This window comes from Equus asinus, chromosome 4, assembly GCF_041296235.1.
Source record: "Equus asinus isolate D_3611 breed Donkey chromosome 4, EquAss-T2T_v2, whole genome shotgun sequence".
Classification (NCBI taxonomy): domain Eukaryota; kingdom Metazoa; phylum Chordata; class Mammalia; order Perissodactyla; family Equidae; genus Equus; species Equus asinus.
Window position 1 is genome coordinate 133,477,126 of NC_091793.1, and position 144,179 is coordinate 133,621,304.

At 39.7% G+C, this 144,179-nt stretch overlaps 2 long non-coding RNA genes across 5 annotated transcripts; one reads left to right on the forward strand and one right to left on the reverse strand.

Moving 5' to 3' along the window:
* The first annotated feature begins 387 nt into the window (after nucleotides 1–387).
* LOC123285164 (uncharacterized) lies at nucleotides 388–66,340 on the forward strand. Of its 4 annotated transcripts, XR_011502963.1 has the most exons (4): nucleotides 388–518; nucleotides 6,048–6,161; nucleotides 12,965–13,160; nucleotides 18,175–27,741. It is a non-coding gene; the product is annotated as an uncharacterized lncRNA (long non-coding RNA). The 4 variants fall into 4 exon arrangements; XR_006526700.2 differs by lacking the exon at nucleotides 388–518 and having other exon boundaries at nucleotides 5,879–6,161; XR_011502964.1 differs by lacking the exons at nucleotides 388–518; nucleotides 6,048–6,161; nucleotides 18,175–27,741 and adding exons at nucleotides 11,129–11,261; nucleotides 66,211–66,340.
* A 2,508-nt stretch (nucleotides 66,341–68,848) lies between these two features.
* LOC106834409 (uncharacterized) lies at nucleotides 68,849–89,072 on the reverse strand. Its single transcript, XR_006526377.2, has 6 exons — nucleotides 88,604–89,072; nucleotides 81,554–81,707; nucleotides 80,696–80,774; nucleotides 78,504–78,645; nucleotides 75,487–75,557; nucleotides 68,849–68,985 (listed from the first exon to the last, which is right to left on the reverse strand). It is a non-coding gene; the product is annotated as an uncharacterized lncRNA (long non-coding RNA).
* Between the last annotated feature and the right edge of the window lie 55,107 nt (nucleotides 89,073–144,179).

A 144,179-nucleotide genomic window follows, 5' to 3' on the forward strand; every position in this document is an offset into this window, starting at 1 on the left:
TAGGGTCAACGCTCCTGCTCCACATGTCTTTATCTCCCAGGAGGGGCCTTAATGGGCTATGCCTTTCTTGAGGAGGAAGGAAAAGAGCATGAGGGCTGGTGGAAACCTACCAGGGCTCTTAACAGTTTTGCTGGGATGTGGGCTCCATCACATCTGCTCACGTGTTGGGGCCGAAGCAAATCACAAGGATAAATGCCATGTCAATAGAACGGAAAGTGTGCTTTTCCCACAGGAGGCGTGTTAAGGGCTGAATGTTGTGGCCCCCCCAGATTTGTATGTTGAAATCTAATCTCCAATGTGATGGTATTAGGAGGTGGGGCCTTGGAGGCATAATCAGGTCATGGGGCAGAGCTGTCTCGACTGGGATTGGAGCACTGCAAGGTGATGAAGGGACAGAGCTCTCTCTTTGCTCCACGTGAGGATGTAACAGGAAGTCGGCAGTCTGCAGCCGGAAGAGGGTGCTCACCAGAACCTGACCATGCCGGTACCCCAATCTCTGATTTCCAACCTCCAGAACTGTAAGAACTAAATCCCTGTTGCTTAAAAGCCACCCAGTCTGTAGTATTTTGTTATAGCAACCTGGACCAGCTAGACTTACATAATTCTGTTACAGGAAGGTGGAGTAAACAATCTCAAACAATAATCTAATTTACCACTTTCCTCCTCATTTATGATGTTGATTTTCTTCAAAGACCTGATATATATGCATAATATATAATGAAGCATATATATTCATATATACACATTTATACATATTCATAATATGTAATGTGTATATATTATATTCATAACATGGCATGAAATATATTAGATACACACACATACTGTTTATATATGTATGAAACCAAACTATGCTGGTTGGCCCAGGCGTTGGGCCTGGGTTTCCTCTGAAGCTGTATGGATCTGTTTTCTCTCTAGACTTCTCCCTTGACGGTACTTCTTGCCATGAAAGTGGGTGGTGCCTTCTGGTCTCCAGGCTTCTCTGGATGCTTCCCGGGTGTGAAGCAGACAGGCATCATGTGCTAACAACTCCAAGTGTGATTTTTGCTGAGTGTTCCCGAGGGCATTTCTCACTGAATCAGGAGGAAGTATATGGGAGGTAGAGTACAAAGAACAGGACATCTTCACATCAAAGAGTCTTGGTCTCAAGGCTTAGAAACTGTGGCCTTTGTTGTGATAAACCTGTGTGGAAGGAGTGGTGAGGGTGTTACCCTGGAGAGCCTTTGCCCAGGCTTTGAGGTTTGGATTCTCTCCAAGCACAGGAGGAACCCACGAGAGGGTTCTACGCAGAGCAGTGGTGGGATCTGATGCACAGACCTTTCATTTTGGAAATTTTGAAAGGTTTGATAGAATATTGTTATATTCATAATGTATGATGCAGAACATTCATAAAAAGAACAGCTATGGACACTTCCAACACAATCTAAGCAACATTTGATCAGTCAGGGTCTAATCAGCAGACTAAAACCACACTAGTTACTTGAAAAAGTTAATAGAAAGAAATACTACCTATTACAAGATTGTTAACCAGATACCTGAGGAGGTGAAAGGAAGCACAAAGGGGTCATAAAGGCAGCTGCTGTTGGAAGCAGCTCCCACCGCTGAAGCTGCAAGAACTAAGGGAAGAAGGTGGAATGATTGTAACTTAGCAGCCTAGAGACGGGCCTGGAGAGGCGCCTAGAGAGGGGGCTAGAGACGGGCCTAGAGAGGGGCCTGGAGAGGGGCCTAGAGAGGGGGCTAGAGAGGGGCCTAGAGAGGGGGCTAGAGAGGGGGCCTGGAGAGGCGCCTAGAGAGGGGCCTGGAAAGGGGCCTAGAGAGGGGGCTAGAGAGGGGCCTAGAGAGGGGCCTAGAGAGGGGCTAGAGAGGGGCCTGGAGAGGGGCCTGGAGAGGAGCCTAGAGAGGGGGCTAGAGATGGGCCTAGAGAGGGGCCTGGAGAGGGGCCTAGAGAGGGGGCTAGAGAGGGGGCTAGAGAGGGGCCTAGAGAGGGGGCTAGAGACGGGCCTAGAGAGGGGCCTGGAGAGGGGCCTAGAGAGGGGGCTAGAGAGGGGCCTAGAGAGGGGCTAGAGAGGGGCCTGGAGAGGGGCCTAGAGAGGGGCCTGGAGAGGGGCCTAGAGACGGGGCTAGAGAGGGGCCTAGAGAGGGGCTAGAGAGGGGCCTGGAGAGGGGCCTAGAGAGGGGCCTAGAGACGGGCCTGGAGAGGCGCCTAGAGAGGGGCCTAGAGACGGGCCTGGAGAGGGGCCTAGAGAGGGGGCTAGAGAGGGGCCTAGAGAGGGGGCTAGAGAGGGGGCCTGGAGAGGCGCCTAGAGAGGGGCCTGGAAAGGGGCCTAGAGAGGGGGCTAGAGAGGGGGCTAGAGAGGGGCCTAGAGAGGGGCCTAGAGAGGGGCTAGAGAGGGGCCTGGAGAGGGGCCTGGAGAGGAGCCTAGAGAGGGGGCTAGAGACGGGCCTAGAGAGGGGCCTGGAGAGGGGCCTAGAGAGGGGGCTAGAGAGGGGGCTAGAGAGGGGCCTAGAGAGGGGGCTAGAGACGGGCCTAGAGAGGGGCCTGGAGAGGGGCCTAGAGAGGGGGCTAGAGAGGGGCCTAGAGAGGGGCTAGAGAGGGGCCTGGAGAGGGGCCTAGAGAGGGGCCTGGAGACGGGCCTGGAGAGGGGCCTAGAGAGGGGCCTAGAGAGGGGCCTGGAGAGGGGCCTAGAGCGGGGCCTAGAGACGGGCCTGGAGAGGCGCCTAGAGAGGGGCCTAGAGACGGGCCTGGAGAGGGGCCTAGAGAGGGGGCTAGAGACGGGCCTGGAGAGGCGCCTAGAGAGGGGGCTAGAGAGGGGCCTAGAGACGGGCCTGGAGAGGGCCCTAGAGAGGGGCCTAGAGGGGGGCCCTCCAGCATTGAAGGTCAGACCTCTGTGGAGCAGCACTGCTGGCGGGTGTTGCTCTCAGTGCCTTCCAGTTCCCAGGGAACCTCTCCCTGCTGTACCTCCTGGTGTCCCCTGCAGGGTCAACCCCACCCTAAGTGGATTCTCATGCGTTTCTTCAGAGTTTTACCACATATGTACGTATCTTACGTTATATTGTTTAGTTTCCCCTGTTTTTGACTGTTGAGAATAGTATCTTCTAAATGTTTTCTTCTAAAACTGGTACAGTTTTAGCTTTTCTTTTAGGTGAATGATCTATTTTGAGCTAATCATTTTAACCCTTGTGTGAGGTGACAGTGGAGGTTCATTTCTTCCCATGTGGAGACCCAGCCTCGTCAGAGTCTCAGCACAGGCACAAAACTGGACAACTGTCAGCGGCCAAAGAAGATGGGTGCCCCTCTCTAGACAGCAGTGAGGCTACTGAAGCCATCGCTGGCCCAGCAGGGTTCCTGGTCCTGATGGACTGTGTGTATCCTAGTGTGGGCTTAAGTTTTCTTACATTTTCTCGTTCACCAGTATTTCTGTTTGGTGGTTTGTGATGGTTAATTTTATGTGTCAAATTGGCTAGGCTACAGTACCTAAATGTCCGGTGAAACGCTATTCTAAAGGTTTCTGTGAAAGTGTTTTTTAAGATGAAATTCACATTTAGATCAGTAGACTTGGAGTAAAGCATTTCCATAATGAGGGTGGGCCTCATCCAATCAGTTGAAGACCATAATACAGAAAAGATGGACCTTTTCCAAGAAAGAGGGAATTCTGCCTATAGGGTACCTTTGGACTTGAGCTCCAACATCAACTCTTCCTTGGGTGTCCAGCCTGTCCACCTATCCCACTGACTTTGGACTTGCCAGCTTCCACAATCACAAGCCAATTCTTTAAAATAAGTCTCTCTGTCTGTCTCCATATAGATATAGATATATAGAGATAGGTATATAGATTTCCGATTGGTTCTCTTTCTCTGGAGAGTCCTAATGCATGGTCTTTTTTTTAGGGTTTTGGAAATAGGAAAACTGAATCTGCAAGGATGTCTCAATATGTCTGTTGAGATTTAGACTCTGTTTACACTTAGGCTCATGGACTGAGCTTTTGTGTTTGGTTCCACAGTAAATGGTTGTATCTAACTATATTGGCAGAAGGGATGGTGGGACACTGTCTGCCGGGCGCTGGGCCCAGGGCTCTGTTTCCGTTAAAGAAGATGGGATGGAGAGCAGGGAGGCCCCCAGCAGTCTTTGCCATAGACGGAAAATGACCTGCTTGCCAGCCCTCCCTTCTCTGCATTCAGTTCTTCTTCAAAACAGGTCCAAGTAGTAGATGCACTTCCATGTGTGACACTAAATCTTTCAAGATTTACTGTGTGTCTTAGCCCGTTTGAGCTGCAATAACAGAACACCATTGAGTGGACTTACAAGCGACAGCAATTTATTTCTCACAATCTAGAGTCTGGGAAATCCAAGACCAAGGTACCAGCACGGAGGGGCTCTGGTGAGAGTACCCTTCCTGGTTCATCGACAGCTGTACTTTCAACACGGTGGAGGGAGTGAGGGAGCTCTCCGGGCTCTCTTTGATGAGGTCACTAATGCATTTGCAAGAGAGCTCCACCTGCATGACCTAATCCCCTCCCAAAGACCCCACCTCCAAATACCCTCCCATTGAGGGGCACATGTCAGACACGAATTTCATGGAGACACCAACATTCCACCCATGCAGTGATTCTACAATGGGCCAGGCTCTGGAGAGCTGATGTGGAAGCTGGATGCAGTAGTTTTAGCTCCCTGGAGGGGGCGTCTCTCTTCTCACTACCACCCTTCCCATCCCCTTCTCTGTTCTCTCTCTGGACACACACGCTGTGTAAGCATCTCGGCTTCAGCGGGCAGAGGCTCCATTTCCCTGCCTGGGGCGGGAGAACGGGCCCTGGAGCACACACACGGTGAGCTCCGCTGCCCTGGGCTCTACAACGATGAAAGACACGTCTTCTCATATTCCTAAAATATTCTTCACTTGTCTACTTAGAGGCCAAGCCCCAACAATTTAATATGTGAGGCTTGGCCAAGGCCCTGGACTTAGTAAAAGATTGATGGGATGTGTGATGTCTATGTTCTAAGGCCTTACCAAGGAGGTTCTTAGGCAGCACTCCTTATATGCTTTGGAAGACAAAGGCCGAGCCAATTTTGTAGTCTGTATTCCAGATAATCAGTGGATGAAACAGAAGAGCAGACTATTAAGTCATCTTTGTGGCTTAGCCTTTAAAGTCCTAAGCCTTGACTTGTCAAGTGCTCTCCAGAGCTGGAAAGCAAAAGCAATAAACTTTAGGTCATTTTGCATGGCTAAAAAGAAAGTAATTTAAAGCATATAGCCAGGTAAATATTTACCTTTTGATGTTGCAGAGTTGGAAAATGCATTCTCCAAGGATGTTGACCAAGTTAACTCTCCTTTTAGAACTAATGCCTGAAAAGGGGAGACACATTTGTCTCATATCTAATTTCAGACCCCCAAGACTGTCTTCTGATGTGTATAAAAGCCACTCGAAAACTCTACCAGAAGAGGCAGGTTCCCTGTGAAAGCGTGGTGTCAGGTTACTTGATAAGTACACTTGCTTTACAAATGGATTATTAACCCATGAGTATTTCATAAACTCTCCTTCACAATGTAAGTCATTTCCTTTCTAAGGGTGCTGTTAAAGATGGTGTATTTGCAATCTTTTAACAATGTAACCGTAGGCCAACTTTATAACCCAGTTGTATAAGGATATAAAACAACACTTAGGCACATTATAATATTTAGCAAGTTACGAAAGTAAGGCTTGCCTTTAACAATATTCAGAAACAGACTTATTCCAAGGAGAAAATCTTGTGCATTCTTCATTTTCTATAAATTTACAAGTCATTGCAAAAATAATTAATCCTCAGCCCCCGCCTCCTGTCCCTTATTATTATTATTTTTAAATGAACCATGCCCCAGTTAATTTACATGCACCATTTAGAATGAAGTCAGAAAAGCCCGAGCGTAGCTGAGCAGGTGTGCCAACCATGTGGGAAGAGGAGAGGCTCTCTCCAAATGAGACCGGGGCCAGGGTAGGGGGGCTGGGGGTAGGGACTGCAGGGAATTGAGAGCACTGATCAGAGACACACAGAGCTTCTTTCTTTCTCTCAGAGATAAAATGACTCCACAGACCAGCATTATGAAGATGAGACCTCGTTGAACTGTAGAAATGTCACTGAGCCCTGGGAACCTGGAATCAGGACAGACCAGAGAAAATAGACAACGGTATTTAGAAAAATTTGGTTTTTCGTTCTATTTTTCCTCCCTCTCTTCTCTTGCCCTCCTCTCCCCTCCCCTTCCCTCCCTTCTCCTCCTCTTTCCTCCTTCCCAACCCCTCCTCTTTCTCCCTCTTTCTTTTCCTTCCTCTCCTCTCTCCCTCCCCTCTAATGGTTTGTAGCCACATTCAAAAAGTAAAAAGAATCATTAATTCTAATAACAAATTTATTTAACACAGTCTACTCCAAACATTATCATGTTAACATGTGATCAATATAAAATTGTTAATGAGTTATTTTGCATTCTTTGGGGTTTTTGTACTAAGTTTTGAACTGGAGTGTATTTTGCTCTCACAGCTCGTCTCAATTTGGACTCACCATGTATCAAGTTGGACTCGCCAGGTATCAAGTGCTCAGTGGCCGCATGTGGCTCATGGCTGCCTCATGGGGCAGTGCAGGTCAGAGGAAAGAAAAGAGCGGCCTTGACAAATATGTGGTTGCTTGCAGATTGAGGAGAAGTATTTATGACGCTGTGATAAGAAATAAGTGCTGCTTTATAAATGCCTTGGTCTTTACTGTGCATTTAGATAGTTAACGATCTCAAACCTACATGGCAATGATGTATCAATCAAAATCTCCTTTCAGGGAGGCCACAAATGAATTTACCCGGCAGAGTGTTCCCAAATTCACTTGAGGTCTGTGGGTAGACGCAGGGAAGTGGGACTCTGAGCGTGGCTCGGCGGTCCTGGAGCACACCACCATGTCCCTCCTGGTTATCATGATGAAATGAGACAAGCTGTCAAGGGCTGTGAGGGAGTCATAAAACTTTGTAGCAACGATGGGCTCAGAAACCCTGAAAGGCATAAAGGCAGTAGTGGGGCAAAGTTAAGAAAAGATACTGAAGGGTTTATGAGAGGAAATCTCTCCGAGAAGATCCATATGGAACAAAATTGCAGAAGGCAAGTGAAGTTTTGGGTAGATTTTGCCTTTTAATTAAATATGGCTAATTTAAGGACACAGCCACATTCCCCTTTTAGTGTTTCCTTGAATTGAAGTCTTCAATACGCTATTTGGGTTTGCTGGGGCCACGGAGATAAGAATATGGAGTTTGAGGTGATGTGACCTGGAGATGTGACTGGTCTACCCGCTTCCATGATGCACCCCTCCAGTCTCTTCCCTGTGGGGCTGCCAGCGGGAATTTACAAAAACATGAATCAGATTAATTTGTTCAAAAGCAAACGAGCAGAAGCAGTCAACAGACACTATACTCAGGATTCTCGACCCTACAGAGGAGTCTACGGAGACCCCGTGGCGTCGGGTCTCAGCCGGTCCCTCTGAGCATCCTGTACAACTTCCGACTTTCTCACCACCTCCAGCTGGTTGCTTCCTCCAGCCACCCATCTTCCTCCAATAGTCCCTGCTCAGGACCTTTGCACTTGCTGGCAGCATGGCAAAGGGTAAAGAGGCAAACCTGGGAGCTGGACCAACTGTAGGACCACAGGCAACTTCTCTGGGTGTGCCTCAGTTTCCCCATTTGTAAACGGTGATAATAATAGCACACCTGCTGCATGGAGTTGACATGAAGACTAAACGAATTAACGTATGTGAGCCTTTGAAACAAGGCCTTGAGTTGAAAAGTGGAAAAAACGTTGAAGGTTTATTGCAAACTCATTTAGCAGCAAAATGTGATCTGACAGGAGACGGTTGGTGTTTATTTATACTGTTTAGTGTACTAAATAAATGTTTTCTGGAGAAACATTGAGAAGATTATGAGATGCTGCCCAGATCCTGCTGAGGGTGTCAATATAATATAGGATGTGCGCCGTATTTTGTTTCTAAAATCCAGAACTCTCATTCTGGAACTTATCTTTCCCCAAGAGTTTTGTACAAGGAATTGTGAACATGTATTACTATTGTTCAAGACCAGCTTACCTTTCACCTCTCCTGAGAGGCCTCCGACCATCCTGCCTAGGCAGCCCCCTCCTCTGCACAGCCTTCTGTTATATGACCCTGTTGACTCTTCCCCCAGAACTCTCACTATCTGTAATTATCTTACTTGTCTTGTGGCTTTCATGACCATTTACTTCCTGACAGGTCCAGAAAGTATACCTCCACCAGCGACTTCTCCCCTGAACAGATCGTATTTGCCAGTGACACCCTGATGTCTCCACTTGGCTGTCCACAAATTTAACTTCTGATGCCCCCCTCACCTGCTCCTCCTGTACTTTCCCCATCAGCGTTAATGGCAGCTCCATCCTTTCAGCTGTTTAGGCCAGAATCTTTGGAGCCTCTTCATTTCCTCTCCTTCTCCCATACCCCACATCCATGCCCAGCAAATCCTATTGGCTTTGTCATCAAAGTCCATCGGAGGGGTGACCCCCTCTCCCCAATCTGCCATTGCTTGTCTAGTGGGAGTCATCATGGCCACATGCCTGGATTCCTGCCAGAGCCTCCTGTCCCTTGTGCCTCCTCTTCCATCTATAATCAGTCCATCCTCTAGAATGATCTTCCCAGTGCTTCCCCTCTCAGAGCTAAGCCCAGCGTCCACTGCTTATGAGCCCTTCCCAGTCTGGCTTCCCTCATGGCCCCCTCCATCCTCTGACCTCCTCTCCGCCCCTCTCATTGCTCGTTCTCTCTGCCAGCCTCCCTGCTGTCACTCACTCTGTCTAGAATGTTTCTGCCCTGAATCACCCCATCATGTTTCCAAACACTTGTTCAAATGTCAGACCCTTCTCAGAGGGTCTTGCCTGACTGCAAAGCTCTTTCATCCTCACGGTCCCAAGGTCCCGTGGGAGATCAGAATTGGCCATCCCAAAATGTGTCCCTTTGGCATGAGAACTATTTGGGGCTGGTTACTTTTAAAGACTGCAGATGGGGGGAAACTTTGAAAAGTAGAAGTTACCCTTGGTAAGAGACATCTACATTTATAAGGGACGTCTCCATCTGTAAAGGTGTCTCCCTCTCTGTACCAGGAAGAAGGGGGTGATCTTATCTCTAGAAACTCTTATCAGTGCAGAAGGTGAGGGCTTAAATCTGCATAACAACCTCACTCTTGTTTACCGTGCTTTTCTGGGAATCTCTCATAACTGAATCCCCCCACCCCCAACATCCTCCGTTGCCTTTAGCTGAAGATGGTATTTAAGACGAGAGCCTCTGCCGTTCTGGTGAGTTGCTCACTTTTCCTGGGTCTCTCCCATGTAAACACGTTCTAAAGCTTTGATTTTCTCCTCTTCTTCTGTCTCACGTGAGTTTAATTTGTAGCCCAGCCAGAAGGACCCAGAGGGTAGAGGATTTGCCTTCCTCCCCTACAGCCCCTTGCTGCTTATTCTAACACAGTCACAATTCATAAATATCCACAACATTTAATCCTTTCCAACTACTCTTCTGGACCCAGTTTCTGCCGCTTCCTGGATTCAGTAGGCGCTGCCCTTCTGCTCAGTGCTGCTGAGGACCCTCCGGGAAGATCACGTGGCACCACCACATTCTGATGGCCATGACAAATAAAAATGGCAAGTAATAGGATATATTGGAGTATATGAGGAAGCCATTTGGTATAAACCTAATTTGGCCTGACCTTGTCTTTCCAAAAGGGCCTGACCGTGGCCGTTGAGCATGCATTGTATATCTGCTTTAGAGATTCCCTATGGCAAGAAGAAAGGCCCTTGAGATAAAGGTGCAACTTCCCTCCCCCTCCCAACGTTGGCGTCTCCTTAAGGATTAAGCATCTTTCCTTAGGCTAGAAACTGATTGCTGCGCTCACCTGTGACAGCCCAGCTCGAGACAATAGACTTGCCTCCTGCTACGCCCACCAAGGTAGTAGACCCACTACCTGCTGTGTCCATCAAGCGCTGTGCCCACAGGGCAATCTTGTGACTATTGTGGGAGGGACATTTCAATCATATGTGAAACACCCTCTTTGAGGGTATATAACCACTCTGTGCACCCCACTTCTTTGGAGTGCTCTGTTCCTTTGTGGAAAGACTCTCCCGGGTTATAATCCTAAGATTTAAGCTCAGAATAAACTCACCCAAATTTTCATGTATAGATTGGTTATGGATTATTTTCGTCGACAGCTGCAGAGGGGAGGGTTTGATCTGGCCTGAGAGCAGGATCGTGGAGCCTGCCACCATGGCAGGGCAGCAAGGCAGTGCCACTGCCTTGGGCAGCTGGGCCCTCAGAGGTAGCTGCTCCTGGTCCCTCAAGCCCTGCTCAGGCACAAGCCCAGAGAGCCTTGCCTAAGTCTCACACTCTGCACCTCTGGCATCCTGTTGCTGCTGAGAATTAAGACTTCACAGGAGACGTGTGCAGCCCTCCTGCACAGACACCAGCTCACCTGGTCAGGCCCTTGAGGCTGCAGGAGGGAGGCCTGTAGCTCACCCTGCACTGAGCTCACGTGCTACAGAGGCTGCTGTTTCTGTCCTGAGATGCTGCCTCTCCACTGGCGACCTGGAGAGGCTAGAGGGCACAACCTGGAAGTCAGTGGGGTTGACAGTTCTTGGGGCAAAGTTTGTCTAACGTGTCAGAAGAGCCTTCCTGTTCTGGTTATCTATTGCTGAGTAACAGACTACCCCAAACCTTAATCACTACCCCAAACAGCAATCATTTATTTCTTCTCTTGAATCTGTAATTTCGCCAGCTGTGATATTGTGACTTATAACAAGAAATACACATTTGATCTTCATCCTCATTTCTGACACAGAGCTCTTAAAACCCTAGGAATTTGCTAAGTAGTGAGGGTGATAAAGGTGTCTTTTGTTGTGTTAATGAGGTGACTTTTGGAAAGCACCTGAGGGTGGGGGTTGGTTGCCAGGGGAGCCAACTTGAACAGAGGGTTGGAGCTCAGTCCCACTTCCTCATCCTTCCCACCCCTGACTTCTTAGGGGAGGAGAAGGGCGGAGCTTGAGGTCAACCAACAATGACCAGTGATTTGATCAATCGCGCCTGTGTGACGAAGCCTCCATAAAAACCCAGAAGGATGGGTTTTGGAGAGCTTCTGGACTGGTGAACACATGGAGGTGTGGAGAGAGGGTCGTGCTCTTGGAGAGGGCATGGAAGCTCCATGCCCCTTCCCACGTACCTTGGCCTATGCATCTCTTCCATCTGGCTGTCTGTGAGTTATATCCTTTTATAATGAACTGGTAATCTGCTGAGTAAAATGTTTCTCTGAGTTCTGTGAGCCATTCTGGCAAATTAATTGAACCCAAAGAGAGGGTCGTTGGAATCTCTGATCTATAAGATCCATAGCCGGTTGGCCAGAAGCACAGGTGAAAACCTCAGCTTGCGACTGGCAACTGGCATCTGAAGTGGGGTCGGGAAGGGACAGTCTTGTGGTACTGAGCCCTTCACCTGTGGGATCTGATGCTACCCCCAGACAGGTAGGGTTGAAACTGAGTTGAATTGTAGGACCCCCAGCTGGTGTCGGAGACTGGCTTGTTGGTGTGGGAATACCCCCCATGTTGGAACTGATGGGTGCAGAAGGTGCCAGGGATTATTGAGAACATCTTGTCTCTGCCTCCCTGGGGCTGGAGGATCCACTTTCAGGCCTGTTTGCTCACATGGCAGGTTGGTGCTGGTTCTTGGCTGGGAGCCTCAGTTCCTCTCCAGGCAGGGACTCTCCACAGGACTGCTTGAGTTTTCCATAGGGTGGCTGCTGGGCTCAAGAGCAAATGTTCTAAGAGCCAGGAAGTGCAAGTCGCCAATCACTTAAAGCCTAGGCCTAGAAACTTGAACAGGGTCGTTTCCACTATATTCTCTCGGTCAAACAGTCACAGGCCCATCAAGATTCAAGAGAAGGGACGCAGCTTCCATCACGCAAAGGGAAGAATGTCAGAGAAGTTGTGGCTATTTCCACTCTGCCATACTTCTTCCTCTAGACAAATTGTTCTGAGACACAGGAATTCACAGGCTTTGCAGAAGACCGAGTAACGGGCTGCATGGTTAACGAAGCCATAGCTGGCTGGGGAACCCACCCCCTTCCATATGTTCTCCTGCTGGCCCTGCCCCATCCGCGTATCTCTCCTGCTTGTCTGGATTTCACTCTCAAAGAAAGTGTCAGGCATAAGCTTTTGCCTCAGGTTCTGTTGTATGTTCTAGGGAACACCGTGTAAATCACAGACTATGTATGTCTCAACTGTATTTATTATCTATCTGCTCTCCTAGTATAGAAACTCCTTGGAGCAGGGGAGTGTGTGTGTTCCATTTAGGGTTGTACCCTCAGAGCCTAGAACAGTGTCGGGCTCATTGAAGGTACTCAGCAAATAGTAGTTGAACCAATGGATGTTTATCTGAACATTATCTGTTCCTTCAACTGGGTTCGTGCTGCCATCTAGTGGTCAGCTCTGTATAAGCCAGCCTCCCTTCTGGAGTCTCCTGTGGGGAAACGTGATCGAAACTGAAAAGGTCCAGGGAAAACAGAAAGACAAATATCAGAAACTCTCCAGATCAGCAGGTTTCTGGAATTGGGCTAAAGTTCAACCAGTTGTTTGGTATTCTGTGTTTTTTTCCCTTTGTTAAGTACAAATTCAACTCTCTATATTCAAGAAGTGTGCCGGATCCCGGTGTGGAAGGTGAAGAAGCTGGCAGCGTATTCGTGCCTGGAGAGCTCCTTCAGAGAGTCTGAGGAGCAAGGCGTGGTGCCATTTATCTACCAGCCCATTGTGTTAAAAACAAAAACAAACAAAGAAAAGAAGCCTGGAGGGAGTTGTAGAGAGTGAGGGATTCGTCTACAGTGACAGGACTGGTTAGAGGGAGGGGAGGACGTAGAATTCGGTTGGGTCCGCTTTCCACAAACTGCTGTTTCCCTTCTCTCCTTAGAGAAAACCCTTCCCGAGGATGCTGAGAAATCCTCCGATGTTCTTCGTGGGAGGGCTCACTGGAGCATATTCCGGAAATGGACGAGGGAGGGAGGTCAGCTCATTTCGGCCGATGGTAACTCCAGCCTGACTTAAATCAGTCAGTTCTGCTAAGAAACAGGCTCCGTGAGTGCCCGGAGGTCAAGGTGGTATAAAAGGTATGTCGTGTTTGTAATCTATGCAACTGACACTAGAGAAAGAGAAGCCATAACTTACCCCTCGTCCTCGCGCGCACAGCGGTCTCACGCTGTCCTTTCATAAGGGAGCTGCTCTCCACTCCAAGTCTAAAAAGACCCCGCCTGGCCTAAGGGGATCGCCACCCGGCCCTCCCCTACTAATTTCTGGACGATAACTTCATTTTTCTAGATGTAGGGCGTTGTGTTCACCAACAACACATTATGTTGGTGCTTCTTGTTCAAGATAAAATAACAAACTCTAATAAGGCAAAGAAAGCTGATTAAGGGCTGAGTAAATTGCATGCATATTTAATATGTAATGTATGCAATTTTTGTCATGAAAATTTTCAAACATGCCCAAATGTAGAGTTTGCAATAAATCTCAACATAATCATCATGCGATTTATCAACATTAGCATTACTCACTTAGGAAGATTCTGCCATATTTAATTCATCTTTCTTTTTTACTTTTTTTTCCACTGAAGAATTTAAACAAATCTCAGACCTTTCTGACAATTGTTAGGAATTTCTTAGCAATATGAACTTTTTTTTACTGCAATTTCTAATACAATTAACAATAATTTCTGGGTATCAGCCAATACTCAGTTTATAATCAAACTTCCTGAAATGTCTCAAAACTATCTTTTCTACTGTTGGTTCGTTCAAATCTTGATTCAAACAAGGTCCAAACGTTACTCTTGATTGTTATGTCTCTTTAGTCTCTTTAGTCTCTGCAATCTTCTCTCTCTCTCCCCTGCTCTGCCGTAGGCTGGTTACATTCCGTGTCTATTTTTTCCCACCTTTTTACAAGAATATTTCATAGGTGGGCTTTGTGCTTCATACAGCAACACATAGGAGGCTCACCATGTCTGGGTAGTTCAGTTCTGGTGGGCATATGTGTTTCTGCAAATTATATTAAAAAAATATTTCAAACAGAAATTTTGAAAGAATAGTACCACACAAATACTCATCTAGTTTCACGCATGGTGGCGTCGTGTTAGATTTTTGCCTTGTTTGCTTTATGTTTTCTCTCTTTTCGTCCCTAAGTAGCTACATTGTCATTGTCTCTAATAAATTGAATGGTGATACAGCAATATCCTGTATATGGTCCAATTTAAAATTTCCCAAATTGTCCCAATCATGTCTTTTGTAGCTTATTTTTGGTTCAGCGTCCCGTCCAGGGTCATGTTCGCATTTAGCTCTCCTGTCTCCTGAGTCTCCCTCACCATTTCTCTTGCTTTTCCTTGTCTTCACAGCTTGCCATCTTTGAAGAGCCCAGACCAACTGTCTTCTAGATTCCTTTTGAGTAGATTCAGGTTAAGCATTTCTGGCAAGAATAATTACATGGGTGATGTTGCACCCTTCCCATTGCCTCAGATCTGAACCATGTGGCGTCAATTGGTGCCATTACTGATGAGGTCAATGTTACCCCTCTGATTAGGTGGTTGTATTAGTCAGGGTTCTCCAGACAAACAGAATCCCCAGGAGATATATATATATATATATAAAATAAGGAATTGGCTCAAATGGTTACAGAGGCTGAGAAATCCCACACTCTGCCCTCAGCAAGCTGGAGAGCCGGAGCGGCCAGTGGTGTAGTTCCGGTCCAAGCCTAAAGGTCTGAGCACCAGGAGAGCCGAGGATGTAAGTTCCAGTCTGAAACCAGTAGTCTTGAGGCCCATGATGAACTGATTTTCTACTTCGAGTCCAAAGGCAGGAAAAGACCAATGTCCCAGCTTAGTAGTCAGGCAGGTGGACATCCCCCTACTTGAGGGAGGGTCAGCCTTTTGGGGTTAGTCAGGTCTTCAGCGGATGAGGGCCACCCACGTAAGGAAGGACAATCTGCTTTACTCAGTCCACCGATTTGAATATTAATCTCATGCAAAACCATCCTCACAGAGACACCCAGAATGATGTTTGACCAAGTATCTGGGCACCCCGTGGCCCAGTCAAGTTGGCAGATAAAATTAACCATCGCAGGGGTGTCCACCAGGTTTCTCCACATCCACATGCCCTTGCCCAGTGGGAATGAACGAGGACTCCGTGTGGTGATGCTCTGTGACTGTGAAGACCCTGCTCCCAACAACGGAGTTCTGGATTCTTAAATTGCTAACAGGTGCTACAAAGTGTTTAGGATCATTGAAAAGATGGAGATAACTTCCTTCAATGTCAAGAACTTCCTGCAGAGTTGGGTTCAAAGTCAAGGTCCAGATTAGGAAGCTAAGGGTCACAGGTGTATGTGGCTATGACAAGGAGCGACAGCCTAGAGCCGGCCAGGGCAGGCACAGGTGCTCGTGTGAACCCAGAGTCAGGCGTAAATGGAGGAAACTCCCAGGTTGCTCACCTGACTCTCCCCGAAGGCAAGGGAGCCAGGGCCCCTTGAAGAGAAGGTGAAGGAGGCGGGGACCCAGCTCAGCAGGAGTCTGAGACGAGGCATGCAGCTCTTGGTTTTGCTTGGAGAACTCTGGGGCTCTTCCTGGAGAAAGGACTGTCTCACTTGCTGCATGGTGACATCTTGTTTGCAAATAAGTGTGTTACAGTGCCTGGCCTGGGCTTCCCGTCTCTGTCACCCAATGCATGGAGCCTGGTGGATGGGGCGGAGCCTGTGGCAGAAAGACAGGGGCCACGCCACCTCCTCACTCTGTTGTAATTGCTCACGGGTGCTGTGGTGGGGCACCAACGTGTGGCCTTGCCTCGTCTGGGCAGTTGAAACCTCTTCTTTTATGAGAGAGACTTCTCTCCAGTATCCTTCCTCTCAGTGAAAGCTTTGTTGTTATTGATCTTTTAAGCCACTCTGTAGGATTGTTAACCAACCAATGTCACTTGCACATCACTTTGTGGCCTTCCAAACGGTTATTTCATCTTAGGCACTTTATTTATCCTTTTCCCATGTATTACTTCACCTCTGCCCCTACAGCTTCCAACTGCCTTAAATTGTACAGCATTTTATACTTTTAAAAGAGGAATTCTGCACTCTTTTATTTTATCCTTACAATAACAAGGAGATATTGTTTCTTATTTATTTCCTGTAAACTGAGGCAAAGGCAAGTAAAGTAACTCACTTAAAATTCCAGAGCAACAGCCCAGGCTCCCGAACACTGGTCTGGTGAGAGGGACCCTTGAGCAGAGGCCTCGGGCCACAGCGGTGTTTCTGAGGGCATCTTCACGCTTCATTGCTGGACAGATCACAGACCACAACTTTCCTTATAACTCTTACTTAGGCGCAAAAGGACTCACTGGTCTTTCCGAGTGATATCTATTTCACGTAGACATTTTGACAAGTTTGCTCACCTCTACCTCCTCCTCAAACACACACATACACACAAACAAACCAGAAAAATCTGACTTTGCTATGTCCTTGTCTATTTATTACTCTAGGAGGTATTATTTTGGGAAGTACTGGAAATAGAATCAGTGGGAAGATGACCCAGGTTAATTTGCTCATAAACTCTGATGTACAAGAGGTTCAAGCTAATTTACATTAGATTTTATCTTGAAGAAGAGAATTAAATTTATCGAAACGAGTTATATTTAATATAATGCAAGTAAAGATTGCAACTCTGCATTAGTTTTAGAATGAACAAAAGATGGATAGTTTCTTCTCCATCAAAGGGCTTTTTGATTGTGGAAAGGTATGCAAAATCTCTTTGTGTGGCACTTTATTTATTGAGCTTAATTATCTGAATATCAAACTATAGGCATTTTAAAAAGTAAACAATTGCACTAAATATTCACATGCTACTTACAAAATGCATTTTAAAAATAAATTTTCCCACCATTTAAATAATAATTGTACACTTAATTGAACACTCTAAACAATTAATTAAAATCACAAGTTTAACATCAGGTTATCTTGATACGATTGAAAACAGTTAAAAACAGACCACACACAAACAAGGTTGAGTACTGACCGTTCACATGCTTGAGCACTAACAGTCGTCCTGCCGTTCTGATGCACTGGTCTAGTCTGTTAGCATCATTAGAAACATGTGCTCCTTTTTTTTTTTAAGATTTTATTTATTTTAAAGCCCCCTGGTACATAGTTGTATATTCTTCCTTGTGGGTCCTTCTAGTTGTGGCATGTGGGACGCTGCCTCAGCGTGGTCTGATGAGCAGTACCATGTCCGCGCCCAGGATTCGAACCAACGAAACACTGGGCCGCCTGCAGTGGAGCACGCAAACCTAACCACTCGGCCATGGGGCCAGCCCCACATGTGCTCCTTATTAGTATTTTATAATAATTTGTGGGTTATCTAAGGATTTTATCTCCTAGGAGATGAGGAAGTCCTGCTTGATGAGCCCTCCTCTTTGGATCATCTTCTGTTTTACCATTTTGCAGCCCGCTGTTGAAACTTCCTTCTAGTTGGTTATTTCGTGTGAGCATCAGAGGTGGTCAAAAGTGGGTCCCCAGGATGCTCATCGGCCCTTCCTGTTCTGGGTAGAATCCCTTCTATTTCTGTATTAGCTCAGTTCCCTCCCAACTGTTTGTTCTACTCTTCTTTCCTACTTCTCTGGAACATATATTATATATTATACATACTCATACACACACACGTGTATTTATAAACTAATGTAGCAGGGAAATATATGTGTGTAATGGACACATGTGCATACATATGTACACTGATATACATGTAGGAATATCTACACATATACATCCCTTACTTAATGAAATAATGACAAACATAAATCCTGTTCTCATCCTTCGGTTGTATCACAGCTTCCTTTTTGTACTTTTTAAATTTTCGCTTTTGACTCTGACTTTGAATTCATGAAATTTTATAGATCAAATCATTATAATTAATGAAAATACCAAAATTAGTTATACAACATTTCAGTGAGAACCCCTTCAGTGGGGTCCTTCGATGTGTCCCTGTCCCTCTTATTCATGGTATTAGCCTTGTTTTCGGAGACCCACAGGATGATCTGGACCCATCCTGAGTGTTTTTCTTTAGTCCGAAAACTGACTTCTCCCTCTCTCCTCTATCCCTCTCAGCCACCTGCCGTGCTCATGCCCTGGCTGCCAGATCAGCCCTGTGGCCATCGGCGGTCCCACACTGCTGGCTGTCTGTCCAGTCACCTTCTGAGGCAGGACATGAAAGAGCTGCACCTGCAATCTGTGTGGCTGTCCACGGGCCCTTTCACCGCCTCCATGAAAGCCAGCATCTTTTGCAAGACACTCATTTCCCTTTGCAGCCATTTGCAGTATTTCAGCACTGTGTTGTCCACTATTTACAACAGCAGACCATCCGGGGAAGAATTCATGAACAAAGACTTGACTTTACGTGTTGGGTGGACCCAGCCAGGAGGCTGTGGGAGTGGGGACGCATTTGTATTAGTGGTCATATTTTTAGTAAATATTTAATCTTATGATGGCTTTTGCCTTCCTAAGCAGTATGGCAACATGAGGAAATCCCATGATCAATTGGATAACAGAGGTCTGTTATGTTAAATAAATCTGGTGGACTGAATTCCAACGACTTCCAACTTAACCCACTATTCAAAATATAAAATGAATCATCAACCTGACTGGCCATCTGGAGGGTGGAGCAGCATCGTTGTCTTCTCTCCGAGGCTGGAGACTGCCCAGGCTGTGAGCTTAGGAAGCCTCATGACCTTCCCGGTCTTTCCTGTGCGTGTCTCGGCTCTTCCTGCTGGTGCTCACCTTTTACTGGAGAAGGGAACTCTCCCCCTCCATCTCTGAAGACTTGACGCACCGACTAAGAGGCCAGCAATGTGGGATGTTGGGTTCCTTTTGCCTCCTGGTATTGCAACAGGCCTGATGCGAGTCATTACACAGAGAACCTCACATATTTGCCTCATCAAAGAGGGATTGGGAGGCTGGTTCCCATGAGAAGAGGGCGGGAAACAGGCCACACTGATCAACCAAAGGGCCAGTGGATGGGCATTTTTGCTTTCGCCTTTGAAAGTGCTGGTGGCCCCTCATCTAAGGATGCCTCCCTTGGGAGAAAGCTCTGGGCTTTGGTAATCTGAAGAAAAACAGGGCTGCCCCCCCCACCCAGTCCTAGAGTTCCTAGAGAGAGAACACGTTCCCTGTTTGGAGATGATGTGTTTTCCCTTAACTCACGGTCAAGTGATCCCTGAGGATTTCCTCTTTGCCAAGCATCTCCAAACTCTACATCCCATTGGTTTCGTCCTAATTGTTACTTATTTAAGCTATAAGAAAATGTCATCCTTATGCACCATATTCCATAAATTTAACTCATAAGAATGTTTTTTTATAAGAGCCTTTTGAAGTCCAAGAAAACTTCGGAATAATTTTTATGAGACTTTAAAAATCTTTCTTCTGAGGGTTCAGGAAGTTCCATTTTGCCAAGAATAAATCAACTCAAATAGCAAAGGGATTGGGCTTGACTTGAGATGCCAAACCCACAGTGTTTCAGTGGCTTCCTCTCTGAGCCAAATGCATCTTCAGTCCTGGGAGTCAGCGCTCATATCTTAAGTTTCAGATGAACATATTAGCACTTATAAATAATTGTTTTAGTATGCCAGTTCTTAATATAAAACATTTGGCTTCTTTTTTGAACCAATTTGACTCCAGAGGCAAGGAAAAGAGAGATTATTAATTTTACAAGTCATTCTTTTATTAGGGTTTATGAAAGTCATGTAGAAAACAATTGAATTTAATTTCCTCTTTGATATTTCCTTGAATATTCTTATTTTCTTCCTTCATATTAATTTAAGACAATTTAATTTTTTTTCATGACTAGATTCTGAAACATTTTCTAGGAGTGTTTCCTAAAAGGAAAATTATGGTAAACAATGTAATTAGTTTCGGCAGCCATAAAAAAAATCCATGGAAACTTCAAAGAAAGCATTTTAGAAGTTTTTCTAAAAGACGAGTATAAAATAAAATCAGCAGCAATTCTGTTACCATCTTAAGACAAGTTACTGATTTAAAAAACAAAAACGTTCAGTGGTCGCCCTTTTCTGTACTTGTTGGCACTTCATCTGTCAACATGAGCTTCTCCGCTTGTGTCTGCTCATCCTCTCTTTCTGTGCTCTCCCTGAACTGCCACCGTCCCTTCTGATCCGGTCGTGCTTATTATCCCTGTTGTTGCTGTCATTGTCGTCATCGGCATCATCATTATTCAGTTTTCCCTCGTCCCAGGCCCTTCAGTACTCTGCAGCTGCCTTCCCTAAGCTCAGGTCCCGGGGCCTCTGTCTTCAGCGCACCCCCTCCCTCAGTGCACACCATCCTGCCCTCTTTCACCCTGTCCGTTTCCACATCCCCTCATTCTCCACCTCTTTTTAGTCCTACACACTCCTCAGGGCCCTTGTCCCAGCCAGCCAGTCACTAGATCACTAGCTCCAGGTCCCTTGACCAGGCCTCAAAGAAGGATGTGGAATCTTTCCTTGGGCTCCAGCCAGGGGTGTGCACAGACCCCTCCCCATCCCCGCAGCCCTCCCCCGGGTGAGCGGTCAGGGCAGCAGCTTGCGCTGGGCAACCCACACGTTAAATCCACTTCTGTCTGGTAATCACTGAGGGAGGCCAATTGTGGGCCATGCGTGGCAGCGGGGGGCTTTGTAGGCAAAGACGGACCGATCATTGTGATCAGGCGCAACGCAAAGAAGCCCCTGGAGGGGGCAGTGATGAGTGCTGCTGCGAGAGGAGGGCAGGTATAGCTCCCCGCAGGAAGTGGGGTTTGCCCTGGATGGACAAGAGATGCTGAGCAGATGGGGAGAAGACCGTTCCAAGAAGGAGCCATTTATGCAAAGATGTGAGGTGGGAAACAGCAGGCTGTGTGTGTATTTTACTCATATGCATGCCTATACAGGTATGTGTTTTATATACCTGTGTATATGTTTTTTATATGTGTGTGTGTGTATATATGTTTTGGTCAATGAGGGACTGCATATACGACAGTGGTCCCATAAGTACCGTAGAGCCTAGGTGTGTAGTAGGCTATACCATGTAGGTTTGTGTAAGTGCACTCTATGCTGTTTGCCCAAGGATGAAATGACGCATTTCTCAGAATGCATCCTCGTCATTAAGTGACACATGATGTATAAAGCACACATATATATGCACGCATATGTGTAAAATACATATGTGCTTGTGAGTGTATGTGTATATGTATTAGCTAGAGATCTCCAGAGAAACAGAACCAATACGATGTGTATATATAGAGAGAGATTTGTTTTAAGGAATTGGCTCAGGCCAGTCCAAAATCTGTAGAGCAGGCCGACAGGCTAGAGACTCAGGGCGGCCAGTGTAGCAGTTCAGGTCTCGAGGGCTATCTGCTACAGAATTCACTCCTGCTGGGGGAGGCCAGTCTTTTTGTTTTTATAGGCCTTCAACTGATTGGATGAGGCCCACCCACATTATGGAGGGTAATATGCTTTGCTCAAAGTCCACCAATTTAAATGTTAATCTCATCCAAAAACGCCCTTACAGAAACATCCAGAATAACGTTTGACCACATATTGCACACCATGTCCCACCCAAGTTGACACATAAAATTAACCATCACAATATGTATGTATTGTTTCCATCAGAGCTGAGCAAGTCTCCAACATCCATTTTCTTCCAAATCTCATAAACGCTTCTTTTTTCTCCTTTTCCCTAACTATTCTTCTTATCAAAAACCGTAGTCTCCCTCCTGGGGGGAGAGGCTGGGAGACGTCTGGTGTTCTCCTTGTCTCTATCGGGCAGCTCACCCTCTGTGGTCGCCCATCTCAGGTGCTGCATCTATCTGGAAGGGTTATGGAGGCAGGGGTGTCTTTTTGGCTTCCCTGAATGCCTGTGCCTGATACGAGCTCAGGGCTCAAGAAGTGACAGTCACACAGCATGGCTGGTGGCTTTAGAGCCGAAAGCTTGGTCGAGCCCCCTTCCTCCCGTCCCCCCTCATCCTATCTTTGTGACCTTGAATAAGTTGTTTAAGCTCCCGTGATTCTGTTTCCTCTCGCATAAAATAGGGATTATAATAGTACTTACCTATCTTGAGGCTCCCATGAAATGATGCTTGGCAAGCTTCTGGAAGAGTGCCTGGAACACAAGAAGTCTTCAGTAAGCGTCAGCTCACTGTTTGGTACTCAGTAAATACTCATTGAAGGAATGAATGGATGCTAAGCCCAAATCTGTCTCCACTACCTTACCTGTATCCACGCAAAATCAGCCTATAGGCTCAATTACCCTAGCTTTGCTCTGCCTCATGAAATGTGTGTTAGTCAGGGATATATATATGAGAGTGATTTATTTTAAGGAATTGGCTCGTGTGATTGTAGGAGTAGCAAGTCTGAAATCTCTAGGGAAGGCTGGAAGGCTGGAAAATCAGGCAAGGTTGATGCTACAGTCTTGAGTCCAAATTCTGCAGCGCAGCAAGCAGGGTTCTGTGTTGTAGTCTTGAGGAGAATTGCTTCTTCTTTGGGAAAGCTCACTCTTTGCTCTTAAGGCCTTCAACTGATTGGATGAGGCCCACCTACATTATGGAGGGTCATCTGCTTTACTAGAAGTCTGCTGATTTAAATGTTAATCTCATCTAAAAAGTACCTTCACCCCAACTTCTGGACTGATGTTTGAGCAAACAACTGGGCACCATGGCCCAGCCAAGCTGATGCATAACATTCATCATCACAGACTGCTTGCTTTATTTTCTTTCTGTGCCCCACCCCCCCCCCCGCCCACCACAAAAGGGAGAATTTTGGTGTGTCACATAATCTGATGACTTCACTATCTGTGTTTGGCTCCTATCATGTACTTGCCAAACTAAGGGGTTTTGTTCAGTTCTGTGCAGTTTACAATTTGCTCAAACGTGCCTTGTCTCATCCGATCTTGTCAACCATCTTGAGAGATACAGCGATTCTCTTAACCCACTTTACAAGGCAGGGAATCGAAGGTCAGGGCAGCTTCTCCACTTGCTCCAGGGGTGAAGGCACACTCAGCACCCTCAGCCGGGACTTTGGTCCACGCCCCAGGCCTTCCCCCATTCCTGGCAGTCTTCCTAAGGCGTTACTCTAGGCACCTGGCAATTAAAATAAGATGAACAAGATATGGTTCCTACCCTCAAGGAGCTTGTGGTCAGACTCAGCTAGCTAAATACAACCCGACTTTAACTTTAATAGAGGCAAGAACGGAGTTTCTGAAACTCCGGGGATGGAGGAATCCGTTCTCGCTGAGAATGGGGAAGGTTCTTAGAGCCGACACTGAGCGGGAGGCGTCAACAACCCGCTTTTATTTTCAGGCCCACTAGGAGGCCTTCTGATTTTCTGTACCACTCATTTGCATTATTACTTGTTTATCCAGATGGTGAAGGATTTAATGATTAAAATACTTGGCCAAAACTCTTATCTGGGAGGAAAGGAGTGGGGGAAAGCAAGGAAGGGAGAAGGAGGGAAATAGTTATTAAATGAAATCCTTACTTGTTCCTTTTGTTTTAATCACTCAAAAGATAATTTTAAAAAATGATGAGAGAGGCAACCTGTGAAGATAACATCTATATCACAGTATTTGACTTATGAAGAGTAGGAAGCCTGTGTGTGTGTGTACACGCGTGCATGTGTTTCACAGTGGGGTGAAGAAATGACCTAGGAGTGTTTCTCCTGGTGAAGTGTCCTCCAAAATCCACACCAGAACTTCCTGGACTTGCCTAGGGAATGTTGTACTTACCTCTGATTTCAGACTAACTCTCAGTCTGACGAAACAAAGCTCTATTCTCCAGAATGAGGGAAGTATTAGTGTAATTGCTTCTGGCCTGTATTAAATATCTAAACTGCACTGATTAATCAGCTGCATCTTTTTATTGTACCCTTTTCCTTGAGTATTTATTACATGCTGTCTCATTAATAATAATAAAGTAAAAATTACCCCCATTTTACTGGAGATGATACAGAGGTTCAGAGAAAGGAGTAGATTTGACCAAGGCCCCTGACTTGTGCGCGACAGGGCTGTGATTGAGGCCCTAGTTCTTTGCCTTGATGTCACATGTTCTTGTTCAGCCTCACAGCTGCTTCTGCTGATAGCAGCTTCAAATTGCTTCTCTTTGTTCTCAACGGTTGTCAGTCTCTCTTATGACTTATAAGGTATTTATTTTGCCATTGCATCTTCTGGAAGCTTCTGAAATAGCCCTTATTTGTCAGTTTGCCAGTCCCCTTGCCTTTGGAGTTACGTTGAGTGAATTCACTTGGGGAGTTTAATGATGCCTTTAGGAGAAATAAAGCCCAGGCCCCAGATGAACGTGGTTAAACGTCTGAGTACAGTGTAAATATAAATTAGGTGGTTAGATTTTGATGTCTGCTATTTGAACTAAATTTTAGTAATGAGAAATAGGGATAGGCTCCGATGGTTTGTGATACAGATGCCAATTCATATTTTATGATATCTACTCCAAACAAGGAAATAACCAAGGTGGATGCCTATTAGATCTGAATTGGGGAAATTAACTTTAATGTGCTATGTGACCCTTTGTACTGTAATCACCAACACCCTCAACTAGCCTGCATGAGGTCATGTTCTGGCAATTCCTCATATTTATTCATCTTTCTGGTGGGAATTTCAACGGTGGCATTAAAAATTGGTACTTAAACAAGACTGTACAGATATAGTCATTGAAGACAACATACTTTAGGGTTTAATTTGCAAAAATATTTTGCACAATATTTTTCACTGTGAGTAAAAATTAACACTTTTTAAAGGGTACTTGGAGGAGAGATATTTTAGAACTAAAATTTTGAAGGATTAGCAAATCATTATGAATACCTATTAACTATAAGAGCAAAAGAAAAAGCTTTTGTCTATAATAATCTACAGAAAAGACAGCTCAAATACTCAGGGACTCAAATGGGTACAGAAATATTTATTTGAAACTTGAAATTTTGTAACATGATATATATTTTAACTGGGTGGTATTTTTATAAATGGTACAATTTGTGTAGAGGAGGGGAGTTTAATTTCTATTGAGTGTTCTCTTGCAATTTTTACGGATTGAGTGAGAGATGCTGTGGGGTGAATTGCTCAAAAATTCTGCGAACAAACCTGTCCCGAAGTGGACACAAGAGGGCGCCAAGCCTCTACGTCAAACGCAGCCGCTGAAGGAGATTTAATGGACGAAATAAACTCTGGCACTTAAAAAAGAAGCCATGTTTATTTTATTCTGGGTAATATATTATGCACCTGCTTGTTTTATTTTTTAGACTGATTCGTGTCAAATGACTTTCCAGAAATATGACACGTGTACTGGATCCAGGCAGAACTAATCTTTCAACATGCAAATAGTCTTATTTTGTACAAATTATATGCCATGATATAATGAAGTTTTACTTTATTGTACTCACTCTAAAGGGAGTTAAGAGAATGTAGCAAGTTGCCACATACCTCTCTAAGCATTTTTTTTTCTCTCTAACTTGCTAAGAAATAGTTTTGGGTCATGGGCTAGTTACTAAACGCACACACACACACACACACACACACACACACACACACATTACAGCTCCTTTGTTAGAGGCAAAGAGTAGTGAATGTTTGTCCAGAGACTGCAGGGGCTAATTTAGGGCTGAGACTTCTGGAAAAAAAGAGGAAACAAAATGGTACCTGAAGGAACTGGAGTCTGCAGTGGATGGGGAAAAGAACGAAGGCGTTTTTGCCAGGTAAATATTTGGCTTGTGTGATAGTTTACAAGGGTGCCCACACCCAAATACCCAGACTGGGCGCCTTAAACAACAGACATGTGTTTCCTCCCAGTTCTGGAGGCAGCAAGTCTGAGCTCAAGGTGCTGGCAGGGTTGTGCTCTCCTGAGGCCTTGCTCCTTAGCTTGCAGGTGGCTGTCTTCTCGCTGTGTCCTCACACGGCCTCTCCTCTGTGCACACACAGCCCTGGTGTCTCTTTGTGGGTCCAAATTTCCTCCTCCTTCAAGGACATCAGTCACATTGGATTAGGGCCCACCTAATGGCCTTTGTTTAATTGAATCACCCGTCTAAAGGCCCTGTCTCCAAATCCAGGCTCGTTCTGGAGTGTTGAGGTCAGGACTTCAGCATACTGGCTTGGGAAGGACACAATTCAGCCCCAAACAACTTGGTTCCTATTTGTGTAAGTTTAGTCTTGGGGCTGGGTCATGGTCTCCCTCCTGTCTGAGTGTGTTTATGGACCAGCCCTACACACATGAGATGCTCAATATGCATTTGTTGAATGAATGAATTTCTGTCTTGAAAGGCTACACATTTTACTCTGCTCAGGCGAGCCTGAAATCTTCAACTGCCTTACAGGTAGTAATTAACTGCTGAAAGAAAGGCATAAATACTTCCTTTTAAACATTGACATTATGTCCATCTGGTGAAAGAAAAGGATAGAGGCAAATAAAGAAAGTTCAGGAAATACTAAAATTTCTTAGAAATAACTTCATTGAAAATTAACAAGTTGATTATTGTGAAAACAGATTCCCATTTGCACATAATGGCCAATGATCTAGCTTTCCCGGCCTCTGATGAAACCCTTCCCACCCAGAGCGATCTGCTTTTTACCCACCTGAATGGTTATCAGGGGCTCCTGAGATTAATTAGCCTTTCAGACTTCAACCGCTTAAAGATAATGCATTTAACTCAATTATAAGCATTCGTCTAGTTCACAATGCATTTTCTTCTGCCCGGCAGCCCTGCCCCCACACTCCTGCTGCTGCGCCCACGCCTTATTTAAGGTGTAATAACTGAGTTCTTTGCAACTGGACAACTTCCACAGGATCAGCAAAACTCGAGCAGAGAGGCCAGTGGGGGCAGAAAGCAGGAACTCCTGTTTCCAGGAGCTGTTCTGCTATTTGAGGAAGAATTCCTGGCCACGGGGCCTCAGAGTGAGGTCTCTGCAGTGGATGAGCTGCAAGTGGGTGGGAAGGCTGGCCTCACGGGGCAGCTTCCATCTCCACTGCTTTGCGGGAGCTCTTTCTTCAGGGCCCGTGGGTGGACACAGGCATAGGGCCCTCCCTCCCCAGGCTCAAAGGCCTCGTTGGGGGCCCAGCAGAGAGTGAGGGACCTTCAACTTGGTTGGCTGCTTATAATAACGCTCCCTCCCGTGAAGCCTGTTTATAATAACACTCCCTCCCTTGAAGCAAGTTTCTGTTTCTCCCAATAGCTGATGGATTATCTGTGGATCTTGTAAATCTCACATTCTGTAACTGGGGGCCTGGGCTAAAAGATAAGGCGGGGAGTTGCTCTTGGATTTAAAAGGGAGCACCTCATCCTTCCAGCCTCATCTTTAAGGTTCCCCTAACCTTTCAAAAAAGATGGCTTTTTGCTCTCATCTTTTAGGCTTCCCTTTATCAGGCTACTGTGATAAAGTTCTTGATACTTTCTTTCACAAAAGACTTAAAAAAAGTCCTTGATGCTGGCAGGGAATTAACTCATGAATAAATGGATAATAATATCGGCTGACATTTTTGGAGCACTGACTATTTGGCAGGCGCTGAGCTGACGGATTTGCTCGCATTATCTCACTTGATCCTCTCAACAGCTTTACGATAAAGCCCACTTCACAAACGAGGAAACTAAAGCTGAGAGAGTTGAGTAGCTCGTCCTAGGTCATAGGATTAGGAATCGGAAGTGTTGGGCACTCCAGGAAGAAGGGAAATGGGTCTGGGAATGAAAATCCAGGACTCTGAAACACACAGGGTGGAAGGTCAAAAAGCTAATGTTTGTTACTTTCACTTAACAAAGATGTGTTAAGTACCTACTTCATACCTGGGGGGGTGGGGAGGGAGTTAACAAAAGGACCAAATCTGCCCTTGGGAAGATTTTTAATCGAGTTTGATGGTTCCCAAACTCTGGTGCACATTGGAAGGATCTGGGGCATCTATAAGGTAGACTAATGCCCATTAGACCCCCAGCAGTCATATTAAGTGTTAGGATGGGGGTGCCACCTGGGCGTCGGGAAGTTTAAGTGCTCCCCAAGTGACTCTCATGTGCCATCAGAGTTTGGGACCCGCTGGTCTAGTTGAAGATTGTGAAACAGGAGATAAGCACATGTGACGTGGAGTGGTTAAGGTGTAATTTCCACAGGCATTTTCATAATTCCTTTGCCGTTGAAGTCAGATGAGGGGACCCTCAAATCTGCTTTTTTGTGTGTCCTTTAACTTTGGATAGCACATTCCTTTGGTCCACAAAGCCTCGGTCACAGTTGGTGTGTTGATTCCTTTGTTTTTTAGGTTTTTTTTTTTGAGCACGAGGTTAAGTAGAGTCTTTGGGTCTGGGTTTCTGAGGCTCCGGTCGGCTCCTCTTTCCTCCCTGTGTTTCCCCCACTGCACACCTCGCGTCCTCTGTAAGCTTTTCTTCTTCATTTTCACTTGTTTCCTTTCTGCCCATTTAAATGTTCTCTTCATTTACTGCTCTTCATCTGTCACTCATCTATCTCCCTGATCGAAATTTGACAAGCTCAGTACTAAAAAAAATAACTTTTTTTTTTAGAAGAACAAAAGCTCAAGTGTCTGTTGGGCACTCATTTGCTTAGGAAATTCACACATGCTCTGCCCTCCTTTCTATAAAACTGTATTCCATCCACTTGTGCATTTCCCGTGCTCCTGTTCAGACCTGGTCACCTAATTATTTTTCAACCGGTATCTGTTGATCCCTGTGTCCAAAGCACGCCATTCTTCTTTCCATGGTAGTTTTTAAATCATTATGAAAATACAGAATTTTCCTTGCCTGTTACCATTACTCCATTTGGTGTTTAACTCTACTGAACATATTGAAAGGTTGAAAGAGACATTACTATTTTGGTTATTTATCTGTTGCCGAATGTACATGAAAAGATGTAGCTTTTCTTCCAACGTTCATCAACAGCAGCTAGCATTTTATGGCTGTGGAGATTTTTAAAGCAATTATAGCTATTTATGCACTTTTTAGTGATTGTTAGATTTACTAATTTGGATGACATCAGGAAAATAAAATGTAGTGGTGGTTTAAATGAGGAACCACGAGAAGCCTGTTAGGAAAAAAAGAAATGCTAGAAAAGGAGAGTAAGAATTAAAGTATGAAATGAATTCCAAACAAATGTCACCCGGAGAACTCAGGACATGAAATACAACAAAGTGGCAGACACACACACCGTGTGCGGAGAAACCATTCTTAGGATAAAATGAGTAGGTAGGCATAGGCTGAGATCAAGGTAAAATACCAGAAATTAAAAATAAGAATGGCAGAGTGGGAAAGAGAAATTAAAATAATTGAGCAGCTGGAGACAATCAAGGAGTTTTCTGCTCACAGAAGTGTGTACATCAAAGGAGAAAAACACAGGAGGTAAGTTGTCCCTATACTAGTTACAAAGGCACACGTCACGCTTATTAATAAAAAGGACTGTCTTTGAAAACCTCGCTGAAGATTATCCACTAGCCGAATAACGAACCTGCAGCCCTTTGACAAAAGCAGAACATGGAGATTGCTGTATTCGAGGAGCCAGAAGATGGCACTGTTGTCAACGTTTGCAGACCATGTAGGTCTGGGAGCCCATGAACAGAATGTGTCACGTTGGTTTCTGCACAGTTCAGCCCAACAGAAGGGACTTAAAGGAGAATTATGTGTAGGCTTTTTTGTTATCTGGTCTCCTGTAAGGTACAACAAAATATTCCAAAGCAGTTTGAAACTCAAGGAAGGTGATACAGGTAGATATTCTAGATCCTTATGCCCGCTACTCACCTTATGGCCAATGTAGTTACATCTTTACGTTGGCATCCTATTTTGGTTAGGTTTTTAGTTCATTTTCCCAAGAATGAGAAAAATCTATTTCTAGCTGATTAAGCGTAAGTGATAGCCTAATTGTATTACATTTCTAAGTTAGTATTATTGGAAATCTATAGAAATACTGGTGTTGCTATCGTTTGGGCAGGTTACCAACCTCTGCTCTTGCAGGATGACACCATGTTGTCCAGCTGTGGCTGCTTACCTTACTGTGGGAGGACACATTATCACTATGCTTGGGACAAAAAGCTGTACAAGGAAAAACATTTTGATCTCATTTAGAGTAAATCTGGAGCAAAATGTGCCTCACTGTTGAAATTCCTTTGCATTAACACATTTCTTAGTTTGTTCTCTCCAAAATTTAAAAAAAATTAAATGAGTATCAAGCAAGTTAGACTTGAGGAATAATTCCTGGACATAAAAGGGCAACAAGAATGAAACTCTCACACTAAATCTTTTGTTTCATTTAACCATGTGTGTGTGTGTGTGTGTGTGTGTTGGGGACATGGTGACGAGGAAAAGAGGGGTGAGGTTAAGGTCAGGAGATGGGAGAGTGGAAAGATATTGTAGCTTTGGCTATTTTAGTTTCATGTATCGAATACTGAATTTACTCACATTCTTTGATTAAATGGGACTCTAAAGCTATGTCCTTAAAAATCACATAATGCTTAAAAAGAACATATTTGCAAACGACTTTAAAAAATTAACCAATAATTAAAGAATAAGGATCCAGTCTGCCATGGGGCAGCCTTTTGAAAAACTGCATTTGGTTTTCTATTAAATACATAATCCAGGTAAACTTCTTGCATTTATTCACACAGGTGGGTACATTTCATTGCAACCCATATGACTCAGACTCCTAAGAAGTAAAAACATGACATTTTTGGTTAATAATTATTTCAGCAACATTTCCCAAGCATCTTTTGTATCATAAACAACGTGGATCCTGATTCAGCTCTTCTGGATTCCATAATAACAGATGGATTGCGAGACTGTTTACTGCTGCTTCCCACAAGCTTCCTCTTTGTAAACTACTATATTATTTATGAATCAGAAAAGTTTCAAAGAAACCTCCTATCTGATTACTGCTTACTGATGAACTTGCATCAGAGAAACTTTTAGTCCAATTATACCAGTTTGTTATAAAGAACTGTTATTATTCCAAAGTCTGAATTTGTTAACTGGTTACTATGCCTGCTTCTCTGTGCCATTTACTCACAAAGACCTTGTCAGACAGATTGTATTAACTCTATCCACAGGAAACAAGGAAGAGTGAGTGCATTGGCACTGAAAAGTTAAGGTAGACCAATAATAAAAAATGTTTGTAAGTAGCATTGCTACGCCAGACACTGAGATATATTTAAAATGGACCTTAGAAAATATTGGAAATAATTTTAGTTTTGAATTGGTTTATATGGATCCTTGTGGAAAACTGTATCTAGTCTTTTGCTCTGACCCAGTAACAGACACGTATAGACACCTTACAGACGTTTCCAGCCTCCGACCTTGACACAGAATTGTCAGTTTGAGTGTCAGGCAGGAATATGTTTGGAAAAAGAATGAAACTGAAATGCACCCCTTTAAAGTTTTATTTGACCCATCTTGATTTTACAATTTACTTTAGCAACAGAAACAATTTTCTTTTCTTTATGTGTGTGAAGTGAGCACAAAAATATCCACACTCATAAGATTTTAATTAAACGTAAGAGAGGACAAGACAAAACAAACCAAAGCAAAAATCCCCACTAAAATAACCCTAACCTCGCCTTAAAATTTCTACCCTCTGTGCTACATCTCGATATGCAGCATGATTATGATTAATTCATCGTGACCTTGACAAGAAACATATTTTTGGAGAAGTGTCATCAATTACAGTGGTTCTTGGGCTAAACCTGAGCTAGTTTGTGTTAGGTGTGTGTGTATGACAGGGCTGGTTGTGTCATCATCCTATCAACAATATAATTGTCAATATGCCGATGGTGCGCTGAGTGAGGTCTCACCCGGCCCCTAGATGCCATCCTTGCTGGGGACTCTGCCTTCATGGGAACCGAATGCTGAGGCAGACCAGCTGCAGGACTCCTAGATGCTAAACTCACCAGAGAGGATTCTGTGACAGATGCTTCTGCATTTTATGCAAATAGCAACTTCATGGATCAGTTTTCCTTCCCTCTGTGGAACATAAGCATCTGCAAAGTAGAATTCCAAGAGCCTTAGCGCATTAACAAATGAACAGAAATGACCAAACAAAACAGGTAACAGCACTGAACGGGAATGTCACAGAGGAATGTGTTCATTAAAGCTCTGGTTTCACTGTAATTTTTTCCCCCTCAAACCATGTACTTTCATCACTTGCTAGTACTTTTCTTTCCGTAAATCGGTCATAACTGAAAAGTATACTTTTTGTATCTGTCTGTCTCCTAGTCACTATACAGTAGTTTCAGAGTATTGCAGGTCTGTACTCACAGTGAAGAAATCTACACGTCGGCTGAAGATATGTTTAAAAAAATTCTAAACAGAAACAAAAAACCAAAACATTCTTTCCCAGAAAGAAGTTTCTTTTTTTCAAAGTAGAAATAAGTTTCAAGTCTTAATGTTTCAGATATATTTGCAGTTAAATAATTATATATATTTGTTACATTACTGTGCCACTTAAAATATACTTACGAAAAGACATCAGCTCTATGATTAAGGACGTAGCAAATATTTATGTACATTCTGACATTCAGCTTCAGCTTTTAAATGGAGATTCCTACTATTTAAACACATAAATAATTTTATAGTGCTCATACATTTGCTTTAATAAGGCTTTCACATTATACCTAATTTTATGTAAATGTCATTCAGATTTCAATCCAAGAGTTTTGCAGGGGAGGTTAAAGGGTGTTTATCTTGATTTGTTAAAAAGCACTATTAAAATTAAGCAGTGACAAATATTATGACTTTTAAAATTGTTCTAAGTGGTTGCATTTGTTTACTAGGCTTGTGTTTATACAAAATATTTTAACTCTTTAAATGTAACTTAATTTAATGAATTGTTCATACAGGAGCTGTAGTCAGGAATAGCTTTAGTGATCTCACAAATTCAACAATCAGCCAGTATTCTTAGTAAATCCCTCTTTATGAGTACTGTTTAATGAAATAAAATGGTATACATTACATTTAGAAAAATCAACGAAATGAATCTAAAAAGAAAGCTTAGATTACTTTATTTTCTAAACTGCTCATCTTTATTTAGAGTTATCATAAAGATTAGTGCTTAAAATGTATTTCATAAACATACAGTTTTAAAATTTGGGAGAAATATATTTATTCAGAATAATCATACTAAAAAATAAATGCAAATTGACAAAAAATATTTCATTAGTTCATTTAAAAATACTTCTGAAATGAAATTTTAAGAGGGGAAAGAAAAGTGCTCAGAAATCTGTCTCCATAAGAATACGACTATTGTATTCCTACATGTTACTTATTAAAAGTAATCAGAAAAGATAGAGTATAGATAAGACATGGCTCTAAATGAAACCTTAACCAAAAATTCAAATAGCATTTCAGAATCAAGTATTAATAGGATAAACTTAATTTTAGTTTCACATAAGTGCAGCTGCATTTTCTATTTAATTATGGGTTTTCAGCACTAGTAATTTTTCCTTGACCTACTCAATCTCAAAAGTCAGAAAATTGCTTCTTTTTAAAAACTGACAATGGCACGGTATGTTTCCAAAGAAAAAAGACAAATTATGGAAAACCATTAGTTTAAACATATTTAAATAGCCAGAAAGAAATTCTAATAGAAAACTTGGTTTGAATATGAGGAAAAGTTATGAGTTACTTTTACTGCATGGCACAATGTGAATGTTAAGATATTATATTATTATTTTCTTTTTTTCTAAAAGCAAAATAAAAATGTGTTATATAATTATAAAAAACCCAATGCATTAAATATAACTTGTTTCTTGCTCTGGTAAATGGAATTCTTTACGGTTGTAAATTCATGGAGATTTCAGCTGCAGCCTGGGTAGTAGATGAACAGAAAAAGGTATTTTAAAAGAGAAAATAAAGAGCAAACCATTGGGCTTTGAAAAGATAAGATTGGAGCACAGAGTTTACTGACAAATACAGGAGGAAAACATATTTTTTAATCTACGTTGTTAAATTGAAGTGCAGAGTGTAAATATTCAGATTTTCTCTGAATGAAAAACTAAATAATCTTCCAGATTTAATAAAGTAGACTTCTCAACCGCAGAGAGGAGGGGTTGAGATTTTTTGTATATTTGATATAGAAATTTTATATAATATGTTTTTATCACACTAAGTCTTCTTTTGTGGCCAGTAAATAGTTTGTGGGCAAGAGCTCTGAGTCATTGACTGATTACAGACAGAAAAATTTAATAATCAATGCATAATTATTCACTGTTCACTTTTCTTACTTTTGTCATGCTCAAACCATTTTTTGTATGTTAAGTATTGAGATTTCCTCTGACTCTTTAAATGGGATTTAGAGCAAACTGCACACAAATGAGTTGAATTTGTTAAAAGGAGATTCTTTCTAAAGCTTAGGTATTAATGATTTTTTTTTGATCATTTGTGGTGCCAACATAAATTATGTCTTCACAGCTGAAATATGGCTTCAATACCCAGGTTAATTAAAAGAGCTTGGTTATAGAATCTGGACCATTGGTACCATCAGGATCTATTGAGAGCAGTACATTTAGCAAGGAAATCAAGGGAAACTTTTAGTAACAATCAGGTATGTCAAGACATTCAATGCTAATTTTGATAGAGTTGATCTCAATGGAATGACCTCAGACCTCTTTCCAAGAGCATATTTGCCAAAAACCCAGGTTGCCTGGGAAGTCGGAGGCTCACATTACTGTGAACTTTGTGTGGCAACACCACTGACGTTCAGCTTCATTTTTTTCCTCTAGAGTTCCAGATGGATGTGTTATATTTTTTAATTTACTTAGTAAAATGTTTCTTTTACAATCTACCCTTGCTTGTGAGCAAGGTCCAATAAGGGTGGCGCTCCAGTGCCCACAGCTTCCTCAGAGGCTATGAATTAAAAGCAAAAACTTGTAGCTCAAAAAGAGAGGCTTCTCTCCACTGGAGAAGAGCTGAGCTTCAGTCGGATGGGTCAGTGGTGACTCTGCCTTTGAAAGGTAATCACAGCGTTCGTTTGTGGGATAAAAACTCACGTAAAAAGAACTCTTTGGACTAGAAGGGACCATGAAAATCTAAATAGCAAAATAAATACACATTTACACCCAAATTCTTGTAAATTATCAACCCGTAAGAGGCTGAGTTGTGGGTCATAGTCAGTGACTATAAATATTCTTACCAGTGGATGACAATATATTGCATTGTCCTCATGAACAGTTGGGCCATAAAACAAATGCATACTAATTTTGAATGCTTTCTTTTTTATGGCGTCAGGAATTTCATAAGGAAGTCCTCACAAAGAGGCGTACAGATGCAATGTGATAATGTTTACTTCCTAATTTATTGAGATATAGTAAAATGAAAGTTATAGGTGAAAATAAGCCAGAGGTCTGCAAGACAGAGTATTAGACCATACTTTCGGAGTCCTGGGATCTAGGATTATGTCTGATTGAGCTCTCTCTGTGTCTTAGTTTCCCCACATGTAAAATGAGAATTTAGGGTTAGGTGATGTTTTGGGTCCTAGTAAACTCTATAATTCTATGACTTTGAAATTATGAATAAAATATCGATTGATTTTTATTTTTATTTAAAAAATGTTACTCATATTTTTCAGTTGGTTGATTCTATATTACCTTATTGTGTTACATGCCCAGCTTTGTCAACGAGTTAGAAAATGCATTTTGGCAAACAAAGGAATCAATTAATGGTCATGTAGACAATGAAGAGTAAAATGACTATTGAGAGCAGTAGAATCGCTGGAATGTATTTGTTCGTATTACCACAAACACAGATAAATTCTTAGAAGCCATCTCTCATTGAACCACAGACATTCCAAAATGAGTAAAATATTTCTCCCCACTACCGTAAAAGGGCCAAAAAGACAAGAAGAGAAGAGAGAGAGGGGAGAGAAACAGAGAAGAGAGTGATAGTGAGCAATGTGGCCTCCCTACGTTTGCGTGGGAGATTTACCACACGCGTCCCATTTAGGATCTAGGGAAGTTTCATCTCCTGAATGCTGTATTTTGTATCCACTAAAAATATGTGTACACACATTATTAAAATGGCAAGGCAATAATCTTGAAAAAAACTTTTTTTAATTAAAAAAATTTAAATGGGTCAAAATGAGTTTGTGCAAACGTGCACACCCGTCTCGAGATCGGGGAAATATCAGAGCCTGAGTGGCTTCGTGAGCATGTGAGGAGGAAGTTGAGTGGTAAGGAAAGACAGAGGTGAGACGAGCAAAACAGCCATGTGATAGAAATCACTTTATGAATAATTCACCGATTTAACCCTTCTTACCAGTTGCCTCAACCCTGTGCCTTTAGTCCTCTTTAAAATAAAAAAATCAGCTACAACCACTAAAATAAAAACCTTTTTCAGTCTCACAGTTGTGATCCTGCTGTGAAGGCTCTACTTGCGTAGGAAAATCCCAGTTGACTTCTGTGCCTGGTATTTTAAAGTCTTAAGACCTGTGATGTTACATCATTGGCTATCGGTGTCTGCCAAGCAGCTACACGTCAGTACCTCCACACCAACAGCATTCATTATTGTCTTCATTTGCGGCAGACACTGGCTGTCAACCGAGTGCTCTGGTGGATTATTTTAACTGAAGTCTAGCTATGATGGAATTGGCCTAAATCTTTTCCACAGGAGAAAATTTCTTACAAGGCTGTGAGCTTGGACTAAAATTCTTGGTGTCTAGTGTTCACTGACTCTCCAGTGAAAGACGTCCTAGTAAAGGGCTGAGTTAGGCTGTCTGATAAAGGTGCTATGCAGGGGACGTGCCCCCAAAACTTAACAATCAGGAAAGCAGAAGCCCTGACCAATAAGAAAGATGGCCTTGAACTAGGCACAGGTCTGGGCTCTCTAGACTCGGCAGTATGGGCTAGTGGTCAGCGTCAAAATATAGTCCTACAGAATGTTAACTCAAAAATTAAATACATGATCTAGGAAGAACTCTCTATTTTTAGGGACAGTTATTATTGTAATTAATATTACTATTACTTAGGTTAGAATTTCTTTTTATATATTAGACTCACAGAGAGTTCTTATGAGTGTCCATTGAGTAAATTTTAAAGATCATATTGGCTTCATTCAGCAATTCATGAGTTGGGAAGCATCCAATCTAGCAGATAGAAAGGACCTCTGACAAGCTATATAAGAGAAGAGATTTTAAAGGCAGAAGGGGGCGGGAACAAGGGTGTTGTACTAGGCAAATGAGTGAATTGGTTATTGCAAAGTTCCTTTCCTTATCAGGAATGGCAGGGGTCTGTCAGGCAGATTCCCTCTCTAGTGCTGACCAGGCGATTCCTGATTGACCGGTTTAAGATTCCGTTTCTGGGAGCGCCAAGACTGTAATTAAGTCTCAGTTTGGTAATGTGGGATTTAGCATAAGTGACTCCATTTTAGTCCTGTAGTCGTTAACATGAAAAGATCAGAATTTAGGGTTAATTTCAGAGTCATCTTGGAATCTTTCAATTCGTAATTCTTAGGTTATTCTTTTTATTTGCTTAAACTTTATCGTACTTAGAAAAAATTAGGAACAGTGCCTCTGTCTCTCCCTCCCTCTTTCTCTGCTGCTCCTTTAGTCCTTTTCCCAGTCCCAGAGTCACTTGCTCATTACTGGCCACCTATGTTGGGTTTGCTGATGGGCTGTGTGCATCTGGGGATGTCCGTGTTTAGCTTTCCTTATCTTTCCAACTTATTTTCCTTAGTTGTCTAAACTTTCATCACTTTGAAGTTGAGAATATATTTTGTTTTAATGAGTAGTGTATGCAGGGACAGCAGTTTGATTAACTTTGTGAAAAGAAAGAAAAGCTGGTGTTAAAATTTTTGTAATTTAGGTCTCATTTCCCATTTATTTGAATTACAATTTTGAAAAAAGTCTTTAGATTCATTTCAAATATCTTTTCAGATTGAAAAATTTCTGAACATTAAGCTTTTATGTTTTTCTTTCCACTCGACCATCCCCACTCTTCACTTACTGACCTATACACTAAACCAGTGCTTCCATCCACAAGCACAACGACTTCACCTCATACAGTTGTCCCTTGGAAACAAGCAATTTAGTTCTTATCACATGAAATATTATAAAATTTAATACTCTATCATCATGACACGGTACCTTTATTCAGTTTTTTCACACATTTTATTTTAGTTTAATTTTTTATTAAGGAATCCTTATGAAAAGAACAACTTTGTTCTTTCACATTACCCAAATACTTGTAGAATCATAATTAGGATGTGAAAAAATATCTTTTTCTTTGAAACTTCATAATGATTCATAGTGGATGCAGAAACTGACATATTCTCTAGGTCAAATTAACCATGGAAATGTGGCTTTTGGGACTGGACACAGTGAACCCTCCCCAGATAGTAAAATTGTCATTAGAGGAATAAAATGGTGTTCGTAGCATGAGCTCTTTCTGTTTTTCTTTACTTGGTAAAGCTTCTGCTTTAAATTCAGGTTGCTTTGCTTATGATTGGGATCATCTTTAATGTCGCTGAGATGAACTTTTAACAAATCTATGAAAACTTGTTAAAAATAGCAACAAAATTTGTGAAATGTAGTGAACATCCTGTGGTATTCGTATATCCTATGCATGTCTGTATACATGTAGAAGTAAGACATGATCAATATTTCTGGTTTTACTCACTATTTACCATATAGTTTCCTTTCATGGATAGAAAAGTCATGGGGAAAACGTAATATAGGAATTTGGGGAGGAGGCATAAGGTTTACAGAACTGGGATCTTGGATATAGGACTATATGAAGATTGCTATTCTCATTTGAGTATTTCCTCATGGGTTTAACTTTTTATTAAATTTAACACATCCCATTATTTTCTGTGGCATTAAATACGGGTACGTAAGGAAAAAATGGTCCTGGAAATAAACTCCTTGGTGCGGTTGCCTTGTACCTAAGTGATGAAGCAAATCTAGAGAGAGAGAAGTGGCCCAGAGACCTCTTTGTGTGAAGCATCTCAACATATTGCTGTCTGTTATATTGTACCGAACACATTCACTTCTGTTTAGTAATATTTTGGGGAGCTGAGATTTAGGGCAGAAAAGACTGGAGCATCTTTGCAATTAATTCAAAAATTTTATAGGGTTATTTATTTATTGGTACTGTGATGAACATGCATTATTTGTAATAACATTTTCAGTTTAACATCCCTTTTTTATTTAACTCTGAGTTTTAGACCTTCGAGTTTTTCTTTGCTTTAGCTTGGGAAAACCAAATAAGTGCAAGTTTCCTCCAAGACACCTCATGAAAACATTTTTTTTTTTTTAAATAAAATCAAGAGTGAAACGAGTCTATATTTATTTGGAAGATCATCTGATGCTGCTAAATGGAGGGCCTCAATCTGAAAGTGAAATCTGTTTCACTGCTAAAAATTGCCAAGAGTTTTTTGACTGAGATTTGGGAATCTGCAGAAAATGTAAAAGTTTTTTTTTCTACAATAATCTGTTCAGTGAACAAGCTGTGAAAAATAGTTCTGTATTTTGTCCATGTGATGCAGCAGACGGTAAATTTCCATTTTAAAGAACGATATGAGTAGCTTCTGGCATCCATCTCTATTGCCTTACTCGAATCTACTTACACTGAGTTACAACAATGCAGTTTATTATTTCTTTAAAGCAAAAAATAAGAAGGGATCTTATATTCTTTCTTTTTTTTTTTACCCACAGCTCAGCTCTATTCCTTTATCTGGGATCAGTAACATGAGGGCACTTAGAGGCCTTATGAAATGTGCTTTAAAATACCACAATTGTATTAAGAAGACACCATTTCCCTGCATTTAATGCTTTGCATTTGAAGAGCATTAGAATTAATTTACTATTTCTTTCTAAACATATTCTCTTGGGGTAGGTGGTCCCATAATAAACATTCTTATAAACTGTTAGAAGTTATATTTTTAAAAAAGGTATAATTATGATTCTCATATTAACACAAAATGAACATGCTTAAAGATTTTATTTACTTATTAATTAATGAGGGAGCAGTAAGATGTTATAACCTGCTCAAAGGAGAATTGGAATTTGCATTCACCACATATAGGCAGATAAAGAATGCTGAAATGAATTGAAAATAGATGCAAAATTGGTTGATATTTACAGAGTAATAATCAGTTGCATTCTACAGGTCATAACATTTATATTTCTATGGACCAGAATAATTTGCATTATTATTAATTTTCTACAACTCAAAGAGATGTAAATTAGCTCAAAGACAATGAAAGGCAGAGATAACACGGAAGGTGTGCTAGACAGGACACTTAATGATCTTTCTGGTTTATTTCAAAGTCTTTCCCAATATTTACGTACAGATCCAATTAAAAAATACTTTTAACACTTTCCATTCAAATTAATCAGTTTTGTTTTCTGGTTCACATTTACCTTTTAAATCAAATGCCTATGTGGAACAGCATCCAAAACAAGTAGGTGATCTATTCGTATTTCTTGAATGGATAAAACTTTTCTCGTTATCTTCTACTGAACATTTCACAAATAACCCAGTAGTGCAGATGAGTGTGTTCTTTGTTCCCAAATCTCAAGAATGTCAGAAAGATTCTGAAAGAAACTACGGGCAGATTCTGGAACATACCTTCCTTTTGCGTTGGATCTTTTTACAGTCAATGATGCATCTTCTGACAGAACATGAGATAAACAGAAGGAAATCAGGAGCCAAACTGCCACTGTATTCCCAGTCCCCCAGGGGAGGATCATGAACTCTGGGGTGAAACCAACATCAAATGGGCTGCAGGGTGGTGACTTCAGAGGGCAAAGAGGTGTTACCTTTCTGAGGACGTTGGTGTACCATGCTGGCTTCCAATTATTGCACATCAGATGCTCCTTACTACTTGGATTTTGACAATGTTAGATTGTCCCTAGAATTTATTTTCGTTCAACCTCAATTTATTTCAACTAGGTGATGACCTGAGGAGTTTCGTTTCACTCTTATCAGGAGGGCACCAATGTCCATACAATCTTTTTCTTCCTCACTAGTCTGATGCCTGAAATTCTACCAGTGTTACTCCATCCCTTGGAATTATCCATTGCAATGATCCCACTGAGGTGCGTATACATCCTCTTGGGAGAGGTAAAGTTCTTACTGTTTTCAATGTTCCACACATTGAGAAGAAAAATTAGTGACCAGGTTTGTCATCCTGTTAAAATTTTGATGGGGAAATAAGGGAATGAGACAACCAGCATCAAACACTGGGGATAGGTCAGAGTGAGGCAAAGTCAGGAATAATGGAGTGGTATGAGGTAGAGCTCAGGGTCTCCAGCAAATTCATGCATTAACCCTCTTCTTGCTGATGTCTCCAATATATTTTTTGCAAAAATATCCTAGTGTCAGCAGCATTACACAGGTGGAGGGCATTCATTTTACTATGTAAAAAGGCTGGCAACACTGAAAGGTTTTCCATAAGAGTGGCTGTTTCAAATCTTTAACCAACCGTTGGATTTCTTTGTTGTTACTAAAAAGCTTGTGAACTTTCCCTTCAGATATTTTATCACACTTATCACTGGTCTACTGCACATCTGAATATTCTCTTATAGTTTACAAAGCATTTTCATATACATTATCTCATTTAATCTTTACAATGATCTTGTAGTCCTTAGTTGTGAAAGATGAACTTTGACTCATAAAGCGTTTTTCCCCCACTGAAGGCAGGCTTTTTGACGTGAAATAAATGACTGTAACACAATCAGTTTGTTCTCATCAACCATGTGAGTGCTGGATGTTGATCACCACTAATTATTTGTGTGTGGTAGTCCATATCCTGTGTGAAGATAACAAAAAAGAAAAAGACTCTGGAGCCACAGCCTGATTCATCGGCCATTTATAGGTGTGGTTTAGTCTTTCCTTCCTCCCAGGATTTGCTGTTCCCACTGAAAAAATTAGTTCTATAAACACTTCAAGTCTTGACTCATTGTCACTTTGCACTTTGTCATCCAGTATTTTCAGATACTATAAAATTTGAGTGAGGAAATCCTGGAACATAGGTTATCCATTATTCTCCTCTATAACCCTCTATTAAAGCCGCAGGAGTGTGGAATGAAAGTTAGACTTTGAAAAATAATATAACTTTTAAAGACAAGCATAAGTGATCTGGTAATTCCCACTCTAGATAGTAGTATGGCTTGAGACAAGTAACTCAATTTTCTAAAGTGAAAAGAATAATACTTTCAGTTTAGGGCATAGAGGTATTGTGAGGATTAGGGACAGTGAAATATTCTTAATTAAAAGATGTTATTTAAATGTAAGGCATTATGAAAAGGAAGGGAAATAGAAGGAATCCTATGAAAGAGAATAGAGGACATCAGTTATGTTATAATTAAATTTGTTTTTAAATTCTTGAAACTGAAAAAGTAAAGAAGTCTGTCTGTGTATCATTTTGTGTACAATAACTGTTTATCTCAAAAATGACTTTGGAGGAATTTTCATTAAATGAGTGAATAAATTTCATTAAAGTATTTCTAACTGACTTTATTCTTTCTAGATCAGTAGACAGTTTTTAAAAGTTTGGGTGGTTCATGGGGGCCGGCCCCGTGGCCAAGTGGTTAAGTGCGCGCTCCACTTCGGCGGCCTAGGGTTTCACTGGTTCGAATCCTGGGTGCGGACATGGCGTCGCTCATCAGGCCATGCTTCGGAGGCGTCCCACATGCCACAGCTAGTAGGACCCACAACTAAAATATCCAACTATGTACTGGGGGGATTTGGGGAGAGAAAGCAGAACAAAGAAAAAAAAGGAAAAGAAGATTAGCAACAGTTGTTAGCTCAGGTGCCAATCTTTAAAAACAAAAAGTTTGCATGGTTCAGGCCATGGACAGAAATAAATTAGATATATCCTTAAACAGCAGTTAAGTTCAAATTCTTACACACTCATTGAAATTCTAGTTTGGAAAATTCTTAACCTTAGCGTATTTCAAACCATCTTTATTTTTCCATTCTTTCCTTACAATAAAACTTGAGCTTATCTACATTGACTCTAACATTTGTCAATTTTTGGCTGCCCAGAATCTCTACTATTTTTTAAAGCATTTTCCCCCTCCTTTTAGGGAACTGTATCTCCACTGTAAGTAGCCCTGGGAGTGATCTTGAAATTTTATCCAAGACACTAGATTCTGTCTTTCCTCCTCCCTAATTTTGCCAGGGGGTGATTGAGTGGCAAGTATGGTTAATTAGGCACCCTCTCTGGGAACAACAAGGCTCGAGATGACCAGGTCTGGGGCGTGACTGGAGGCTTTTGGAAAGGCAGCAGAGGCAGACACGGCAGCTGTAATGGTAGTGGCCTCCTGACCAGCAGTTCCACCCACAAGCTGGGCACTGTGCTTTCTGCTTCCTTTTTCCTGTTCCTTTGGAGTGTCCTTGGATCCTGCCCATCCCAATCTTCCAGCTTCCTGTTCATTTCATGAGCTCCACATAATCGTCCAATAAATTTTGCCTGAATAGTCAGAGTTGGTTTCTGTTACTTACATCCAAGAATCCAGACTGAAACAGTATACCAGTGCTTCTGAAGAAAGTAAGTTAATACCGGAAAAGTACTTGAACACTGCTTGGTTCCAAGTAACCACTGGAATGTTGCCCACTGTTATTATTATTATTATTATTATTCTTTTAGCACCATCACATGATATTGTAACTCACTTGTTTAGTTTATCAGTTGTATAGACTAGAACACAAGCATTTTGCAAGAACTTTGTCCTAGTCGTTTTTGCACCTAGCTCAGTACTTGGAATGTAGTTGGTTTTCAAAACTTATTGGTTGGACTAAAAATTAAATTAAAGTTGGCATTATTAAGCACACAATAGACAATCAGTTATTAAGTCCAAGCAAACTCATTCTTTAGTTCACTCAATTCATTGAGCCCTAATATGTCCAAGTTACTAAGAAGAATATAAAGATGAATAAGACACATCCTTTGTTTTTTACCTTTAATAAATTTGTAACTTCATGATGAAGAAAGGATTAAATAAGAAACTCATATTTAAATTTATTTCTCTACGCGCACATTTTTTTTTGTGGCTTTGATACTATAGATACGATAAATTAAGCTCTGCCTTTAAAACTGGCTTCTTTCAATCATGGATGTAATTTAATGTGAAATATGTTAAAATTGATTACAAAGTCAAAATGTACATATTCTGTGGTGTTATCTGGTGGTTTGGATTAGAGCTGACCTATTACCTTCATAACCATGGATAATTGAGATTGTACTATATTTAATTGACATTATGATTTAAATTGATTCTGCTGAAAGTAGAAACACTGTTTTGTATTTTATCCTAAAAGCTTATTTTATTCAATGACCATGCACAGTATGATCATTCACAAACTATTGATAAGATTGAATGAACCTGGAAATTGGACTGAGTGCCAGGAAAAATTATTTAAGCCTACACATACATAGCTCTCATCAGAACACCCGGAAAGAATTGCAGCTGTATTTCTACATTGTAGTATATTATAGGAAGCAGCAGGTAGGACAAGGGTGGACGCCCTGAGGGTCTCTGTTCTCAAGGATCTGACCTTACAGTGGATCACAAGAGGGAGAAGTCTTTATGGGAATTGGTAACCCCACATTTCAGTATTCTTAGAGTGAGGTTTTTCCAAGTACGGCTCCTTAGAGTGTGGGATGTGCGTGAGTACTCTGGTCTCTCAACTGCTCAAGATAAGAAGCTCGTTTCAGAATGTAAATCATCTTTACCAAACACACTAAGTTCAACTAACATTTTATTTTTGCAGCAAGACTTTATTGACGAAGGAAGCTATGCATTGATTTACAGTCAGCTCATGCTCCTTATTTCACTGTAGACTGAAAACAAGCATTTTGTAGCCTCACCGCTTTGAACAGCGCTGGTTGATACCACTACCACTTGGGCTGCCGGTTGGAACCTTCACATAGAGCTGGGAAGCTCCACATAGAGCGCCGGCTGAAACAAGCATTGACGGAGGAGAAGCACTAGGTTTCCTCGTTTTTTAACAAGCTCTCAAAGTCATCCTTCTTCACGTTTAAAGTTTGAGAACCATTATTCTAAATAAATAGCAAGGTGTTCCTCAGAGCATTCTCAAGACATGGGGCAAAATCAATTTTTTAATTTCACAAAAATGTGAAATTACGCTGTTTTGCAGATTTCCACGAAAAGGAGAGATGGAGTCAATTTCTCCAAAGTGAACACTAATATCTCTATGGTTTAATCTGCATTTTTCCGGTTTGTGATGTTACACATACTGAATGCTACGTACGTTAACCCAAAGGGCTTTTTAAATTTTAGGGAAATTTTTCTGCTTTCTCTCACATCTCCATCTATTCAAAACAAAGCCCTTACTTACTAATTAACCTACAGAGAAAAATATAAAAGTCTAAATGAGATTCTTATAAAAGCCTTATTTGGGCAGGATGGGATGAGAAGCTTTCTATAACTTTGAGGTACTATTCAGGGGTAATTTTTTTTAATAGAAAAATAAAAACAACCAAATCTCAATTTGTCTTCTCTGATAGTTAAACTCTCTTGACTATTGAGGATGGCTAAATATTTGATTAATGTTGGTTGACGTGAATTGTGAAGGTCCTTCAGTTTGGGGACAGCATGAAGACAGATCCATAATCTGAGAGTTCCTGGTAAGCTCCTTAGAGCTTCGGAAGGCAGGTAGGCTATCTAAATTGACATCCCATTGTTGGCCACATGCAGTCTAAGGAAGGAGTGAGAGCCTTGCCAACATGACAAAGGGTGACTTTTCTTTTGTCATGAAGGATTTGAAGTACAGATTGGAAGGCAGGATGTCGAATAGACTGGGCTGTAACAGGGTTTCTTGAGACAACTGATCTAAGAAGTTGGCACTATGATTAGTTTTTAATGACTCAAACGATTCCTTCTGTAGAGAGTGGAATTTAATGATTTTGATTGATATTGCTAGTGCTCATCAATATCTGATTCTTTTCTCCTTCCTGGCACTTGGCAGACTGCAAGTGTTAGTCTTCTTGCAATTGGGGTGACATGTGACTAGTTCTGGCCAATGGTCCATAAGTGTAGGTGACGTCCCCTTCAGACTGAAGCCTGGAAGGGTGAGATGATGTCTCCAGGCACTCTTCTGCCTCAGCAACTTATAAGACCTCCTATTGAGAAGACAGAGCCACAAAATTGAAGGAGCCTAGATTTTCCAAGTTACTGCATGGAAGACAGTTTTGCTAGAATGCTGCCTGAACTCAGAAGAGACTTTGCATAAATGAGAAATAAACCTTGGTGGTGCTGAACCACTGAAATTGTGTGGCTATTTGGTACCACAGTGCGGCCTGACTAGGAAAATGATTTATTAATACTGCCTTAGATAGCTCAATCTTTAGATTCTAGAAATACTTCAGATTATGAAGTCTGGTTAAGTCAGAAGAGATAAACTATTTCTTTGTGTCCACTCATTAATTTGTTCTACTACTCAGAAAAATGTCTAGCATAGATTGCGCGTCAACCCTTGAGCTGTGCTGAGGCACGTGCTCTGGAATCTCGGCCTGAGTTTGAATCCTGGTTCCACCGTGTGTGCTCTGTGTGAGTATTGTCAAGTCTTTAACTTTCCTGTGCTTTAGTTTTTTAATCTCTTTACTTGTAAAAGAACAGTTATAAAGTACCTACCTAACAAATTTGTGATGATAAAAGGAGACAATGCATGTAAAGTGCTTGACATTGTGCCCTAGTAAATAAATGATCAACATTAGCGATTATTATTTGATAACCTCCCTGTCTCCCAGCAGCTCTTATTCCAACTGAGAATATCACAACCTAATAGGAAAACTCATTTAGATTGATAATTCCTGTATTGTATTTTTATTCCTGCCATAACAAATTACCGCAAACTTAGCACTGAAAATGACACAAATTTATTCTCTCACAGTTCTATGAGTCAGAAGTCTGGCTTAACTTGGCTAGTTTCTCTGCTCCCAGTTTCACAAGGCTGAAATCAAGATGTCAACTGGCTGACTCTTATCAGAGGCTCTGGGAAGAATCTAGTTCCAGACTCATTCAGGTGTTGGCTGAATCCAGGTCCTTGTGGTTGTAAGACTGATGCTCTAGTTTCCCTGCTGGATGTCAGCTGGGGACTGCCATTAGCTCCTGGAAGTCTCACTCTGATCTTTGCTTGTGGGCTTCTATATCCCAAAACCAGCAACAGTGAGTTAAATTTTTCTCATGCTTGGAATCTCTTCGACTTCTCTTCCTACCTCATCACTCTTCTGCCTCTAGCTGGGAAAAGTTCTCCGCTTTTAAGGCCTCATGTGATTAGATTGGGTTTACTTAGATAATCCAGGATAATTTCCCTATTTTAACGTTTTTAATATTTGCAAAATCCCTTTTGCTGTGTAATGTAACATCTTCACAGGTACCAAGGGTTAGAGCATGGACATCTTTGGGGGACCATTGTTTGGGGCCTACCACAATTCCCCTGGGTCAACAACCTACCTTTTTCCTGGTCTTAATAATTTTACTACTACATATTGAGTGCTTTCTGTATGCTAAGTGACCAACTCTATCTCTATCTCTCTATTTATAACTTTTGATCTAATTTCCCACAACATTGCAAGCAAGTTATTATTATTTTTCCTTTTTAAAGAGCTCGTGCTTAGGAAGATTATTAAACTTGCCCAAGTTAAAGATTTAAATAGCTGATAAATGGTAGAGAAAAGATTCCAAACCAAGTCTGCCTGACTGCCTGCCTTGGAACTTCTACCATACTACGCATCCATAATGGCCACTATGGCCCCTCTCAACAGCCCTGCTTAGTCCATTATGCTAGACCAGTGGGTTTCCAAACTGGTAGTGGTTCAATAATTGAAATTATATTGTACTCTCTAGAGACATCTAAATGTTTGCATGTGTCCAGAGTCACAGATTTATTTTGGCAGTCTCTGGTGTTTTGGATCAACATCAGGAAGCGAGGCGGGATGGTGCCCATGGTCAGGGGATAGACATTGTTCATATTACAGTAATGATAATAATAGCTGATATTTATAGAGAACTAGTTGTGTGCCAGGCATTGTGCCAAGCACTTCACATGGAGCCTGAGCACTCTTAAATTTTCAAATAAGTTTATGAGGTAGGTGCTCTCACCATCTCCATTTTACAGAGCATGACACTGAAGCATGGAGAGCTTATGTAACTTACTTAAGGTCACACAGCTGGAAGGTGGCAAAGCTAGGATTTGAACCCAAGCCCTAAAGCTTCCTTTTACTTCAATATTGCCCGAGAAACAGGAATAGTCTCTCGATTCTTATACTTTAGGTTGTACTCTAGCTATTTGTCATTCCTTCTCCTCTCTGACCTCCGATAAAGTAGACAGCAAGAGGTTCTGTAGTCGGGATGGGGGCTGAGGCTGTTGGATGATAAGCCGGGGCAGATGTGGTGGCCTTGCCCCTGGGTTAGAGTATGGCATCTTGCCTGCCAGCTCCACTCCCCAGCATGGGAGTGAGTGAGCCCCTGTGAATGGATGGCTTGGGCTGCCATCAATATATCCGAGAGTCAGGAAGAGAGGCCCCTCTGTGATATGACCCTGACACCACATTCAGCAACCATTTGAGATGGTTACCCTTCTCCAACCCAGAACACTTCATCTGTGCGGATGGTTTTTATATCATTATAAGCAACACTTCCTTCCTTTCCAGATTGTTGTGCTGATGAGCTGCTTTTTCTCACCTTTATTCCTTTCCTTTCAAATGTGGTGACATGGTAAAGCATATTCCCAAGGGTCTATAAGTACTTTTATTTATTTTCTGGTTCCAATTTAGGCTCCTTTCACAAATATCTTCAAAACATAGTCTTACGTATGTGACTGTTTTAAAATGCTTTTGAGGAAAGTTGTTGAAAAGTGTTACAGAGGTGTGTGTGTGTCATTGCCACATGAAAAGCTCTCAGCCATAAATTAAAAGAACAAAAAAGGAAATTAAATACATCCTTTTAAAATGATTATATTCTAGAGAAAAAGGGTACATAGATATTTTAGAAAGACTTTCATATCTTCATAATTTTGAAAGATATAAATTATGAAGACAATGACAGGTTTGGTCGTAATGACAGAATTGACTTGAACTTTTTTGTACCATAGATGAAATCTGTAATGGTGATATTTGAGTTGAACTGAGAATTTCTTGTGATTTTGTATATTAATACATGAAGAACTCAGAAGAAATGCAGATGACTTTACATCCTTATGTGGACTAACATTCCCTTGAAAAGATGTTTTAACTTAACATTGAAAAACAAGGACAATTAAAATGCATTCTTAATTATTGGGCTAGAAACGTAAATTTGTTATAACTATCTTTACTTGCTTTTTCTTTAAGAGCTACAGATATCTTGCAAGATACATTATATAGGACTAGATTTTACTGCCTGTAATCTGAACTGCAGTACTTTTATTCTAAAAGTTCCCCATGGATAGGTCTGATATTATTTGACTTAACATCATGCACAAACATATGAACCTCAAATTGACAGAAGACGATCTCGCAAGGTTTTGCTCATTTTCATTAATGGAAACTCTTTGTGAGATGAAAATGTTTCCTGAGCTTCTGCCAATTAAAAAACACACTAGAAAAGTCATCTGAAATATAATCAAAACATAACACTCAACAGCTGAAGGCTGCTATTTGTAAACTTTGATGAGGCTGATGAGAGGAGGAGTCGATGTCACCTTTGACAGTGGTGGAAATGTGGGTCAGAGGTTTTCAAGTTGTGAGGTATGTTTTCATTCCTTCTAAAATTAAACTGTCAACTTATTTTAGAAACTGACTCAAATTCAATTTTAAATTCTCCTTTCTCTAGTATTTTAAAACCATCATGCAGATGCTACTTTTTGTTTTCTAACTTTTATCGTGGATTATTAGGTTAACAGGCGCTGGCCTAAGAATTGAACAAGGCCTTAAAGCATCCCTTGAAAGAAGCAAATTTGGGATTCCTAATAGACTATTGGGTCTTGATAGGCGTTTGTTCAGAACTGCTGCATTCTCCATGAAATGGGAAATTTCAGTTTGCTGTTCCTAACACAACTGTAGGCTGAGGATACTGTTGCAGTTTTCAGCAAAGCTTAATGCTGTTTTGAACATAGCAACCTTACCACAGGGGCTTTAAAGAGATCCTAAAACTATTTAGCAAACTACTTTGGGACAAAATCCTTCTGTGTCAATTTCTTTGTATCTTCGGCTCCATAATTTAATACAGCATGGATGCTTAACACTTATTGACTTAATAATTTATTAAAGACTAGTAGTTGATAATTACCCCCAACAGAAAACGAAATCATGCATTCATCCATCCAATAAATAATTATCGTGTAAAACACTGGCTGAGTCCTGGAGATGCAACCGTGAGAAAAATAGTCTTTGCTGTCGTGGAGTGTTCAGGCAAAGAAACTAAACCTCTTCTCCTTGTGGGAAACACTTTCCACTGAGTCTAGTGATGTTAATTTTGAAAATAAAATCTCCAGTTATAAGATAAACTCCTTCAGCTGTTTTCAAGCTATGATATATTCTTAAAATGCCAAAATACTGACTGGTGATAGCCACATATTGCTATTTATTTTATTTACTTTAGTGAAATTTTTTGAAAATTAACAGGTGACTATAAAACATTCTGTGCTTGCTTCCTGGTATGACATATCTGAAATTAGCTCTCCCCTGCTGCAATCTTTTCAGCTTCAGGTTTACCCGTACAACAAACAAAATCAAAGCCATAGGTCTTACCTTTAGGAGGAAATGGTGAAATATTCTTAAATTCTTCCTCTGTGGCTTCTCCCAGTGTGTTTTAACTGGTTATATAAACCCTGCGTGGGAAGGACTCCTGCCCTGATTAATCTGGGTAGCCCCAGTGATTAGCATAATCACTAGTACACAGATAATATTGCAGAACAATAAATCCCATTTGTATTCACTTTGTGCTTTGCATTGTGCTAAGCATTTTACACGCCTTATTACATTGAATTCTTACAACAACTCTATGGAGTAGTTACTCGCACATTTTACAGATGAGTAAACTGAACACAGAGAAGTCACTTGACCAAAATCACAAAGCCAGAAAAAGGGGAGAAAGACTCCAGAGGTCATGCTCACAACCCCTGAGATTAAATATTTGTTGAGGAAAACCCCACTTTTACAGCGCTGGAACTTCTGAGATGCAGGAATACAGGCGGGACACATAAAAGAAGAAGAAATGTCTCTGAGATGGTACAGCCGTGGTCCTCCAGTTGGGGGAACAGGACCTGGGGAGGGCTCCTCTTCCTCACCTGTGGAACCATTAATTCCAGCGTTCTCCAAAAGGGCGGTTTAGGGTTGTTTTCTTTCTCTCCTCCTTCACTACAGCTCCAACAGATCCAGCGAGGTTAAAATTCAAGTCGCTAAACTTTGAAATCAGGAATTTCTTTAATAGGAAACAAATACAGCCATAATAGCTAATTTAAGAACTATTAAAAGTCTATCAAAACAGCTGAAGGAGCAACAATATAAATTTATATTACTGAGCTAACCAACATAGCCACCTTGAAAAGTTATGTGATAGGAATAACAACAAATGAACTTCCAATATTTTTTCTTGACTCCTCTGTCCCTCTCCAAGCTTTTTGCCAACTTTTTCTTTTTCCTTTTAGCGAGATTGGGTGGTTCTGTGCGCAAAAACACAAGCATTTAGGTCTTCGTGCTGCAAAAGAGAAAAGTGAGCTAGAATTTCCTTCATGAGAATTTTATAATAGTTTGAGAATATAACAAACCTTGAAAAGCATGTCTCCTCCTGATTTCAATAAGCCGTATTTGTGAGAGGCACAATAATGTCTTCATTTGCTAGAAAGATGTGTTCAAATATAATGCCATAACGAGTTGTGAATTTGGTTACAGAGATAGAAAAGTCTGTTAAAGTGGTGTCATGCCCTGATTGTATGGCTCTGTCTCCAGACACTTTCATTACCCGCATCTGTGATCAACTATTGGACAAAAGGATATTATTAGAAGTTTTAACTTGATGCCGGGGATGGTGGGTGTCTGCTCACGGATTTGTGTATGTGTGTGTGTGTGCCCGCATGTATGTAAGGCAGTTAATTAATCCAGGGCAAAGCAGCTTCAGGTCTTTAGAGATGGCTATTTGAAAACTCTTCCGTCCTAGGTAAGTCTCCTGAGAATGAGCAAAGCAAAGAGGATGTTGGTCTGATCTAAAGATCAGTTAGCTTCCAAATAGAGATAACCTACTAACTCATGTCGGAAGCGCCCAAGACTCTGATTTCTAGTTGCATCTTGGCATGGGAATTTAGGAAGCTCTGTGGCCAATGAGCTTTACAAATGCCAAGTATGGGTGCTGGTCAATATTGGTGCTTTGAAAATGACAGTCTGTGCTTTCCCTCCCAGCCGACAGAGCTGCATTTCATTAGGAAGCATCAGAGGTGGGAGGGAGGAGGCAGTTTTTTGACGAGGAAAACTTTTCAGATTTTCAGGAGAGAGAATTGGGATGAAATAATTAGTAGTAGTGCCCAAGACTCAAGGGGACAGACTATTTCTGAACATAGGCCTCAGAGGTCTCCTATGGCACCAGGCTGGTATTCTTAGGCTGGTGATGCCATTTACCCTCTTGGGTGAAGCCTGAGCTCTAAGAGCAGAATATAAATACAGCTTCTTGACTTGCTCCAGACCAAACTTCAGGACATATTAATATCAGAGACAGTTTAAACAGAGCAATAAAACGACAATGCACTGCTTTAACTAAACCCAGCTTGCAGGCTAATTCTAAGGCAGCCCAGTTGGAGGAAGCCCATGCATTAATTTACTCTAATAGCAAGGGTTGGGGGAGGAGAGGGGAAAAGAGGTTGAAAGGCATTGTCAAAGAAAAAAAATCCAAAGAACTCGTGCTCAATTTCCTTCTATCTTTTTTTTTAGATGTTTAACACTTGTACAATTTGGTCAAATTATGGACAGGACAGCAAGAGAAGCTAGTCAGCTTTAAAAGACAGAGAGCGCGTGAGACAGGACATGATTACCTTGCTGAATCCCTACTTTTTTTTTCCTTCCCAAAGAGACAAAGGGAAATACTTAAGAACCAATAGTGCCGGCGACGAAGCAATCATTGAGGTGCGGGATACCTTTGTCTCGAGGGGGCACGCGGTAATTTTTACATGTCTACCACTGAGTGTCAAACCTTTCCTTTTCTTCCTCTTTCCATTCTGGACGGCCAAACTGATTATCTAAAATAGAAAATTAGCACACAATGGGTTTACTCTGCGATACCCCTTATGCAACTAATGGCAAAGCTTGTTAATTGGTTGTAAATGCCAGCAGGTTGCCAGGATAATACTTCAGAAATAAGCGGGTATTCTGATAATTACAGCAATCTTCATCTATAAAAGCTTAAGTAGATGAAGTAGTGGCTGGCTTAAAACCAAGATTTATCCCGCTGCACTCACATTAAAAGAAAAAATAAGATGAAAACAATAATGTAACAAAACAATTATATAGCAGGAAGCTTTGTAGGTTTTAGAGATTGTGAAAACTCAGAAAGTAAAACAGTGCTGTAATAACCAGTTATGGAAAAATAGGCCATTTACATTTGTGTATAATTAAATAGTAGGCTATGCAATTTCACTTTTTAAAGTAAACTGCCTTTTCCTTTTTTTATAGGGCAACGTAGCCATAATTGCTGCATTAAAGCTTTAATGAAAGAAAAAAGCAGCAGATCAAGATGACATGTAACGTCTACATTTGTACCGTGGTACTCTGCTTGTTTAGTAATGGGAAGCTACTGAGGAGATTAAAATTGCAGAATTCTTCATAGTTTGTTCTAAAATTGCTATAGGAAGATCATTCAGGGTCTAAAATACACACAATTTATTTTCCCACCTTCAATCTGCAAGAGTTTAATGGCTTTCGTAACTGGTAGGCGGTTGGAGATATGTTTCATATTAGAGAGAGAACTACTTTGAATCATAAAAATTATCAGAAGGGACTGGATCAGAATTTAAACCTTAAAGGCCTTCCTTAGTGCATTAGAATATTGCCCCAAATGTTATATCATAGTTAGTGTTTAACTTAGTGCAGTAGAAGGAGCTTTTTTGTTCAAAATATCAACAGGTTGGTTTGTAATATTGTTTCTTTCCACTTTGCAGTCTCTTTATCCCTCCACTAACATCAGGAGCTGGTGCAGAAGGCAGCCAGCTCATACAAGGAGGTTGTGTTCTGGTAAACCGTAAACTGGCATGGGGGCTGATTTAGTTTAAAAAAATAGCAATGATCTCTCCTCTGAGCTTCTTCTTCGTCAATTTGAAATATTCCTCAGATGTTATACTCCATATAGGTTGGCTATGTTTTCTGTAAACCATCCCTGGCAAATAATGTAGGCAGAGATTGGAAACCTTCATTATGTGTTACAGTACTGAGAAGAGGGGATGAAAACACACTAAAAACACGTTAGGCAAGAGAGCTGGGAGAAAAATACCAAGGACATTAATGCCAATGGCTAGAGCAATAAAAAGTAGCCTTAAGAGAGTTTAAAAAATTTGCATAAAATCTGCATGATTTTATTCTTCCTTTTGCAAAAATAATACAAAAGCAACTTCTTTAAGAGAACCTCCAAAATGGACATTATGATGGCCTAGAATTTTGGCTTTTTGGGTTCTCACTTTAAGAAAGTGATTCAGTCGCTTCAGGGTTTCGCTTTGGTGTTTGTTTCTCGCAGGGTTGATGAAATGCATCTTCATCTATGTGCAGTTCTTCTGGAAACTTTAAATACATAGCCTTCTGGAGTGGCTGGCTTGCGCACAGAAGTCAGAATATGGTATTGGCATGGGGGCCGGAGCCGCGGGTGCGCAGAGCTCTCCGAGAGGGAGGCGCCCAGGCAGCAAAGCCTGCGGGGCAGAGCATCCTCGAGCCCGGCAGGCAAGCCCCCGTGACAGTGCGTCCGCAGCAACTTTTTGTGCAAATGCCACCTGAAGCGGGATGAGGGGGAAAGGGAAAGGAAGGAGAAGGGTTTTGGAAGACGTGTGAAAGTAAGAAGCGATCCTTGCCTACCACCCATTCCGGAGTTAAAGAGTTAGTATGTCCGCCCTCCTACTGCTCAGCTAAGAGGCGGCAGGAATGGCCTCGCACCCTCACCAAGGATATTTCCCAGCTCTCGGAGGCGGGCAGTTTTTGCACTTAGGATGAGGGAAAGTTTAGGCGGACTGATAGAAGATGTTCTTTCATTGCCCTCTTTAGGTGTGATTTGAAGGAGCAGAGAAAGAGCAGAGGGTGACTTCCTTCCAATGAGCTTGAAACCAGCAGATTTTTGACGAGTGGTAGATAGGGGTCAAGAGGTAAGCTTTTAGGGGAAGAGAAACTAGACAAAGCAAACTGTTCAGAATGAGAAATATGAGGGAGGGAGCATAATCCAGGGTTGTCGTTACTTCTCCTGTCAAAACTTCAGACACAACTTTCCTCAGTGTGTACCTAATCCTCAATGAGAGGAATGCGAAGAAGGACATTGCAAAATGAATCATGCCTGCATTCAGGGAGAGAAGAACTTCCTGAAAAGTAAAAAATATTTTTAAGAAAGCAAATGAAATGTAAGGCCAAGGGCACATGTAATTTTTGCAAATGTGAAAACTTGTGGAAATTACTCATCTAATACAGTTTTACTTTTTATGAAAGAAGAAAATAACTTTTTTAAGTCTGTTTCATGCTTCACTTGAATTCTTTATTATTCTAGTTATATGACATAGTTTCCCATAAGGTAGGGAAATGGTAAGGGTAAATTTCCTGAAGGACAAATAGAAACGAACAAATGGGAGAATTCAGTGCTTTGTCGATTTGTCTCCTATGTATAGGATGAATATTATCTTTCTCTCTGATGCTTGAATTCTTTCTTGGTTTAGGTTACTCAACCTTGCTGAACTGTTTCTGCCCTTTGACATGTTGAGAACTGTTCAATATATGAGTAATGTACATGATCTGATCAATTTCTGTTTTAACTTTTTGCTACCAGCACATTTTTTTCCTGTCATTTATACTTTAGTGAAGTACACAACTGCACGGAGTAAGCATTTGAAAAATATTTGTGAATGAATTATTTTTAACTGAAGAGTAGAACTTTTCTGCTATTTTTGAAGGTTTAAATGATGAACACATTAACTTGATAAGCATTTTTGGAGAAATATTTCCAAGTCAATTTGAGGGTTTAGTACTTAAAAGGCAAAGTTCTTTGATGAGAATTTTCTCCCAGGAGAGGAACATACTTTCTGTATGTACAAAATGTGTAGGATGCCGTCCTGATGGCACTCCTGCACGAATCGTGTGTTCGTCCTAACAGCGAACATTTTCTCTGTTTCTGTGTCAGTTGTCACTAATCAGTTCTGCATCTGATGTGCAGATCCATCAGGGAATAGGATTTAAGTCATTCTGGCTTTAGCACATACGATATGCTTGTACAGGAGTTTACCAAAGCCCCTTTTGATCCATTTTGAGAAGGGGATGTGCATATGTTATGGTACCTCTACAGCTGCAGTGACTGAACTAGCTGACAAGTGACAGGAGGGTTTTTTCCTCTTTGGTATTTCATGGAAGTGTGCACAAATCATAACAAGTTGCCTCTCTTTCCTAAGACAGGGAACATTTCCCTTAAAGAGCACATGGCTATATGATGTGTTTGTGTACATGAAAATTCATGCTGCGATCAATTTTAATTTTGCCATTTTGGTTGTTTTTAAATTTCAGGTTTGAGAGTTTTGAAGAAGCATAATTAATTACTTTCAATTTCATCTTGACTGAGTTTGTAAAAACCCTATCAAAGTCTTGGTGGAAAAGTAAAATTCTTTACCCTTGAGAGAAGCTATAGTGTTCAGTGACCCATCCCCCTGGGCTGTTGTTTTCTTTATTTGTCAAGAAAGCTTGATAAGTAGTAAACACCTAATGTATGCCAGGAAGTCATATGCTAGGATGGTATGCAGCAGGTCATGGTTCACAATAATCTGTCTGTATTTTGAGCTATGCGTTCAAGCAGTGTTAATAGCAACAACAACAGTAAGCATGGAACTCTCGCTTCATTATTTCTTCACTGGGTACAAGGTACTGAGCTTTGTGCTGAGAGAGATCCTGTGACAACTGTAAAAAGTGTGAATTAAGGGGGACTGGTGGAGTGGAACAGAAGCAGGCTTTGGCAGCAAGATCAGGGTTCAAATCCAGCCTTCAGCACCTATGAGCTGTGGTTTTTGCCTGGGCCTCAGGATCCTCATCTATGAAATAAGGAGACTGTTGGGAGGCACCAATGTGCAAATGACTTCCTGTATCACTTGACACACAATGGTACTGAATGGCTTTTGTTCCTTTGAGCTCCCTTTTTCCTGTGATCCCAGAATAGCTGGAGACCCTGTATAATTCTTTCTAGGTAAGCTCCAATCTAGCTGCATTGTTTTGGGTGAACTGACATCTTTAGCGGGTAGCTTGCTGGACCCACAGAAGCTGACTATCTGATTGTGACATCTAAGGTAAGTGCCAGTAAAGTGATCTGCTCTAAATAGCAGGTACATATATACATGTGTATGTGGTTTTCCCTTTTTTCTGGTGAAGAAATGTGTTCTTTTTCGATTACTCAACCTTTCTGTAATGACCAGGGACAGTGAGCTATGCTTAAAGCACAGAATGGCAGCTTTTGATGGCCCTTGATTTTCCCTTTAATGGAGTTCACTTGTCTAAACCTAGGAATTCAAGGGACAGGAGGAGGGGAAGCGGAGGGGAGAATTGGCCATGAGCCCATTCTGAATCCATTGATAATCTCATGGCTCTGAGGTTAGAGGTTGCACTATTTTTTCTGAAAAAAAGCCTGCTGTACCTGCGTCAGGACACATAGTATGGTATGATTTTCTGTCATGAATAAAATGAGAGCAGCGTTCCAGACCTACTAAAAGCACTCGTTTAGACTTGACAGTAAAGTCTCCACTGTGAAATCACTTGCAGGGGCTGTCCCCGCTGGTGGTATTTCCTCCCTCTCCCTTCATACCTTCTCTGTTGCTCACCTCACTCTTCCCACCGCCGGGATGGTGAGTGTGAATCCGAGCGTTTGAGATCTTGAGGAAGCGTCTTCTTCCTTTTTCTTTACATATGAAGTGGCTTCTTTTCTGTTTATATCTTCATGTGAACATTCTGGATGGTAAGAATGACAGATTATTGGCTCTGTCACAATTTGCCTTACACATAACCTCACTGCCAATTTTATTAGAAAAAAAAAGATGTCTTCCTTTATGGAAGAAATAAGCATATCTTGGTTGTGGTTAAAAAAAATCACCCAAAAAACTGTTCTGTGGACCAAAATCTTCCATAAAAGCAAATACACCTGATTCCTATTGTGAGCCCTAGACCCCAGGCCTTCTTTATCCTACTTCTCACCCTGCCCTCTCACATTGTAACTGGTATTTCAGGATGGTCGCTAACGTAATGAGAGAGCGCTCTTTTGTGGCAAAATAATGCTAAAGATGATGATAATAATAATGGTAATAATAATAGTATCATCTTACAAAGGTACTTTCTATTCCACCTTCCAGGCTGAGCAGTGAGCCCGTCACAATGTTAGACAAGGAGGTAATACTGCCCACTGAATGTGTCTGTGCATTGTTTCATCCTCAACAGGCTTAATTAACACAAACTTCTCCAACCTTCTTTTTGCAATGACTCTGAATGAGGATAATGAATAATTTGCTAAGACCCCAGAGGAGAAGACAGGGGAAAAATGAGTAATTTTAATTCAGGTAGTTTGGTCTCATTCTTGTGCTTATTTAGTAAAACTCTATTGGGAAGCTTTTTTAAACCACAAAATACAATTGAAAAAAGAAGAAATGTTAATTAAATTTCTGTATTATTTACACGGTTTTATGGAGAACACCAAATAACTAGCTTGTCCATGATTAGAAGTGATGGGGGATGGGGTGGATAATAATTAGTTGTTTCGTGGTCTATCTGTTCTTCAGAGGTTAATTTGATTTAGATAGAAAGATGATGTTAACATTCTTTAATAGATTTCAGATTCCCCGGGGTAGCTTTTACTTTATAACCCTATTCTGCACTTAATATGACTTTTATCATTGTGTCAGTGTGTCACCCCTAACAGAATGCAGGATTTAAGTAAACCACAGTGACCCTGTTTCACAGGATGATTTAGGGTCTTATTCTAGTTCTCTTGAATCTGTGCAGAAACCTGAACTAAAAATTTCATCCTCAAAGTTTTAAAGACAGCTTTGTTTTCTAAAGAGACAACCATCTTGTAAATGATAATAAAGAGAAGAAAAGATATTTAAAAAAATATTATTTTGGTTTGTATCGCATTAAAGAAAACACATTTGATATTCTAGAGTTTGGGCTTTCCTCCACTTTATGGCTGCACTCTTTTAGCTTCTTTAGGACTAGAGGAAGAGGGTCTTAGGATGAAAGAGGCGGCTAGCTGTAGACGGCAGTCACCAGACATACATTGCAGAGACTGCACTTTTCATCTTGAGTATGCACTGAGAAGTTCATGTGCTGCTGTCACTCATACAAATAACGTTAAAACACTTGTGTCATTGGAGACTTATATGGCTTACTTATAAAATCAGATGGGATATTTTGGGGGGCACACCGAGCAGTGTGGGTTCACTGATGCATTAGGACAGACAATCTGTGAAAACATACTTTTCTGCTCAAGGCTATAAAGCGTGTCAGGTCTATTGTACTTGGCTCTGGTGAGCTGTATGTTTCTTTAAGGCACTAAAGCCTTTAAGAGGTTTGAGAGTGATGATGTCATTAATTAATAACTGACTGCCCGCTGATCAATACAATAGGTACACACTGTAATGGCTTATAAGCCTGATGGCTTTTTAATGGCTCATGTATAAATGTTAATTGATTTAAAACAAAGGGAAATTTCTGTCTATTGGGTCAATAGTTTATGGATTATGACTACCTTTTAGTTTGAGATTGCTAATGAATGCTCCTTCTTCGCCCCCCTCCTGCCTTGTTCTTGTGTATTTTTTAATCAGGAATGCCTGTAAACAAGATACATTAGGCCAGTTATTGGGACTGGAACCCGATAACATTTGTAAAACCCCGACGGCTTCCACGAGATGCCACTCTCGGGCTTCACAGGGTGTATCCTACAACATGGAATACATACGAGTCAGTGGAAAGTTCTGTGTCTACTTCTTTCATAATATATTTTGCACAAAAGATATATGTCATATAAATATGAAACCTTTGATATATTATCAAGGATTTTATGTTTGGATTTTTTATACGTCAAATGTGTAACGTGGAGAGATATATAGTGGATGTGTTATCTGTCAGACTAAGTGACTGAATAGATAAAGCTGTGATATTTATTCTAACATCTAAATTAAGAGTCAAATAGACTTAGAACAGATTCAACATCAGAAACAAGAATTGGCAGATAGAATTCTACCTGGGAGATTCCTGCCGGCCAGCACGGCAGTTGCTTATGACAGAGATATTCTGAAGACTTAGGAGTTGATACTGTAGCACAGTTTTGTGCTTAATAGGAAAAGGGTGTGTGGTTAATTCTCCATCATTTCAGACGGCAGTTAGTGCTTCCTCTCGTCCTTCAATCGCCATGCCAGCATTTTTTTTTCTGTTTTATTGCTCCATATTCAGGTCTGCTTTGAAATGGTGCCAGGTATCTTTTTTCATTTAGGCAAATTTTACATCAGAATACTGATTTTATATATAAGGAAACTGGTAGCTTTGGAATAGTATCCCTGTCACCTTTATACAAGTGTGCATGAAATTTAAAAAGCCAAATGGTGTTCCAAGGGGTATTGTGAAAACAGACGTCTTTGCCCCATACGCTTCCAACTTCCCACAATACTGGCTCCTCAGAGAAGCGCTTTCAGCTCTTCTACATGCCTGTTCCTGGTGTTTACCTTCATATTTAAGATAACCTACTTACATTACAGACTCGTCACTTTTCAGTTTTAAATATTATGTATTAATTTCTTTGTTGGAAGATAGGAATTTAGCACCTTTATATCATCCCCTCCCCAAGAATTCTCTTACTGTACCTTTCTTAAAAAGTCTCAATGCTTACACTTCTTTCCTTATTATTAATCCATATCCAAATTTTTTAAAAATGTATGAATCTCCTCGTAGTATGTTCAAACATCTCAGATAATCTGCCCAAGAATAGTGAGGAAAGTGAAACAAGAAGTCTCTTGTCACAGGTGGCAGTGCATGTGTGTGTGCGTATGTGTGTGGTTGCAGAGGGAGATTAATTTTAAGGGACAAACAGAGGCAGAGAAGTGAAGGAGACTGAGAAGGAAAGGCAAAGATGCAAGAGGAAAATGAGGAGAAAATGGAAGTCAGAGGAGAGCGTGTCAAGGAGAAGGAGGTGGTAAAGGAATGTCAGAAGCCACAGGGAATAAAAGAAGGGGAAGACGAAAAGGCATCCAGGAGTGGCTGCCAAAAATACTGGGGTCCAGAACGTCCGTGCAGTGGGAAATAATAAATCACTTTATATTAGTCACCTGAGGAACTTGCTTCCAGGTAAAGGAGGGAGACGGCAGTTAAAAAACAGCTAGACGTAGATGAAAGACTAAGCTCAAAAATTTTTTTTTGGAGACAGAAAATACTTGAGCATGTTTCTAGGTGAAGGTGTACATTGAAAATCCCGTGGGTGACCAGCAGTCTTTTCCAATCAAATCCCTTTGACGATTGTATTAGGGTTTAATGATGATATTTTCCTATGTTTATGTTGTAGTACCTCACAATGTTTAAATGGCTGTTAAAAGCATTATCTTATTTTATCTACACACACACATGTTGGAAACTGGCAGTTTAAAGGGGGAAGTGCCCACTTTATAGATTGGAGGATTGGAGCCAAGACTCAAATCTGCCCCCCACCCTCAGCCCAGAGCCCTGGTTACCATCGTGCAGCCGCCCTTGGCATTCTCCTCTGCCTCCTGGTTGATCTTTGCTGTTAAGAGTCTCCCCTATTCTTACTTTTTTTGGCTAGGCTTGTCTGTCCATCTGCCTGCTACTATCACTTCCTTGAAATCCACAGCTATATCATGTGTTGACTAACTTCATCACACCATAAAGCCGCTGTTACTATTCAACGGTACACAGATCCAGACATTGTGCAATGGAAAGAGATTCTCTCCAGTCTAGTAACCTATTTTGAGGACATATTTTTGTATGACTGTCACTAGAAACACCATTATCTTAAACAACATGTGGACCTAGAGCCACACATCAGGATAGATAAGAAAACCATTTTATGTAATTGGAATTTAACTTGGATACCGACAGAGTTTTGGTGCCAAACTCTATCTACAGATCTCACTAGGAGCATATCTGCTTCTCATTTCACTTTTTTAAATGACTTTGGCCGACCAGGGCTCCAAAGTTTGGCTTATTAAATGGATAGCAAAAATCAGTGATGGTTTTCAGTTCTGCATCATCAATGAAAATATTTGGCTGTGTGTAGGTTTCCTGGATGCAGGATAATACATTCCTCAATCATTCACTCATTTATTCATTCAGTCAGTCCACAAAAATTTCTTGAGGATCTGGGTCTACTATTTTCCAGTAGTATGCCAGACATAGCCTTGCTTGCAAGGGGGCATCTCAGTTTTGTAAGAGAAACAGAGAGTCAACGTATTAGAACAGCACATGATAAGGGCAGGATACCTTCATCGTGAATAATGGGCCCACACTTAGCCTTCATCTTGGTGGAGAAGCAGTTCAAAGAATGCTCTCTGGAGAAAGCAACACCTGAACTTGGAGGATGAATATGAAGAGTGAGGGTGCAGAGAAGGAAATGAGGGCTGCCAGGCAGAAGGAGCAATAAGCACAACGTCATGGAGACATGAGCAAGCAAGAGAAAGCCTGGTGCATTATAGGAAGAGCAAATTGTGATGTCTGGAGTTAAGGGTGCATGTGGAAAAGGTGGCCAGTGGTAATGCTGGGGAGGTAAGAGGGTCCAGATCCTGAAAGGCTTGGCTTTCAAGGAAGCTGGATTTCAGGAAAGCCTCGGGAATTCACAAAAGAGTTTTGAGCAAGTGTGCCATGTAATGCGATCAGCCTTTTAGAAATACCAGTCAGGAGAAGGGATTAGAAGGAAATGTGGCTGGGGTCATGAGACTAGAAAGCCAGGTGAGACATTCCAGCCTGAGTTAAGGTTATGGGTGTGGATGAATAAGAGGGAAGATGAGAGAAACATTGAGAAGATAGCATCACCTGGCTTGATGACCAATTTGGTGTAACACAGAAGGAGGGACCTGGTCAATGGTCGTGCTAGCTTCTCAGTAATTCCTATTCTGAATTCCTAGAACGAATGGTGCTGGGATATGCTCTGTGGCACTCGGAACAGCTGGTTTAGACACATTGAGCATTCAAAAATTTTCTGAATGACAGTGTCCAGTTAGTTAAAGTTTCTTAAATACAATATATACAAAATTCTCAAGTGACTATACGTGTAATTCAATGATATCTTTAGCACTGCTGGGTACCTAGATTAAAAAACTAGTCATATTCTATAACTAATGATTAACCATGTGATAAATGCTATTGCAATTCTGAAATGAACTTTTTTGCTGCTGTGACTGAAGAAACAATGATTTGAATTCTCAAGGACACTTCTCCCTGTGTTGCAGAAAAGTGTGTGAAGATATGTTGAAATAAATGTTAGGCATTTACTTTCTTTTTTCAGTTATGATATTTGATCCTAGATATTTAAAAGTTTTCATAAATTATGACAATGTGAATACTTCAAACTCACCAAAAAAGCCAAAAAACTTCATTTTTTGGATTCTAGCCAATTGACCTTGGCATTCTGAAAACTGAACCAGATAGTTAAATTTAGTCTTTACATTTTTGAGAGTAGAATGACTTTTACATTTTTTAAAGGGGAAAATATTTATTTTTTGTTTACAACCTCAATAAATGTTCATTGCAAACAAAAGAGAAATATATAAAATGGAAAATCAAAAGTGCCTTACAATCTACCATAATTCTATCACTAGAAACAGTGGTTAGAGTTTAGGGAGTATCTTGCAGATAAACTCACATATAGTTTTAATGATATCAAATTATACATAGTTTTCCACAATCTTTCTTTCTCAATTGCCAATGTCATAGATGTCTTTCCAGGCAAATACGTAGATAGCTATCCTTTCATTGTGTTTTTATTTTATATATGGATAATTTATTCACCCATCCCTTATTTTTTCCCCCTAAATTTTCAACTAACAATGCTGCTGTGAATATCCTTGTACATATTTATTTATTTATGTATTTTTCCATTTAGATAAATTTCTGGAGTAGAACCATTGAATCAAAGTGTACATACAGTCTAAATTTTGATAAGTATTTTCAAATTAACACCTCAAGTGGTACTACCAACGAAGTATGAGAGTACTTCTCGCCACATACTGTTACTTACTGTGGTATAATCAACTTTTGATTTTTCTTTCTCTATTTGATAGGGAAAAAACCTTATAACTACTTTAATTTGGATATCTTTTATTTGTAATGATGCTGTTTATCTTATGTTTATTGTTCTTTTACCTATTCTCTTTTGCAAATTATTTGTTAAAGTTCTTTGCTAATTTTTGTTATATCATTTATTTATAATTGATTATAAAAAGCTCTTCATATATTAAAACCGACTTTTCCTTACAACTTATGCTTTGGAGATTTGCTAAGGGAGGCCTCCCCTTCCTCAAGATTATAAGTAGAGTAAGTTTTAATTAAAAAAATCCCCAAACAACTAGGGATAAAAAAATCAAATAAAAAATTAAAAAAATAATTAGAGAGTTTATTGACAAAAAACATAGGCAACTGGAAAAGATTGTGGCTGGTCTCTAAAAAAAAGGAGAAACTCGTTTAGTTTCACAATAAAATGGAAATAAGGACTAGGGTATAAATTGCGTGAGGATGGCGATCTCTCTCTGGTCCAGGGCGCTGTCCCCGGATAGCTGCACTCAGAACAGAAATTTCTTAGTAATATTTTTGGTATTAGTGAAGGAATGCATGCGTCCAAGCTTGTAAGAATGAATACATGAAAACTGGAATCGGGAAACATCTAAGACTCAGTAGGATTTCTACAAGTACTGAGGAGATAGTGAACACCACCATTGCAATGGCCACTTTCACAATACTGTGAAACTGGTAATTTAAGCTTTAAAATCCTTATGTGTATTGAGACTTTTTTTTTCTTGACTGAAGATCCCAAATTTTACTAATGTTTGTGAGGACACTAAATTCATGTCCCTTATATATCGTAGTGTTAGTCTCAGAGTAATATAACCCTAAGGAGGATTTGAGTATTAAAAAAGAATCAACACTACACTACAGAGTCAAGGGAAAACTGGTCTGAACACTGGAATATTCATTATTCAGTGATCTACCCCCAAATGTTCTGGAATCTTCCTCGTGTGGGGTTCTTGAGCAAGTCCTAAGGTCCGACAAAAATGTAAAGTGTACTGGGAAAAGGGTAGAAGACAATCTAAAAGATTTTAAAAGGCAGGAGAATGACTTAATGTTTTCATTTTAACCCATTGTTTGATCGTTTTAAGATAATGTTATTATAAATACAACTAGGTCTAAATTCTGAGTTCTAACTTATGGAAACATACAATAACCCTACTTTTTTTCTTTTTTGTAATTTAGATACTTTCTTGGATGATTAAAAACAGCTTTTTATAAACTGTGTTCTCTAGCATTTTTTTCCCTGAAAGAATAATCTTTTTTTTTTTATTAGTATAATAGCTAATTTTAATTCTATGTGACACAAACCCCTTTAACTTTATATGGTATTTTATATAGTAATGTTTATTTCCTATACAAAGTCTCTAGGATGTTTTATCTGTTTTATATCCCATTGAATTCTCCCTGAAACTGCACTAGTTTACAATAATTTTATTACTTTATTAATTAAACGTTTTCCAACAAGCTAGCTATGGCATTTCTTATCATCAAGGGTTCCATTAGTTTTTAATGGTGTGAGACAAAATTACCATTTACCCACATGCAATTTAAGAAGCATCATTAACACAGGAAAAGCACCAGGTGGGATTTCTAATAGTTACTGTTTCTCATTTTTGTTTTTATTTAAAAGGAATAACTGGTTTTGAGATTTTTTTTTTTTGCTGCTATATTGCCAAATCTTCACTTGAATTTTATGATCAAGATAATTTAAAATAATGTTCTTCTATTTCCTTAGGCACTATTCAACAATATTTTACTTATGTGCACATAGCTCCAGTCTAGCACTTTTTCTATGCAGTTGGGTGACTATCGTCTGCACAGACAACAAAACAAAGACAGACCTACACGGACTCAAGCAGTGTGTGTGACCCTTGTGTGGGCAGCGTCAGTGGAGTGGCCACAGAACTGCCTCTGCCATCAGAGAAGCAGGGACATTGGGACTAAAAAGATCCAGGAGTGCCTCAAACCAAAAGAAATTCTACGACTCCTACAAAATGGACATGCATTTATTTTTTTCTACACATCATTTGAACTCTTGAAAAGAGGTCACATATCATATGTTAGATAATGCTTGCCCTCTTGGAGAGTGGAAAGGACCCATTCTTGTAAGGCGAATTTAAGAGAACCAATGAGGAACTGTCAGGCACCGAAGTTTGTAACAACATGGGTACTCTGGGACGATTGGGAAAATACAGATATCTTGCAATTCAGGGGATTGTAAAATATACAGAACACAATATAGACCCCTATTGCCTATAAATCCTAACTAGAAGTGGAGGTTTATTCAATCAAGACTTCAGCAAAATGCTCATCAGCTATTAACAGAAGGCAAAACCAAAACCAGATATACAAAAAGAGGTACACAAAACGCCAACCTGGGCAATCATTTCCTGGTTTGCCTTTCTTGGGCAATTACTGTTCTGGGATCTAAAGGAATTGGAATAGTAGAGGAACATTACAGTTTCCCAAAGTTGTTTCTAAACTGTTTGACACAAAATAGACAAAATTTAATAAAATTGACTAGTATTTCAAGACATTTTTCATTAAAGGGTGGGATATATTCAAGAACTGTATACTCACTTGCCTCAGGAAAGGCAGATAAAAACATCTTTATCATCTCCTAGAAAATGTTCTAAAAATTTTATTACCTGAATGATCTGTTGAGAAAATGAAGAAAATTGTCGATTCAGCATCTAATGTGCATGTCCTTTCTCTGTTTCGAGTGGTTTATAAAAGAATGGATGGATATTTTGGACTTTAGCACATCAGAGGGGGCTGCTGTTTATCCGTCTTCAAAGAGTGGTCTACTCTGGAGGGTGTTTGTATAAAAGTATTAAATTTAACTCAGTTCAATACATATTTGTTGATCACTTACTATAGGTTTGTCATATGATAAATATTACATCTTGCTTAGCACACCACACATGACAAATATTTGTTTCATTCCAAAGAGAATTGCTGTAATAAAGGAGTTTTAAGCAAAAAGTGGGGAGAAAAAATACAAATAAAGTCTTCTAAATGTGGAAGTTTAGACACCTAAAAAGAAATAGTTTACTTCCTAAGATTAAGGTATTTTATATTAAGCTAAATTTACACTTCCCTCTTATACCAATCTACATTTTTAGTTAATTGCCCAATGAATATATGTCTGAATACAGAAAATATGTAAGCTCATTCACAACAGTATTGTATATGTGGCTCTTTTTTCTCTTTGTCTGCACAATGATCATGTGCTACACGGTTTTCTTGTTAGCATATCAATTCCATAGTTGTGTTGCCTACAAAAGAAAAAAACCAACAAAGTTATTAATGAGCTTCTGTGTTGCATTTGCCCTGTAATATTTCTCTATTTTGAATTGGACCTAAATCAGTTATTAAATTTTAAACAAATCATTATCACTTTGAATGAGAACTGGATAGATTGCTTTCAGCATGGCGTATAGAAGACTCGCTCTGTGAATTCTTCTCCGGAACAATTAAATTATTACCTAATTTACCGGGTAAGTTGTGTTTTATTTGGGCTGTTGCATATCAACACTAGATTTCCAGGGATCCAGTCAAACCTCCTGGGCGCTGCTGGATTCCCAGCATTTGTTCTCTTCCCATTCAGTGCGCTTTTATTGTGCTTGAAGCTGACAGAAAATTGCTATAGCCAATCACCAAAAAGTGCTTATTTTTTTATGATGTTTTATTTTCATTGCTCAACATTAACATAATGAAACTTTAGATTTTTCTATTAAAACAGTGCAGTACATGTGAAGTGTCATGATGAATGACAACTTCTTGTGGTATACATTAGAGCTTCCTGGATTGGATATTCTCCAATTTTATTTAGAAGCTTTGTAAAAAGCGAACACATATGATACAAACACACACGTGTGAATATGCTTGTACGTAATATTCCTAACCAAAAGTAATAAAAATGATTGATTAGAGCACTGCCATCGGTATCAATGTTATTATTCAGCATCTACTAAACTTCCCGTGCTGTGAAAAAACCCAACCTCGTTCCTTTGAACTGACATTTCCCATAGAACGGGATGCCTGCAGTACGTGCTTGTGCGTCATTGTAGATACTCAAAAGCAGTACCTGTGAGGGAAAGAGTTTTTTGGAGGCAGTGAGCCACCAATAAAATGCTTAATTTTTCTGTCTGTGGATGGCATAAAGTTGATGAACTTAAAAAAAATCCATTTCTTGAGTTTACCTAGAATGAGCTTTAACCGCTTTTGTTTTGAATCATTTTTAGTAAAATGGCACAGAAATTAAGATATAATAATGGCAAGAGAAGACATGTAATGAAAGTCTGAAATTACAATCTACACTCTGTGGAAGGAATACACATGCTACAACAAATAAGTGGCATATGTCAAAGGTCCAGTTCTCAGGCAGTTGGGTGAGGAGAAGAATCAGAAGGGTCATGGGGAGGCTTCAAGTTTCGCTGTCATGTATCACGTTCCTTGTTCTCTGTGTGCGTGGGCTGATTGTCCACCCTCCAGAGCTGAGCACATTCTAGAGAAGGAAAAAACAAAGCGGTTTAGAGACAAAAGGCTTTGGCGTCAGACCCCTATAGTTTCCTGTCTTGTCTCAAAGTGATCTTGGGCAAGTCACCTCGTCTCTTTCTGACTTGGTTAGGTTTTCTCATCTGAAGACAGGAAAACAGGGTTGGAGTTAAGGTGCAAATGACTCAAAGCAGCAAAAGCTGTTACCACAATGCTTGGCACCCAGTGCTGGTTGATGAATTGTTGCCATTCTACACATCATGCTTATGTCACTCCTACTCCCAACAAAGAGACAGTGACCCACTTGATGGCTTGATTTGTGCCATATGTTTATTTACTGAATTTAATTAAATAGCCAGGATTTTGATAATTAAATATACTATTCTTGGAAATAATAGGTGGCACTTATTGATCATTTACTATATGCCTGGCATAGTGCTGAGCATGCATGCCTTGATGCATGTGGTATGCACACACACACACACACAATTCATTTTATTCTCTCCAAAAACCTATGAAATGGAGGCCAGGGAGCTTAAATCTCTCTTCTGACATCTCTCCATTATTACATGATGACAGTGGGAGTCAAATTCAGGTAGTCCCAGAGCCCAAATATTTAACACTAGGAAGAAAACTCCAGACTGAGTGATAAATGAACACAAGTAATTCATTTCAAGGATGAATCATAAGAAGGCTAGAGCACTGAGAAAGAAGAACCAACAACAGAAAAACAACCAAAGAGAATGGTACTTGGTGCCTTAGAATGAAAGATCATCTTCAGAAGGTGAAGAGATAGTCATGTGCAATGGCCATGATTTAGATTTGCTAAGTCTAAATTTGTTAGTTTTTCTTCTTTGGGGCTCAGTCTTCTCAGTTGAAAATGAGCTGTTGGACCAAATGAGCTCTAAGGTTCTTTCTCTGGTTCTAACCTACATTTTCTTCATGATTACTACTCGGCTACAAATCAGACTTCCCACTTCTCCGTGTATCACTCAGAGAGGATCCCAACTAACATTTGGTCACCTCTTCTTATACGTCAGAGCTATAAGTTGACAAGTAACTGACTCCACTACCTGACTATCAGTTTGCCAAGATGTCAAGAGCGGTTTGGTGGTGGTACAGCGGGAAAGAGGCTGGGAAGCATGGTGACCAAAGGGATCCCTTATTAGTCATGGAAGCAATATCAACATAGTGTTGGTGGGATTCCTTCGCATACAAACTCTTCTGTGAATATCCAACAAAGAAATCCACTTAAACTGAATCTGGTCACATTTAATATTTTAAGCTAGCAACCTAGCTTTTTTCCTTAAGATTTTGGGTTTTGTGCTACTGAGAAATGAAGGATGGGCTAAACAGGGTCTTTTAGCCTCAGCTGAATGGTTAAAGTTTGAGTCTCTGTCAAGAAGTCTGTTATTTCAGGCTTAACAGCATTCTCTGAAAAAGAGGCATTTTATTTTGCCTGCACCAGTGGTGCAATATGAGATGGAGATACAGAGGTGAACAGTGTGAACGTGGAGCTTGGAGGTAGGAGCAAGAGGCACTAGGTATGTTGAGAGACTCATTCTGACAGGTAGGTAATGTGGTTGAGTGGACCAAGAATCAGACAACTGAGGTCCTACGTCTAGTCTCAGCTCTCAATAGCACTGCTAAGCTGCAGTTTCCTTTCCCTAACATGGTGATAATCCCTGACATGTGCTGGGAGGTACCACGTGGTACCAGAGGGCTGTCCTGAAGAGTGAGATGATGTCGTGAAAGTGCTTTGTGAGCTATAATCACAGATGTGAAGTAGTTCTGTGACTGGCTTCATTGTAGACAGCTTAGTTGAAGGTACTCTTACACAATGATAGCAGCATCACCAAAATAAAATCTGCATAAAAGCAAGATAAGTGTTTGCAGAGATCCCTGAGCATACATAACAAAACAAGTGGTCAGAGTGTACAAGAATTTAAATGCTGGAGAAGGTGTGTGGTATCAAAGAGGAAAGTTAGCAATGAAGTCAGTCAAGGTAAATTTTTATATCTACTACATTATCTTCACATTTTAATAGTCTGGAACTGTGAAGAATGAACTGGTTAATGGAATTTTGGAAAACAGAAATTTAGGAAAAAGAATTATGACACAATATTGGGACATTTTAAAAACGTGAAATTTTAAGTGCATGCTTAAAACTATGTACTTATCCAAATTGCTATGGATATTACTTTATGGTAAAAATTACCCTAGAAAATTCTAGTGTCTTCTTTGTATCCTGAATGACTCTCTGAAACACTCAAATAACAGTCAGGTAAATATATAGCTCACCTCACTAGTGAACCTTACTGGTCAGCTACCTTAGATGATATTAAGCAAAGTGCTGAAATAACTTTGTAGTAGGGTTTCTCAACCTCGCCACTATCAGCATTTTGGACCACATAAGTCTTTGTTGTGTGGTGCTGTACTGTGCCTTGTAGGATGTTTCATTAGGTGTCTCTGCCTCTATTCAGTAGATGCCAGTAGCGCCTTTCAGTTACGACAACCAAAAATGTTCCTAGATATTGTCAAATGTCCCCTGGGGAACAAAATTATCCCCATTTGAGAGCCACTGCTCTACAGTGATATCTGAGAGGCTTCAGCTTTCAAGACTTAGAATTCCAAAAATTCTGGGATAGTAAAATTAGTTAGAGATATTATATTATAGAGAACAAATGTGCATATATTTAAATTTTGTGTTATTAACACATCTCTCAGGTTAACTCTTACTTTCTCTTTTTTTTGGTGTTGTTATGAAGATACACACTTCTCTTCATGGTTAGACAATGTGCTTCTGAAGGCAGGGACTGGGTTGTATTTGTAAGAATCTCTGTCCTCTTCTAGCTCTGCAGTCTCCTACATTTTCATCTACCTCGTATGTTTCTTTATTACACCTTCTCAGATGACTCAAAGTAGACAGAAATACAGCTGTGCCTGCCTGTCCCTTCAGCACTTTGAAATGACTACTATTCCATTAAGCTCATCTTCCACTTGCACCTGCACCTCCTGTGTCTTTAAAAAAATTATTTTTCTTCGTAGCTCATCATCTTCTAGGCATTCAGGCACATCATAGGGTCAATTTTATCTTCCTTCCCTCCTCAGCTACTCAGTTAACAAGTTGTATTATTTCTAAATCTGCAATCTCTCTCCTAACTCTCCTTTACTACCAACAATCTCTCTAAGACCCCCTAGCTTTTACTTGGACAACCATCGCTCTGGTCCAACTATCCTTCCTGCCTCCAGTCTTTGTCCATCATGTATGTCTTATACGGTTACACTGATATCCCTGAAACACCCTCACCCCAACAAATCCCTTAGCCCTCTACGGACTGACTCTACCCTACTTCTTCAACCCTATTGCTTATCATTGGAGCTGGAAATAACTTCTCCTTAACCTGGACTTCTTTAGGACTTTCTCTCTAATTTCTTTGCATAGCGTCATTTACTCTACACCATTTTTCCTTTTGTGTTTTTGATAATTTGGATTAAATTTGAGAAAGAAACACAAACTCCCTTTAAAGTCTGAAATATGCATGGGAATCAGAAAATTTACTTCAACTTAAGTACTCTAAAGTTACTTTAAAAAGTATTTGAGAGAACTACAATACGCAGATGGTTATAAAATACTTTACACGGAATTCATGCATCCCTGATGTTGATACTGTTTATTTTGCTTCTTGGAATTTAACATACAGCAGGCCTTCTTTACCTCCTCATCTTATGGTGGGACATGAATATGCAAATTTAGTTTCCATATTTTAAAAAAAATTATACATGAATCTTAATCTGCATTCCACTTCAAGAGGTATTAAAAATACTTGCTTAAGAAAGGCTGACTCTACAAAGTTCAAACGTGAAGGTAACACAAAGGATGAGAGGTGGCTGCGATTGTTGAGTGGCACTTATTGCTGCAGCCACTGGTCCATTTATTGGAGGGGAGTGAACACACATTGGATTTGCTGTTTGTCGTCAAGAATGCTAAAGCAATTGCGTGGGAGAAGGCCTTGGCTTGAGCCCAGGTTGGTAGTAAACATAGGCCATTACTAGCTGATGTCTGTTTGATGGTCTGTGTGAAATGAGTTGGTGGTCTCAATCCAGTTATTAGAAGACAGGTGTCTACATCTCAAAACATCATGACAATTGACACTAATTGGCGCCCTTGTCGGGAGTCTCAGTACAGAAGCAGAGGAATCAGTTGGGGGAGGGGAGACATGATTGTTGTCCTGCCCTTCAAGAGTTTCCTTTCCAACAACAGATGATGGAAAATCCCCCTGCCTAAAATAAAGAGATTTTTGGGAATATAAGCAGAAAGTAATACCTATTGCTAGAAGAAGAATATGTTCAGAAGATCTAGACATTTCTAATAGGGAAAGGAATTTTAGATATTTGTCCATCATGCTCTTATTTCCCTTTCCACTCCTACATCCCTTTGCATTTTAGAACAGAACTTTCGGTCCCGCTTTCGCCTCCCTTATCCCAGGGAATATGTTGTGAGAAGAAAGAACATCTCCTTGGGTATCCACTACATTCTTTTTTCAGTTCAACCTCAGACTTCTTCATGCTCCCAGTTTTCTCCCTGGATTTATGATACCTCCATTTCATGTACATAAAAGAGCTGATCATATTGGTTCAACAGCTCCCCATTAACGGATTTTTCTTCCATGGCATATTTAACTTGCGTCTACTGGGATACATGTCTCTTAGACTCTGCTGTTCATCTTTCCCCACTGTTCTGAGCTCCTGGAGGACTGGCCCTGGCTTGATTCATTTTAGCATCCCCAGCACTTGGTACCCTGCAGGGCACATATTAGATACTCAGTAAGTAAATAAAAGAAAGAAACAATGAATGAATGCATTCTTAGCCTGGTGGAGACATATATTTACATTTAGGAGTGAAGTGAAGAGTAAATATGAAAGAGACAGATTTTAAGAGACAAAGTGGCAAGAATTTGTAATTCCATTCTACTTGGTGCCTTTGAAATTCTTCTGCTCGCATTTTGAATGATTGCTTAGTGTTCCAATCCATGCAAGCCATCTTACACAATTGCTTTGTAATCGGCATAATTTAGCTTTCTAACCGACGAGCTTGCTCCAATGTGTGTTTATAACGGGAATTTCTGTGTTCTCCCTTAGAGATCATAGTCTCCCCACTGCTAAATCTATGTGAATTAATTTTATGTGAATTAATAATTTAATCAATGTGATTTTGGTTGTCATAACCAATGAATTTATTTAAGACAAAGGGGAGAATTTCATAAATATGAAAAAACATGACTATATTTTGGTGCTAGAAATAAATATATTAGAATGGTTTTATTCATATATATTAGAACTGGGTAAATGTTTGCAAGTATTTTGCTTTATTTCAAAATATAATTATGAAAATTCAAAAAAGTACTATTTAAATTATAAACCTAAAAATAACTGTCAAAATGTCTAAAAAAAGAGCTTAATTTCTTATTTTGATTATTTATTTGAATAAATTACTAATGTTCAGAATAGGAGTATTAAATGTAGCTAATGGTGAATATAAATTAGTATAAGTTGAAAAGATATGTGATAAAGTACATAAACTGAACAAAATTTTTAAATTCTAAAATTATTTGTTAAGATTCTTGACTAGAAAAATGTTTTCTTTCTTTCTGTATATAAATTTTGACTAGGGTAGTTCCCTAGAGATTTTTATGAGAAAAAAGTCAGTGTCACCTGAACATTGATTCGAAACAACTTCACAAATATGACAACTTTCATGTTGTAATTCGCAGAGATATATTTCCTTAGTTCAACGTTACACGTTTGTTTTGAACATTAGACTACCAAGCAAATAAATAACAAACCTTTACAAGTCCTTTTAGTATTGGAACCAAATAACTCATGCATTAGTTGTCAGGAGTGTGCTGTGTATTATTAAGAGTCACCATTGCAGGGTATTTATCAAAGCATGGGGACATCCAGATGCTCAGGTTGGTGACATGGGACGATATACATTTGAAATCAAAGCAAATCAATTCAGATATTGAAATCTTTAGTAAAAAAACAAGAAACGCAGATGCACTGTTGCCCTCGTTCATTCTTTAAATTTACAGGTAATTTAAAATATTTTGAATTATGAACTAAATGATACATGTCAGGCAAGCTTCCTCCCAAGATTATAGCTTTGTGTAGAGTTCACACGCATATTAGTGCTGTGTTAAATAATTCAGATCAGTTTCAAGCAGCAGAAGTTTCTGCTAAGCACTTACCAAAAATTATTTTCAGTAAAACATATGATATTGCAGACCCAGCATAGCATTTCTATTAACAATAATCAATTTGTAAGCTGATCAATGTAGGATTCACTGTCTAAGGCATCTCAATATGCTATGCTTTCATGCCTCTTGATATCATCACTAAAAGACTCATTGGATTTATTTCCTTGATGCTCATTGCAACAGTCTCTAGAAAGCAAAGCTCATGGAATGGTTTTAAATTTCATCCCTTAATTCAGTTTATGGCGCCTTACCTTCAAAGTTTTCACGTTCCCTTAAGACATATTTGCGCTCGCCTTTCTTTTTGATGGAGTTGTAATTAGTCCTGGGGAGCAGTTGTTCCCAATCAACCAGAAGGAGAAAATCACAAGTGAAGTTTTATAACAAATCATTAGGCATTCTGATATCAGACCAATGCATTATGAATTTCTGTGATATAAATGTTATATATTTTTAAAATAATTCTGCCTATTCTTATTTATTTGTGATTATTATATATTTTTTCTTATTGGCAATTATGGAGAAGACAAATATCTTGTTTTTCAAGCTGGCCAGAGGGACAGAATTTCTACCATGCACATACACAGCATTTTGCTGTAACTTATTTATTTCACACAAACAATAAAATGTAAAATATCCATTCTAACGCTGTGGCTTGCACTTAAAGGTCACAGCATTAATTTATCTTAAGTTAACGTATTTTTAAATGAAGGACATCAAAGTACTCTTTTAAAAAGACAAAGAAGGTAATTGTTTTAATGAAATAGGTACCTGATTTCATCTCACAGTCGATAACTTCATGCTATACTTTTGAATAGTGGTGGTCTCTGCCCCCGTTACTTCACTTTCTTTTTTCAAAAAAAAAATGTATTACAATTGCAAAAGTTTGGATCCCAACATTTGGATATTTAAATTTTTTTGCACGTGATTCTCTTTCTGTAAGACGAATAGTTCACTGTAGATACCAGCAAATATACCCAAGTAGAAATAATGTGCTACAACTTATCTTTGGTAATCATAAACTCTTTAAGGAGAAGAAAAATGAAAACAGTCATTTAGTGTGAAATAGCTTTTGATAAGATACTGCAGGATACACAGAGACTGGAGGTTATTATTCTTCTTGTATAGTTAAAAATACACAAACACACATACACACAGATGTAAACAATATGCTGAGGTGTAGCCCACATTGATACTAAGGGAGCACATGGGCACATTCAGGTCTAGACGGTGGCCCCTCAAGGTGGGATTTAATCAAAATTTTGAAAAATTCTGCTAAAGCTGGCAAGGGAAGTTAATGTTTCCCTGACCTTGGAAGTTAGTTCTGACTTTTCCACTGCAAAAAGCTGGCATTTTGTAATGAAATTGTATCAGTAAATTTTAGCAAAGGCATGTATTTTTCATGTTCTGGCTCCAAGTAAAAATTGAACAACCTTCGGTGCAAGAGCGTGGACGACTTCTGTGCCATTTATAGAACACTTGAAGTGAGGTTAAACATCTCCCTTGCTATTTGGGAACCAGATAAAAAAAGTTTTGGCAGGGCCCCTTATTAAGTGTGTGTCTGTGTATCTCCCTTTTTCTGTGTGTTTGTGTGTCTGAGGAAGGGCATGAATTGGAGTAGAGGGAGTTCTCCATCAGCTGTCTCTGCAATGTGCCATATGATTAAAGAATTTATGGAGAATGTTACCCCGTGGTCTGTCAGATACATTTTCCCTTCAGATGCAGCGAAAAAGTTTGCTTGATGTCTAATCAAGGAACGCTGCTTCTTCAGATTTGAAGGAGAACTCAGAAAGTTAGTTTTTTTTTATTCTTCTTCATTTAAGTATTATTTTTTAATTGCAGCGTATTAAACATAAAATCTGGTACAATCTTTAAAAATAAATAGGACCTAACTATAAATGGGCCCTGTTGTGTTTTTATCTTTGACAAGCAAGTAATTGCTTCTCAAATTTATCAGTTTGTTTATGCAAAAACCATTTACCAAGCCTAGCTCAAAAGCATCAATTTCATCATTATCATCTTATTAATTTAGCCAAGCTATAACACAGCTGATTATTCCTGAGTAATATCCTCCGCAGCACATCATGTGTGGCAAAACCATCTGTACAGTACCTATTTAATAAATAAACCCTCGGCGAAATGTCTCTGTTTATTGAGAACTAATGTTTATAGAAAATATAATGGAACTCAATAAATAACTCAGCTTCATCAACCTGCATATGAATCAGTGCGAAGAACGCTGACATCATCACCTTTCAAGTACCAGAGAAAGCAAAATTACCCAAAAGAGCTATAGAGTCAATATTAAGGCATTAAAACTGCAATGAAGGCATATTAATGCTTAAAACTTCATTGTTGGCGGTGGAATTGGCACAATGGACATATTTTATAACTCTAGGAATACTTAAGCTTTATGGCTGCTGCTTTGTTGACTGCCTTGCACTTAATGTAGTTTTCCACTTTAAATAAAAAAAACCCTCAAGATCTTTAAAAAAAAAACCAAGAAAATTGCTGATTCTAAGCATTCATTTTTAAAATAATGCAAACTGCTGATTCCAATTGTTCAGATTTAAGAAAAAAAAAGCCAATTTCTTTAACTCCATGCTTCCTGAATTCATATCAGTAACAACTAGATATTTTGAGGCAAAGCCTTTTTTAACAAATCACAAATTTTTAAAAGAAATTATTCTGAGTGATATCAGTAGTATGGAGAATTTGACAATGATTAAATCATTTTGCAAAGAAAAGCCAAGTTAGCATGTCTTAGATCATTATTATTAACAATGTATATTAATAATTATATATATGCCCCAAATATAAAGTGCGCAATTACTTAGCATATTCATATTGACTCTCATAACTACTATATTAAAGAAATTCAGATTAATGACCTGAATTTTTATGCTAGTACAAATCTAATGAAGCAAAGTAGATTTTTTTTGAAATAGATCAAGAAAATGGGTTCATTTCTTATAACTTCTTTTAAAAGTCTATCTGTCCACACTTTGCTTTCCAAAAATTAAAGTTCACTGAAAAGAGAGAAAAGAAAAACCCCAAACAAAATGGTTTTCATTCACATCTAAGGAATGACCTTCATTGACCTTTGAATGCAACTCTATTTTTGAGCATCAATCTGGTCCCCTTCCACCTTGAAGCCTCCTTGTCACGCAGCTTAAAAGCTCCCCATCTCCCAGGGCCCACAAGACTACAGATTTTTACCAAGGCCCACACCTGATGTAATTTAAAAGCGAGGGAAATTGCAGGCACTGACCTGTTGCTATGGCCCTCTCAGCTCATTCTGCAGGCCTTGCTTCTCCTCCACTTGGGCATCTCGGAGACCCACCTGGCTGACTCTTCTAGGTGAAGACTCGTGTGTTCACACGTTGAAGACGCTTTCCTGGTCCCTGAGATCCCTGCAAAGTTTGAACAGTAAGGGCACAGAGCTCTGATAGATCTTTCAAATGTCAATCTAAAAGCAGAGTGTTTTTTGTTTTGTTTCGCTGTTGTTCAAAACATTTATTTGTAAGTTTTACCAGGGAAGGGGGCCAAAGTGTGACAACTCAAGAAGGGGTAAGATCCTATAATCTGCAGACATCAGCTTTGTTTCCTAGATGCTGGTTCCATTATTTTAGATGTACAAATTTATTTATTTATTTTTTTTAGTGTTTCAATTTATGCAGTGGGCACTGTGGTTTGCACAGAGCCTACCCATTCCCCAAACCTAGGAGGGCTCGGGGCTAATCCTAACAGAATCCCTGTACCTCCTAAATTAGGCCAATGCCTCAAACAAAATGAGTACCACATCAAAAGAGCAGAAAGATAGTGAAATGGTGCCAGTAATTGCCTTGTGGGGCAACTCAGCTTAAACAACTCACAGCTTGCAAACACTGCACCCACACTACCCAGAAGAATACTTTTGTTCCAGTGTTTAAATTGCAAGCTACAGAGCCAACAACTCCGAAACCCCTCTGTTTGAGAGCCAGAGCACGCAGTGTGCCCCTGACATATGTCTATAAGTAAACCTGCGTCTGGCACGTCAGCAGTTTTGGAAAGCTTGGGTTTGGTGACCAAAGTCAACTTCCCACATATTCTGTCACAGTTGGGCCCGGATCAGCAAAAAGGCTCTTGGATTGACTAACTGATTACATTTACTTTAAGATGACCTGTGGTTTAAAACAGCAAAAATGGAGGAATGCGAGCAAAGAAGCCTCATTCTGTCAAGTGGCTCACACCCAGAGGGCTCCTGAGATTAAGCAGAGTAAATTTTTATCTATTTCTTTGGGAGTCTACTTCAGTGTCTAGCCTCCCATTGTGTAATCCATAAAGTCACTTTCATTCCATTTTAAGAAATCAATTTTAGATATTTCTGATGAGAGGTGATGTCAGGCCTTAGCATTTTGAGGCAAGAAATCAAAATACGAATTCCAATCATGCAGCGTACCATGGGCAACAATCAGGCTGTGCGCGAGAGAGAGGGAGGGTGGGCCTCCTGTCAAACGCGAGAAATTTGGGTAGTTTTCATTGCACTGGCCTGACACAGACCTTAAACAAATCCACCTTGATCTAGTCCTTAGGACCTATTTTTAAAAGAGTAGTAATTTAGCTTATATCTGCTAAGAACCAGTAGCAAGGACCACTGAGCGTGACAGACCACAGTTCAAGGTTATAAAGCTAAAGCCACGGATTCAAAGGCGAACCCTCCCCATAGGCGAGGCATCCTCTGCAGAAATCCAAGAACTGGGAAATCAAGTGTCTATCTGTGAAAAATTCTCAACTTGATAAATGGGCACCATTATGAAATAGGTGGCACATTTTTGGGGCTTTCTTTCATCTTTACAAGGAATGGAAGAATTTAGAGCTCCAAAGAAAATATTATAATAAATACCAATAAGGAGATGGTAGTTTCAGTTGGACGATTTTAGCCACAGTAAAATATATTCATTTGTTCATCCATGCAATCATGCCACGATATTTATAGGGTGCCCACACCGTGCCAGGCGCTCGGACACAACAGTGAGTGCAAGAAAACATTGCCCCAGGTTCACAGAGCGCACAATTTGGTGGAGAATTGAAAGGTTATAGAAACAAACGCAAAATTCAACCGCGAGAAGGCTATGAAAGGCAGACTTAAGATAGGGGTGGGGAGAACATTTCAGACAAAGGAAACAGCCCCTTAAAACACCCGCATGTAAAGGAATCCATGGGGCATACAAAGAATTGAAGGAATACTGTGATTAGATAGTACCTAGTAAGAGAAATCTGGTGAGAGACGGACCTGGAGAAGTTGGTAGGGTTTGATGTTAAGAACTTTGGTCTTTAAAGCAATGTTATAGTTAATCCATGCCGTCCATGGCTCTTTGTTCAGAGAACTTACTACAGAGTCCCATGGCAGAAATTATTTGCCATCAGCTGGCACTACAATATTATTCACTCCTTCAACTGACATTTTATTAAACACCTTACCATGCAAGGAACAGGTATTGGAAATATAATGGTGATCCACACGGACATGGTCCCTGCTACCATGAAACTTGCAGTGTATCTGAAAAGACAAACTTTAGATAAATACAAGTGTACCAAGTGTTATAAAAAAAGAAGTGCAAGGTTTATGACGGGAGGCCATTTCAGTGGGGTGAGTTGGGGATGCTTCCCTGAGGATGTGATTTAAGCCGATGTATAAAGAAGACCCAGAGCTGAGAACCATAAGATGCCCAGCATAGATAGCAAGGAAGAGAGTGGCAGGAGGTGAAGTGAAAGACAGAGGGAATGCAGGGCTTGCAGCCTCAGTGACTATTTCCAGCTGACCATGAAAACTATGGTTTTGCTCAACCCTGGACAAAGTGGCTGCTTTCTTACATTTTTCTTCTGAACCTGCAGGAATACATGTGTTTGGAAGCACGAGGACTTTGTGCAGGAGTTCATCCTAGCACACATGGGTTAGCCTGGGTGAGGGCCCCAACGCCCACTGCTGTGCGAGGGCCACGCTTGTCCACAGTCCCGTGGTAGGTATGGCCGCAGCGACCCATGAGTGTGCTCTTTCTTGATGGGTCATCTGTTGTCCTTGGATCCCAATTAAAGCAGTGGGATCCTGCTTCCGCGGTCAGCATCACCTAAGCTGGGAGTGGAATGTGGTTGATGATTATGACTACCTCTCATTTTCTCCTTTGTTCTTATTTTTTCTTTTTTTGGGAAACTCACATGGACATACATAAACCCTCTTTCTCCCATTTTCCTCCCAGGAAAGGAAAGGAAGGAAAGGAAGGGATTGGACATCCTGGGCTGAAGCAGACAGAATGGTGGGTTAAGCTGAAATGGACTCACTGTGGTTTATAGACTTCCTAAATGTTCCAGTTCTCTGCACCATTCTGACAGGGAATGCATTGCTTTGAAGGGTTCCACAGTCTTCGCTGCTCCTTACTTGCACTTTATTTCATATAGGGGCTCAGACCAAAAACAACAGCCACAGGAAGAGGTACTGGAATAATTGAAAATCAATTCAGTACTGCAGAATTCTGAGCACTTATGTGCTACAGGCTTAGACACCACTATCCACACTATAGGAGTTTCTCTTGTGTCCCACACCACAAGAGAATAACTCTTTATTTCACAGATGGACACGTTTATGGCCTAAAATGTCACACTGACCAGAGGCCTGTGTCTTAACATGTTACATTGATTGTTTCAGCTTTTTACTGGTTACATAGAAAGGGATGCTTACACTAAAGCATTAATGACACTAAATATTAAATTAGTTGCAGCCCAGGAAATTGAAACTGTTAGAGTAAGTTTATAGAAAAAAACACATTTTATACATTTCTTTTAGATTCAACCTCTTAGTTTAATAAAAGCTATTTACTATTTTTTTAAAGTTTTCATACAACTGTTCATACTGCTGAGGTAAGCGATATGAATGTCACTTTGCTTGCAGAAAGGAAAAAATAAGATTTACAAATACTTTCTGACATTGTTTATAAAATTTACAATGTAGTTTAGTCCAAAGAGGCATTTCCTACTTAATGCATTTTAAATTATTTGTGTTTGTTTTAACCTCTCTCCTATAAATTTGTAGTCATTCTGGCAAGCCAGATTATAGGCATCCTGGTGGTTCCTGTTTACCAAAAGGGGGGGACAGATTTGATTAGAGAGGGGTGTCTTGGGTGAGACGTGCCATTCCTGATACAGTGAAGTCTTCACACAGCAGGGTGATGAAGAGCTTGTTGGAACTGGGCTGGGCATCACTTCATTATCATTTCTGCCTCTTCATTTGCTGATAGAGTATTGCAGGATGCTAAAGATTGATTTCTCTTGCTGTGCCCGAATTTGCAAACACAAGAGCTATCTCAGGAACGTTTCATCACCAATGTAAATCAGCATAGGATAACTGTTTAAAGATTTTGCCTAGTCACGATCATTCACAAAAGAAGGTAGAACTTGGTTAGCGTTCTTGTGATTTAGCACTCCAATGAAGAAAAGCGCACCCAAAGTCTTGAATTGTTATTGCTTTTTAATAGCATTTGAGTAATTTTTATTTCTTTACTTGGTCCTTCAAAAAAAAAGATCAAGAACGTACCTACTTGTAGGATAAATCTTGCCTACTTTTTTTTTTTAAGTTTCTCTTACTGCTGAATGGGGCCGAGTCTAGATAATATAGCTACATTAAAATAGGCAGTTTGATTTTTTTTTTTAAAGTCATTTAGAGAATGATCGCCACCTGGTTGGTCAGAATGTCCTCAGGGTGACAGAGTAGGTGCTAAGTAAAGCCGACTTAATAGTTGATGTGCCTTTAAATCTCTCGGTCACCTGCTATCATGGAGACACAGTATTTAACTACAGACCACCAATGCACGTGTCTGAAAACGATGTGAAAACTTTTACTGACTAAAGAGAAGTTTACAGTAGAATCAGGAGATTGTTGGTGAAATTACTTACTCCATTGTTATACATTTTTTATTAAGCAAATACTTTGTAAATATCACCGTGCTTATGCTAAGGGAATCTTCAAGTTCATGTTAAAATATTCACCAGGTCAGGGATTTTCAACCATATTAGACCCAATGCCCCCTTTTGATAATACATATTTTGTGATGCTGAGTTTAATAATCAAATCAAATTCAAAGATAATACCTACCTACAGACATCATTTAAAAAAATGTGTAATGTCGTAATTATAATACATAGTAAATATGAAAGAAAAATATATAACAAGATCATATATATGTAATCTGTAAATGCTCTGACACCACCATGCTAGTAGACAAAAACACCCATCAAAATGTTTAAAACGCCCCTAGGTAGTGGGGTCATTCCTCTTGAGAACCATTACAGGAGTCACAGAGTTCCCAGAGATCTGGGAACATACCTGTTTTATTCTTTGCTAGACATCCAGTTCTATATATGGTATTTGGCACGGAATAAGTGCTCAATAAATATTTATACAGTAACTGTTGAATGAGCAAAAGAAAAGAAACCCACCCAAATCCAAACCTTCTCCTTCAGGAATTTATCATCTAGCTGGGATGGCAGTTCAGTAACACACAAAGCAAGGCGTTGGCTCCCCACGCGTTCCAAGCCTCGGGTGCATGGTGTGCGCTGAGGAATTGCACAGGGGCCTGGCCCCGCGCAGCCGCGAGCTGAGAAGGCTGCTGCGGGGCTCAGACATGGGTGCCGCGGTGCGGTTGTGCAGTCAAACTGCACTCTGCGAGGCGCGGCTCTGTGCCGGGCGCTGGGTCAGGCGCAGGGGACACGCAGCTTCGTATGGCCCTGTTCTCCCGGAGGGTCGCCAGCCTCCGCGTGTGTCAGAAGCCCTGGAGGAATGGTTAAATGCATATTCCTAGGCCCAACCTCAGATCTTCTGATCTGCATTTTAAGCAAGTGTTGGAGACAAATTCTGGCCTAGCTCCTGGGTCTCACTACAAGAAACAACAGATCCGGTGGACAAAGATCCCAATGTGTTCCTCCTGAGAATTTTCAGTATTTGGAACATGAATGGCAACCCTTGGGCGAGTTTTGAGAATCATCTTGAAAGAGAATTTCTTATAGTCATTTCGTAAATAAAGTGAATGCAAAAGATAAGAGTGTGTATTTTTAAGACTTCATTTATAAGATTGATGCTGTTTGTAAAACACTATTGTTTTAACATTCTTGTGACAGTAAAAATAGTCTTGATTATAGGTGGGACAATTGTATTTGTTTTTTTTTGCTAGTATTGCAAATAGAAATGTATTGAGGATGGAAATATATTGAGGAGGAAAAAGTTCTGCTTTGTAAGATGATTTTTTTTGAGTGGGATCTTTAAATATTTAAAATCAAGTTCTGTTTCGTTTTTTCTTTGTTTCCTGCTCCCTGCCATCTTTATAAAAGCCATTTTGACTTAAATGGTGATGTGAGGCATAATTTAATAAAACAAATTAGTTATATCTTTCATTAGAAACTTTAAAAGTTGTCTTATTAACACCATCTTATACTAAAATTATTTCTAGGAATTTTTTTTATTGCCTTACAATTGCTTTTTAAGAAATGTTTTAGGGTTAACCAAAGTGTTTACAGTTTTTCTCATTAGGTTAATACTTTATTTTCATGTGCCTTGTCTGAAGTTTTTAACTGTAATTAAAATCATAATGTCTCTCATGACACATGCCCTTCTAATAATATACAAAATTATTGACAAAATATTTAAATATAATTTAACTGCCCTGTTTACAAACAGAGCAGCTCACTTCTCAATATATCAAAGGTTTTTTGACTTTATATATTTGAATCTGCTTTTTAAAAAGATAAATGGGTGGAAGCAGAATGAAAGACTTTGCAGGTTCTATTATAGCATACCCCATAGCTCAAAATAAAGGGGAGACAGTTATTCGGGCAAATAAAGACCCACAGTTGTGGATAATTCCATTACCTCTTCCTTCAGGTGAGGCCCCCACCCTGATGGTCGCTCACTGCCACACCCTCTCTGAACCTCATCCTCAGGAGAATCAAGCAACCAACCAAAGAACTCTAATTGTGAATCACAGATGATCTGCCTTTTTTATAACCATATTCAAATTAATCACAAATTCACAAATTATAAAAAGCAATCAACTGATAGTGCAATCAATAGCTTTGTCTGCATGATGCTAAACAATTGGTTTTATTAATTTTCTGCACTGATTCTTTTTCTTTTTAAACTGGTTTTAGTGCCTCTAATACCCAGCCTTTTTTTTTCTCAATAAGAGAATTTATAGAGCCCTGAAGATTATAGTCTTCTTTCTTTCAAAACTAGTAATTCTCTTTGCACGTTTAAAGTAAGCAGGATGATTGAAAAAATATTCAGTTTATTGCTTTAAGCTTGTAAATGATATGAAGGTTGCTTTTTTATTCTAAGTTGTTAAGATAAGCTTAACATAAAGGACTAGATGTGTCTTTAGTGAGACACATTTTTACAAAAAGCTTTCCAAAGATAATTTGCATGGGGGAAATCTTTTGCTCAGATGTGTTATTTTGTGGGTATAAATTCAATTGGTTGGTGAGTATTCTGAATAATTCCTGATTTTCAGTTAGATTTCCTTATTTTATTTTGTATATGACCACTGAAAATTTACAGAACAAAATTTGATTGAATTTCCACTTAGACCCTTTCCGAGGAGACTCAGTGATGGAAGTTAGCAAAAGGTTACATTTTGAGAGGGCCTTCTCTTTCCTATCTATTCTCAGACTGAGGATAACATTTTAAAAAATGACCCAGCATATATTATATTCAAATGGAGAAATGATTTTTAACATCAACATATGTAGATTTCCATAGACTTTCTGATGTTCACTTAATGACTGAATACTCAAGGAATTAGGTACAACTATACACAGACAGGCACACACAGAGGACTGGCCCAGGGCAGTCGACATTGTGCCTGGGACTGACTCAAACTGAGCTGATAAGAGTGGAAATGTGTGAAGCCTGGGTGCTCCAAAGATCAGGCCATAGTTACTCAAGATAGGTAATAGGACACAGGAACAGTCCCTCCTGCAGGGAGAGTCCAAGAAAGTTTAGCGAGTAGATTCTAAAGTTCTGTCCAGAGAATCCAAAACCATCACCCATGGAGCTTAATTCTGAATTTCCGGCCCAGACAAAACTCCGATTAAATTCAATGAGTGTTTCTCATTTTAGAAAGCCGTGCATGTGCATGCCATGTTCTTTTCTTAGATAAAAACATACCCACAGCTCCTTCCATACAAAATGAAACCAAACACATTTAGAACACGTGTAAGCCATTTCTCTATGGGAAAGGCCATTTGTGGTTAACACAGAAAGTATTTATGGTTTCACTGTTAATTGTGGTTTCTTTGTATTAGGCAAAAAAGGTAGCATTTTTCATGGTAGGAATCGTATGAAAGCAATAGCCTTTCTAAAAAATGTCCGAATTTTCTGGGGCATGAGGAAGGGGCTGAATTTACGATATCTTCTAAACACCAAAGGAGTATATACAATCTATGATTGTGTTTTCAATTTGAATAAAAGTTTACTTAAAATTGTGTTAATTGCACTTTGGTACATTTCCACAAGTCAAGTCTGTATAATCAACATTATATAATATTTAAGGCTTGGGTGCATTTTAGTTTTTAGTTTAAAATTGTTATCTAGGTATACTAAAGTTTCTTTCTGGACCAATGCTATTTTTGGAAATTGTTAATTCCAATTTATTTTGGAAATTGTTAATTTTGCAAATGTTAATTTGTAAATGTTAATTCATTTAATCAAATCAGTGGTCTGGCTGGCTTCTTTCCTTTCTTCCTTCCTTCCTTTCCTTCTTTCTTTCCTTCCTTTTTTTCAATTAAAAATTGAAGAATCATTACCATGTCAAAATATTTTAATTACTTCATATTACTAAAAGTATAATTTTAATTTCACACTGCATTTTCGCAAGGTTTCTTTAATGTGGGTGAATGAATCTAAAGGTTAACCAAATATGAAAACAGCCAGATTCATTAATTTAAATGTACGTTTGTGGGGTCTGCCCACTAATATTTTTTTTAGCAGGCATTTCTACAAGGGCTGTGTTTTAACATCTGAATGTATCCCAAATACATTATTAGAAGATGCAAAGGAGAGACAATTGTGATTATTAGGTCACAAGCAGAATACTTAGGAAGATTACCATAGCAAACAGTTTTTCTTAAGTAGTCTAGCTTTTATTACCTACAGGAAAGAATATATTTTATAATTTCATCATTATACAATTTTAGTAACAATTTCAGAGAAAGCAATGATATAAAAATATTAGTTTATACCTTATTAAATTCCATAAGAAAACACAAGTGTTTAAACCGTATGATTCTAATTGCCTCTTTTTGAATGCGAAAACCATTCTTTACGAAAAAATACTTAAAGTATAATTTAACAATTTAACCACATACATTTATGTATATCCCATGAATGTATGTGAAATTGAGTCTAAATGAACATTTTATGATGTTAAGCACAGTTTTCCAAAGATCTGCATTTATTCAATGATCATGTGAAAGGCTGTTAACTTCAATAAATACTGCAGTGCCCATCGCTAAGCATTTATGTAATTCTGGGTTTTAATTTAATAGTTACAAACACCAGATACATGGGTGCTTTTAAATTTCACCAATATTAGTATTCAGAATACTTCCAATAAAAATTTTTAGAGGTTTTGGCATATATTTTGCCTCTCCTTTTTCTTACAAATGGAAAATCAAACTGGAATATATTATTACATATGAAATTTATTAACTTTGATTTGCTGATATACCCTAAAACATTATGCCTCTCAAAAACATATTGCAATATATTTTATACAGTGTATAATATTGAATATTAGCATAACATATTTGACATAATATTTGTATGTACATTAAGATAGTATTTTGAAATATATTGATAACCATGGGATATGTCTTTCATATCTTCTTGTGATTTTTATATTGAAAGTCACTAACAATTTAAGGAATAATGTTCATAGAAGTAAATACTTTTCTGTGCAGTCTTTACAAAAAGGAATAAAATCTCAACTAGAACATTTCAATAAATATGTTGCATTTTCTTTTTATGTTACTAACATGAGATGCAAATCATTTCTGATCCTAGATACGGTTTTCTTTTGCATAGCAGAATACAATGTGTTCCTTTTCACTATTATTTTCATGTTTATTCAAATATTGATGTAAAATAAGCGAAGACCAAAAACAGGCTTCACTAATACATTGTATTTTCTTTAGTTGTAGGCAATAGGTGGTGAGAGTCAAACAGAAGAAAAAGCCATGCAAAAGTTTTTCATCTTTTGCTGTCACAAATATGTCAAAATAGGAATTCATAGTGTCCACATATTTCTTAGGCTTTAAAGTCACATTTTCTCAGCCGAGGTTTCTTACCTTCCTTTCCCTGCCGCCTTTTTGGGAATCCTCAAACACGCCGCTCCGTTCTTTCCTTGTCATCCGCTTGCGTTGCGCACGTCAGCCTGTAGGGGGCACTCCTCAGCTGCCACAAAGACAATCTTGTGATCAGTCCTTTTTGTGGCTGTGAGACGTATTTAACATTCATTATTTTATCAAGGCGTTGAGTCTAAAAAGACTTCGTAGTTCATCTTTAAAGCACATATAGCCATAATTGAGTAAAAAAAAAAAAATGTCACATAGGTATCAAGGTGGGCATTTGGATTCCTGAGGATGTCAATAATGTTAAAAATGTATAATACTGCATTATGCCTGGGTAAGTAAGTACTTTTCAGAGCTGTCTTCTTGTTATTCTTTTCTTCTTGGAGCTCAGGGTGGATTTTATAATACCCAGATTTTTATTACTGTACCTCAGGTCTTGTCTCTTTGCCTTGAGGACTCCCAGAGAGCAGAGTGTAGAATGATCATGATTTATGTTTGGGAAGAGGAACCACAGAGTTTTTACATAGAATTACTGTGCGTGCCCTACACTGAAGCTTATAAACAGCTTATCTTTAATGGGAGTGAAATATTGAATTTAAGATTGTGTGTGGCCTTTTCTCCGCTCCCTTCCCTCCACTTTCACTTCCCTTCACCGCCCATCCCAAACAGACTCTACTTGTGTGGCAATCCTACGAACTCTTTCCATGCATAATGACGTTGGCCTCTCACATGTCTACACCTTCTGGGTTCATGTCAGCCTCTGATACGGCTGCTTTGGCCTTTTACAGCTTTCATACTTACCTCTCAGAGAGACCAGCAGCATTAACTAGTCTATGCCGGGGACTGACTTTCTTTCCACGTTCAGTTTCTGACTTGCCTCTGGGCCAGCTGCCCGTCACCCTGCTGAGGAATGCCGCTCCCTGTGACTGCACTCGCCTCACTCCTATCTGAGACCAGCCCCTCCACTTGGTCGCAGATTCCCTCACTCTTCCTAACGCCGGATGCTACTTCCACAGTTGCCTGCTCTCTCCCCTCATCAGCAAACTTTCCCTCTCTCTGCTTGCATTCTAACGTCCATTGATGTTTCCAACATCAATACAGCAGCAGTTCAATGTCAGCTCGCGTCAACTCTTTTCTCAGAACGTGCCAGTGGTTCCCTATCTCACAGTCAGTCCTGTTAAGGGCCCACCATCTGTACGGGATCTGACCCCTGAGAGACCTCTGGCCTCATCTCCTACTCTTCCCTCTGGCTCCCTTCACACCAGCCACATGCCTCTCCTTGCACTGGTTTAATAATCCAAGTAAGTGCCCAACTCAGAGGCTCTTCAATTGTAATTTTCTCAGCCGGGGTGCTCCTCCCCCAGGGGCCTTCCTGACTCACTCCCTCAGGTCCATAAAGATCTTTCCCCAAAGTCACCTCCACAGTGGGAAGAACTTCCCTGACCACCCTATTTAAAACAACAACCCTTGCCTGCTGGAGCCTGCATTTCGTTTCCCATCTCCTGTCTTTATTCTTTTCCATGGCACTTATCAGCATCTGACTACCAGATATTTCACTTGTTCATCGGTTATTGTTCCAGGGGCCGGGGTTTTTCAAAGTTTTGCGTCTGCCGTGGCATCTTCGCTAAAGATACCCGATGTGGGGTAGGCTCTCCGGAATATTTGCTAAATGAATACCCCATTTTAGTGTATCATCTGCTAAAGGACCTATGTCCAAATTTGGGACTCAGCCAGGATTGGAATTGTGTTTCGTCTTTTCTGTTTCAAAGCTTGCTTTTTGCTTTAGATGAGTTCCTCAAAGTGACGCCACTTTATCTTGTCTTGGTGTCTTTGGTTATTCTCTTTAGTTGACTTAGAACACCTTGCTCTTTTTACCTTTAATAAATATCTGATGCAATAATTTGTTAGAGACGTCAGGACCTTTTTTCTTGGAGGGGGCATCTTTTTGAGGGGGATGGAGTTATTGGGGCTCAGGAAATCAAATCCCTTGAGGAAGGACTTCCCCACTTTGGGTAAAATGATAAATCACTCCTGAGTTGAACAAACTTTCTTGAGCAGAAAAATTCAGTAAAAGGCTTCTCCTTCTACAGAATTTTGAGGATTTGGTAGAAGTAGCTGGTTATAGGCCCTTATCTTTCCTGCTTCTCCTTGCCTTCTCCTCACACCCCAATGCCCTCAAGGTTATTGTGACCACAGGGATCACTTTTTAAATCTTTCACCTACAAGAGAGTGACATGTTTAATTCTGTGCATCAAATTATATGACCGAAGGGTGCTACTTTACCTAAGTGCAGAAGATGCTATGGAGAAAGGAACCAGTATTTGTTTGGGTCAAGGATTGTGCTAGGCCTGTTTCATATATCAGCTTAGTAATCCTTAACACAACCCATTATATAGACAAAGAAACTGACATTGGAGAGATTGTATAACTTTCCCAAGATCTCATATTCAGTAAGTTAGGGTGCTTGGGTTCAGAGATTTGCCTGTTTCTCAAATTTGTATTCCTTTCAATGCATTATGCTGCCTTCTGTATTATCAGCTTGACATAATTTGCTGTAACGTCTGAAATGCTTTATAGATAGTGTTCAGAAAGTAATATGTGTGTCTACTGGATGTTGACAGTCAACAAAGTCACATAGCTATGTGAGATAATAATAGTTGTGACTTATTGCACCAGGTCCTATTCTAATCTTTTGTTAGATGTTCTCTCTAATCTTTACAACAATCCTAAAGTGATGGTATTGTCATCATCATCATTTTACAGAGAAGGAAATTGGAGCTTATAGAAGTAATCTTCCTGATTTTAAAGATGCTGATACCTGGGCTGCTACCTAGAACAATAAATCCGATTTTTATGTCTTTTACTCCCTCACTTTATTCAGGTGTCTACTCAAATGTCACCTCGTCAGAAAGCCCCTCTCTAATCAAGTTATCTAGATAGTTCTACCTCTGGATAGTGTTCTCTTAGTCTGCTTAATTTTTTTTTAAAACCTATTACCACCTATACATTATATATTTACTTATCTGTTGTCTGCCTTTCTTTCCCAGCTAAAATACAAGCTGTGTGAGCTTAGGAACGCTGTTTGCTTTCTGCTGTATCTGCTGCGCTTAAAACTGAAACATGGTAGATACACAATAAATATCAGTCAAGTTCATGTGAAGAAGTGTGGAGCTGAAAGTGCAGGTGAAATTGGATGAATCTGGGTGAATTGGATAAAGGGGATGAGGGAATCTCTGAATAAAAGAGGGCAGAAGAGAGAGGACTAGATCAGAATAGACCGTCAGGTGAGAAGCATTGAAGAGATGAGAAGATTTCAATTCTTCTGAAAACAGACCTTGTGAACATGGAAAGGAAGATTGCCCTTTTATATAAGATGATGGGGCTCTTAGGTAATATGTATTTTATGTCAGAGGAGATTATTAAAATTCTCAGCGTCTGTTGTTTAAAAGAGTAGGGTTTCAGAGTAAAGGGGTATTCAGAATCTGAGATAAAACTTTGACTCTAGAATAAAGAGAAAAAGACTATTTTCGGATACTGATAAGAAAACGTTTTTAATTGTAGAATTAATCTGAAGATATGTAAGCTACTAAAGAGTTGAAGATGTCTGTAATATTTCATAATCAAAAGAAATGAAAATTGAAAAAAGAAAAGACTCAGAGGAAATTAAGGTACTGAGACAGTAGGTAACTTGCTGAAGGTCACATGGCTTGTGAGTGGCAGAACCCAGGTGAGGAACCCTGGCCAATGGTTGTCAGGGACCCACACTCTGAACCACTAGGCTGCCTAGTCTTTTCTGACAACATTCTGTTGACATTGAGCCCTTCACTGTTTTTGAAATACTCCTACATGCACAGATTTTCTGTTTTCTTACCCACTGTACCTTGCCACTGATATTGCCCTACTCCTGGTAAGCCCCTGTGTGATGTGTGGCATGAAGGGGCATTCCTGCCTTGGCTTTCTAGACATGAGAGTCATCAAGAATTCTTTGAATGATTAAGTGATCACTATTGCTTGACCATTTGGCGGTGGGAAATCAATCGGAGGCCTTGGCAGGGGCAGCTTCTGAGAGGAGTTTTAATTCTTATTAATAAGATTTTAAAAGAGCTGATAGAGGGGCTGGTTCAGTGGTGTAGTGGTTAAGTTTGCGTGCTCTGCTTCAGTGGCCTGGGGTTTGCAGGTTCAGACCCTGGCCCTGGCCCTAGCACTGCTCGTGAAGCCACGCTGTGGCGGCATCCCACAAAAAACAGAGGCACAGATGTCAGCTCAGCACAGTCTTCCTCAGGCCAAAAAGAAGAAGATTGGCAACAGATGTTAGCTCAGGGACAATCTTCCTCACAATAAAATAAAATAAAATAAAAAGAACTGATAGAAAGGAGATGTTATGTAGCATGGGAAGTATTAACATCCAGATCCTCTATGACAGGGGGTCGTGCAATATGGGCTCCATGTGCCATTGTTTAGGAACTGAGGAATACTGAATGCACTGGATACGCTGGGGAAGAGTGGAGGAAATGTAGCATTTGAAAATTAATAAAAGAGAAGAAAATTAAGAAATCAATGTTCTTAAAAGGTATCAGAGAATATATTTCAGACAACAGTGGACAGCCGGGTATTTTAGAAGAATGAAAGTTAAGGGAACAATATGTAATTAATCACAGCTAGTCTTTCATCCATCTTTCCATCCATCCATCCATCCATCCATCCACCCACCTAGTCACCTTCTACACATCTGGGATCTAAATGGTGATGGAAATGGAAACAATAAATTGATCAGGAAGGGCATTCCAGGCATCCTGTGTATTGTTTACTTTAACAGAATCAAAAAGACATTTTATTGGAAATAAAATTTTCGATAGTGTTATAATTAAATATAAATGGATGCTATCCCACATACATTTTCTTTGTTTAGTCTTATAGTCTAATATCAAACATGTGGCCCTTTCTATTTCTCGTGTTCAGTTTTAAGAGCATCCACTGGCTCTGAGAACTGAGATGCATAGATATGTGTTGTTTATAGAGGAGGAATGATGACCCAACCCTTGAAGCTACATACTTAGTTATGACTGATGATAATTCAATCTCTGTTACCCGCATTTATAAGTTGTATATATGGTACAGCCTATGTTGGAAACTTGCCCATAAACAGGTAGATTTCTCTTCCCATGAGCCCTCCCTAGTTGTGGAGAATAATTTAAGAACATGTAAAGACAACTGTGAAATTAACACACTGGGAAAGACATGTAATAGTGATGCTAAAATCGAAGTTACCTCTGCCTGGTGCCAAGAGCAACTGTATCGACAGAGCTTTGTATTTCTCACAGGCCCAGCGTGTGGTATTAAGTGAGTATTTGTTGAGAGTTTGACTAAGAAAATGAGATCTTTTCCCATGTAAGAACAAGTGTTTATGCATTCTGTGCCTCTCAGATTAATTTAGGAACATATCTGGAAGCCTTTATGTTGCTGTTCTCAGCTCTGCCTCTCTGCCTTGTTAGACCATTTCCTTTTGCTCTATATGCCATTCTTTGCCTGCTATGTGCCAGATGTGTTTCTTTGTTCCTGCTTCTTCATGATGCTGTAGAATTATGCCACATTTCTTAGGTTGAGCTTGAGTTTTTCCTTAAAGAGTTGTTTCTTTTTGCCCTGACTGCAGTTTTTGCAGTAAAGCATATGACTTGGCAGGTATCTGGGAGTGTCTGAGTGGTCTGTGGCTTCCTGCGTTGTAGGGAGCATCCATTGTGTTTGAAGGGGCACGCCTCTGTCCCAGGGCATCTGTGTTGTTGATCTTCATTTCATTTCCATTAATTTTTTTGTGAAAGGGAAGTATTTTTCTGCCTTCATCCACCTAGGACTGCAGACCACTTTTGGTTTTCTAGGTATTAGAGAACAATCATAGAGGCATGCTATATATATGATTCATGATGTATATTCCGACTCCACCATGATAGGTTTTTTTTTCCATTTAGGAAGAATGTCAACTCTTTCTGCTGCTCTTCTTCTGAAGGTCATTGTGTGAAAGAATAGTGTCTATAATATGAAGCTACTCTGGGTTTGGTTGGATGTCAAGCCCATAAGAGACAAGGAGAAGAAAAGCTCATGAGGCAGACAGCTTACCTAACATGATTGTAACATTGGATTTACATGGAGAAGAAGGCAGATATAAAAGAATGCCTAGAGTAACATGGGTCAGCAAAGAGAAAGAGAAAATAGTTGTCCTCATTAGGAGACAAATAAGTCTTTGCTGTAGACCATAGGTCCAACCTGGACTTTGGCACTTTTCTGATGGGAAGGCAGAGGCAGAATAACAGTGGTTATCAAGGCTAAGGGCTGACTTTGGAAATGGCGTCTCATCTGGTCTCCGTTTAGGATCACTGCAAAAAATGAGATTCAAAGATCATAGCTATGAAAATTTTGGGGGGTTGGAGAAGGGCAACACAGAAATGCAGAACACTCTGGAAATGAAACCACCGTTCATCTCAGGCATGGAGAGGTGGTAGTCTGACAGAGCCTGTATCTTCCAGTGATATCCAGACTGTGGGCTGAGGATGGGTTTGCCATGGTTAAAATTCAGTATTCCAAGACTTGTTTGTGTAAAATGGAAAAAATACTAGTGGTTAGAAACCTCATTTTTCTTTGTTACTGTTTTTGAAACATCAGGACATCAGCTTGTCTCTTGGGACTGTGCCCAGGAGGTCTAATTTTACTGAAGGATCCAGTCAAGACTTTGGAGTTAGTTTAGTATTCTAAATTAGTTATATTTTGATTTTACTTGGATTTGTGGAAAAACTAAAAAAGTCAACATCTAAGAGAGGCAATTCCAGGTTGTTCCTACCTCCCATGAAATTGTATTTTGGTTGTTCTGTTGAACACTCAAAAGTAAAAAATATCCCTCTGAAAATGTTCATGCAGCACAAGCAGTTCCTCTTTGAGAACTCATATTCCCTTGGATGAATGGCATAATTTTATTCTTAAAAGCATAATAGGGATTCCCTTCTCCCATTCAGTGATTATAGTGTTGGAATAAAACCTCGCCTCCACTGTCTCTCTAAAGTGTGCATACCTGAAATGAATATCCTGTAGATGCCTTTACACCACCAGAGGAATGGAACAGAACGGGGATCGGGATGGGGAAACAGAATTAGAGATTCAAGCTACAAACCAAATCAGTGAAGGTTGAAAATAGTGAATCAGAGAGTCAAGAGATTGTCTGGCTCCAGGAAATAGTGAGAAACTGAAAGTCAAAGTAGAGAAGTGAGTCAGAACCAAAATGGCATTGTACATGAACTGGAAGTGCAGATGGAGTGTTTATAAAAGCAAGTGAACGTAAATATGTATGGTTGACCAGATAGATGACCCTGGAACTTTGTCTTACCTTATCATCTTTCTGACAGAGTAAGGACCAACGTCTTCTGGCTGTGGTGTGAGGAGACTGAGGGCTCAAGGATGTGCATCCCACAGCTATATACTTTGCTATCCAAGGGTTGGGAGGGGGGCTTTCTGGCATGCTCTAGAGGTTTGATTTTGGAAAGGATGCCTGTACTATGAATCCTTGAGCTTTCTGTAAATTACATCAGCATTCCTTGGTCCACGCCATTCGGAAACATGTATTGCAAATTTAATTTGGTTAATTCACAAGTCTATTTTTTACCTGTTCAATTTAATACCGTTCAGATTTGCCAACAAGTGATATGCCAGTTTCCTGCCAGACTACTCAAGGCAAAATGTGAATCATCAGTGGCTAAATGGCTTTTCTTGACATTGAATAAATTTTCAACTTCCTATTTAGCAATGATACATGTATATAGCTGACCTTAATAGGAAAATAAGGTCTTTCTACACTTTATCTAACTCAAGTCTTCACATAATTCTGCTTCATCCTGGACTTTTGTGTGTGTTAGTGTAGCTGGCTTCATAAGTAAAAACAGACGTATAACATGAAAAGAACACAAGTAAATTTACATGTAAAATACCCATAGCTGTGTAGAATAAAATGACATAAAACCATTAACTTGCTATATTATTTAATGTTAATTGATTCTATGTATCCAAGATATAAGAATTTTCAAGCATGTTTTATGTAAGCCTTTTAACAGCTTTTTGAGGTAGGTAATATTATTCCCATTTTCCAGGGGAAGAAATATATTCCGAGAGGTTAAAATACTTTCTGTGAAACTCTGATTCAAAGTCTGTTGACTGCAAAGCCCAGGTTTATTTCCGTGGCCTCGTGTTGTTACTTTCTGTCCTTACTGTGTTCTTATTCCCGCTGACTGTGTGGATCCCTCTGTTTTGCTACTACAGCCCACAGATCTTGAATGTCAGTGTGAAATTTATTGCCAAAATACCTTCATTATTACTGCTGCCCTCCATTTCTACTACCTGGGGCTGAATTCAGAGGGGGATAATCTTGAAGGTAAAATTTGCATGCCAAGTTTAGCTTCCAAACAAATTTTCAACATGTATCAACAATATGTATTAGGAATAAATGCCTAAGCATACCAAAACTACTGAATTCTTTTTTGATAACCACATCAAAGGCAATTCTTGAGGTTTAGAAAGACAAAAATATTCCTTGGAAAAACAAAAGAAAATTAGCAAAAATTAGGCCAAACACAAACACCACAAGAAAAACTGTATAACTATATGCCCATAAGTATATGTTAATAAATTTAGCAACAAAAATATACAGTGCTCCATGATGTGACTCATTACAAATGAATTTAACTAGATGGTGGCAGAATACAAACGCATGCACAATGGCCGCAGTGAATGTGCAAGTGTAGCCTTTCTTTTAGACCAAGTATTAGGGAAGAAAATTGCATACTTGATGTCTGGCGGTTTCTAGAATGCTGTTTTTGTTTACGGGTTGGGCAAATGCCAGTGGTTTCAACAAAATAAGAATAGAAATCATACATTATTGTAAAGTTATTTTAAAACAACAGATGCAAGGCAGGTCATGGAATGTTTTTGTGACGGTTGGGCAAGGAAATGGAGCCTATGAAATTCCTGAAGGATCAAGGGTATAATTTTTATTTGAATAGCCCCAGAATTAATATTGTGGGTGCCTCCTCCTCTGATGCACCTGGTGTAGAGGAATATCAGATTATTGGAATACTTGACCTGACTGGGTAGTCGAAAACTGAATATGTTTTTCCCGGATGTAAATGGAGATTGTTTGTTTCAGTGAATTTGGAACAATGCTAAAGTCTATAAATCTCTTTTTCCCTTTTGAACATTTTTTTCCTCAGCGCTAATCTCAAAGAATTTGTGGATGGCATTTTAGCTTCCTGGCAGTAGCTCCTTAACTCATTCTAACTATGCCTAGGTAAGGCCTTCTGAGTATTTGGTAACGTGAATGTTCACCATCACAAGCCCTGAGGTAAAGTAGTTGTTGCCTGTGGAAAGGGATGAGTCACAGAAATTATTTCCAAAAGCATGTTCCTTTGAGTTCTAACCCATGGTGCACATTTGAAAGGACGCTTTATGGGGCAATCTATGAAGCACAAATGGATAAGAGCTGTTCACGGAGTGAAGCCCGGGCCCCCAGAATGTCTCTTGTGGAGTGTTGAGATACCTCATGTGTATCATATGGTCCCAACGATGGGTTACTGACTTGAACGTTTTTTTGAGAAGCTGTTGCCAAAGTGTTTAATTCATTTCTTGAATCATCCATTTACTGTAATGATTGCCTTCCGGTGGAGATACTGAAGGTTAAAATGTAATATGACATTTTTATCTTTTGAAAGAATTTCCAAATGCGTGTGGTTCTGGCAATCTCTCTCTCTTTTGTAACACAGTTTCTGAACCATTATGTTGTCTTCCTCATCTCCACCTCAAAATACGACATTTAAAATGTTTATTTGTCATGGTTTGATTGTTCACTGTGACCCCTAACTGTTCCATGTATTTCCGGGGTGGGTAACCCTTGGTGAATGGACACATTTTTTTCCCTCCTCTGATGTCTGATGGTGTCTTTTTGGCTTATCTGTGGCCAAGGCAGTAAAGGGCAGTGTTGTGCTACTCAACTGGTTCAGGCCAGACCAGGGCATTCATGCCTGAATTCATTCCAGCTGATTTCTAAAACCACCAGCGTGATTGTCCTCAAACATAAACATGATTAAACCATTGCCCTTATTAAAATCCTTTAAAGGCCTTCAGGATACCCTTCCCACAGAGTATAGAAACTTCAGGATCTGGCTTATTGCTTTTGGCTTGTCTCCAGTGGTCTGAAGAATTGGCTTTGAACATGCGAGACACCACTGCCATCAAAGCTGCCTTCCCTGTGCCACAGGGACCTGGGTTGGCTTAGCAATCTCCCCAGTGGTGAGCAGAGAACTCTCCTCCTTCCAGGGTTACTCTCGGTGAGAGGTGCCCACAAGACATTTGATTGGGTCCTGATGTGCTACTAAACTTATGGAGTTCTTTCATTTGATGAAAGGATTCTCCCCTTCCCAATGACACATGTGCCATCAAATTTGCTGAGTCTAGATGGGTTCTATTAGCAGCCACAGTGGACCTGCAGCCATTCTTTCCCTCTGACACACTCACTGGTGGGACCTGGTTACCCTTCTAGACACTTGTCTGTATGGTACATTCTCTCTAAGGGACACTATTATTCCTGCTCAGGATTTTGGCTTTCCCTTAGGCAGTCAGATGAGTATGTGGTTCAAGTTGCTTTATACTCAAAAGCTCCTCAGCACCATGTAAATTAGTGGATGCAGAACAGGCTACCGGAGTACGGGAGAAAGGGGTGCACCTGGCACCACATGCCTCTGCATAATTCCCTGTCACACAATATGTTACATTAAAATCACCTCCTGGTGGGCCAACCTTGGTTGTCTAGTGGTTAAATCTGGCATGCTCTGCTTCAGCAGCCTGGGTTTGGTTCCTGGGCGTGGACATATACCAGTTGTCTGTCACTCGCCATGCTGTGGTGGTGGCTCACAGAGAAGAACTGGAAGGACTTACAACTAGCTTATACAACTGTGCATTGGGGCTTTGGGGAGGGTTAAAGAAAAAAAGGAAGACTGACAACAGATGTTAGCTCAGGGTGAATCTTTCCCGGCAAACAATCAAACAACTAATAACTCAGGGAAAAAGTGGGCTAAGGACTTAGACAGACATTTCTCCAAAGAAGACATACAAGTGGCCAACAGGTATATGAAAAGATGCTCCATGTCGCTAATCATCAGGGAAATACAACTCAAAACTACGAGTTAGGACACTTGTTAGGACAGCTATTAGTAAAAAAAAGACAGCGAGTGTTGGTGAGGATATGGAGAAATTGGAGCTCTTACACATTGTTTGAGATGGGAAATGGTGTAGCTCCTAAGGAAATGGAGTATGGAGGTTCCTCCAAAAATCAAAAATAGAATTACCATATGATTCAGCAATCCGACTTCTGGGTATTTATCCACAAGAATCGAAATCAGAATCTTGGAGAGATACTAGCACCTGCATGTTCATTGCAGCACTATTTGCATTAGCCAAGATGTGGAAACAACCTCAATGTCCATCAACAGATGAATGGATAAAGAAAATGTTATATATACACATAATGGAACATTATTTAAAAAAGAAGAAAATCCTGCAGTATGTGACAATGTGGATGAGGACATTCTGCTAAATCAAATTAGCCAGTCACAGCAAGACAGATACTGTATAGTTCTACTTATACGAGGTAGCTAAAATCATTAAACTCATAGAAGCAGAGAGTAGAATGGTGTTGTTGGGCTGGTGGATGGGGAAATGAGGGGATATTAATCAATGTGTGCAAAATTTCAATTACGTAAGATGAATAAGTTCTAGAGATCTGCTGTACAACATGGTAACAATACCGTATTGCACACTTAAAGATTTGTTAAGATGGTAGATCTCATGTTAAGTGTTGTTACTACAATAAAATAAAAAACAAGAAAGTTGTCTGTTGCCTTTCTCCTCCACAAAGCTGTAAACTCTTTGAGGGCAGGAATTGTGTCAGGTTCATTTTTGCATTCCTGGGTTTAGCAAGTCAATGGCATCACAATAAATGCATTTGGGGGTAACGAACATAGAGGTACAGAGCTGCCTCAGTGTGTTAAAGATCAAAGCTCTTAACCGGGAAGATTTGAAGTGGAGGAAGAGTTCTCTGTGCCTCTGGGAATGATTCTTCAAGACGTTTGTTGCTAGTTCATTTTTCAGAACAAAGTGAAGAAATAACTTCTGTTGTACGGGACCCGTCCTCAGTGGTCAGAGTGTGCATAAAACTTTAGTCTTTTTGTTCCCACTCTTTGTGCTAGGCCTGTTCAGCGGCGATAAACATCGACATTCTTGGAAACAGTGTTTGCCTACAAATCTTCTATTAGTCTGTGTTGCTTTTGGCCATATTATAAGAAAATAGGCATAACTGGATTTACCAAATCTCTGTCAGCTGACAGATCTGTTTGATGTATATTTAATCACAAGAGATTAATGTGTCACAGCAGTGAATGTAGAGTAATGATACTTTTAAAAAGCATTATGTTAATGTCAGAGATGAACAAACTGGAAACTTAATTAATATATGTGCATTCTGCGCATTTGTCTTCATGTAAGAATTGGTTTGTGAACAATCTTAACAGAAATAAAAGTGCAGTACAGTAAAAATCAGTTGACAGAAACATAAATAATGCCATAATTACAAATAAATGCTAAAACAAGTTTACATTTTTAAACATGGAGGTCAAGTTACATACGGAAAAGCATAAACAAATTGACTTCATTGCTTCGTTGGCTATAATTATTTCCAGTCAATTAGCTTATAAATTCCAGATTCTTTTTCATTTAACAGCATAATATGGTGTGAGTAAATACCTGTTTTTCAGAAGGAAAACAGTGCACTGTGGGTATTGGCCTAAAGATATAAGCATCTCTCTGTAATTTGTCTGTGTGCTGTTTTTTGCTAGCCATATAATTTAGCTTTGATAAATAACACATGATACAGTTGGCCTTGCTGGCTGACCACCTCCAAAGAAGATGCCTAGAAGACTGTAATATTTGCATAGGAGATGGGTCAGTGACCACAAGACAATGGCCACTCCAAAGCAAATAAGCAAGCGGAAGGCCAGTGGTGGTCACAGTCAGTAGAGGACAGGCAAGTCAATCTACCGATGAGAGAAAGTAGAGAAGACAGTGAGTCGGGAGGCCTGTTCCACTCTAGAGAAAGTGCTTCTGAAGGGAGGCAGTGTTCCACTTACTGAGTTTGCCTTGTTTACCACCAGAGACCATTTTCTTTATTTAAGATTTAAAGATACGTTAAAAGTCATAGTGTAAGAAGGAACAAGGAATTAGATAGCTCTGCACTCAAATCCCTGTTTTCCCAATTTCCCAAATTCTCTTTGGCTTTGTGACTCTCCTTTCTACGCCTTAATTTCCTCATCTGCAAAAATGGGATAATACCTAAGTTTTAGAGCTGAAAAATAAAGTCAGGTCACATAGGTCAAAGTAGCACAGTCGCTGGCATGTCCACCAATGCTAGTTTTCTTGCCTCCATCCATTCATCCATCCATCTTTCCACCCAACATATCTTTATTGGCTCTGAGATTTCAAACCACGTGATTCTATGGGATTATAGTTTCCACTCAGATATCCTAGCTCTTATTGTTATGAATGAATACCAAGCCTATGAGAGACAATTTATATTTTTCAGTCAGACAAATGTCTGCAGCATCCCAAACTCTCACCTCCTAAATCTTTGCATATGACAACTGACCCATTTCCATGGTCCTCCTTGCTCTTCTCTTTGACTTCTTCTAACTTCTCATGGAAAACTCTTTCATAAGCTCCCCTCTTCTTTGGGGTCTTTTTAGACTAATTCAACCTAATTTTGTCACTGTGGTCATTTTGACAACTTCCTAGAATTTTGCACACGGTTGTGTGCAATTTTGATTAGCAATGCATGTCTAATAGGTTTTTGGCCATTTGAAATGTTTTCCATATTAAATTGTATGCGGTGATGTAAAATTACTTTTCCTTTGGACTCCCAAGCCTAATAGCTGCTCTCAAAGCAATGGGTGTTTGAAAATGATGACTGGCCATTCATTGATCTTCCTCCATCGCTGATCTTTATTGTCATCATGATAGAGAATGGGGTGCTGCTTCATATTCACACTTTGGAGTAGTTTCTGTGCCTTCACCTTACTGCCAGAGCATCCATCTCTATTTATCAGCACACTTTGCCTCGATGCTCTCCAAAACCTTTACCTGAATCTCATGGCTTGAATCTGGCTTCCAGCAGAGTTCTCAGCAGCCTTTGGTCACGTTGATGGTAGCGATATGATAAATACGCTACCAACAGTTAATTTTTTTCTATCTGAAATATTTAATGATAAATTTTAATTCAAAATGACGGCATGGAACAATCCACTTATAAAGAATATGTCAGTCTCTCAAACCTCTAGCTTCACATCCAAGCATATACATCAGGAGATACAGCTCTTGGTAGCCAACCAAAGGGTTTGGAAGAAAAGTTATAATTTAAGAAAATAAAAAGTATGCACTGTGATATTTTAGGACTTATTACTTAAAAGTAGTAAACATGCCTTTCCATTATCTATGTTAAAGTACATGGTAAGATAGTTCATTAAATTAAAAAAAGCCCTAACATAAAGCACACTGTTGTGTTTATTAACCTTCTAGAGAACCTACTTTTAAACCATCATTTCCCATACAACCTTCAAAGGAATTAAAGGAGGACCCAACATCAACCATGGGCACTGAAGGTTGGCTTTGTTTTAGACAGATGACATGATGGAAACTACCAAAAACCTGATGGGCTTCAACAGGAGAACGTGGATTTCCTACTACTGAGAGGCTCATAGAGGGAGAAGAAAGAGGGGAAATAAGAGGAGTTTATGTAAATCCATGGAGTTGGTCAACAGCAGATTCAGAGTGGCTATGAATACAGTGATGAAGCAAACGCGAGCCCAGTCTGTCCTCGGAAACACTCACAGCCATCAAAAGGCAGAATTTGCCTTTTAAGCAAATGTGATAAGAGGCAAAACAAGCAAGGAACTGGCAGCCGGTTAAGCAAGTTATTGGGTAAGCTTTTGGAAGTGTTTGGATACTTGAATTATTCTCTAAGCAAACCCATGAGAAATTTGGAGGCAAAAAATTAGGAGGTAGGAAGGAAAGAAAATGAGTCAACTTATTTTTAGCAAAAAAAGAGCAGTTAAAATGTTTTCTAAATTTTCACTTTTTGTATTTACTTTATACATATCTGGATGATTCATCTAAGGAAAACCAGATTTAATCTAATATTATTGCAAGGAAACGTTATTATCTAGCAATGTCATTTTAAAAACATATATAGTGAATTGCATTAGACTCCATTCAGAAGCATCTGAAGCTCAGCTCCATAAAACTAATTTGACGTTTTCATATTGGTCTGCACACGTAGCAACAGCTATGCGTGCTTCCTTTTATTATTATGAACTTTTTACGTAGCAGGCTTCCCTTTGCTTGGCTTTGAAGGATGCCTAAGCTAGATGCATAGCATCCAGGGCCTTGTTTTGTCCCCTTAAGTTTCCTTATGCCTGGGGAGTTGCTGGTTGATTTAAGACCTGAAGTTGGTCCATGAGAGCCAGTTCTGGCTGTTAATATTCTGGGACGTGATTTACCCTCTGACCCCTATCCCCCCTAGAGCCTAACATACCTTGGCTTCCTAGACTGTTGTGATTCAAACCAGACAACTTGAGTATGAACATTTGACTCAGAAAATTGCTTAATTAACACAAAAGTGCTGGTCAAATTGACCAATGCTGCTTTTCTGAGTGTTTTCGACATATTGAATTCATCTTATACATGTTTGTAGCAGTTTGAGCTTGGAGCGAATACAGTTCTCCATTCTTCACTTCTATGTTATTGCTCAGGGAAAACCCCTTTGGCACCATCTTTCATTTCTTCCCCTGAAGGAAGGTCAAGGTCATGTGTAAGGTCTCTTTGGTTAAGGCTACTTATATGATCTTAACTTTTGTTCTTTCCTCCAGGATGCTGTTTTGTTACTAAAGGCTGAGCTTTATTCACACAGCTTCTCTGTTACTCTTTCTTTGTTTCTGATTTCTCGGTCTGTGATTTCATTATCCTTCTCTCTCTCCCGTTGCTATTTGATTGGCAGTTCACTCCTTTTGATTTATTCACTACTGTGTGTCTCCCTAACACCCAGATTAGATGGTACGACAGTGAACAGGACACACCTGTTGCTCTCAAGGAGTTTACAATCTTGTAAATATAATAAACCTCATAAATTTAGGGAAGAGTTATCAGCAGTTTGAAGAAAGAAATAGAATAGAGCATATAAGAGGCATTTTCTAATGTAAAGGTATTTTTTGCAAGCAGTTTTCAGCCACACACACACGTGTGCGTGTGTGATTGTGTGTGTGTTTGAACAGGCTCACGCTCATAAAAATTTAGAGACCACTGCACTAGTGAATGCCAGATGAGTAATATATGAGATCATGATATATAAAATTAATTGGTTTGCTAACTCGAGCTCTGAGAAGGGAACACTAATCTATCCTTTAGTGAAAGCAAGGTCATATGGAGGGTTGCGCCAGACTTTGGTGTTTGCATGTGGATATGTGAGTGCAAATTACAGTTGTGCATAACTTTGTATTGCCTGGTAATACGGGTTTTGAAATCTCAAAGCTTGCACTTCCTTCAGTCTTAGAGAATTCTCATATCTCTGCTGGGATCTCCAATGTGCTGACTCTCTTCCATACTCTTTGGATAAAGAATGGTAGATTTAATGAAAAATGTCTATTTCTGCTACTTCTATATTCCATGCATAGAACAAGACAGGGCACATCAGTAGTGAAACCCTAAAATTCTAAATGAAGCACACCATTGATTTATCAGACTGAAATACAGACATGTGCCAATAGCAATTGCTCAGATAAGAGATTATCCAAGTGCTCATCTGAGAAAAGTAGTTGAGAAAGCACTGTACTCGGACAACATCTAAGTAAAAACAGAGCCCCTGAGATAAGGTAAGATGAAGAAAAGAAGCAATGTGTGAATTGTGCAGAACATGTACTTTAAAGAGCACCTAAGACTGTATACCATAAAAGATACATAAAATTTCTTGGAAAAAAGTGACAAAATTGCAAAAAGAATCTTAATTATAGTCTGGGGTCATCAACACTAAACATTAGAAAGACCTAAGGAGAGAGGAGTTGGAGAAGGAGGTAAACACAAGTATTTTAACAGTCTCATCGTGTTGGGTGGGAGACCTGGGGAAGGAAGGCACCTTTGTTGGTGATATGAAGTTGGCTCTCAATAGCACATCGATGGCAACTGAGCCATTAGACAGCTTTGCTCTCCTAGGTAGAACACCTTACTCTTCTATTTTTCCTTCTGCCTTACAAGCATTTCTTTGGATCTCTTTGGTTCTCTAACTGTGTTCACAGTCTTCTTGATTTCACCCTAATCTCATCACATTGAAAAACATCTATACACTGAAAACTCTGAAATTTGAATATCCAGCTCTGACCACTGCCCTGAACTCCAGATTCTAAGCTCCCGCTGCAAATCTGCCCCACCCACAGCCTTCCCTACCACAATTAATGGTAACTTCATCGTTCTGCTTGCTCAGTCCCCAAATCCTAGAGTTGCCCTGGATTGTTTTCTATCATAACCCACCTCCAATCTATCAGTAAACCTTGGTGATCTATCTTCAAAATAAGTACAAAATCCAACCACTTGTCATGCATTCGTACACTCTTATCTGGGTCACTTCAATAACGTCCTACCTGCTCTCCCGTTTTGTGAATTTGTCCATTATTCTCAACAGTCAGAGTACGCCTTTCAAAACTTAAGTCTGATTGTGTACCTCCACATAAAACCCTCCAATGGTTACCCACACCAACAAGAGGAAAAGTCACTGTTTTTACAGTGGCTCTACCACCATACAAGCTCGGCTCTCTTTAACCTATTGGAATATATTTCCTATTTCTCTGTCCTTTGCTCTCCAACACCCATTTCCTGGAAATATCTTCCTGTAAATACTTTGATGGCTCAAATATTCACTCATCTCCCTCAGGTCTTTTCACAAATGTCACCCTCTCAGTGGCTGACTCTGACCAAGTTACTTAAATTTGCATCTCTGTGATCCCTATCCTCCATTCTTGCTTTATTTTCCTTCATCAGAGTTATTACCACTTACTATACCATACATTTTACTTTTCTTTTTTCTTTTGGTCTGTATTCTCCCAGTAGAATGTAACACCAGGGGTTTTGTCGATGGTTTTGTTCCCCACTGTATCCTAAGTGCTCAGAATATTCAGTGCAGTGCCTGGCACATAGAAAGGACTCCCTAAATAATTCTTGAATGAGTGTCTGAGAGTCAATAGACAAAAGAAATATAGGGAAATATATGCAAAGCAGATAGCAAGTAAAAGATTAATATCTATATAAAGAGTTTTTACAAATTCATAATAAGAAGACAACTCAACAGAAAAAAGAGCGAAGAATATTACTCTACTGGCCAGTTGGTCTACCCAATGTGCATTCTCTCCCTCTTCCTTACTTCTAAAGCTCTAATCCCGTTCAGGGCATCCTGGATCGAGCTAACGAGCTGCCTCTTCCCCTGCAGCTGGAGCATCCTTGCGATGTGGTCTCGGCTGAGGAGACAGAAGCATGGGTTGCTCCGTGGACTTCTGAGAAACTGCTTTTTTGCCTTTCGCCATTCACTTTCTTCTTTGAGTAACTGGAGCTCTACAGCAACCTTATGAGCCTCAGGAGGAGTTTAGATTCCAAGGAGGGTCAAGGGGAGAGCTCAAAGCAGTCAGGTCGCTGGTGACCTTCGGGAGCCTCTGCGCCAGGGCTGGACTGCTTGCCTCTGTACTTGTTTTTGCATGAAAGAAAAGTGAATCCTTGTTACATCACTCTTATTTGGGCTTTCTGTAAAGGCAGCCAATTTAATCCTAACTGATGCAAACATGAGTAAATAATTCATTAAAAAATACACCTAAATGAGAAATAAGTATTTGACAAGAAGTCCTACCACTTTAATATTCGGAAAAAAATGAAATAAAAAGATCAGAACATATCACTTTGTACCCATTATACTGGCAAAATAGTAAAGCAAAAATAGGTGAGATCAAGAACATGGGCTGTGAAACAAGATAGCCTGGGTTCAAATCTCTGCTTTTCCACTGACAAACTGTGTGTCCTTGGGAAAATTCCTTAGCCCCACTGGGTCTCTGCTTAATGAGCTAATATATGTAGAGAGTTTAGAATTATGCCTAGAATATAGTATTTTAAGTATTGCTATTTAAACCCCCGCTCAGCAGTGGCTTTTGAATAAAAGTCACTATCATACATTTCTGGTAAAATGGAGTCAGTTAGAAAAGAAATCTGATGATATCTTTTAAAAATAAAAATATACATATATAACCTTCAAACCAGCATTCCCACTTGTGGAATCTATTCCATAGGCAGAATGGACCCAATATGTAAGGACATGTGTGCAAGGATAATTAGTTTGTAGCAGCGTTTGAGGCAGCAAGAAACAAATCAGCTCCATCCCCCAAACTAGAAATAAAGTGACTGCCTATCACTAGAGAGATATTGAATCATTTATGCTATGAACATGATGAGATATTATGCAGCCATTAAAAAGAATCCATTTGATGTATATCAGTTAAGTTGGAGAAATCTCTGCTCTCTAGTTATGCAGGGGGTAAGAAAGATTCAGAACATCTGTATAATGTGCACATGTATCTTTGCAAGCAATTATATGAGCAGGAAGACATGCAAGAAGGATTCAGACCAGGTTAATATTGGCTCCCACAGTGGGGTGTGTTGTCATTTTGAAGGGATGGGAGAGTAAAGAAGAAAAATGAACTGCATTTAAACAAGATAATCATAATGGAATATCATGCCATGTGTGTAAAATTATAGATGCGAGCAGGCTCAGACACAAGAATTGAAGCATGGAAAGGTTTTTCCAAAATGGTCATGGTGGACAACTCAGGCGGTGAGGTTTCAGGCCATTTTTACCTCCTTCTTTGTACTTTTATTTGGTGATTGCTTTTTAAAAATTACCATGTATTTTATTTAATCAGAAAATAGCTTTGTCAATACAAAATTTAAAAAAATAGAGAATGAGAAGTAAGAGAGTCAAGAAAGCTTATGTATATTTTTCTGTTTTGAGATGCTTGGCTATAAAGAGAAACAGAAGTAACATGGAAGCTAGACTTGAATACAGGCGTCAATGGAAGTTTGGTTAAAATGGTAGTTACCAGCGTGAGTTTGAATGCTCAGGGTAATGACTTTGTAGAGCGGGAGAATTTGAAGATTCAGATGACAGATGGGATAACTACAGGAGAGAAGTTCTGGAAAAGGTGAGAAAGTATGAGAGAATGAGATCCAAAACAGATGTGGAAGACCTGGACTTTGGCAAAATGAAGGACACATCCTTAATGGTAAGGGGCTGGAAGCAGTGGAGAGAGCGGAGGAGGAGGACGAGGGGAAGGCAGATAGAAGAGACAGGAAGATTTGGAGTCTGAAAGAGGAGGAAGTTCCCAGCTGATGGCTTCTATTTTCTCATGAAGTTTGAGGAGTCTAGAACCTGTTGGGTGTGGCTTAGAAGGAAATTTGATGAGGAAGCTTCAAAGGTCATAGGGGAGAGTGGGGCTCACTAGAGAAATGTAGAAGAATTGCCTGGCAAGAGTAAGCCCTTGTGTAGTGTGAGGGGCCTCTGTTTCCAGGCCAGCTGCATCTGTGTCCTGACTCTGTTGGACAAACCAGACGTATTAGGAGCTGCTCCAAGTGGTGGGAAAAGCGACTCCATATTGGATCTGAGCTAAAACAAGAACTCCTCTGTTGTGCAGGAACATGAATGTCGTGGCACTTCCTATGTTATACTGTTGAGCACCAACCCATGATCATGTGTGCTACAGTAGAAATGCCCAGAAAATAGAAGCAAAACATGGCCACTGTTGCAGGGGAAAACCCCATAATTGGTAAATACTTATTGAGCACCTTTTGTATATTCAGAATAGTCAGAAATAAAGAAGTTTAAGATACAGAACTTCTGCTTATCAAAAATCACATGAGACAATTAGAAAATAATCAGGTGGCAAAAGGGATGTGTAACCCGATTTCAGACTGGAAGTCAGATGGCCCATGTTATACTTCTGGATCCCTCTCAGCCTCTGTTGTCATGAGAAAGTCATTCAGAGTTTTGAAATTCCCTTTTGTTTTCTCTCGAGGTGGTAAAATTAAATTATGTCAGAGTCTCCTTCTAACTCTGACATTCTGCTCTCTGTGAACGCTGCACTTGATGGGTTTTACGTGGCTCAGGGCTTCTTCAGGTGTTGGCTTAAATGTTGCCTCATCATTAACTGCCCTGGCTAAGTCAATGCTCCCCAAATATCCTCTATCACTGTCGCCTCTTCCTTTCCCCCGTAACATTTATTACGATGTGTGATTATTTACTTATTTGCTTCTTGATTTTGGGGTATTTATCTGAAGGCATGGATTATGTCTTTTAATTCACTAATGTGTACCAGTGAGCAGTGCAGTACTTGACCCACTGACATGACTCAGTAAATGGCTTAATAGTTGGATATAGATGCAACTGATATTTAGACAAGCAAGAGGCCTGTGGAGTAGTCACAAAAGGATTGGTGAGCCTGTCCTTGAAGTGTAGAAGGTTTAAGTGAGAGAGAAGAGAGAAGGTTCCAAGTGAGAGAGAATATTGGCTGTGATACAAGGGAGATGGATGGGTGGAGCGTGGGGGGCAATGAAGAAACTCACTAGGTGGAACTGTGTTTGTAACAGAGTAGTAGGCAATACGATAGATCAGGGTGGGCAATGGAAAAAGGAGTTGGGACCTTAACTGAGAGAAACTTGGGCATCATTGTTGGTTCTTAAGAGGTAAAAGTAGCATGCCTCATAGAATGAAAGCGGCATGACTCAAGAGCGCCAGCCAAACAGCCTGGCTGTGATCCACTAGTGTCCGTACGTGGCTGATAGGGAAGGGGAGAATTAAGTGGGGTATGGAATGCTCAGGATCTCTGGATCATAAATTTAATCCAGGTTTCTCCTCAGAAACCTCAAATCTACCTCTTAGAATTCCAAACAACATGGCGTCCTCATTTTTAAGCCATCGGGAAGCCCTGGCTGGTTATCTGCGCTAATGGGTTATCTGGCCGGCATTAAACTTTTCCGTCTCCTTGACTCCAGTGATCAGCTCTCAGTAATACAGTCCTGACCGTGGGAGTCTGAGTCCTTCTAGCCTCGCCTTTATCTAGGAGTCTCTTCTTCCTTGTTTCTTTTTACTTATTTAAGAACAAGTTTTCAAGTGATGTATCAATGTGTAATTTCGCGGCTTTTGCAGGTGTTGCTGTGGTTATTCATGAGATGGGTTTTACGTGACCTGGAATGGAGGGCAGAAGCTGCCTCCATGGGAGTGTTCCTTTGGCCCTCAGACTCCTGCTTGCTATTCTCAACACCTGACTCAATATCTTTGTTTACACAGATTTATAATCCAAACCAGGGCACTTTGGGGAGAGAATGGGGACACTGCTAATGAATAAGCTGGGATAATATGTATAAACTGAGACTGGCCAACCCGGGATTTAGAGTCTCCTGAGTGATACTGCACATTTTCCATCCATTCTATTGAAGCCATATCTTTTGCATTAGTTTCCTGTTGCTGCTATAAAAAAATGGACAAAGATTTAGTAGCTGAAAACAATACAGATTTATTCTCATACAGTTCAGCAGTTCAGAATTCTGAAACGAGTCTGGCAGGGCTAAAGTCAAGATGCCAGCAAGGCTGGTTCCTTCTGGAACCTCCAGGGGAGAAGCTGATTCCTTGCTTATTTCATCTTCTGGATGCCACCTGCTTTCTTTGGCTCTCGGCACTGAATCATATTGCCTTTTCTTTCCTGCTTCTGGAGTCATTTTGCCTTGTTCCTCCTTTACCTTCCTACCTCCCTCTTATAAGGACCCTTGCGATTACATTTAGGGCACCCAGATAATCCAGGTCAATCTAGCATAATCTGCCCATCTCAACATCCTTAACTGAATCACTCCTGCAAAGCTCCTTTTTCCATATGAGACAGAATTCGCAGGTACTAGGGCTTTGGAGGCCATTATTTAGACTACTACGCCCATCCTTGGGGTAACATCTTTCAGGAAGCCATGACTGCCTGACTCCCTTTTGCAAGTGACCTCTCCCGAGGCTGACTTCCGAGAGCATCCGCCCATTCTTCTCTTAGGGCTCTTATGGCTTGTTGTGCTGCCTTAGGGTCAGTCACGGCTCTGCTTTATTCCCCTAAGAAGCACAATATAAAATGCAAGGATGAATTTGATGTGGATCCCATCCTTCAGAGTCTTATATCTGAGGCAGAGAATTGCTAAATGTTTACCAAATATTTATTTCCCCTAGTCTCTCTCAGGGAAGGCTAAGCTCAAATTTTGCTGGCCATCTTTCATGGCTTTCCATTGCCCTCAGAGAAAAGTCCAAAGTCTTTATATTGACCTACAAGGTCCTGACCTCACACCTTCTCTGGTCTGGCCTTGCACCACTCCCTCTCTTTTACATCCAATCCTGGACTTCTTTTATCTCCTCAGATGGTGTCAGGATATTTTCCTTTCTTTTTTCTGTTCTCCTTCTGTCCCCTGCTCCCTTCTAGGGTCATGTGTGTAAATACATGTGTGAACACACACACACACACAGACATTCCTACCACCTGAACATCTTCTTCAATCTTGAGGTCTCCCTTAGAAGGCGCTCACTTCTACACACCCTTCCTGACCTTCCAATCAGTTGGAAGTTGGTACGCTTGTTATACACTGCTGTTGCAACTTAGGTACTCCTTTAACATCTTTTTTCCCAGTGGTAATTGTTTAATCTGTCATCACTTATTTGTCCATCTTCCTTTACTTCCTCACTAAACTGAAAGCATCTCTAGGGAAGTTGTCTGTTTCATTCACCATGAACCCTAACACAATCCTTGACACATGAAAGAAGGTACTCAGCAAGTATATGCTGACTGGTGTAGTGTGAAGAGGATGCTTATTTTGGTAACATTTATCTTTATATCTGCTTACTTGTAAGTCACTTGACTTCTACAGAAATTACATTTTTTTCTATTTTTTAAAGATCTCAGAAAAATCTTGTATCTTTTAAGATACTAGGAAACTTTTGCCATGTGTATTAACAAGGAAGCTGATTCCTCTGAGATTACTCTTGTTCTCATATCTCTGCTCCCAAAGGGATGGCAGTACTGGTACAATTCCAGGGCAGGAATCATAGAGTTCGCATCTTTGTTCTATGCACTTTGATGATTCTCCTCCACGTAGACTTATAGAGACTTAGATCTGAGCTTGTGAGGGGACCTAACTGGTGTCCTTGAACCTCCTGGGAAGGGCTATCCACACTGGTGTGTTCCAGGCTCATCCTCTATCTCCAATGTGTGATGTCTCATGGGAGGCCAGATGTTTTTCTTCCCAATGATTGTCTATCTTGTCCAGCTACTATCAGTTTTTCTTTTGTGTGTGTTTTCTATTTTATTATACAGATGTTATTCTCTCTCAGTATTAAATATGTGTGCTTTTGCTATAGTTGCCAAAACCAGGAGTGTGCTAGGATCATATCTCTCTTTCTAGTAGATAGTTCTTTCAATGTAGAAAATGATTCCTTTTCAGCTTCCCAGAGACTCTGACAAAGGTCTCTTCTGCTTTCTGAACCTTTCTGGGTTGTAACAATGTGCACCATATGGCCTCAACAAACACTTCTTTGCGATTCCTAATTTTTTTGCAGCCAGCTTTCCCTCTTGAATGTATGTACTCGATGTGATTTTGCATATGCTTCTTTTATATAATGATCCAGATTCTTTGCTCTTCTGTTACATTCTTTCACCATTGCTTCAAGGTCTTTAGCTTAAGCAAAAGATGACAGTGTCATCTACATATTTGAGATGTCTCCGGTCCTTGAGTCCTTTTCTTTATTTGTAAAAACCTTGAAAGTTTTCTCAAGGCAGGAGGTGAAGAGTCTTAGTGAGATACTACCTATTAATTCTACACTACAAGCTGACCTTTACCACCCAATCTTCGATTTAAATGTCTCTCTATCATTCGTGAAGATGTGTTTGGGGCACTTACCATGTGGGTCTTCTACTGCTTCTCTTACAGGGCTTCCAACAAAGCATCAGTTTCCATTAAGTCAAAATTCTTTTCAAGTCCCACAAAAGCCATATAAAATGACTTGTTTATTGTCTATTGTTCAGCCTGCTCTGCAGTTTGAAAGCATATAAAAAATAATACCCACTTTAACTACCCACCTGTACTGGGTTACATCAGTTGTTACATGTTGTTTATTGTCTATAAAAAAGGTGTATCTCTAATTGAACTTACGGGCCACAGATAATATTAATCAAATGATTAATTAAGAAGTGGCAATCTTAAATGAATAAATGGCAACTAAGGAAATGGCCGCACTTTCAAACTGACTCAGCCAACACTGTCACCCAATCAAAGCGCAAGTGTGACGAAACAGAAAATAATAAATGGAAGCTATGTAAATATCAGGAACACTATACGTACCTATAAAATGCAGATCCAGCTCACATCCAGGCAGACTCTGCACACACAGGCTCATGCATTTCAGTTAAGAGTTTCTCTCTGGGTCAGAGAATATGCTCAGAGATGCCTTTGTCGTATCTTTTGTTTCCTCCTTCCGTTCTTACCGATCTCCCTCTTTTCCTTCTTTATTTCCTTCCTTAGTGCCTTCCTCTCGTCTTGATAAGGGTTGTTTATTCACATAGGAGTCTATGATGAAAATCTGTGTATGGGTAGTTCAAAATGGAATATTATAGGAAAAGACTGAAGCGCTGTGGAAAGATGCTGTATTTATTATCTATGTCCAAGTAACAAATTACTCCAAAACAGCAGCTTAAAACAACAAATATTCATTACCTCACAGCTTCTGTGTGTTAAGAATCTGGGTGCAATTTAGCTGGGAGCTTTGGACTCAATTCTTTCATGAGGTTGTGGTCAAACTGTCAGCTGGGGCTGGAGTCTCATCTGAGTCTCAGGTGGGCAGGGGCAAGGGGACAAAAGCCACTTTCAGGTTTACTAACCTGGTTGGTGGCAGGTTTCAGTCCTTCACCATATGTGCCTCTCCACAAGGCTGTCTCAATATGTGGCTGCTGGTTTCCCCCACTGTGAGCACTCCAGGACCAAGTGAGAGGGAGAACCCCAAATGGAAGCCACAGTCTTTTTATAACCTAATATCAGAAGTGACACCCTTTCAGTTCTGCCATATTCTATTCATTAAAAGTGAGTCATTCAGTCCCTGACACACTCAAGGACAATGTTGCATGAAGGTGTGACTATCTGGAGGTGGCGGTTATTTAGGGCCATTGTAGAAGCTACGGACCACAAAGTCCAAAAATTTCTTTTGTCTCCTCACTCCTCCTTTTCCTTAAAATGGAATTTAAATTTAATTCATGTATTTCCTGCAGTTAAATGCAGAAGCGATCACTTGTTCCCATTTTGGTGCATTTGCAAATATAGTAATTTTCACAGGTGAATGCTTTTTTTCTTCCTAATCCCTGCCCTACTTCATGCCTTTTTAATGAAATGCTACGTATGCATCAAGTTGGCCCATGTGATGTATTTCCATTACTTATTTGCCAGTGTATCTGTTGTGTCTAGCATAGTGTTTTGTGCCCAATGATACTCAAATAGTTGCTAAATGAATGAAATATGCCACTTCTTTCAAGAGCCATTACAATGACCTCTTCCAGTCATGAGCTCTCCTTCCCGTCAATCTCCTTGAATTCTAAGAAGGAGTATGGTTAGACACATAGTCTCTGGAGACAGAATTCCTACTTTTGCATCCTAATTCTGCTCCTCACTGTCCTTTGGGAAGCTACTGAACCTCTCTGTGCCTCAGTTTCTTCACCTGTAAAAGGTGATAGGGTTACTCTGAGAGTTAAATTGAGATAACGCATGTGAAGCTTAGAAGAGTATTTTCTCATAACTGAAACATTGATTATTATACTCGATTATTTCTCATTACTCAAGTATTTCCATTACTTGGTTATTCTCATTATGTGTCTCATATGAAGTCTTGCATTATTGTTGTTTACAAACTTACTTTTATCTCAACAGGTAGAATATGTCGGAACAACTACAATGGGATCACTCCTCCATCTCCTTCTCCTATACTCTGATTTTCTCAAAACAGAGACCTGGTCTGATTTGTCTTGGTGTCCTCAGGGTTGGACTGACATACAATTACATTTTCACCTGCATTTGTTGGACTTCAGACTAAGTACAAGCAGGAATGGTCACTTATCTTTGTGCGTGTGTGTGTGAAACCCTCACGACTCTTGTAATACAGTGCCTTTTATAAAGATGCTCAGTGTTTTTGGATTGATTTGAATGAAATGGGTACCTGTCCCTTTACTCCTGCCTAACCCCAACTTCTTTCCCCTGCAGTCTGCGTGGTCTAGCACGGTGCATCCAGACCTTCTGCTGTATACTATTTTAAGCTGCCATGAATACTTTTTAGACTAAGGAGGGGCATGTCTAAATAAGTGAACCTGACTCATTATGTATATCTTTGGTTTTTATTCTTTATTTGCTTTTGGGCATTACCTATTTCCCTGGAATCTCAAGGAAAAAAATCATTGCGATTTAAAAAATTTTTATTATTAACCCAAAATACATAATTATAATTCTTTTTTATGATAGATGATAGTGGTTGATATTAGTGAACATGGTAATAAACCATGAAAATGCTGCTCCAAACAGGTATAAACAGAGGTGAGAATGCACGGTATATTAATATTTCTACAGCAGCTTTCTCTGAATCCATTTTTCTCATGCAAAAATTATGCCAAACCTATACTTGGATAGTGAGAGCCTCGAGGGCTGGTACGTGATGTTGAACTTGATTATGCATATAATAAAGGAAAAAATTTAGAGAATTCAAAGATATAACCAGGAGAAAAGCAGATAGCATCCAATTATTTATTTTTAAGATTTTAAAGTGGAAAGAGAAAATGGCAGCTAAATAAAAACTAAAATATTCATTTTATTGTAAGTAAGTGTACAAGTTAAAGAGCCTGGTTAGATGCTGCATTTAGAAGTTGTTTAGAGGTTGAATTCATTAAAATATTTCATAGTTTGGTTAGTATTATTTCAGAAGGGAGTTCCAATGAAAATTCAAACAAGAGATGCGCTTAGGTGCTTAAGAAAACACGGGACCAAATTTTAAAATAACTTATTTTCCTAAAATGTAAAGTATAAACTTCTCATTTGGAGTCGATTTCTACCAGCTGTCTTTTAAGTATTTACGATTATAGCATAAAGAAAGCTAAAAATGAATAAAGTAGCATGATTCACTCTAAGTTATTTAAAAGATTATAGACTTTCATTTGAGTTTTGCGTTGGGAACACATTTTACTTTTTATCATTGTGAACATGTGCAGACAGAATTAAAATTTTGAAAACTGTTGGTGATGTGTGAAGGTGGAAAATAATGGTACAACAACGCCTACTTTTTAGCAGTAGGAAAATCATATCGTTTACTGTTCTAATTTATACAAAGGGCACTCTAAAGTTCTCCTGTCAGAGTCATTCCGAGACTATTTCAGGTCAGTATACTCAGTACCATTCAAGAGCGTTTGGGGCGGGGCCGGTTGCTGAGTGGTTAAGTTTGCGTGCTCTGCGTCAGCGGCCCAGGGTTTCACTGGTTCGGATCCTGGGCACAGACATGGCCCCGCTCGTCAGACCATGCTGAGGCGGTGTCCCACATGCCACAACAAGAAGGACCTACTTTAGAATATGCAACTGTGTACTTCGGGGCTTTGGGGAGAAGAAGCAGGAAAAAAAGAAGAAAGAAGATTGGTAACCTTTAAAAAGAAAAAAAAAGTGTTCAGATATCTTTGAGTCTATTGACGTGACTTTGAATTCTAAAGAAGCTGAAGAAAAGAGGATGCTTAAAGCATTACAAAGAAACATGGGCATGGGAGACTAATGCTAATAACACTTACAGCAAAATAATCACCAATATAGAAAGTTAAGAGAAAGAAAAAGAAATATTTAAGTGAAGCACCAGCAGTCTGGTCCTAAGCTATATTATCAAGTGAGGAAAGTGTGTTTTACAATCTTTCACTCCTCAGTTGAAAAAAAGGCTGCTCCTTCATTCTGCCTCCCCAAGGCTTCATAGCGGTACCAAGATACACTTTCCTATCACAATGTCCTCATGTCGTGTCCTATTCCCTCAGGGACCATGTAGTGTTAGGTGACAAATCACGGAAATGGATCAATTTATTCCACAATATTAGCACTTCAGAAAAATTAAAATATTTGTCCTTTAAAGAGATGTTTTAGAAAGGATGTTTACGCTGGAAATTTCTAACCCTGTGACAGTCAGGATTAAGGGAGGCTTTCTTCACCTTTCTGGCAAGGAGCCTGAGCTACTTCCCTGTCCCATAGCACTACTGAGAAATGACAAAGTGTTGGATTTTAGAAAAATAACGTATTTTGCATTCTTAAAATAGAATTCTAAGGAGGTGTCTATTGTTATAGGGTAGTAGGACATCAGACACGTGACTAAAACACTGTCCCTTTATATCAGTAGTCATTGATTCTATATAGTTTAGTAGAATAATGATTAGATACTCCAGGGTTATTGAAGTAAGTGGAATAGTATACTACATATGATCAAAATTGTGTTTAAAAATACAATATAGACTCAACTTGCTCCATTCTGTATTGTTTTTAGCTTGAATTTAACTTTTGAATAGAATAAACCAACGTTTAGATTGTGCTAAGCCCACATAGTCAGAAAGGGTCATATTTTTAAGAGAATTGTTTTCATCCAAGTCCTCAGGCCTATACTAGTAATGTTAATAAACATAGAAGGTGTCATGAGCTGCAAATTGACCGTCTAATTAATGAAGTCTTCCCTGCCAGCTGACGTTAAATTCTAAGCACTGGTATTTTTCTTTGCTTATATTTAGCGTTTGGTTAAAACCTGGAACCAAGATGGGGTAGACACAAGTTTCTTCTGAGCCCTTGTTTCTGTTAACGTTGTAGTCATGGCAAATTTTCCTTTAATGTTATTTGAGTTTGTGAAATTTTTTGGAGCAGGTATTTTCAGTGTTGGCTGTAGATTCAATGATTTGAGAAGACCGATTTGACTCATCTCAGCCTTTGCCCCAACCAGACCAGAGGGTTGATGATGCTCTGCTCTCCCGCTCTCAAGGTGGGCAGGGGGAGCTCTTGCAGCTGCTCCTTCGGAAGCCTGGGGCTGCACACAGCTGTTTCTTTAAATCTTTTCTGGCTCCCAGATGCCATTGCAAAAAGGGAATAACCTCACTTCTGATTATGTTTTGATCTGAATCTCGATTTGGCCTCCCAGATATGAGCATTTCCAAGCTATCGGTTGGAGTCAGGCATCACAGGGTCGTCCCCCGCCATGGAGAGGATAGTGAAGTGTTAGGAAACAGCACGGATTTTGGAGCACAGCTTTGGCCAACTAGCTGTAAATTGGTGAACCACTCTGAGCCTCAGTGTTTTCATCTGTGAAATGAAAATTTGGGGTAATAATATGTATTTCATAGGGCTGCAGAGTGGAATAAATTAGGTGACGGATGAAAATATCTAGTCCAGGGCTTAGTTTATTGTAGGCACTCAATTCTCATTTATTCTCCTTTTCCTCTTTTGTGATCTGAGAGCCAGTTTAACTCCCTGTGGGCCCTTAGTTGGGTATCCTGGGCCTTTATGCCTTTCTTCCCAGGAAGCAACGTAGACGGATGGCATTCTAAATGCTTACTAAATTGGGACAAACTGACACTAATCCCAAGACAAAATCTATCTATCTATCTATGTATCTATCATCTATCTATCTATCTATCACCCATATATCCATATAGAGAGAGATTTATTATAATGTATTGGCTCAGAAGATATTGGTTCATGCAATTATGGAGGCTGTCGCGTGATATGCCATCTGCAAACTGGAGGCTCAGACAAACCAGTAGTGTAGTTTGAAGGCCTGAAAGTCAGAGAACCTATGGTATAGATTCCTCTCCGTCTGAAGGCCTGAGAACCAGGAGCTCGGGGGCAGGAGATGATCGATGTTCCAGCTCAAACAGTCAGGCAGAGAGAGACACTGAGAATTCAGACTGCCTCTGCCTTTTTGTTCTATTCGGACACTAAATGGATTGGGTGATGCACACACACACTGGGGAGGACCACCTGCTTCACTCAGTTCGGTACTTCAAATAATATTCTCTTTGGGAAACATCCTCACAGACACACCCAGAGTTAATGTTTAACCAGCTATCTGGGCATCCTGTGGCCCAGTTAACTTGACACACAAAATTGATCATTTCAGCTTCCAAGGGGCAAAGGTTGTATCAACTTACATTATCATCAGTGGAGTACGTGAGTGCCTAGTTTCCTAAAATGCTCACTGACAGAAGATATTTTAAATAATTAAAAAAAAATATGGTGGTGACACTGTGGGGCAGTGCAATTTTTTTAGGCAAAAAAAATGGTATCTTTTTACTGTGGTTAGTATATATGAAAGATATTGGTTTCTATCTATTTTGTGAATTCGCTATTTGGAAAAGATGTTTAATTTTGTTCTTATATTTAGATATTTTAAATTATATTATATCCCTAGATTTCTGGGATATAAAAATAGATATTGAGTTTTACTAAATTTTTTTATCCTTTATTTAGATGTTTTCTCTCCCTTTACTTTTTAAAAACAAATGTTAATATTTTCTTGTGATTAGTTCATGTATATTCAAACTGGAGTGCAGTAGCCATAATCTAGTTCCTCAAGGGTCCCCTACAGTTGGGTTCTTACGAAATGATGTTTTTCCTTATCAAATTTCAGCTTCATTCTCTGAATATTCAAATACATTTGTCAACTGCTTTTAGAGGAGAGGCTGTGAAAGAATGATGATAAATCTGGAAAAAAAATTCTGATCTTTTGAAATATAAAATTGTGATACAAAGAGCAGTGGTCCAGAGATTCTAAATCTAGACCATGTCAGAATCACCATGGGGATGTGAAAAACTATCCAAGCCTTGGTCCCACCCAAGATCAACTAAGAATGAGAAGAAGGGCTGAGCCCTTTGATTTTCAAGGCTTCCCAGGTGATCTAATGGGCAAGCAGGAGTGAAAAACAGCTAAGGTAACAGGTAATAAACTCGGTCCCTACTCAGCTGGGGCATCTTTGTCAAATCACCTAGGATATCTGGGCCTTCAGAGAGGTAAGATGAGAGTGAAGGGCAACTGAGATCCGAGCTCTCTCTCTGGTCTAGAACAGCAAGGCTCCCCCGAGGCGTGACTGTCCACAGCCGGATGGTATCAGGAAGGAATGTTAACATCGCAGGTACACGTCTATGTATTTGATGGAGCATATTTGTGTGGTTTATATACAGAGTATATCATTTGAAATTAAAATAGAGGAAGTTTTAAGTGATTTCACTTCAGGGTCCTTGGTAAAGGCCGGGTAACGCTGCCAGTTCTTCTGTGAGAATTTCAGATTAGCAAAGTGAGAATTGTAGCAGTTTGGCTGTAAAGATATTAAAAAGTCTAGTAAGTTTAAGTTATTTTCACTCCAGGAAAACTATAATCATTTGAAAGATCGAAGAACAAGAGTGAAATTTAAAATAAGACTCCATATTCACAAATCACTGTAGTGCTGCTAAAGAAGGCATCGACGATGGTTTACCTGCGTTATTCCAAGGGGCTAATATCTTTGTATTCAAAACAATTGGCAGTAGCTACTGAGAATGCTTTAAACCTATACGATTTAAAAAACTCTACTTGCCAGACATTTTTGGTGGTGGTGGTGGTGGTGTAAGGAAATCATCTCATTTCACACCCAGAATAACTTTTCCTTTATTGAAATGTCAGTGTATTACTGGACATAAATGTTAAAATGTCACCGAGCACCTTCTCTGTCTGGTTCTCAAGATCTGAGCCAATACAATATTCTTGATGAATCCTTTGCGTAGAAATTCTAGAAGTGAGAGTTTGCTGACCAAACAGCTCAAAAGGAAACACATTAAAACATAACATTTCAGAGTGGGGCTGAAGAAAATCCCACAAAACTAGCAGTTAAAGTGTCCACATGTCTGAATTTATAAGTGTTGATGTGAGTTGATGTAAGTTTCCACGGCCTTATTATTTCATCTTTGTCGATGTGCATCGTTATTAACTTTTTATGCAACAACTGTTCCTGTTTTGAGTGCAAACAACGTAAGAGGTGGAGACGTCATAAGTGGCAGGCACAGAGTTCTCCATCCGACTCTTAAAGGGATGCTTGTGAGAAAGTAGCATAAAAGATAGAAGAACCCAGGTTTCTTATGAAATTTAAATTGTATAAATTCATAAACTAAAATGACTGCTTGTAGCACCCCTGTTTTGCCGGTATATTTTCTAAACTAGGGCAAGTAAGCTACAATTCATAATTTATAAACAATCTGTGGAAAAATTAGTGAATTATTTACAAGACTTTTGAAAAATGTGTTTGTATCTTATACAGAAATTAGCTACTCTGTTAATCACAGTGGTGCCACAAATATGCTGGAAATTAGGTCTTGCAAAAGTGAGTTTGGAAAAAATAGTCCTGTAACTCAATCTGAGATTGGTCCTCAATGGTCTCTTTAAACAAGTGCCAATTATTGAATAATTCTCTGACCTAAACAGAATGTTATTGTATATGGAAGGATTTTTTTCCCGTGGAGTGCTTTATTCCAGATGCCCTTTTAAATTGTTTTTAATTCTCTGTGGGCAGTAGATAACTAAACCTACAGAACGTAGTAATGGCAAGGAGGAAGCAATCACATTGGCCACTTCTAGTTAAGAGTCATGGAAAAGGCATCTGTTATATATGAATTGCAGACTATAAGGACTTTGACAGTTCATAGACCAGACCTAATTTATTAAACTAAGTTTCTAATATAAACAGTAATTTGTTTCAGGCACTGACACTGCAGGTCTGGATTATGTGAACCAAATAGAAAGAACTGTATTTCTCTTTTGGAAAGCGTGTGCCTTTCGAGCACTGAAAGAAAATAATCTAATATGTCATCATAGTAAATATGATGAACAGGGCCCACCTTCCTGAGCATGGGCTGATTCACACTCTCTCCTTTTGAAATTTTCCAGAGGTTATTTTGAAAGTACTGAGGCATGGCTTAAAATCTTCAAAGCGCACCTGTGCGTTCTATTCCAAACGGATGAGAAAACGGTGAGACGACTTACAGAGGTTCAATCTTTCCTTCATTTTAAATCTGAGATATAGTTTAAGTTGGTGAAAACATTCTCACTACAAAATCAACTATTTGATTAGAAAAATATGAAGATTCCTAGCACCCTATTGTGTTATTTTGCAGACGATGTTTGATAGAACAGGCACCCTAAAATTTACATATTAAAATAGCCTGGAGATTTGGAAAAAACTGTGGACTAAATATAGCTTCATTTCAAGACTTTTGAAAGTATGTTTCAATTAGGTCAAATAAGATGTAGCTAGATTTTTCAACAGCTGTATTCTTTGTTTGTGAAAGCATTAACATATATTCTCACGTACACCCAGTACTCCTTATCAAATTATTTATCTGCTGCCGGTTCCCATGTAAGGCAAGAAAGATCTTCAACTGCTTGCTTTTTTCTTGTTCTGAAGGGTAGCGTATTAGCTAGGATGATTTTGGCTGCAAGTAACAAACTCATCTTAAAATGTGGCTAAAACGTAAAGAACATTTTGTTACCTTACAAAACAAGAAATGAAGTGGATGGCACTCTGTGACTGCTTAATTCAGTGGCTTTCTTCTTGTCTTGCTCAGCATTGCCCAAACATATGACAGGGTGAGTTTCTGTCGTGTGTCCCTTTGTAATGGAGAAGAAAACTTGCCCTGGAATCTTAAATCAGATATTCCCTTCTGACTCCGTTGGTCAGCAGTTGAGTCAAGTAACCATGCCTATGTTGACCACGGCCTGGAGAATGGAATTATCCCAATGGGCTTAAACCAATCAACATTCCACTCCCCACCTTGAAGCATAAGGCTATCCAATACATAAACAAAATCAGGGTACATTTAACAAGAAGGAAGGGGGAAATTGCCATTGGGTAGGCAACCAGCAGTGTCTGCCAAAGGTAGGAACAAGAAATAGAATTAATTTATTGGTAACACCTGAACAATAGATGGTAGGATTAAAAGGAAAATCTATACAATATTATTTTATTACCCACATGCATCTGAGAACTGTTTGAATACTTTTCCATGATGCATTTTATATAATGTTAGCAAAAATCTTTGTAGCATAATACCTTTACAACAAAGTGAAAATCCAGGAGAAGTAATGTGGTATACTTAGAAACATTTAGATCATTCTAGTTGAATTGACTATGCTAATTAGTCACAATATGGTTAGTTTTCTCAAGTCATTTTGACTTATGTAACCCCGAATTGACAAATTATTGACTGAGTACAACCAGCCAATAGGCTGTTTTCATGTTTCAGAGAAGCAGTCTGAATTTTCCTCCTACCTAATCACTCAGTTGTCAGGGGCAATGTTAGCTTGGTGTGAGGAAAATGTGAGAAAGATGGGGCGGGGAGGGGAGTGTGGTGCACCCGTGCTGCTGAGGGAACCCACTGGGCACAGTGAGCTGGTCAGAGTTCCTTTATTTTACTATATTGGTGGTAGATGTTTTTGTTCTTGTTGTAAAAAATTGATTGAAATGATTTCTTTCATTATTTTAAAGTTAGAATCTTTAAGACATAGCTTGAACCTAATATGGTATATCCAATAGCTTAAAAAATGTATTTTCTTCTTAGGACATGGGCTCTCCTTATTCCCAATGGCAGCGATCTATTGGAAGGGATTATTTGCTGCCACACCTTGGGGTCTTGAGATAATAGCTTAACAAAATCCTCTTCTTCAGTCAATAGATATTGAAGTCCTACTAGAACTTCCAGAAGCTGCACTAATCCTAAGTGTTCCTGTCTGTGACACAGAAAGCATGTGCCCCGGATCTTCAGAAATATTTTAAAGGGGTAAGAGAGATATAGAAATAAGAAAGAAAAAGCTCCTCTAATCAGAAACATAGTAATTCAGGGCATATCTTTCAACAGAGAGATGATCTCTGGAGAATTATTGCCACTGTTTTCCCCAATATACTCCACATAGGAGGTGGTCCTTCTGTTGGATACAGACAGAGGCTCACCTGGCCATTGACCTGATGCTGCCTGCGAATGTGCCGTGTCCCTGAGGTTTGATGCGCAAAGCAAGGAAATGGAAAAACATACAAACAAACAACAACAAAAACAAACCCAGTCTTGTTTTACACAGCTGCACAGGTTTTTGGATTCAAATGTGCACGTTTACATATGCAGACAATTACTTGGGGAAGGCACATTAGTTATACAGAGGTTTGTAGTTCTTAAGACTAAAATTTGTTTGGTCAGGGTTATTACTGTTTTTTTATTTAGAATAACTTGCTTTTTCTTTAAAATCTAACTTTAAAAGATTTTTCTTGCTGAGGAAGATTTGCCCTGAGCTAACATCTGTTGGCAATCTTCCTCATTTTGCTCCTGGAAGATTCACCCTGAGCTAACATCTGTGCCAATCTTCTTCCGTTTTGTATGTGGGTCGCTGCCACAGCATGGCTGCTAACCAGTGGCATAGGTCCGTGCCCAGGAACCGAACCTGCGAACCCAGGACGCTGAAGCAGAGTGTGTGGGACTTAACCACTTGGTCACAGGGCTGGCCCCTAATATCTAACTTTTTAATACTGTCTTTACATTGAAAAACTTTGGCATAATAGCATCAATATATAGGAAAGTCAATCTGGGATTTAAATCAGCCAGGAGCTCCCATTAAAATGAGGTTGTGTAAATGCCAGTTTGCTCTGCTGCGTCCCCCACTCCACCCCCCCCCCCACTCCACTCCACTATATTCTTCTTTTCTTGAAGAAGAATTATAAGAGAAAGTTGTTTAGAAACAAGCATTTTACTTGGGGTCAGGACACTTGAATTGTTGTTCTGCCATCTCCCTGATTTTTACTTTCATTTATGTTTTAGCTGGGATAATATAATTTGTGCATTTCTGACTGATTCACATTGGTTGCCATTTTGGACAAGACAATGCGCTTCAGTTTCCTCATCTGTAGGAATAAAACTCTGTGATTCTTAGAAGCTGATTCCTGTTTATGTATTAATGATCTTTGTTTTGCATACTATGCCTAGAATCCCCCAGGAGATTTTGTGTGTGTGTGTGTGTGAGGAAGATTGGCCCTGAGCTAGCATCTGTTGCCTATCTTCCTCTTTTTGCTTGATGAAGATTGTCACTGGGCTAACATCTGTGCCAATCTTCCTCTATTTTATGTGGGATGCTGCCACAGCATGGCTTGGCAGGTGGTGCTAGGTCCACGCCTGCAATCCGAACCTGCGAACCCTGGGCCTCTGAAGCTGAGTGTGCACACTTAACCACTAAGCCAACAGGCTGCCCCCACCCCAGGAGACTTTTTAACATTTCAAGGAGAGGATTTCAATTATAGATTCGTTGTTCTCACTGCCGTGTAGCTACGTGGCAGTTTAATCCATGGAATGAGGTGTGCCTGTCCTCAGTGTAATCTGCTAATTAGAAGAATAGCTCATTTCTACCATACATTTTCGAAAACCAAGAAATTGCAGATGCAGAATCACACCTGCAAAAAAATTTTGAATCTGAAAATTTCCCGTGCATGTGTTTAGCAGTGAGTTTGGTTAAAAATAAAGTCAATTCTGTAAATTCGCTATGGTTTTCCTATATTAGGAGGCTTTTATTCGAGCTTCTCTTTGCTTCAGTGTTATTCTGGTTTCCGTGTAAAACTTTAAAAGGAATTTAAAAAGTTAGGTGCTTGCGTTGATTGCTTCCCTTGAGAGAAGCAAAAGCAAAATGAGCAGATTTTTGCAGGTTATAAAACCTGCGTCATTTTTAAGTTGAGCTTTTAACAAGTACAAACTTTTGAAAAGCATCCGTTTAAGTTCTATATTTAAAAGAATTTCCATTTCTTAATTTTAAGACGTTATCTTTTTAGGTAATAAACGGTAGAAAATCGGTGCATCTTTAAGCTATATGATTGTTTTATATTTTTACTGAATCTCATATAAAATGAGAAATAATTATTGCCACTAGTTGCTGCTTGGAACATGGAATCCAGTCAAGCACAATGTGTCTTTTTATTTGTGATTGTGTTTTAATTGATTACAAACTTTTTGATAGGGCTTAGGAAGCAGGCATAAATCATAATAAAGCACATTATTGATCAATTATGTTTAAAAGCTTTGGGGTCAATCACATCAAAGAGGAAACTCAATTCACACATTCTGATCTGGAACAAAGCATATTCCAAATGGTCTCTTTATTTAGTCCTGAGGGGATTAAATCTGATGCATCAAATTTCTAAAACAATTTTCTAATATTTGTCTTCCATAAAATTCGGGCATTATTTTCCCCTGATTTTGATTGCTGTTCATGCTTTAGTTGGGATGATATAATGGATGTATTTCTGATTCATTCTCATAATAAACTATGTATTTTTTCTTAAATCTTTTGTCCATCTTTTAAAAATTACCTTAATAGTGATGTTTTTCTTACCAATGGCTTTATTTTATCAATTAGGGAAGTATCTAAATATCAAAGGTGGAACTTGATGTAATACCCCAAGTGTGGCAGATAGTCACACCAGAGTCTAAAGGAGGAGAAAGTGGTATTAACTCACCGGTGATGGTTCTGCCCTTCAACCATGGTGATGGAATACCTGGTTCAGGCATGGATTTCAGTCCCTCTGACTGTCTCCACCTCACAGGAATTTAGGGGTCAATAGCCGAGATGCTTGGTAGTGACTTTGGGTCCCAGGGAGAGAGGGGGGGCAGAGGGAGAGGACCTGGCAAAAGCAGGGCATCATTTCTTATTGCATTCCCTGACCAGCTCTCATACTTCCTGTGCTGGCCCAGCCTGTGCCCTTGGGACCCTGAGGGATTATTTCTGCCTCATTCTCACCTCCTTACCCTGTGGATCGTGCTCCTGAACTCTGGGGATGATATACCAGGGAACACACTGAGTAAACGGTGGTTATTGGGGTGAGAGTTGGGTAGGTTACTGGTGAGATTGACTTCTTTGCATAAAATCAGATGTAGGAAGCCTATTATCTTTCTAATTTTTAATAGTATTTCCAAGAAATATAACTTATAAAATGACAAGCTTATGTGTGTTAAAGAGACCAGGATAGTAAGAATGAAAAAAAATATGATGCTGTGATCTAAATATTTATGTGCCTCCAAATTTGCATGTTGACGTCCTAACCCCAAAGGTGATGGTAGTCGGAGGTGGGGCCTTTGGGAGGTGAGTAAGTCAGAAGGCCAGATCCCTCATGATTGGTATTAGTGCCCTAATAAAAAAGACCCCAGAGAGCTAGCTCGTCCCTTCCACCATGCGAGGACTCAGCGAAAAGGCAAGGTCCGTGAACCAGGAGGGGGCTTTCCCTGACATCTGCCTGTGCCATGATCTTGGACTTCCCAGGCTTTAGAGCTGTGAGAAACAAATGTTTCTTGTTTACAAGACACCCAATTTGTGATATTTTTGTTATAGCAGCCTGAATGAACTAAGGCATATTGTCATTTATAAGCTATTTTGGCTCACTTAATCTTTCCTTACGCATTTATATTTTGCAAACGGTGCTGTCTTTGAAACCTCTGAGAGCAACCTATGTGGAAATTATTTTCTGGAAAGAAGAGTGGAATAGGAATATGACCTTACAGAAGTAATAACAATAAGCACATTTCTTTCCTGCCTGGAAGGAAAGGTGGGCTGCTCGATGCCTGTCTTTGTTGCTCCAAAGCAGGGAAGACAGGCTTAGTTTTCTCCACTGCATTAAACGCAGGCAAGAGGTGAGGGCTAGAAAATAACAGCCTTATCCCACAGACAGACCCTAACACCTACTCCTCAACATGAATTTTCCTAGTTCTGTGCCAAGAGCGCTGCAAACAGGGCCACTCAGATTAATAATGGTATGATTGTCTCCACACACTTAGATCCCAGCATCCCTCATGCTCCCAGCGTTTATGCATCCAATACACCTAGAGTTTGGGGTGAGCAAACTCGAATGCTCCACGGGCCCGGATATGTGCTCTAAATGAGTCAACTGAGTTGGATTCAAGCTATGGCCACTTGGGGAACACATGCCCTTTCTCAACTGGGTCCCTGTGACAGCTTTTTGTTGTCAAGTGGGAATGTAATTCTCAAAAGAAACCACAAGTTTGGATTTTCATGGAAAAGATGGACTTTTTAATGTGAAATCTAACAATTTTTAAATGTTGGCAACTGAATAAAACAGAAAAAAGAAAAAAAGAATCCATCTACCAGTCAGATTGGAGCAGTGAGCCTGATATTTCCGATATAGTCTATCTGCTGGTGATGCCAACAATGATGGTAACCAACATTATCTTCTGACAAGCCGGTTGTGCCCCGCCTGCAGGAGAGGGATCATCATTGGCCACCTCTGTGCTTGGAAACACTTATGGACAGTTTATGTCCATAAAAGAGAAGTTGACAAAATCTTTTTCAGACTGTTAATACCCAGAGTTAGTAACACTAGTTTTTGGTATTCTAGTACATATTTTTATGCATTGAAATGCCACTGTTTTTGTTAGAATAATATCATTATTTTGGCATTATAAATCTGAAAGTTGAATCATTTACATTTTAAGACATACCCAGAATGAAATTTTTTAATCAAATAAAGTTTAGGTTGTATTTTTCTATACTTCCATAACCCTCATAAGGGAGAAGAAATATGATAATCAATAAAACAAAAATTTCTTTTTCAACAAACTTATATATAGTCATACTTTACTTCAAAGATTTCTAAACCAGTGGAGGAGACAGCCACATTAAAATTAGACAACTGCATCAGAATCTCTACCTAATGTGATAATAACCAGTGACTATGAAGTTAAACCGGAGCTAAATTATGTCTCACTATCAATAAAATGTCTACAGTGGTACTACAGGTATTTGGGAATTAGATAAAATAGTGACACATGGTACTACTGTTTGCTCTGGATTACAACCAATATGCGTACTGGCCAATGGTGGCTAGTTTGAACGAATGGGTACATCATGTACAAGTGAGGCATAATAGGATAATGTTAGTAGTATGATTTTTTTCTTTATTTATTTTTTCCTTTTAGTGATTTTATATACATTTATTTTATTCACTCCTTTTTTTTTATTGACCCTGAGCTAACATCTATTGCCAGTCTTTTTTTCTTCTTCTTCTTGTATATTCTAGTTGTAGGTCCTTCTCGTTCTGCTATGTGGGATGCAGCCTCAGCATGGCTTGATGAGCAGTGCTAGTTCCATGCCTAGGATTTGAACTGGCAAAATCCTGGGCCACTGAAGAGGAGCATGCGAAGCCAAATGTTTGGGCACGGGTCTGGCCCCCTATTATTCACTCCTTAATGAGGTCACGTACTTTCACCTAAATGACCTATTCAAGAGCAATATTCTAGTTAGCTTCCTAAAGCTTGCATGACATTTTTGCAAATCCTATTTCCCTAGACACGTTTCCCCGTGATTTGCAGTCTGAATAATTGAAGTACATCTGAAATGTATTTTTGTATAGATGTGCTTTCAATCTCCAGCAGTCTGTTTTCTTTTTGTAATTCACACAAAATTAATTTGTCATTTTTTCAAAGCTATTACTATCTATTTCAGGTTATGAGAACAATACATGATACCCAATAGTGCTAATTTGCTTTGTAAAAAATGAAATCTATACAATGAAACATACTACCAAAAAGATAGTAATTATCAAGCAGAGAATGCAGTTTCATTCGTGGGACAAAAAGGCTAAATCTTGGAGCAGACAGATTCCAGATTTTCCGACTGCCACTCAGGTACTCAACCAAGCTGCTCTGTACCACAACCCTTGTCTTTGAACTAGAGTTCACTTGCGGCAGCTTTTGCTCAACCCCAGGGATGTGTGTCAGCACTTCTGGAAGGGAACAGAATGTTTAATATTTCTGAATAGATTCTAGTGGTTATGAATGTTCCATTCTACTTTTATAGAGATTACTACATTTTGTAATTTACTTTATGCATCTGTAATATATTAGTTATTTTGCTTAAAAAACAATAGCAGTGCTCACAGCTGAAATAGAAAAACCAAGGTCAAAATAAACAACTCTTGTTAAACAGAATAGATAAAGCAACTACCATCGTGATTTTTTTCAAATGTGAAAATCTGAAAGGGTTGCTTCCAGATTCCAGAGCGAAAAGTGATGCTGAGCAAAAACTAGGAAATTACAAAAAATGTAATCTAACAATGTGTGGAAAAAACATTAAATTTAATAGAAGTGTTTCAATAGAAACTATCTAATAAGTCAAGCTATCAATTGGCATTAAATATTTTATATATGCAAATGAAACACATGTGAGGCTAATTTGAAATCAATATCACCAATAAGGAAACAGTCAACAGATATAATTATCTAACATTTATAGTGATACTGTAGGAGTAAATTTTCTAATAATAGTTTTTATTAACTGCCTCCTTTGGTCTAAGATCCTCAATGACATTAAAATAGTAATTTCTCATTATTGGGTGGTAGGAAAGTACTAGACCATCTGTAACTCACAGAGAGGTTACGCCTACTGGGAATAAATCCATTTCGGTTTTGATATACATGAACCTTGGATCTATATAACAGACACTTAACTACTGCATATTGAGGTAATGTTTGCAGGGGAAAAGTGGGTCCTTGTCTTGTAAGAGAGAGGGGTCAACAGTGGCTATTTTTACAAATAAATATGAAGATATTTTCATTTCTTCAAATGACGATAAAATGTGCTACGTGAAAAGAGCCACTTTATGAATATAAAAATTACTAGATGTGTGTGTCCAAACTATTCCTGAGCTGCTGTAGGGGAAAAAAATTTTAAGATTTGGAATAAAAAATAATCTTCTTGGCTCTGCCAAGTGCTCAGGATGTGACCTTGGGAATGGAGAAAGGCAGCGAGGACCTCACGTGCAGCGCCCAGAGCATTGCAGGCTGCCTTGTTGCGCTGAAGGTTCACAGGTGTGGTCTCCAGACCAGCCAGGGCAGGAGGCTGCACATCCCGCTGGTGGATGAGCGTGGAGTTGAGGGGGAACAGGAACTTCTGCCTGGTTGGTGTGGAGGCCTCTGCTTGGGAAGCCCTGACCTGATAGACAAAGCTCGGGCATCTATTTTGTCACACTTATAACAAGGGTTTGAACTGGTAACTCTCTGAGGTCTCTCTCAGTTCTAAAACTTGACAACTTTCTTTTTCATTAAAATAGACTTCAGTCATTTCTTGATACTGGCCTTTCTACTGACTCCTGGAGCAAATACGACACCATTATGAAACTTTTCTTCCTTGGTCGTTCATGGAGAGGCACTAATTTCTTGTAGATGTCTGTCCTTATTAACACTTGGTATAGTTCTCTCTTCATGCTTTTGCCTGTGGAATGTTCTTTTCTCATTGTTTGTGTATGTTCTAAGTACTCGATCCTTTGTACATTTCTTCAAGGTTTGTCTGCTTGTACTCCCAGGAGCAAATATTTCATTTAAACTATATCTGCTTTAAATTATTTGTGTCACAATGTTGGCATTTATAAATTTAAAAAGTACAAATATAAAATGAATATTTTTGATTGTGAAGAATGGATTAATGGCTGTATGGCAAGATGATAAGTGAGTTACGGTATTTTAAAATTATTTATACATTGTAGATGAGTTGGGATTTTACGGGAGTCTTTGCAGAAGTGAAAAAGTTTAAATGTTTCTTTTCATTGAAAGGTTATATCCATTTGAAAATAATACTTTTAATGGAGAATAGAAGGTTCAGAGTTTAAGAAGATTTGTTTAACTGGAATTAGGAACAATGTCAACAAACTTCCCAGATACATCACGAATAGAGTCTTGTGAAATCACACATTCATTGAACTCTGTTCTGTGGGAAATAACGTGTGGGGAACCAGAGTACAGATGGTGGGGGGAGTGGAAGACGGTAAAGATGAATAAGATAATTGCCCTGGCCTCCAGGCATTTACAGTCTATCTGGATGTATGCAGAAAGGGAAAGTTGCATAAATCCAAGGGCTGAGAGGAGAAAGGCTGAGTAGAGAGGATTTGGTCATTAAAAGAGCCAATTGTAAGCATCTGTATTAGAACATGGATTTTATAACCATTTTAAATAGCAAATAAGATTTGGTGACTTGTTTTTTTCCTGAGGAAGATTAGCCCTGAGCTAACATCTGTGCCAATATTTCTCTCTTTTATATGTGGGTTGCCGCCACAGCATGGCTGATGAGTGGTGTAGGTCCATGCCCAGGATCTGAATCTGTGAACCCAGGCTGCCAAAGTGGAGCATGCCATACTTAACCACCAGGCCACAGGGCTGACCCCAGTGACTATTTTTAAGATGATTTTCAAGTTATGATATAAGACAGAACATCAAAAGAATGACTTAAAAAATCAGTGACTTTGGAGTAACTAGAAACTGTTAATTATGTACAAGTAAAGGACACACAAGTAGACATGCAGGAAATAAACTGCTTGTTAGGAATTGTTGCTTTAATGATTGTTTTCTTTTAGAAACCTTACGAGTGGAAAGTAGAATATTCTTAGATCATTGATGACAAAGTATTAAAGAGATCATTGAAGAGTTTCATCTTATGCACATGGTGTTTATGGTCCAATGCAAGTATGAGGTAGAGGGTGGCAGGGAAGGACTTTTAGATGTCGAGTTTGGAAGCGTGGAATACTGAAAGGACCTCAACTATGATTCAGAAGACCTGAGTTTTAGAGCTACTTCTCCTTATTTATTTGCCCTTTGGTCTTAAGTTCTCTGAGCTTTGGTTTCTTTTTTGATACAAATGGGATTATTAATCCCCATTTTGCCTATATCATAATGCTGCTATCAGGTTAAAATGAGATGTGAAAGTACTCTGAAAACTTGTGAAATCCTATGTAGATGCAAAGAATTATGATGAAGAAATAATACACTTATGTCAGTTTCTCCAGGCATTTTTGCCCCTCTACTTAGGAAAGTAAATTCATAGGTTAAAGGGATATTATCTTTGTGTGTGTGTGTGTGTGTGTGTGGAAGATTGGCCTTGAGGTAACATCTGTGCCAATCTTCCTCTTTTTGCTCGAGGAAGATTGTGGCTGCGCTAACATCTGTGCCAGTCTTCCTCTATTTTGTATGTGGGACGCTGCCACAGTGTGACTTGATGAGCAATGCTAGGTCCATGCCTAGGATCCAAACCTGCAAACTCTGGATCGCTGAAGCAGAACATGCAAACCCAGCCACTATGCCACTGGACCAGCCCTGGGATATTATCTTTTAGGCTAGTAAGCCGATATGTTTATTGAACCTGATACTCTCTGGCATCTAGCTGTGTTCTGCTGCTTATACACTAAGAGCTGGGCCTGGCCTAACTGAGCAGCAAGGTTATTATAAACCAGGCGTATCTAGACCTAAGGATATGGCATGAGGGAGTGCCTACTATGTGGAAAGGGGGAAAACTCCATCTCTCCCATCCTTAGAGGAATGTGGGAAGGAGAGAGGAAGGTCAGGTAGGATAAGAAAACCACATGACAAAGTCCTCATTGTCCCCGTCCTGAAGCCTAACCTTGAGCAAGGGCAGAGAGCTGAAGAACCATTTAGAAAGCTGGAGAACACCAGAAGTAAAGGCTTAGCTTCCCAAGCATTCTTCTCAGTGCAATGTGACTTTTTGACAAACAGAGTGGCTCCAGCAGAGGGAGGAGCTGGGATGAGGGTGTTGAAGCTTCTCAGCCTGCACTTGGTGTTTAGGGGATTAAAATGGAATTGTGTGGTGCGCTCATAAGGGTTGGGCAGGGGTGGTGGTCAGGGGTCAGCAAGAGGCAATGGCAGGGTCAGCCGATATCAGCAATGGACACCAGCCTATGCTGAAAGGCCAAGGGGAAGTGGTACATCACCAAGGATTCACAGGTGGCTGAGGTTCCAGCACAGACCCAAGAGAGAAGGGAACACGGGGCAGCATCCTTGACCTTCCTTTGACCACTGTCATGAGAGCACATGACATTCTTGCTCTTGATACGGGAGCAACAGAAGATGGAAGAGGAGATGTAAATGCTTAGCTGTTTACCTGAAAATATCTTCTGAAGGAGGTAATTTAAGGCAGAAAAGATGGAGACGTAATTAATGGACATGTTCTGTATTGTCTCCACCGTCTCCTCATCTTACCTCCACTTAACAGGGTAGGGGCTTTTGAAGAAGATAAATCCTTAGCAGAAAAAAGAAATCTAAGAGTAGTATGAGAAAATGTGTTTCTCTTCTACATACATATTTGTTTCACTCACATACAATTTCTTGAAGTTTTATCTTGTCAGATGTTCCTTTTTGTTTTTCTCACAAGTGTTCATAGACTATTTTGTCATTCATGGTTAACTTTTTTTTTTTTATTGGTGAGGAAGATTGGCCCTGAGCTAACATCTGTTGCCAGTCTTCCCCTTTTACTTGAGGAAGATTGTTGCTGAGCTAACATCTGTGCCAATCTTCCTCTGTTTTATATGTGGGATGCCTCCACAGCGTGGCTTGATAAGCCATGTGTAGGTCTGCACCTGGGATCTGAACCTGTGAACCCTGGGCTGCTGAGGCAGAGCACACGAACTCAACCACTCTATCACTAGGCTGACCCCTATTTAACTTTTTTTTAAAGGTAATTTTTTAAAGCAATTTTAGGTGTATAATAAAGTTGAGAGAAATATGTAGAAATTTCCCACATACCCCCTGCTTCTACAAATGCATGGCTTTGCCCATTATCAATGCTGTTCACTAGAATGTATATTTTTCACCAAGGATGAACACTGACACATCATAATCACCCAAAGACGGTTGTTTACATTAGGGTTCACTCTTGGTGTGTTACATTCCATGGTTTTGGACAAATGTGTAATGATATAGGTCCACCATTATAATATCACACAGAGCTTTTTCTCTGCCTTAAAAAAAACTCTGTCCTCTGCCTAGTCACCCTCCTTCCCCACCATGGCAACCTCTGATCTATTTATTGCCTCCATAGTTTTGCCTTTTCCAGAATGTCATACAGTTAGAATCATATGGTACAGATGTTACTTTTTAATAAGTGTTTATCTAGTCTTTATTATGTGCTAGGTACTGTACAAATGCTAATTAATGTAATCCTCATAATAACCCATTGACGACGACTATTGTGCCCATTTTTCATGTGAGAAAACTGAGGGACAAAGTCAGTTTGGTAAAAATGTGGTAGAGCCAGCATTCCATCTCAGGAAATCTGGTCTCGGAAGGCTTGTTTTCCACCACTACACCATCTGCCTTTTAGTCTTCATGTCCACTCAATCTCTTTAAGCTTCTTAATCCCTTTACATTTAAAGCTCAAAGATAGATTAATATTAGTATCGGACAATTTTGACTAGTACATACCAAGGAATTACTGAGTCCTTATGTGGTTTCAAACTCAGAGCCCTGTGTTTGAGGAGCTCAGGTGATATATAATATTTGCCCCCAAAGACCAGACATTAGTTAGTAGGTGGTTGTCATAAAATTCACCTATTAAAAGCTATTTATTACCGTCTAATAAAAAATGCACATGGAGTAAGTATGTGACTTTTAAGTAGTTGAAAGTTTTTATTTGGTGATTTTACTAAGGTTTTGTTTTGATTTTCATTATTTACCTAGAAGCTCTCATGAGACACATGAAATAGATGGTTTTATGTTCCATAAAATTAACGTGGAATGGCAACAGAAGGCAATTTCTTAGGGGGAGGAAACTTTCTTGTGAAGAAAGTTATATGCTAAAAACACAAACGTCGAAGAAAGTTCACATTTAACTCTGTGATCATTTACCTATAAGAATCTTAAAGAATTTGTGAACATAATTATTTTTATTATGCTGTATGCAAAATAATATCCAAGTACAAAAGAGTTGAAAATGTTTTTAGGAAGTGAACTTGCAAACTTGGTGCCTGTCCTCTCAGCCTGGGAAAAGCAATATTTTGCTCAAAGATGTGAAAAACGAAGGGCTACTTTGACAGCCATATAGCTCTCCATATCTGCTTCTGCCAGGATTACGTGAATTTCCTGTTTCAGGAGAGGTCTTATTCTGTTGACCCTTTCTCCTTCTGCCGAAGAAGTGGGGTCATTGTTTCCTCATGAGGCTGTGTGGATGAATGAACAGCACACACCAGTGAGGTGGTAAGTCTTGAAGAAGAAACATTTCTTTCTCCGTAACAGAGAGATCGTACACACAGCCTCTACTGTGACAATACAGCCAGAAATAAGTGGTACAATCAGAAATCATTTGTGGCCCAATGAAATTTGGGTTTGTACTTTATTTTATACTGTGATAAAGAATAATAAAACCATACTGAAATATAATACTTATCAAATTTAAATAAGAAAAGGTAAATTGATATGAAATATGGTGTTTGTTATTGTTAAACAGTAATTTTCAGAGTTTTTTTTAAGCTTCTCCTATCTAAAAGGTATTTACTTGGTTGCTAATCCCTAATAACAGTAATTATACCTTAGACTGACAGTAGGGGGATAGGCTTGAGAATGTAGTTTTTCCCTTTAACTAGTATTCCCTAGTATGAAAATAAAGGTTAAGTTGTCATTTAACAAAGGTTAAATAGTCCACTTTAGATGGATTTAAAGTGACAAAATGTGGTACAATATTTAGTCTTTCCAGGTGTATGATTATAGTAGAAAGACCCAGGGTTCTAATAAATTCAGGACTATTGGTGGTTTAATACCTCATTTTTTGCAAAAGGGATATATTCCTTTACAAAGGAGTAACAGGCAGATTGTCCTGTGTTTAAACCAGTCTGAGGCAGATGACAGAGTGGACAGAGAGATGCACTTCACTGCGAGCAAGCACTATAGGATGACATAATTGCTGATCTTTGCGTCCCTTCTGAGTGAGGACGCAACGGAGGCTCTATATGAGACAAGCCCCTGGCTTTGCCTTCAGCACGTGTACATCAGGAGGGAAAATAAGGTAAGTAACTCCTAACAGTAGGCACACGATTCATTCACTCATTCATTCATTCAGCAGTTATTTCCTGAGACCTATGATGTACCTAGTAGCATTCCAGTGGCTGGGAATTCAGCGGTTTAACAAGACCAAGTCCTTGTTTGGAGCTCGTGCTTGTGGAGGCCGTGAGCATGGACCGTGCTAGAAACCAGGGGCTGGGACTAGTCAAGGGGCAGAGAGCTCAGAGATGCCTGGGAAAAGGAGGGGCAGTTTGGTGCATGGGGGATCATTTGAGTTAAACCAAGGGAATGAGGGACCACGTGGTCAAAATGGTGGGGGAATAATGTGCACTAGTCCTAGAAAGATAGGTTGGGACCGTGTTGTTAAATTCCAGACTGAAGACTTTGGTAGGCAATAGGCAGCCACTGAAGAATTTTGAACAGAGTCACAATATAAAAACACTTGAGGAAGGTTATTATGGCAATAGTTATTAGGACAGGTTGGAGTGAGGAAATCGAGGGCGAGGTGGCCACATAAAGGGTTATTGCAGGAGTGGAGGGGAGTGGTCATCAGGCCTGATCTTGTGGAGGCAGAGTGAACAGAAATAAAGATAAAAAGCTAGTCTACTGAATGTTTTAGATGATGTGAGGTCTTGAAAATTCTCTGAATTACTGCTCGATGCCCATATTATGGGTGGTATTATTGCCCATCGTATATTAAGTCAATAGTCTAAATTTCTTTATAACCCACTTTGACTCTGTTTGTAGTTACCTGTAGCACTTCCGACTCCTGTTCTTTATCACACTTGTTACCCATAGAGTGGTCCTGGTGAATAAATACACCATTCTTTGCGGAGTTTGTGCTGCAGGCTTGCTTTGTTTTGGAAAAAGATTATGTATTAAGGTTTCTACCATTTAAAGACCTACTTAACCCTTATCATAAATCACTCAATGGTTTTCTACTTTTTTCCTGTCTTCTTTGCAACAGAAACTGTGACCTTTAGCTCATTCCTGTGGCTTGGGGGAAAATAAGCTCTTGTAAGCGTATAGAGAAATTTTCCTGTGGACGGTGAGAGGTGAGCAGGGCTGGTGGAGCAGAGGAGTAGGCAGGGGGCTTCAGGACTCCAGTCTTCCCCGTGCTCTCGAGGTGTCTCCCAGTTTCTTGGAAGGACAGCGGGTGTGGGAGTTCTTGTGCAGGCGGTTCTTGTGCTTGTTTCTTTTTATCTGTCTTTCTGTGTCTGTTTTTCTATCTTGTCTTTCTCTTGTTGTAGTGTTCTGTCTTTCTCCCCTATTTCCCTCTCCCTCCCTCCCTCCTCCCTTCTTTAATACGCAACTGGGGTGTAACCACCTTAGATGTGAAAATAAAGGCTCTGGTCCAAATGACAACAGACAGGTTTAATGAGGTTCAGGTAGCAGCAACAAAAACAGCTTACTCCCTGTTCCTCTCTCTGGTTTCCTTTGGCTTGTTTTTCTCAAGAGTCTGGATGCATAGAGATCTCTGTTGTGTGTTTCAACAGACAAAGCATGAGGTGTTTTATTTACTCTTATAGTAGACCCCAAACATTTTTTATCATGGACCCATTTCAGGAAAAATATTTAGAGCATGAGCATTCAATAAATGCACGTATTTTCATTATATTATTATTATAGATGTTATTATATTGCTTTCAATAATAATATATTACATAATATATTATACCTAATGAATATGACAATATTATTACACGATAATATTTAAATTTAAAATAAAAAATAATAATTATAAATAATGTATTATTGCATCATGAGGTAAGTGAACGACTTACCTTAGGTAACATCTCAAGGCAAGCTATAACCTTAAGGTGAGGTTTATCATCAGCAATAGTGGATATAAATCTGTATTTCAAACAGCCTTTTTGAAGACTGCAAAAAATTGACCTTACATCCTCTCAGATGCTGATCATCCTTGCTTTTACCCCAAAATGTGGCTGGCAAGCTCATCACAGGGAAAAGAGAAATGGCAACACTGTTTCTCCTGCTCTTTGCTTCTGCTTACTTTGTGGCATCTCCTTCTGGCCAAGGCTTCTTTGCCATAATCTTTTAAGCCATTGTTCTTTTTGCAAGGATTAGTTTAGTTAAAATTTGATAATAAAATCTGTAAATCCACTTTCTTGAGCACACATACACTGCAGATCATTGGAGTATGCTGAGAGCTAAGAAACGGGTGTGTGTTCCTCCGTCGTCCGCTCCAGTTTTTCCATCAGAATATGGTGAATACCGTATGGTGCATACCACACCCGAAAGACATCAAACAAGGGCACTAGTGTTGACCTAAATTTAAATATTAATAAAGTTTTATTATATAAATAGTAAATATAAGTAAAAATTCTATTAATAATTTTCTTGTGCCGTGTGGTTTGTCTTGCTCATCTCCTGAGTTTTATGCATATTTGCTTTGAAGTCCTCTGCACGGAAAACCAGCCAAACCCTCTTCAACCCACCTTACTTGCTTGCACCTCGTTCTGCTGCATCCACATGCTAAGTCCTTGGTTCCAGGTGTATTTCATACACTGACAGATATCCCCTAGGTGACTTACTCTTCCCAGGATTCTATTCCATTTTATAATATAATCAGATTAGTTTTCCAAACAATTTAAAACTCTCTCACACACACACACACACACACACACCCACACACCTCTTTTCCTTGCTGGTGTTCCAGTCAATAGTCTACAAGAGATAACATTCAACTTCCACTTTCCTTAAGCTGCCGTTTTGATGTTGATTGATTTCCTGAATATCTCTTTTTAATGTAAAAACTACCATTTTTTAATCTAAGTTAATGTTGGTATGTTAAGAGTTGGCATATTTTCATTTCTTTCCAAATAAAATAATTTTGGTTTGTAGCTATGAAAATAAACTCCATTTGGTAAAATATAGGGACTCTCGTAGCAGAAGCTCATAAAAATAAACAAATTAACCAAACAAATATGTACAATTATCTTTGATTCATCAATGTTTATGTAACATCAGTGGGTGTAATGGAACATTTATGGATTCGGATTTCACATGTTCAATTTTGTAAGCGGAGGAGGGAAAATATTTTGCAATGGAAATAATGCACTGACCTGGGTTTTCATAAGGACATGAAGCTGGTCTCTAAATAAGGGTTCAGAAATTTAATTTTTGTGATAGATAAACTTTTGTATTAATTTGTATCCAGAATGAAGAAGTTCATTTGCTTGAACATACTGTCAAGTCTTTAAAAAAAAAAATCTTGAAATCTAAGTAGGTGGATGGATTGAACATTTAGTCCCAGGAAGATGCATTGTGACTTTTGGTGGAAAGCAGTGACTTAGGTTTTAGAGTTCTCTTCTGAACTTGATTTCTTGTGTAACTGACTTTACTCATCAATGATTTATTTTCCCACTTTCAAGATAGGAATAATAATTATTCCCACACTTAGAAGAGAAAAAAAATCCCTTATTCTTATATTTGACTGTTGTTTTGCTCCTAGGAAAAGCTTCTGTTTACATACAGGCATCTGTCTTCAGACAAAAAGTAAGTAAAGTTGCAAAATTAGGTAAGTAACCTTTACTTTTACTAATTAATTCAGTTTCATATACAATATAGATTTAAGATTTTTGACCAAAGGAGAATTTTATGTGAGATTAAGGAAACACAAATAAATATCCTACATTCAGTAGTTAACCAGCTTTAAAACAAGCTAGTTTTTAGACTAAAGTTTTTAGGCTGAAGCATCACTACGTCTTGCTTACACTGCCCTAGTTCTAAAGGTATTTCGTACCATCTCCCCATCCATCAGGCAGAGACTATTGAAGGCTCCATTACAAAGAATGAACATTTTTATTTTTTTTAAAGATTTTATTTTTTCCTTTTTCTCCCCAAAGCCCCCAGGTACATAGTTGTATATTCTTCGTTGTGGGTCCTTCTAGTTGTGGCATGTGGGACGCTGCCTCAGCGTGGTTTGATGAGCAGTGTCATGTCCGCGCCCAGGATTCGAACCAACGAAACACTGGGCCGCCTGCAGCGGAGCGCGCGAACTTAACCGCTCGGCCACGGGGCCAGCCCCAAGAATGAACATTTTTAACAGCTTTTCCTTAAATTAACATGACAGGTACTACAGTGCAATGTTGTTAATCTTTTCCTAAAAGCTTAATGTTGGTATTTAGTTGTTTACTAGTAAATCAAAGAAAACATTCCTTGTCATTTTAACTTAGACATAGATGGATGAATCTTCAGTGTCTTTGAAGATGGAGAGAGAATCCTACAGGAAAAGAAATGATCATTGGCTTTTTAAAAAAGTATACACACACACACACACATTGCCATAAGTACTAGACCTGAAGATGAAATTAGAAGAAACCGTACATATAAAAACACTTTGTAAACTATAAAGTAGCAACATAAATATGATTTTGTCTACCTACCTATTTATTTTGCATTTATTTATGATTTGATCTTCTTGCTTTTTTGTTGCTTTCTTGAATGTCAACCAGAATAGAATATTTCTTGGTAATTTTGCAATTTTGTGTTTAGTGTTTTTCTAATCACAAGCTCTTATGTCCATTCCCTCTGGGGATTTGTTTGTTTATTTAAAATTTTGGTACAAGCCTATCTTCAGTTTCCTGAAGGTTTCTTTGATCTTAGTTTAAAAAAAATTATTCTACTTGGGCTGATAATTTGGGATTGCAGACCACTAGGAAATAAGATAATATGTACCTTTAAGCTAATGATTTTATTTTGTTTATTTCTGTATTCCCTCTCAGTGCTTTGTGGCAACAGATGCTGAGCAAATATTTAAGGAGTGCATGAGTGAATGAAGTAAAGAAAGAATAGGCAATTTTGGAGGGTTGAGTTATGAAATGTCACCAAATATCTACACTTAAGTTTTCCTTTTGCAGCAGCACCTGAGTTCTTAATTAATAAAAATTCTTCTTTTTGTTGTGGATGATAACAGGACTAAAGATACAATATCTTTATCATATCAGCCTAATTGTATGCTGGTTTTGCTTTGGTTTTAGTACTTGGATATTTTTTACTCCACATAAAAACAATACAAATTTGAAAGTCTAGTTAAAACAGGAAAACTCGTCCATATATAGTTCTGTTTTTCCTGAAGAAGGAGTTAATCTTTGAGGCAGTCTTGTAGAGTTGTTGACTGATAAAATTTTGGCCTGGAAGTTACATAATAAGCTGGTGTCTTCCCAAGTTATTAACTTTTTAGAATCATTTTTAAAACTGTGTTTATTTGGTTTCATAAAATGTTAATGATAGTTATGAACTATTCAAAATCTCTGCCAATTTCAGCATTTCTCTGGTGTTCAAGAATCAAGAAGATTTAAAAGTAAACATATTGAGCAGAATAAATAATACCCCAAATTAAATATTTCCATCACTTCAAGGTATGTTGTCATCACGGTTAATAATTTATTGACAATCTTTTGACTTGATTAGGTAATTGACAAAATTTGACTATAAGAACAGTTTTTGTTTTTGTAGCAAAACTGTATAAACTAATTTAAGGAAAAAAAGATAATGCAGAATAATTGATCCAAGTTTATTGGTAAGAAAAGCACGACAATTAGAAACATTTGAGAGATTTTGAAATATGTTTAAAAATGTCTTGCTTTTACCTATAGCAAGGCTCGGGTGATCCAAGTCAGCACACAGGTGTTAGAGTTGGGGTTGGGTCGAATGCTAAAGCCTCTTTTTAGGACCCCAAAGAATCCATCCCTGTGTCGATGAAGTGGTTTTACCCTCTTCTCTAGATTTTTCAGAGGAAATTATTCCATATGTAGCGGCAGACTCAGTGCGCCCGTGGGAGGAGGTGAGTTCAGGATCCAGTTCTGTTCATCTTGAACTGGAACTCTCCTTCTCTTTAGAAGCATCTAGTCTGATGGAAGCTTTTGAGGGCTGGGGAGTAGAGTTCAGAAGTAGGAGGGATGGGATGTCATGTTACAAAAATGCTGCAGTGGGCAAGAGGCAGGGCCGATGGGGACACAGATGAGGTTGGTAATAAGCGGTGGAAAGAAACTGGGTTTGACATGATCTCTAAACCACTAGAAGTACCGTTTTAAGCCAAGTAACTCGTTTTGCACCACCATAGAAAAGTGTTTCAAGGAAAAATCCTTTCATTTTCTGCCAGACTTGACCCTCCCCTCCTTTCCTGCTTTCTGCCGTTGGTATCCCCAGTCTCCTTTGTACCAAGGCTAGAAACTTCACCATTTTTCTGGTCTTTCACCTTCTACCTTATGAGCATAGCCAAATGCTCACCAGGATCTGAGTGTTGACTGTGATGCATCCATTATTTGTTTTGTTTTTTCAGTCATCCCTCACCCAGTCTTTCCTTCCGGTGCTTCCCTGTGTTCCAAAGTATAGCCTCTAAAATGCCGCCAGACTAACCTCCTCAAGCACAAACCCCTCGATGGCCCTCCCTTGATGACACAATCAAGTGGTCCAAGCTCTAGGTAACCTGACATCCAAAGCCCCC